The sequence below is a fragment of the Lemur catta genome, chromosome 10, assembly GCF_020740605.2.
Source record: "Lemur catta isolate mLemCat1 chromosome 10, mLemCat1.pri, whole genome shotgun sequence".
Lineage (NCBI taxonomy): Eukaryota > Metazoa > Chordata > Mammalia > Primates > Lemuridae > Lemur > Lemur catta.
The window spans coordinates 78,030,433-78,174,611 of record NC_059137.1 but is presented as its reverse complement, the minus strand read 5'-3'; the positions used below and the strand labels follow the sequence as shown (position 1 = coordinate 78,174,611).

The 144,179-nt window shown below is 43.0% G+C and overlaps 1 protein-coding gene and 1 non-coding gene across 2 annotated transcripts; one reads left to right on the top strand and one right to left on the bottom strand.

Moving 5' to 3' along the window:
- Positions 1-43,377: 43,377 nt before the first annotated feature.
- On the bottom strand, positions 43,378-43,484 carry LOC123646748. The gene has a single exon (XR_006738004.1). It is a non-coding gene; the product is annotated as a U6 spliceosomal RNA (small nuclear RNA).
- A 6,318-nt stretch (positions 43,485-49,802) lies between these two features.
- SLC28A3 (solute carrier family 28 member 3) lies at positions 49,803-110,519 on the top strand. Its single transcript, XM_045562232.1, has 19 exons — positions 49,803-50,135; positions 59,366-59,485; positions 81,063-81,161; positions 84,313-84,395; positions 87,316-87,407; positions 88,720-88,909; positions 91,130-91,274; positions 92,470-92,583; positions 93,164-93,241; positions 95,254-95,334; positions 96,435-96,515; positions 98,569-98,694; positions 100,286-100,416; positions 101,495-101,663; positions 102,071-102,268; positions 106,949-107,030; positions 107,777-107,875; positions 108,117-108,237; positions 108,851-110,519. Exons 2-19 carry the CDS (start codon positions 59,426-59,428, stop codon positions 108,975-108,977), a joined length of 2,076 nt encoding a protein of 691 aa, XP_045418188.1. The 5' UTR covers positions 49,803-50,135; positions 59,366-59,425; the 3' UTR covers positions 108,978-110,519.
- Positions 110,520-144,179: the final 33,660 nt, after the last annotated feature.

Here is a 144,179-nt window from a genome sequence, read left to right as displayed (position 1 = left end):
TTGGTTGTTTGGCTTTGACTTGGATTTCAGGGAGCCAAGGCTCCATATAAATTCCTTGGTGATATACAGCCTTTGTAAAGTGGATTTCTCAGCTGCTGATGATAACAGAGATGTACTGGGTATACACGTAGGCTCACTACCTTCTGCAGTATTAGAATTGCAGATGTCTCAGGAAGCTTATGGCAGGAAGTATTAAATTTGGTTGTACATTTCAGCCTCCAAGGCCAGTAGGTGGCACTTATGGGTAAAGTCCCAGCTGTAGCAGAAGCTGGTGAGAAAGTGATTAAACTTTACTGTGAGGGGTTCTCTGTTGTATCAGGTGATGGACTAGTCTGTGGTAGAAAAGCAATCCAATTCCCTACCATGTCCCTGTCCCAAAGTTCATGATTCTAAGTTCAGTCAAACTCTGTCATCTATCTCCAGGCCACACTATGGCTGAGCTCTGCAGAAAATGCCTTTCCAACAGCTCTCTGCCCAAATGGTTTCAGAGCAGAACCTCTTCTCTAAGCTCAAAGCAGATAGTTTAGTGGCTCACCTGTTCTCTAGAGGGAGCACTGCTGCTCTGTATAGAGAGGGGGATGTGCACTGCCTTTCAGCTTGTGCATGTGAGCACCCACCGTGGTGTTCCAGCAATTTGGGTAAACCAGACCTAAGAGCCCTGGGGGAGTGTTCAGGTGCCAGCAGTAGTGGACTAAGTCAGGCAATCCCCAGTCCCCAGGCCTCTGGATGGTGTGCTCGAGTCCTGGAGGGACCAGGCTGAGACCGGACCGGTGAACTTGTCCTCCAGCCTCCTTGGGTTCAGGTGCTGGCCGTGATGGGGAGGCATGGGGTGATGGCCTAGTCCAGAAGAATGCTCAGGGAGGGGAAGGACAGATGCACTGGAGCCTGTCGCGAGGCAGGGTGGGCCTATCTCGGTGAGATTGGTGGAGGCAGGAGGCTGTGGGGCACACAAGCTGCTCATACCGCCCTCCCTCAGCAGTGACAGTGGTCTCTGTTCTTTGGGGGCACAAAAGAGCTCAGGTTCCCAGCTCTCTCCTTGGCCCTACAGCAGCAGAGGTGGTGGAGGACGCTCAAACTGCTGTGTGCTGGGTTCCCAGAACGGCTACAGTCTTCACTGAAATGCTCAGGCAGGACAGGGACAATCGTGCCACACACTTGCCTCCAGGGAAGGTCATCTCCTCCCAGTACAGGCAGGCGGCTGGGGTCGAGGACAGTTCATCCCACCCTCCCAGCAGAGGAGGCAGTAGGTTTCATCCTTAGGGTGCACAAAAGTGCCTGGATTCCCAGGTTGCCCCCAGCCAAGCTACAGCAGAGGCAGCGGAGGAAGCTCAGACGGCTGCGTGCTGGGACCCCAGAACGTCCGCGGTCCTCCGCTGAAATGCGGCTGGGGAGGGGCAGCCATGCCAGGGACTTGCCAGTATATGCTGGCTGCTGGGGGCATGCATTGTTCACCCTGCCCTCCCTCAGCTGCAGTTTCTGTGTTTGGGGTGCACGAGCATGCCTGCTCCCCCTCCCTCCCTCCTTCCTACAGTGGTGTAAGCGGTGGCCCCCCCGAGCAGGACAGAGACCTCTGTGGGCTGTGATCTCTGAGTGGCTCAAGGTTCAAAAGCCTGTGGGACTTCGCCTAAGTCCCAGCAATGCTTCTGCATATCCCCTGGGAAGCTCCTTGCCTCAGTCTGGGGTCCCGTGAGGGCTCAGGGGTCCTCCTGCAGCTAGGATCTCCAATGTCGCTGGCGGAAGGGTGGGAACCCGGGATCTCTCACACCTTCCCCGTGTCGGGGAGCTTCTCCTGTCTTCCCACCAATCCCGACCGAGCGCGGTGTCCGTCCTCATTCTTCCTTACTTTTTTGGCTCTATCACTTTTCTCTTGGAATTTAGTATTCTTTTTTCGACTGTCTATTCGAACTGTGAAAATCTCCCGAATTTTGATTTCTTTCCGTGGGAGCGGCGCGCACGAGCTGTATCTAGTCAGTCATCTTGAACGAAACCCAGGATCACGATTATTTTGAAGGACAGGAGAGTGGCAATGATGGGGCAGTCACGGGGGTGCTGGCGACAGCTGTATCTTTATCTGAGTGGGAATGACACAGAAGTATTCACATTGTGATCATTTATTGTGCTATTTCACAGCTATAAAAAGAGATGTCCACTAAACAGTAATACCAAATATTGTGGACACATTACATCACTAATAATCTTAAAAGGAGAAAAAACTGACATTATTAAGCACCAAACATGTTTCCAGAAATGTTCTCTGTACCTTATATACGTTGACTTCGGTAATTCTCTCAGTAACTCTTCACAATAGGCATTATTAATCCCATTTCATAAAAGGAGGAACTAAGAATCAGAGAAATTAAGCAATTTGCCCAAGGTTGCAAAGCTCTTAAATAGCAGAACCTAGATTCAAATCTGGGATTGCTTTGTTCTAAAAAGGCAGAGTTGCTCCACCACACCCCACATCATTCCTTGCATGCCCCTGGGCTATTAGTGCCTTTGACTTTTACCAGTAAAACAATCTCATAAAACTTGCGCCCTCATAAATATCTCGTATAAACAAAGCAGCCTGAGGTGATGTCTTAGGAAGATTATTGTACTATGCTCTGTTGCCATTTACAACCCAGAAAATGTCCCACAGCCTTTACTCTTAAAACTGAAAAAATGGGAGTGTAGTTCCCTGATTCCCAAGTAACATTTAATTGCCCGTGGCAGCCAGAATGTAGCCAAACCACCCCTTGAGAAGCCCTTTTGCAAAGGGGCAGCTAACAAGGCCAAGTTACTCCTTTAAAGCATTTCTTATTGTACCTGTTTTATTATTCATCTACTTTTAATAGCATCTCAATGATTGTTTTATTGGCCTACTATAGCTTAAGTTAATGCTAAAGACATTACAAGTAGCTCCCTTTTAAATTTTTAACCAGAATAGAAGTTTACAAAAAGCACAGATGCTTCTTAAACAGTAGGACCTTGCATCCAAACACAGTTTTACAAGGCAGCTCATAGGTCTTATGGGCCCCACCAGCACATGGTGCCCATTACAACCACAGCAACTAAAGCCTTGGCGACTGTCTACAGCCAAGTATGTGATGTTTGCTGTCTTAAAGGCCATTTCCAGGAATTATCATAGGAGATGATGAAGAAAAAAAGCACTTTCTTTTTCTGCTTTTCATTGGACAAGAAAACCAAGTGGATCAGCAGCTGGGGAGGGGAGGCACTAAATAGAACACTCTAAGTATCAACATTATGCAACCATTGAGTAAGTCTACTTAAAGCACCAAAGTTGATGTGCTTAGTTTAGGAAAAGCTAATGGTTGTCTTTTATAGAAGAGAAATGAGTTTTGTTAAATGTATCAATAGTGCTAACACACTAATAATTGAACCATAAATCTTTCCCACTGTCCCATTAGGCATACTCTATCATATACATGATGATGAATTTAATACCTCTGCTTTTATATATAGGAACTAAGAGCAAAATCTCTCCCAAATCTAGATGATTGGGTTCCTGAAAAATCTCCCTGGAAGGAGAATCCTCAGCTGTAAAATAGTCAGACCCTTTGAGAAAAGCAGGATTGAGTGAATTAGGTCCTGAGTGAATCTTTCATAAGTGTTTTTAACTTTACTGGTATACAATATTAAAGCCAGCCACCACGCGGTAGTCAATAACATTTTTACATATCTTAAATTAGTAATAATGGCCTCTCTACAATTAATCTTCATTCCCTATCTCTTGGATTCATTGATATTTATTAAGATCTCCTTTCTTCAAGTTTCAAAAGGATGCTAGTGAATTCACTGTGCTCTTTCAGATAAACTACAGGCTAAGAAACAGATTTTGCTGTCTTTAGTTTTCCAGCCAAATGCATTTCTACCATTCAGATTTTACAACTCAGAGCTGTGTCTACCACCCTCCTCCAAACAGCTACCTGCCTTGGTCTTAGAAATGCAAGGATTTGTTTTTTAATAGAAAACACCTTAGATAACTTTAATTACTTATACATCCCAGATGAGTAGATTTTCTTCATTCCTTCCCAGTCTTAGAATTATCACTCTGAGGTCCATATACTCATTTCCCCTCCTGCCTCCTCACCATACCTCCTTCTGTTTCCTTCTGCCTCACTGCAAAAACTCCAGCTTCACTTACCATGATGGTGAGTTTCACATATCAACTGGGCTAGGCTATAGTATCCAGTTATCCAATCAAACACTAATCTAGGTGGTGCTGTAATTAGTAAATTATTTTGTAGTTATGGTTAACATCTGCAATCAGTTGACTTTAAGTAAAGGAGATTACCCTCAATGATGTGGGTGGGACTCATCTAATCAGTTGAACTCCTTAAGAGCAAAATCTAAGGTTTCCTGGAAAAAGAAGAAATTCTGCTTCAAGCCTACAGCATCACTGGGTGTGGTGGCACACACCTGTAGTCCAAGATACTCAGGGGGCTTGAGCCCAGGAGTTTAAGACCAGCCTGGACCGGGCACAGTGGCCCACGCCTGTAATCCTAGCACTCTGGGAGGCCGAGGCAGATGGATCATTTGAGCTCAGGAGTTTGAGACCAGCCTGAGCAAGAGCGAGACCCTGTCTCTACTAAAAATAGAAAGAAATTATATTGACAACTGAAAATATATATGGAAAAAATTAGCCAGGCATGGTGGCGCATGCCTGTAGTCCCAGCAACTTGGGAGGCTGAAGCAGGAGGATCACCTGAGCCCAGGAGTTTGAGGTTGCTGTGAGCTAGGCTGACACCACAGCACTCTAGCCTGAGCAACAGAGTGAGACTCTGTCTCAAAAAAAAAAAAAAATTAAAAGAAAAAAAAGACCAGCCTGGGCAACTTAGTGAGATCCCATCTCTTAAAAAAAAGGGGGTGGGGTAGGGAAAACGAGAGCATCAACTCCTACCTGAGCTTCTGGCCTACCAGCTTGCCCTACAGATTTCAGGTTTTGAACTTGCCGGCCCCTACAACTGCATGAGATCAGGGCTGATACACCTACCTTCCAACCTTCTCTAATCCTACTGCTGCCAATTATCTCAAAACAAGGGACTCATGAGTCACCCATCTTGGAAGGGGAATCTCCCCGTTATTTCATAGAAAGTTGTGTAGATATTGCTATAATTTAACATCATTTCTTCCATTTTCCAGACCAAATTGCCTCACTACTTGATTATAAGCCAACATTGCGCAGACCGTGGCACTCAGTTGAGAAAGGGTGCTGATGCAGCCAGAAATCTGTTTTCCACCACCAGAGTTGAGCACATCTGGAGAATCCAAACCCACTTCCTCAGTCTGAAGAACAGTGGAAAAACCAGACACAGCTCTAGGGCTGCCCTGCCAATAGGCCTCAATTTACTAGAGTCAGGGTGGTGCTTCCAGAAACTTCGGCCCACACTCCCGCAGTTCCAAGGAACTCAGTGCTCCTGGGGACCTCCTGCTAGACGCATGCCTAGAGGACCAGGGCAGACATGTGCAGCTACTTCCCACAAGAGTGACCAGTTGCCAAGCACATCTCCAGCTTGCTCTCAGAAATCTACATAACACGTGGCCGTGTAAGCAGAGGTTGTATTTTTCTAGCCTTTGCAGGGGGAACAAAATTATAGATTTTAGACATCTAAACCCCCTCTCTGAAGTTAAAGTATATCCTATAGGAAAGAAAGAAAATAACCCAGAAAGTCCATACTGCTTGAGTCAAGCATTTTGTCAAAAGTTTGGTTTCTATTCCTAAGAAAGTCCTATTCTTCAAAACGCTTAAGGCTACTAATGAGAAGGCAAAAGACAACACAAAACTTTGCTTATTTCCAATAGAAAAATGCCTACAAATAATCATAATTACTATGGCATTGGGATGGGTGCTTATTGATTCAAAAACCCACCAACATGGTTTCACTGATCATCACCTAAGAGCACATTTAGGAATAGCATTGATCGGGTGTCGGGCAGACGTGGGGGAGGGAGGGGATGGGTGGATACATACATAATGAGTATGATGAGCACTGTCTAGGGGATGGACACGTTTGAAGCTCTGACTGGGGGGGCGGCAAGGGCAATATACGGAACCTAAACTTTTGTACCCCGACAATATGTTGAAATAAGAATAAAAAAAAAAACCCACCAACAATAAATATTATTAATGAGACCTTGTGCCACATGACTTGTTGAGACCTATAGCCAGAAACTGTCATTAAAGTCCTTCATGGGAGAACCACTGGCCAAACCAGTCAACTAAGGGATCCTTTATAGAACTGGCCAAATTGAATACTGGTGCCACTGATGCATGAATAAGGAAGGAAAAAGTTTTAACTCTTTCTCATCATTGGTAAGAACCAAGTATCACAGAGAAACAGAGCAGAGTGGAGGCCTCACAACCTTTCCGTCCTCTGAGGGTAAGAGCGCCACACCAGTGACTGCCCTCACAAGCATCCAAAAGGCCAGCACCACCTTGCTTAAGATCCACGACTTCTGCAGGGCCTCTGGCAAGAAGAGTTTCTGTGCCCAGGTGGATGCACCCCTGATGGGGGCAGCAGGGAGATGCTTAACCCCCCTCCTGTGACTATTGTGGGAGCTGTAGGGAAAGGAAGCACAAGGCTCCAGCAGATGACGTCTTGGGTCTCGTGAGGCATTTACCTCCACCATTTGTCATCAACTGAAAGAATCTCAATTAGAAACAGCTTAGGAATCAAACTGGCTTGCAGGAGGCTGAAGAAACCACCATGCAGAGATTAAAGGCAATTACATCTTTGCAAAGCCCTGGGCCTTCAGCAATACATGGAGAATGATTTATTGGAATCATGACTGTGAGTGAAACATTATGCTTTGTTATACAAACATGGATAAGTCAAGCTCCCCAACTTATATCTGGGCGGGGACTGACAAGTCCACAGTTAAAAGGAGCTGGGGAAAATTTGCTTAATTGAGGAAGACAAGCCTGTAGAAACCCACAGGTGGAAACAATTAATTTCAACAAGGAGACTTGAAATTGAATTTGGGTAGTTTCCCCTAGAAACTCAAAAGGAAGGAAGTATAGGGGGAACTTGGCACTCAGGGAAGAAAAGAAATGGAAAGAAGTTACCCAGAAGGGAGAGCGAGCCCCAAGCGCGTGGCAGCAGGCAGAAGCCCCAGGAGCGAGGCAAGACTGAGCTGTGGTCCCCTGCTGTCCTCAAGCCTTCAGCAGAAGTCTCACACACAGCGATCCTCTGCAGAGTGCTCCGGGACAGAAAGGGGAAAGGACTGGGTCAGTGCTTGGGGCAAGCAAGACAGAAGAGGGGTGTGAAACTCTTAGAAACTGTATTTGAAGGATTGTGTTTGAATATTAAAGAAACAGAGACCAGACGACTTGGCAACATTGGAATTTCACATATAAAAATGGTAAAGTAATAAATTTTAAAATGACAGAGGGAGTGCAAAGGGAGGAAGTGGCTCTGACATTCTACAGCATTGAGCTAGCGAGTGAACCGGGACCCACGCTTCCCTCACAGCCGGTCATATCTGCCGGGCCCTCTGCCTACAACACCTTCTCAGGCTTCAACCAAACGCTACCTCCTTCGGGACGTCATGACTCTTCCAGACAGACTTAGGCACTTGGCTTAGGAAGTTCAGGCTGCTATAACAAATGACCGTAGGCTGGGGGTATTAAATAGGTATTTATTTCTCCCAGTTCTGGAGGTCCCCAATCAGAGTGCTGGCATGATCACAGCCAGGTGACGGCCCACTTCCTGCTTCATAGATGGCCCCTTCTCCCTGTGTCCTCACGTAGTGGAAGGGACAAGCTAGCTCTCTGCGGTCTCTTTATAAGGATGCTAATCCCATGCATGAAGCCTACACCCCCATGACCTAATCACCTCCCAAAGTCCCCACCTCCTAACACCATCACATTGGAAGTTAGGCTTTTGACATATGAATTTAGGGAAGACACAAACATCCCAACCAAAGCAGCACTCCTCTTATGCACCCAGGTCCTTAGCTCAAAATTAATTCCATTATCCAGCTGCCTAACAAATGCTTATGCCCTGGACAGTCTCCTCACTAGACAATAATCTAGATACAGAATAGGGGCTGTGTGTCTTTTCATCTGTGTCACCTCAATGCCAGGCACATTAACCAGCACATAGCCAGTGCTTAACCAAAGTTTCTATAAATCAGGGGCAGGCAGGGGTGAAGGGAAGATTTCAACTGGACTGTGATGATGTTTATGATTTAATTAAACAGAGAGGAGATTAAAGACATTCCAAGAAAGGAGAGCACAGGAAGGAAGGATGTAAAAGAAATAGCCTGATTAAACGTGGTGGCTGGAAAATAAATGCATTTATCTGTGCTCGCTTCTGAAATCCCACTGAATGCAAGGAATTGTTAAGAGAAATTTTTTAAAAACTATGAACTCACAGGACAAACAGGATTAGAGATGCCAACATAAGAAACAGATGACGAAGTTAATGTAGCTGAAAAGAACGAAGACCAAGACCAAGTGCCTCAAGAGGGGAACGCCAAGGAGCCACAAGAAATGCACATCTTAGAAGTTCACACCTGAGAGAGAGCCTGGGACCCGAGGCCCACAGTGTCCTGGGCCTGAAAACAGGAAGGTGGTCTGAGTCTGAATATGGAGCTGCTAGAGCCTAGAACCCCTTCCATCCAAGTACCCCCAGGGCACCACTGTCTCCCACCATTGACAAGAGAATAAAATGTTGTTCTACGGAGATCCTGAACCAGAGTCTCCAAACCTAGGACACCAGCCCTCATGGACATGCTGTGTGCTCTCTGATACACTCTACATCAAGCGTGTGGACACCATATACTTCCAGCCCCCGTATACCAGCTCCTCCAACAACTCCAGCCCCAGATCCCGAGGATCCCCCAGTGGAAAAGTCAGGGGGTGGGGAGCTGATCACCAGAGAACCCACCAGTTGCCAAATCCACCCACGCACCCAGGTCCACCCAGAAGTTTTAATCACCTTTCTAGTGACTCATTATTAAATAAAATTTTTGAAAGCCAATGCTCTCACTTTGTACCGCTTTTAATACAATCTAATTTATTTACACCATGCCAATGCCCATTAGTTTTAAAACATTATTTAAAGACCATAAGCAAACAGAGAAGACATCCAGAGGAAATAGGAGAAGCCGGACCCAGAACCATTTATTGTGGGTCAAGCCTCCCCAGAGAGGAGCACAGAGCTAGAGTCCCAATAAGAGCAGGAGGTAGTCTAGTTTGTAATAAAGAAATTCCTGTAATTCTGTTCTTAAACCAGAAGTTGCTTTACAAAGAAACTTAGAAAACCTCTCTAGAGACTATAAGAGAACTTCTGGGTAAAGATGAAAGACTGATACTCTCCAAATTCTTGATAAAGCAAAATAAAGACTTTTTTAAATCAAAAGAAAATGTTATCCAAATTCAAACCAAGGAAAAGTGATATAACTTCCTGCCCTAGATTTCAAAACTGGCAGCAAATGAAAGGAATGGAAGATTCTCAAAAGATTTACAGAGTCTCTAGGAATTGCAAAAAATGTTCCCAATTCTTTACTCCCTCTCATTTCTAGAATTTTATATCTTTGTCTTTTGCCGTATGATGTTGCCGTACCTACCACTAGAGTTAGGCTTGGCTGGGTCTCTTGCTTCAGCCAGTAGAAAGTGGTAGCAGACATGATGCAAAACGTGCTAAAGGGTGCTTGTGTAACTGACTGGACTTGGCCATTTATGCTGTTGTCAACTCACCAGGCAGCAGCTGCCTTCCATCCTGGGCCCCAGAGTGAAGACACAGAGCATCCCTAACCCAGACGCAAAGCCTGGAGTCCAGCCTGGCCCAGCTGAGCCCAGCCTAGACCAGACAAACTACAGCTTACCTACAGACTCCAGGGCGTGGAAATAAGCATTTGTTGTCATAAGCCACTGAGATTTTACAGTTGCTTCTTGAACAGCAAAAACAATTTCAGGCTCCTAATTTAATCCCCATCTTTTGGAAGCCATATTAGAGAAAGAAGGTGAGTAGACAAAATTCTCAAATTCTTACTTATATAGCAGATTATACCTGCTATTTGGAGAGAAGCGTATTGAGTAGAGGTGTAGGCAGACCGGGAGAAGGGAGAGAGGAAATTCTCACGAGGATTTGCAGTGCCTGCAAATGTCAGGACCTCAGAAGAGGCAAGGTAACCTCCCAGGGCTCCAGGAAAGGGTGTGCACGACCACAGCAGGGGTCTCCTCCACCGCCCCAGGCACGCACTCCCCCCCCCCACATATTCTGGCTATACAAAAGTAACAAAAATGCACAGAAGATAATACACAGCAAGTCAGAGAAAAAGGCAAACAGGTCTTAGATAAGGTAGAAAGTTTGAGAAAATGCATTTATACTATGTTATATTGACCAGAAAGTGGACAGAGCGGTTCATGACAAGCTTGGTCAAAACAAAAAGAAGTGGTGCGGGCTGGGCACGGTGGCTCACGCCTGTAATCCTAGCACTCTGGGAGGCTGAGGCGGGTGGATCGTTTGAGCTCAGGAGTTTGAGACCAGCCTGAGCAAGACCGAGACCCCGTCTCTACTAAAAAAATAGGAAGAAATTAGCTGGACAACTAAAAATATATAGAAAAAATTAGCTGGGCATGGTGGCGCATGCCTGTAGTCCCAGCTACTCGGGAGGCTGAGGCAGGAGGATCACTTGAGCCCAGGAGTTTGAGGTTGCTGTGAGCTAGGCTGACGCCACAGCACTCACTCTAGTCCGGGCAACAGAGTGAGACTCTGTCTCAAAAAAAAAAAAAAAGAAGTGGTGCGGCAGCTAAGCCAACACTAAAGCACAAGGAAAAAATACAAAGAGAGGGAGGGAGGGAGGGAGAGAGGAGGACAGAGAGAAGGAGAGGCAGACAAAGAATACAATGGAAAAGAACATATAACCTGAGGAAAAGAAGATTCATTTCCTGTGGGTGCTTCTTGCTATGAAGGAATGTAAGAAAAACATGAATTTAGTCAAACAATAACTCAAAGTCCAAATGAATAAGTAATGAGTGAAGTGAAAGGGACAATTGTGGAACTAAGGAAACAAAATTGGGATCAAAACAACATCATTACAGAAATAAGGAGTAGGAATGGTGAGGAGAAGAAGAAAACAACCAAAATCCAAATTACCAACAAAGACGTAGGCTTGAGTTTACAGTAGCAAATAAAAGCAAAGCTATAAAAGCAATTGAGAGGATTATACGAACAAAGACAACAATGTGTGTTTTTAAGACAAAGAACTTGGTAAATGGAATAAGAAAAGATAGTAAAAAACAAAATAGAAGAAAATTCCCATAACATAAAGGAAGAACTAAACCTGAGGCACAGTGGGCACAAGCTGAAATAACATGATTAATACTGTGACATGTTCTCAAGAAGAGATTAAATTCCAATAATGAAGAAAGGTTCCTTCAGGCATCTGGGGAGGGGGAGACACTCTTCAGGGATGGAAGTGCAGCTGTGGTGAGGCTTCCCAGGAGGAGCAGGCAAAGAGGCAAAGCTCACTACAGTCTGAGGGAAAGAGAGATGACCCCAAGACGGGCTCACACAGCCAAGTAACCCCACCAGCAAGAACACAAAGATGGACCTTTCCTAACAGAAAGGAAATGTAGCACCCATCTATTATTGGGGGGATTGGAAAGTGGGACCACAAGATCCAATCAGTCAAAAGATGAATTGAGAGATTTTGATTTTAAAACGATACAACACTGGGTAGAAAACATGACTCAGGAATTTTACAAGTTGTCTTTGTCTGGTATAAAGCTAAGAGGAACACTGGGGAATAAACACCCATAAATTCTTCTTGAAAAAGTTACTAGGTAATGAAATCCAGTTCAGTAAGACAGGCATCAGTATTTAAAAAAAAAAAAAGGAATAGAGAAGTCTTACCATAAGAATTGGTGATGGGCATTAGCCCATCTACTTGAATCTAAGACCAAAGGACCCAGGTAATTGTGGTTAAAGAAGAGAATATAAAAAGTCAGCCAATTTAGAAAGAAATAAGCAATGAGAATTCAGAGGACACATGAGAAATGGGGGGAAAATGCTTATTTCCTCATTTGTCACAGTAGGAAGTCAACTGCCTCATCCAAAATTGAAAACTGGGATTTAAAAAAGCAAAAGGATCCCAATCTTTTTTTCCCCTTAATTTCAAAGGAATATTTTAGAAGCTATTGTCACCAGTGGTGAATAAATATGGGTCTGCATTTCAACAGTTCCCGCAGTCCCTTTTCAGCTCGTTTTCTTCTGTTAAATTCAAGTAAAATTGAATTTAAAATATTTTTAAATATAGCTTCCATTTTTATAAAAGTGCTTTCATTTATATAAAATTATTAATATTTCTCTTTAATGCTCATGCTATGTTTGAAAGAAAATTGTTTCTGTCTCTTTCTTCTCATGCATATAGTATAGCCACAAAGACATGAGGAGGAAAAGAAGATTTGGAAATGCTATGCACTGAATATAAATGAAGGTTACTTTAGATCAGAGATTGGCAAGCCACAAATAAAGTTTTATTGGAACACAGCCACACCTATTTGTTTACATATTGTCCATGACTGCTTGCATGCTACAACTGCAGAGCTGAGTTGTAACAGAAACCATGAGGCCTGCAAAGGCTAAAATATTTACTCTGTACATTGACAGAAAAGGTTACTGACCCCTGCACAGAGATGGTAAAATTTGTGGGGTAGGGTGTCTATTTTTTGTTTTACTTTCTTCTTTGTTATTTGTTGTATTTGCATAACATTTTTTAGTATGCATTATAATTTTTAATAAAGCCACTTTTTTTTTAATTTTAAAAAGACTGCCCTCCACTCATGTATCAAGGTACTAGTCTGTTATGCAGATAGGATGTTAGGCCAAATAACTTCCTACCTCACCTAGAGCTTCAGTGAATTTTAGAACAACAACCTCCCATCTAAGAAGCTGGTGTTTTGGTGAAGAAGACTCAAGACCAAGCTGCCCAGCAGCTGTGAAAATCTGTGCCAGTCTGTCGGGTATCCATCTGAAAGAGTCATTATATCACTGGTTTTGGCAAACAATTTGAAAATACTGCCCAAAAAAGATGATGGGTATGGAAAGGCAGGGGAGGAGGAAAAGTTTTTTCTATTTAGCATTTTCCAAAATTACAACCTTCAGCAAATATCACACAACTCATTAAGAAAGACTTCATTTGCTGAAACTAAAATGGGAGTGGCCCAAGAATCAGAAAAGAAAAAAAGCTGATCAGTTCTGCCCATGCGTTTAAAATCTATTTCTCAACTGCATGCTAATATTCCTTTTCTCAAGGATTCAAATTATAAAATGTTTCAGAGTCTACACAGTCCAAAGAAGGGTAGTCTGAGCCTGTGAAATCCTATCTGCTTCATTTGCAGGAGACCCTGTCAAACTGAAAACCAGGAGACCAGAATAGAAGCTACCCTCACATAACCACCACTTTAAGCCTCTGGACCTCCCTCTCCACATTTTGCCATCAGAAAAACCTCCCTGACGATTTAAACAGCCAAAGAAATCCCAGCATGGGATGAACACCCATCCCTGTTCTACACATCACTTCACCCAGCATAAATTGTTAATTAATTACAGAGCACTCCAAGGGCACAGAGGATAATTCTACAGGCGAACTATCAGCCCTTAGGAACCAGGAGAAAGATTAAGACCCATGAATTAAGAGTTTTCATGACTCAAGATGTTCTCTATCCTAAAATAATTAATAATGTTGATTTTATTCCCTCATTGAATAAATGTGCTTATTCCAAGAACAGTAAATTTTCCCAAAATCCAATAGCAATCAGAATAAAAAGGTTTCCAGCAGAAACCTTCTGCTTCCTTTCTGATTAGAAAGCAACTTTATTTTTTAGGGAAAGGAAAAATCTATACTGCAGACTGTTTTTATTAAAGATGCTAACTGGTCAACTAACCATATCTAAAAACAGAGAATTACAAAAAAAAAATTCATCATACTTTAGGTTTCTTACACAATCAAAATGTTGAAAACTCTGTTTTAACAGGTAATGATTAAGTTATTTGAACATGCAACACAGGTTGAAGTTGTCTAATTAAAATGCTTATAAATTCTTATCAAGAGTCAAAAAATCAGAAGATATTTCTTCTGAAGATTGTATAATTTTTGCTGAAATATTACAGTTCCTCTCTATTTTCAGTCATCTAGATGTTTAGCAAAATCTAGGATAGTCTCACAAATATATAATACTCTCCGCCTTGCATTGCCCCAACCACCCATCCCAATCTCACAAAATCCCTTCTGGAAAAAAAGTCAGACCATATGACACCTAATCTTTTTAAAGAAGAAAGAGAGAAAACCCTTAGACATATTTCAAAATGGCATCCTTCAACTGGAATGCAAGTGCTGAGGTCCAGTTAGGGAAGCCAGTCTATCTATGCAGGTTCATTTTTCCACCAACAGGCAGGGAAGACCAGGAAGACATTGAGATCAATTCAAAAACAAGTGACTTGTGATTCTAGATCAGAAATTCAATCCCATTGCTAACGCCCAGACATTCTATGTTCCGTTAATCACTGAAATCAAACTAAAATACCTCCAAAGACAAAAGAGCCAATGGAGAGAGTTTGGGGTTTCAAATTATAAGGAAGGTCTCCATATTTAATTTGGTTCTTTGCATGTCTAGATAATTTTTATTATATGCTGCTATGGTTTGAATATACATGTCTCTCTAAAATTCTTATGTTGGGATGTAATACCCTATGTGATGGTATTAAGAAGCGGGGCCTTTTCAGAAATGATTAAGTCATGATCACTTGGCCCTTATGAATGGGGTTAGTGCTTTTATAGAACAGCTTGAAGGGAGTGCCCTAGTCCCTTGTCAGCCCTTTCACGTGCTGCCACGTGAGGACACAGTGAGAAGGTACAGTATGAGGAACAGGCTGTCACCAAACACCAAATCTGCTGGAGCCTTGATATTGTATCTCCCAGCCTCCAGAACTGTGAGAAAATAAATTTCTGTTCTTTATTAATAACCAGTCTCGGGTATTTTGTCACAGCAGCACAAATGGACCAAGACATATGCTGAACATTTTGAATGCTGCAGAGACTCCGGATTTTGTTGTCTTCCCCTAAAAATTGTGACATTGTGTTCTGATAAGCAGCTAAATTATTAACTACTTATCTTGATCCTGTCAAGTCTTGGGTTTTCATTTTGTTAAGACAAGTCTAATTATCTTTGCTCTCAGTCCTACAGCATGTTCTTTATTGCTAGGACATAGTCCTTTTTCCTAAGGTAATTCTTTCTGGGATCTCAAATAAACGTTCAGTTCTACTTTGACTGGATCAGAACTCCAACATCTCCCTAACAGACGCAACTTCTGAAATCACTGTGCACCTGTCAGTCCCCTGGAAGCTGTTCTCAGCTAGATCTTGCAGAATCTCAGTACATATGCAACTCAACATTTGGCCAAGGTCCTGGGGGAAACTCCCAAATGGATTTCTGGTTCTATTTCTCTTCAATTGCCTCCTCTCTGGTACCCAAACCTACAAGTTCCGGCAGCCTTAGCAACCTCACCTTCTGTCTTCATTTCCTCCAGCCAGTAAGACTGCCACTCTCGGCTTGGGCTCCACTACCCTGCAGTTTGGAAAATGTCTCAGGAAAAAAGTCAGCATGAAAGTGGACCTTGCCTTTTGTGCTTCCTTTCTCTCAATAATCACGGCTCTGAGACACCCACTGTCCAAGGCCTGAGAATAGTTCTTCAAATACTTTGCCTAGCTTTACAGCTGTTAATAGCAGATAAATAAACCTGTTATTTTTCAATAACAGGAATTGGAATTGGAATTGTTATTCCAATTCTTGGCAAGAATTGGAGGTCCTATGTATTTTAACACTTTAATCATTTTCATTTTTCTAAGAATAACAAAGACCTTTAAGCAAAAGTCATCAATAACCAGTCTGAAATAAATCCTGGGCTGGGAATAAGAAGATCTGGTTACTCTGTCAGTTCTTCCACTGTTTAGCTGTCATTTAAGCTCCCTGAGCCTCAGTTTTCAACCCTGTAAAATAACAAGCTAAGCTACATGATCACTAATGTCTCTTTTAGCTCTAGCATAATGCAGTTTCTTTTACTCCCATTATGTACATTGCATTAATCGGATGTACCACTCCAGAAATCAAATCAGCACATGCTTGTGAAGGGCAAGTCATTTCTGAAGTTCTCAATTCATGAGAAATTCATTGATCCCCCAGGCTTGCTGGCAGTCCTCTCTGATGCTTGACAATGGCTCAGGGAGGTCCAGGTGGGTACAGAGCGTGACAGCCAGTTAGCAAGATGGAGGAACATGGTGTGTTGGACCACATAAGACAAGACCCCAACTGACACAGGTTCGAAACTCACTTACAGTGAGGTCCTGTCACTTCTGAATCTGTTTCCTTATCTGTGAAATGGCTAAAATGATGGTGCTTTGCAGGGATACTCTGGGGATCAAATGAGACAATGTGTGTGCTTGGAGTTTGGAGTAAACATGGAGGATTTTTTTCAATGATATTTACAGATGCACAGGAAGTCCCTTAGCGGCCTCTAAGAAATGGCAACTCACATACTAATATCTTCCTCCCCGCCCCATCTCCACCATGCCCTTGGCACTACTGCCACCAACGTCACCACCCATGCTGCGTGGACAGGCAGCAGTCAGCCATCAGCAGTGGCCCCCAGCGTAGCACCTCATCCCCAGTACCCTTCCATAGGAGGTAACAGATTGTCACTTTAGACCAGCAAGAATTGGGAAGAATTGGATCCATTAACCTTATGGCAAGAAGGGAATGAAATAAGTCTTAGATTTTGAGGAATGCAAACAAAAAACATTTCAACCTCTGGGTGGTCTCCTCAATCTCTCTAGCCACCTACCCAAAGTATTCTCAGAACCAAGGAGAGGCAGGGGTCTAGATCCTAGGGGGAAGCCCCCTGAGCCACGCATGGAGATCAGCCCCAGAGGAGAATAACTGAGAACTCAAAACCAGTCCAGAGAGCTCACCACGGAGCACCGCGGGCTGAGTGAAGAACAGGGGAAGGAGAGTCGCCATCCTTTGAGGACCCAGCTGTCTGGACTGGGCCATGGGGCAGAGATCTCGGTCAAAAGGGTGGAGGACGATCTGTGTTCAGCAGTGCCCCCAAGTGGCAAGAATCAGCAGCTGCAGAGCTACAGATGGGCACTAAGATTTTTTTGACCACTTGAAAACGGAAGTTTGGAGAAATTTCCTTCTATACTGAAAATGTTCCAAAAGATTCACGGATGATCGATCCTTAAATGAAAGAGAACCAATCCCAACATCTGTGATAACAAGGCCTTTGCCTATCTAGTGGGTGGACACCCGAGCCTGTGTTGTAGGTAAGTTCACACTGGTTACAGGCATGAAGACCTGTAACAGGGTTCAACACATGGTAAGTACTCAATTAATTAACATTAGGAATAAATGGGAGCTGAATTAAATAAAGCCAAAGGTATATATGATAGAGGCGTGACTTCTTAGTCTACACGATGTTCACTAAAACAAGCTTCATAGAGAGTGGAATTTCTGTTTTATCCACTGCTATATCGCCAGCATTTAGAACAATGCCTCGCATGTACAACTTGGTGAATATTTGTTTAATTGAGTGTTAAATGAACAGGGGGAGAGGGAGCAAGACCTCCTGTGATATGTCCCAGTCCCCTCACTGTGCAATGTATCTACCAACAGCTTGAGGAAAGTCCTAGAAGGCTTGCTTACCAAATTAGCTGACAACACCAAGCTGGGAGACAGAGTTAATGTGCTGAGTGACTCGCATCAGCACACCAAACCAAAGGAAATTAAGCTAGAAAACTAGGCTGAAACCAACAAGATGAAATTTACTTCGTATGAATTCCCACCTACAAGCTGAAAAAAATCAAATGTACAATTTCGGGGTGGAGAAGGTCTGGCTTTGCAGCAGTTTGCTGAGGAAAGGCCTTGAAGATTTTAGCTGGCAGCAAGGCCTGTATGAGAAACATTTGACAGGGCTCTCAAAAGTCCTCAAGCGGTGGCAGATGGCCTCAGTGGAAGGGAGTGTGCAGAGTAGAGGCAAAGTGGTGGGATCCCTCTCTGGTGCCACGTGCAGAATGCCACCTTTATCAGGGGTATCTCAGGGGTTGAGTGCAGTGGGCCCAGAGAGGAAGGGACAAAACAATGAGTGAGCAACCTTGAAACATGTCATATGAGGGTAAATTGAAAAGACTAGGGTTGTTGTCAAGAAAAAGAAACTCATGGAGGAACATAACCATTGCCTTCAAACATGTACCGGACGGCCCTTGGTTCTAGGTATACCCAAAAGACAAAACTAGGACTAATACGTGGAAATTATAAGGAAGCTTTAGAAAAGCTGCCTAATGATCTAGAGCTGTTTAGATATACAACTGGCTGTCTTAGGGAGTTATGATTCCTTATCAGTGAAAGGAAAGAGAGGAGAATGAGAATTTATATTTATGAAGTGCCTGCTTACATCAGGCCAGACCAGAAAATTCATGTTGTCTCATTTCTTCCTCACAATCATCATTTGAAATAAGCATTTTTTAATAATACAGAATTCTTATATCCAACACTATCTGTACCTATAGATGGGTGGTTAATTGAAAAAAATTAAGGCAGGGAGTTATAAAAGATGACACATACATACCTTAAATATTTAATTTTAATTTAATACATATGAATGTTCTTTCTCCAAAGGCCTTTCTTTGAGGACAGACTTGCTAGTTAGAGTCCATGTGGCCTTTCTTCCATAAACTCTATGTATTCACCGTGATTCCCAGTTTGTGTTTCTTTGAAGTGGAGCAAGAACTTTAACTCCCTTAAGCTGCAATCTGAGTAGAGACTTTTACCAGGTTGGTATCATTTTTCCCAGGCCTCTACAACCATTTCCTAATTCAAAAGCCAATTTTTTATCAACTGACAGTCTTTACATTGCATTCAACAATTTCAGAGAAGGTAGAAACAATTTCATTTCTTCTGGCATTTGTATTCCATCAATTTACATCATTTTGATTAAATTATATGATTGTATTATCAAATAGAGCTGACTCAGACAAGTTTGAGGGAAAACATGACTTTGGGTAGAGCTGCCCCACGGTTGCTGATGTATCTATCCCTGGGTGACTCCAGCCAACCCTGTGTGACTCCAGCCAACCCTGTGTGACAAGCTGCAGGCACCTGCCAGCTCATGGAGTGGACAGAACATGGGCCAGGCTGCAGGGATGGTTCAGCGGAGATCCATCAGGAAAGCGTCTACTCTCCCTTTCAATGCTAGAGTGTTCTGCCCTTGGAGAAGTTAAGCCATTCATCGAGGGTCAGCCTCTCTATGCCACACCTATAACTGTCCCCACTGGGTGACCACAGAAGACTTTGAGGAAACACTGACCATGAAGCAGTCATCACCTTGTCAAAGGTCTCCAGCCCTGGGAAGGGAGGAGGCCGAATAATCTCCAAGGCCTCTCCAGCTCGGAACCTGTGAGGATCTCTACTTCACTTTTCTATAGGGCTTTGTGTTTGTTTGGAGCTAAAAGTTGTGGTTTGTTTCCAATGACCAATCCCATCAGTGTATTCCTGCAACTGTATTTGTTGGGAGACATTAGGAGATAACATCAAAAGTCTAGACCTCAAACCAAATGTAAGAAGATATTTTTGAGACAATTCTGGGGAAATTTAAGTATGGACCAGAATTGGGTGAAACTGAGAAGTTATTATTAACCTGTGATAATGGAACAGAAATAATGAAGAAAATCTCCCATGTAGGGGAGAAATGACTAGAAGCCTGGATTTTGCTTGAAAATGTTTCAGCTAAGATAAAGACAAAAAAGCAAAATATTATAATTTGCTATAACAAAATCTTGATAATTGTTGAATCTAGGTAATGGATAAATAAGGATTCGTTATACCTGTCTAATTTACTTTTGCATATAGTTACATTTTTTTCATAATAAAAATGACTTAAAGTTTAAATCTGAGCCCACCCTCTGCCATGGTTCTGACATGAGGGTTGAAAGCACCTTCTGGTCCCTCACCATCACCCTGCAGCTGTGATAAAGCCCAGATCGGAAGGACAGGCCTTACCGGGCATAGAACCTGCCTCCTGCCCCGAGAAGGTCCAGCAACATCTTGAGGAAATGAATGCAGACAAAGCTCAGCTGCTTTAAGGAGTGGATCCCATGTGGAGAGATAGGAACACTCATACGCCGCTGGTGGACTGCAAACTAGCACGACCTCTATGGAACGTAATATGGAGATACCTCAAAGAACCCAAAGTAGACCTACCATTTGACCCAGAAACCCCACTACTGGGTATTTACCCAAAGGAAAAAAAGACATTCCATAAAAAAGACATCTGCAGTAGAATATTTATAGCAGCACAATTCACAATCGCAAAAATGTGGGAACAACCCAAGTACCCATCAATACATGAGCGGATTAATAAAATGTGGTATATGTATACCATGGAGTACTACTCAGCCATAAAAAAAATGGTGAACTAATACCTCTTGTATTAACCTGGATGGACCTGGAGCCCATTCTTCTAAGTGAAGTATAGCAAGAATGGAAAAACAAACAGTGCATTAGATTGGAACACCATCAGATTAGAACTAAATGATCAACATTCGTGTATACTTGCTAGTAAAATTGAATGGAAATCAAGCAGATCTGACGAGAGAGAGGAAGGGATGGGTAAATTCACATCTAATGGGTATAGTGCACACCATCTGGGTGAGGGACACACTTATAACTTTGACTCAAATGATACAAAAGTAATTCATGTAACCAAAACGTTTGCAGCCCCGTAATATTCTGAAAGAAAGAAAGGAAGAAAGGGAGGGAAGGAGAGAAGGAAGGAAGGAAGGAAGGAAGGAAGGAAGGAAGGAAGGAAGGAAGGAAGGAAGGAAGGAAGGAAGGAAGGAGAGAGAAACAAAAAGAAAGAGAGAGAAAGGAAGGAAGGGAAGAAAGAAGAAAAGCTAGCAAGAAAGAAAGAGAGAGAGAGGGAGAAGAAAGAAAAGAAAAGAAAGGAGGGGGCGGATACCAGGGCCGTGTGCTTCACACCGAGTTACCATTTCCACAATCACAGTTTCTCACTTGGAAGGGACCAAAAAAAGCGCCCCTAGTTATTGGCGTCCAAACCTCATCAGGTTCTCCTGGGAGCTTATTAAACCCGCAGATTCCCCGTCTCTCACCCGGACTGAGCAGTGGCAGGGCCCTGGGATTGGTGTGTTTAATTTATTCCTCTGGTGATTCTGAGGAAGTCCTGAACTGGGGGCCCTGGAACCTCTGAAACGGATCAACATCCAAATCTCACAAAAGAGGAACGCGGTCCAGAAGGTCCTGTCCCCTGCCGGGGTCCCCCTCCCTGCGGCTCCCCTCGCTGTCCCCAGCCCTGCCCTCTGCCAGGTCTCCTGCGGAGGAAGCGGCCCTGGGGGTCCCGCCGGCAGGTGAAAGGAAGGAGCCACCCCTCCATCAAAGGTTCTGGGGTCCCGCAGCTCTGCCAGGCGCCCGTGCCGGTGCCCCCGCCCCGCGTCGGGCGCGGACCAGCCCGGCTCCTGCCCCTGACTCTGCCCGGGCAATATTGACCCTCTAGAGCGGAGATGTTTTACAAGCAAAGAAGACAGGGAGGAGCCAGAGGATATCTGTTACAGCCATTATTTTCCACTCAGGATCCTATTTTGCATCTTCACTGGAGGCCTATAAATTGAACTTGGAGGGAGGGGCCCAGAAACCCGCAGCGGGGACCTCATTAAAGCGGGCACGGGGCGCCTTGGGCCAATCAAAGTCAAACACTGCCCCCAAGCGGCCGCCCTGGGTCAGCACAGGCTGGCTGGCCCGAGCACCTTTCGCCACCAGCCTGAGACAGGCTTAGCGTGATAGAGCAGGCGGGCACACCCTTCCCTTCTTTTTCCTAAAACTATTTTATTTATATTAGTATAAAAACATTCACGTGGCACAAAACCCATGAAGTCCCAATTGGTCACAGTGGTTGTCTCCAGGGCTAATGTGGATTCAGCCAAATGCTTAGTTGGAGGGGTCTCTCCCAAGTCTCTAGTGCCGTTAATGCCTGCATCTCACCGGCATCGCCCCTGCTCCTTGTCCTAAGGGACTCTGTTCCCAAGTGCCCAGCGCTAACCCCCTCTTAGCATCCACCACAAACCTGGGCCGATTCAGCAGCACCCAAGGCCGGAGCCTAAATAAATTCTGCAACTCCTGGGAGCCCTCTGTGCTGAACAGCCCTGGGCACCAGGGCTGGCCACTTAGGCTGGACAGACACAAAGAAAACCTTCTAATGGGCAAAACTGTTACAACCCTGAAATGAGTGGCTGAGGGAACGTAGAGAATTTCCTCTGGAGATTTTTGCAATTGGATTAAGTTATGCACGTATACCATGTATAATAGTGAATCTCTAATGCCATAAAAGACAAGGCAAAAGCTAATTAGTATGGTAGGCTGAGGACTGCCTTGCATTTCAAATGTGCTTTCCAACATATATTGACTGTGTTTTGCTATGAATATTTTATTTATTAATTCATATAAGGTATGTTTACTGTACACCTATTTAGGTGAACTATATGTGCCACACTCTACACTGCTCCTAACTTAATGGTAACTTGGAGATTATTAGGCAAAATATTTCTATTAGCTGGTTTTTCATTATTTGATAGTTTACATAATTAATCAGATGCACTGCAAGTTTTAACTTGTTTTCTTATAACAAAATGGATCATTTTGAAATCAACCAAGGAATTGTCCTTTTATTTTCAATGATGTGCAAATGGAAGTCCTGCTAGGCACTACCTTGATTCTAAGGAATCAATCAAATAATTGTGTTTTAGAGTAATTGAAAATAGAAAAGCCAGAACGTGTACAGAAAAGAATCTAGGATCATGGAATGTTAGAGCTGATATCTGAGAGATGAAACCGTAACAACTCCCTTATTTTACAAGATGGGAAACTGAGGCCCAGGGAGCTGACGTGGCTCACCCAGGGCCCGTCACTCGTGCCTCCACTCTGCCACATGCCCACTCCTGGGGGTACTGGCTGAGAACTCCAGGTCTCTGAGTTCTCATTGTCACTCAGCAGCGACTCAGCTATGACACTCCAAGACATCCTCCCACTCTCCTGTAAGCCTCAGGTTCCTCACAAGTAAAATGAGGACATCCATCAGACAAGAGAATGTCTGTGATGCACCAATTTCCCAAAAATCCCTCCTGTACTCATAGCACTCAGCATTAAACATGCATGAATCAGCACACATTTGCAATATCATCTATAAAACAGAAATTACCCACACCCTCTTGACATTGGTTTTCCCAGGGGACCCTCTCATCAACTGTGCAGCAGCTTCAGTGAAGTTTCCCCCACAGCTGGGCTTGACCCCAGGCCGCCTTCCCACCAGCAAGTCCAAGTTGGTTGTAAGGAGCAAAATTCTCCGCAGCTGGCTGAAACATCTTCCTCAAGTAATTTGCTTCTGGCACTATGTGCAAATACACTCACAAGCTCATATGATCAAGTAGAGAGAACAGTTCATCCTGTGAATTAGAGCTGCCTCCATCAAGCAGGTAGAAGAGCCAAGCAGAGCCCATATTGCCCAAGGGCCACAGAACTACAAGGTGCAGAGGTGCCACTGAGCAGTCCTAGCTCCACTAGGTCAAGGTCGACTCTTCCACTGCCAAAGAGATTTGGGGGAAGCTGAACCTCTGCCTGAGCAAGTCTACCTGTGATATCGGTACCTAGCTCCCAAGGAAGAGTTAGGGGGATGTTTTACCAGCCTCCGGCACTACTGCAAGTAGCAGACACCCCTGGAGCAACTCTGAGGGTCCAGCCAGTTCTTCTCACTCTCAGCATTTGAAAGGGCTTCCTACCAGCTTCACTCCCTCCTCTCCCCACCTTCCCCCCATCTTCCACTGTTAAAGAAACAATTATTCAAGACGTGTTAAGGATGGTGTATAAGGGACCACTGCAATGGGGTCTTGCAGTGGAGGAAAGAGAATGAGCTTGACCCTGACTCCAACAAAGACAACTGGGGATTTATAGAGAGGAAGCAAGTGGATGAAAAATTAGTGAGAGAAAACTTCAAGGATAAGCGGTTTCTGGCTAAACCGACTTGATAGGATTATTACTAGAGAAAGCCCAGGGTGGTAAGATATCGAGGGTAAGGGGTAAGGACAGATACCAAGGGCGGGAGATTTTTGCTAAACTGACCTAGCAGGGTTTTGCTCAAACTGGATTCTGCAAGAACAGAAAGGGAAGCCCAAGGTTAGGCCAGTGAGAAAGGACTCAGGAGGCTGATCAGAGGGAAGCCTTTGTCACCTCTCTGCCTTCTTTCCAGGTTCTCCTGTCCACACCTTTCTCCTAGGTTTCACTCCCCTGGCCCCACCTCCTGGATTTTTTTTTTTTTTTTTTTGCTTCAATTGCCAGTGGGAAGCTGAGACCCTTAAACACCGGCTTTTACGAACCGGTGAGTGCCTGGATGACGCGGGTCATGGAAGCAACTCGCAAAGATGAAACATAGAGTGCTTCGGGGGGAGCCCACTGTCTGTCACCTGAGCCAGGGTTATCCGAGGCCTCGGTTTCCCTGGGGAACAGGGACTTACAGGTGCTGAGTGTACCCCAAGGTCTGAACCGGCCCAGCATCCCTGAGCACATCTGTGCCCTCACACAAACCAGGTCCCAGGCACCTGCAGCCTTTCGCCACGAGTGGGATGGACAGCTGGGGGGCAGAGGGGAGTGGAAAAGGAGAAACTGGACCCATCAGGTATGAGCTGCTCAGTGTGGGGGTCTGAGCTCCAAGCCAGGAGAGCGGCCCTTTCCGGGAAGGCGGCAACTTCTGCACCAAAGAGACCTCTGCTCTCCAAAGCTGCAGACGCCCTTGTGAAATGTGTCTATCTGAACAGACACTTTCTCCCAAAGGGTGCACATAAAGGCCAGCAGGGCCGTCGCTCTCTGGAGCCCTCTTTCCTCGGCAGCCTCCCCGGGCGGGCACAGAACACCGCGCCGGCCGCCCGCAGGCCCTGCGCTTCTCAGACCCTGACAAAGCACTGGAGCTGCCGTGCAGGGACCAGACAGCCCGGCCCTGGGACGCGTCCTGCAGCACACGGAGCCCCCTCCCAGAGTTAAATACCTGTAACTGAGCCGTCCCCAGGCCACAAAGGCAGGTGGTGGCCCCAGTGGCACCTGGACCCAAGTATTCCACTCCCACACCTTCCTCTCCTGGCGTGAAGAGCTGGTCCTAGGAGGGCTGCGGAATCTGCTTTTCAGACAACGCAAATCACCGGCCGTGCGAGGGGGAGAGAGGCGCAGGTTTCTGGCTCCTCAGCGTCCCCACCCCTGTCCCAGGTTTCTATTTTCCGGTCCCCCTCGTGTTCTTTCACTACGTCCACCACCACCGTCCGAGCCACCAACATCTCTGCTTGGAAAGCAGCAGCAGCAGCCTCTTCAGGAGTAGAAATGCGGATAAACAGGAAGACGTGCTCTGTGCACCTGCCGGAGCCATCGGGAAGGTGCTGCGAAATGGCCAGAGTGAAGACACCTATCCCGAGGTCTGGCACTTGTAGGTGCTCAAAAAATGTCCTTTAGATATAAAAGGGAAATAATACCAAGGATTTGTTAAATTATGGTATTAATAAATTCAATACAAATTTTTTAAAAAAAGAGAAAAAATGCAAAATTAAAAAAAAAAAAAGAAAAAATGCAGCAGCCTCCCGGCTAGTCTATCCCCAGCATTCTGGTCTCCCTGAAAGTCATTCCCTGCACAGCAGCCAAAACCAGATTTTTCAAAACACAAACCTGATCATGGGTAACCTCGATACTCAAGAGAAGTGGATCACAGGCACCCCCAGCCTTGCATGAACCAGGCGAGGGTCCAGCAGCCCCTCCCTGTAGGGGACTCCAGGCTCGTCCCATAAGTGGTCCTGTATCCAGCCATTGGTTAGGAGACCCTAGTTGCATGGTACATAACTCTATAAAGTTAGCCAGGTCCTACCTCCAGACCCTGACTGCACCTACGCCTCTGAGCTTTTCATGCAAGGTATAATTGAAGGACCTACAGGGCCGGAGAGCTGGGGTCCCATTGAGCTCACAGATAAAGTTGTATGAACTGATTTGTGGCTGCCTGCTAACACATGATTGTTTAATACATGTCTATTGCTCTGAGCCCATGTAAAAAGACTCTAATCCCTGTATGTGACCCCCCCCAAAAAAGACTCTAATCCCTGTATGTGACAAAAGGTCATATTTTCAACAGGGGGGAAAGAAAGATGGATGCCAGTTCTAGGGGGTGGGGGCAGTGGAGGGTCCCCAAGAAAACTCAGCTGCCTGCAAGCCTAAGATTCTTGGGGAAAAATTCTACCTGGAAAGAAGCATCCTAAGATTTTAAATTTTTTAAGATTGTAAGATTGTGACTCCAGGAAAAATCAGTAGTGTGTTACCTGCTCTTTGGAACTCTTAAGATCTCTCCTGGGAGTGCAGTGTGTGAAGATGACAATCTCCTCTGCCTGTCTCTCTCGTTTGTTCATCCAACACATGCACGGTGAGTCCCGACAGCGTACCAGGCCCACCATCCTAAGAACTGTGGGTCAGCCGTGAACTAAACAGACCGAATTTCTGCCCTTGGGGAGCTTCTGCAAGGTTGGTCCCAATTATATTATACTCTTAACCTAATTGCACTCCTGAGCAATTGCGATTAGAGCAAAGGTCGGTCGATTTCTACAGTGGCCAATGTTGGTGCAGTACCCAGAACACTCTGGACCCTTTCTACCATTTCTGTGTTGCCCCACCCTTCCCTCGGGTGACCATTAATCAGTGACTGTTGGATGTGGGCGTATTAAAGCACAGCCCCCTTGTCTCAGGGCTGCACCACTCTGAGATACAACTTGGACTCTGGAGCTCCCCCGCAGGAGCAGACTGATGTCAACACTGGCAGGACTGGACTTGACATTGCTCCCCTGCTTGGTTGGCTTCCTCCCCTCTCTTGGGTCCTCAGCCCCTTTCTGGCCTTCCAGGGAGCACTTCCTTAATAAATCACTCGCACACAAATTCTCATCTGGCTTCTGTTTCTAAGAACCGACTTAAGACAGTATCAGTTATAAATCCAACCTTGCCTACAGCAAATGCATTCATTTCACCAAACCAGAAGCATTCCTGAGTGCCTACGGTGTGACACTAGCATCATGCTGAGTGTGAGCACCACCAATATGAATGTGACCTAGTCCCGGATGGGGACTTCCACTGCCGCTTAGCACAATGCAGGCTATATTTAAAGTACATTCAAAGGAACAGGGACTGGCAGCATCGGGGGGTGGGGGAGCATATGGGATGAGGGATTAACTCTGCCTAGGGCATCAGGGGAAGGCTTCTTACTTATAATAGACCCAGCACAACGAAACGGATGCAGAACCCCTCCTTCCACCAACCCTCATCCCCACGTGCCTTTCACCCTGTCCTGATGAAGAGGGTAAACCTGCTTATCTGTTTCCCTTATTGCTAATCTAATCCCATTTCCCCTTCTTCCCTCTGTCCTCAATAAAACTCATCCTGGAGGCCCAAATCCCTGCTTCTAAACCAGACTTAGGCCAGGTGTGGTGGCACACACAGGTAGTCCCAGCTACTCGGGAGGCTGAGATGGGAGGATCACTTGAGCCCAGGAGTTCAAGGCTGCAGTGAGCCATGACTGTGCCACTGAACTCTAGCCTGGGTGACAGAGCAAGACTCTGTCTCTAAAAAATATATACAAAAAATTTTTAAAAAATAAGCTAGACTCAGAGAACCCTGACAAGTTTCCAGGAAAGATGTATTTCTTCCAAAGGCGGGGAAGCAAGAAGCCTTCATGTAGGAAGGAGCATTCACGTTGGATCTTGAAGGGTGAGTGGGGGTTTTATATAGACTCACTGGGAAAAGGAATCCCAACGAGGAAAAGCCTGGGAAGCAGGAAAGGAAAGGTGCACAGAGTCAATGGCTTGGGGTCAGCCAGTAATAAGGGGTGTGTCCAGCAGAAGGGAGAAAAGACTTGGAGCTGGAAGGGGTGCCAGGATGTACAGGGTCTTGTGAGCCAGCTCAGAAATGGGACCCAATCATGGAAAGATGAGGGGCGAGTGTTGAGAGACATTTTGAAAAGAACCATCTAGGGTTAGAGGCTGATTCATTCTGAGAAGGGAGAGAGGCTCAAAGACCTCAAAGGGGGGTTGAGGTGCCACTTTCGAAGCGGACACGGGAGTGATTCCCAGCTGTCGCTATGTGGCCTTGGGCTTGTTACCTCCCTACTATCAGCTTCAGCTTTTTCTCAGAAAAATGGAAATCACAATACAAATGAATATCCCTAATCCTAAAATCCAAAATCCAGAATGCTCCAAAATCTAAAACTTTCTGACATCAGAAGTGGAAAATTCTCACGGCCGGGCGTGGTGGCTCATGCCTGTAATCCTAGCACTCTGGGAGGCCGAGGTGGGCAGATTGTTTGAGCTCAGGAGTTCGAGACCAGCCTGAGCAAGAGCAAGACCCCGTCTCTACTAAAAATAGAAAGAAATGATCTGGACAGCTAAAATATATACAGAAAAATTAACTGGGTATGGTGGTGCATGCGTGTAGTCCCAGCTACTCATGAGTCTGAGGCAGGAGGATTGCTTGAGCCCAGGAGTTTGAGGTTGCTGTGAGCTAGGCTGATGCCACGGCACTCTAGTCCGGGCAACAGAGTGAGACTCTGTCTCAAAAAAAAAAAAAAACAAGTGGAAAATTCTACGCCTGACTTTGTATAAAGTATAACAGTCAAAATGTAGTCAGAACTTTCTTTAATGTACAAAATTATTTAAAACATTGTATAAAATTGCCTTTGAGCTACGTATACAAGGTGTGTAGGAAACATAAATGAATTTCTTGTTTACACTTGAGTCCCAGCCCTAAGATATCCCATTATGTATGTGAAAATATTCCAAAATCCACAAAAAAATTTCAAAATCTGGAACATTTCTAATCTCAAGCATTTTAAATAAGCAATACTCAACCTGTAATACACACTTTGATGATTAATTTTATGAATCAACTTGCCTGAGCCACTGGGTGGCCAGATACTTGGTCAAACATTATTCTGGGTGTTTCTGCAGGGGTATTTCTGCATGTGATTAACGTTTAAATCAGTAGACCAAGCAAAACAGATTGTTCTTTTTAATGTGGGTGGGCCCCATTTAATCAGTTAAAGCCCTGAGTAAAACAAAAAGACCAACCCTCTCTCAAGAAAAAGCTTCTCCAGAAGACTGACTTCAGACTTCATCTGCACTATCCACCCTCCTGGCTCTCAAGCCTGCCAGCCCAATCCGCAGATTTGGACTTGCCAGTCTCTCTAATCACCTGAGTCCATCCCTTACAATAAATTTTTATATGTGTGTGTGTGTGTGTGTGTGTGTGTGTGTGTGTGTGTGTGTGTGCACATGCACACATATCCTATTGGTTGTTTCTCTGGAGAACCCTAACTAATACACATACCTCATGGCAATGTATAAACTAAGTGAAATTACACACACAAAGCATTTAGAACAATGCCTAGTACATAATAAGTATTAGTCCAAGGATTATAGATATATGTAAATTAAGATTGCTCTTCATTGGAAGGGTGATATTTGAAGTCCCCTAGTCAGGAATCCTCACTCCAGTGATGTTCGATCAGCAATCATCGGAAGAATGGCGATCATAAATCCATATTCCTCTTCAAGGAAAGCAGTGTGCCCAGGCAGAGCGGAAGGCAGAGAGGTGGTTGTTTCATGTTCTGTAGCATGCTGGACATTTCCCGAGAAGCCTGCCTGAGCTTTTCCTGACACCCCCAAGGATGGTCACCAATGATCCACAAGAAAATTGCAGGTAGTTTTTAGCCCTACAAGGTTAGAAGTTAACCTACAGAAATTGATACACTGTTTTGACTTGGTGACCTGGTAGAAAAGTGAAACCCAAAGCTGTCGTGGTTTCCCTGTACTGCAGCAAGTTGACGTCGTATATCTAACCTGGCGATCCACAGAACAGCCATTTCACTGACTACTCAAATCCTTCTCCTTCAGATGCTCTCTGAACCAGTGCGTTCGTCTCCCTGCTGGCTTCCTCATTAAAGAATTAAATCAAACCTTGACACCTGGTTACTATCTATTTGTAGGAGAATTATGTTTCTAACACTCCAGAGGGAGCCATGTTGAGAATTTCAAATGCTAGCATCTAAATCTGCAAGAGGAGGTTCATGATTTCACATAAGAGATGTTTGAAATAATGTGTTTATGGATGAAAAAGTGTTGCCCAAGAAATGTAGTTGCTACAGTGTTTCTCAACCATTTTTGGCATTATTGCCCCCCTTAAGGAGCCCTTTTAGACATTTCCCCTCCCCAATCACCCTCCTCCCTATGAAATTTTAATACAACAGATACACTGTAATATCTGTTTATATACTGTGGTCTTTTGGAAGGCTGCAAACCATTGTCATTGCTAATATATTTTCACACCCCATTCAGGATCCCATGTGCTCTCAGTGGGGCAATATTGCCCCCAACAGGGGGTTTTAAGCTTTACCCTACCATCCATTTGACTTCCTTTCTCATCAGGCTATTGTGAGGTGCAGAAGTGGGAGGTGTTTGAGGTATAAAAATCACACTTCCCCATTGTATTTGTCTGGGCAGAGTGCAGTCATGCCTCCGTATCTATGCATGGGGGATTGGTTCCAGGACCCCCGCAGATACCAAATTCCGAGATGTTCAAGTCCCTTATATAAAGTGGCATCACATTTGCATATAATCTACAGATATTAAGTCATCCCTAGGTTACTTATAATACCGAATACAATGTAAATACTGTGTAAATAGTTGTTATACTGTATTGCTTTTTATTTGCATTATTTTTCATTATTGCATTGATATTTTTATTGGATGTTTTAAATATTTTCAATCTCAGATTGTTTGAACCCATGATGCAGAACTCACAGATACAAAAAGCTGACTATAATTAGACTCTGATAACAACCACCCATACCCCCTACCCCACACTCATCCAGATTTAGATTTTTTATTTTTATTTTTATTTTTTTTTGGCCCTTTAGGTCAGAATGCCTTGAAACTTTTTTTAAATATTTCTTTTGTTTCTTTTAATTAAAAATATTGCTAACTATTAATATAAATTGTTCATTTCAATTTAATGCTATGTGCCTTACAAATGGGAAGCACAGATAGAGGACAGCAGTCTGCCCTCCAGGGCCAGCTTCTGTGCCTATCTTCCCTTCAACTCCCTCTGGACTCATCCACTTATCAGGAGCCCGTTCCTGAAACAACTGACCCCTCCCACAATGACACCATTAATCCATTCATAAGGGCAGAGCCCTCATGGCCTAATTACCTCTTAAATGCCTGACCTCTGAGTACCATTACAATGGGATTAAGTCTTCAACACATATAATTTGGAGGACACATTCAAATCACAGCACCCACAAATTTGATAACCTAGATAAAATGTGCCAATTCCTTGAAAGACACAATCTGCCAAAACTCGCACAAGAAAAAATAGGCTCTCTGAATAGGTCTTTATCTATTTATGTAAAATTGAATCGATAATTAATAACCTTCTAAAACAAAAAGCACCAGGCTCAGACAAGTTCCCTGGTGAATTCTACCAATTTAAAGAAGAAAGTATGCCAATTCTCTACAATCTGTTTCAGAAATTGGAAGCAGAGGGAATACTTCCTAATTCATTCTATGAAGCCAGCATTACCCTAGTATCAAAACCAAACAAATAAATACATTACAAAGAAAATTACAGAATAATATATCTCATGAACATAGATGCAAAAATTCTCAACAAAATATTAGCAAATAAAACTCAGCAATAAGTAAAAAGAATTGTACACAACAAACATATGGGATTTATCCCAAGTACACAAAACTTATTCACCATTTGAAAATCAACTAGTGTAATCCATCACATCGACAGGCTAAAAGAAAAAACCATGTGATCATATCAATAGATGCAGAAAAAGCATTTGATAAAATCCAATCCATGATTTTACAAAAACTCTCAGTAAACTAGTAATAAAGGTGAACTTCTTCAACTTGATAAAGAATATCTACCAAAAAACCTACAGCTAACACCACACTTAGTGGTAAGAAACTGGAAGCTTTTCCACTAAGATTAAAAACAAGAGAAGGTTGTCCCTTCTCACCACTTCTTTCCAGCATTGTACTGGAAGTCCTACCTAATGCAGTATGACAAGAAAAGGAAACAATACTGCCAGGGTGGCCGTCAGCCCTGGGTTCTTGGTGTGCTCTTGGCCGAAGAATGACTAGGCACACCAAAGTGTCAAGTCCACATTCTGACTCCTTGCTTGGAAAAATCACCAGCAGCGCCAATGCCATGGAATAACCTCAGGCAGCAAGAAGTTTCACATGAGCAACTCTTTATCAGAGAACAAAACAAGTGTGTCGCCGAGTAGAGAGAGACAGACCGACTGACAGACTCACAGACTGACTGACTGACCCACTGACAGACTGACTCACTTACTGACTCACAGACTCACTCTGAATTCTTAGATTGTTTCCTTTTATTGGCCCAGTCTGGGGGAGGGCTCTGTGGGATATTACTAAATGATCAATGGGTGTCCTTAAAATGCCATCTGCATATACAAGCTCCTTCTCTGAAAGCCCACCTGGTGGGGGCGGGGAAGTGAACAACAATGTAAATTTAAGGTAATGACATAATAACTACCCTTAGGTTACTCGAGGTCACTTTCCAAATCCTATCACGCCTGGGCAGGGGAATTCCCAGATTTATAAAGCATTCCCTCCTTCCCCAGGTGCAGCAGTTGCTTGGGATAGGATTAAGGGTGGGGCAGCACCAAAACAGAGTTCCCGGCTTTATCCTTCTTCCCAGGTGGAGCAATTGCTCAAGTTAGCACCAAAGTGGGCACCCTTGTCCCTAGAAGAGCCAGAGATCCTAGCTATCTACCTAACAATACTATTTACATTAGCATTCCCCCAAAATGAAATACTTAGGTGTAAATCTAATAAAATACATACAAGGTCTACATGAGGAAAACTACAAAACTCTGATGAAAGAAATCAAAGACCTAAGTAGACAGAAAGATAATTCATATTCATGGATAGGAAGACTCAACAGTGTCAAGATGCCAGTTCTTCCCAACGTGAGCTACAAATTCAATGCCTTGCTAGTTAAAATCCCAGCAAATTGTTTATCTCAGCAAGTGGATTCCACAAACTGATTCCAACGTTTATATGGAGAGGCAAAAGACCCAGAATAGTCAACTTAATATTGAAAGACAAGAGCAAAATCAGAGGACTAACACTATTCAACTTCTAGATGTGCTATAAAGCTCTAGTAATCAATAGATCAATGGAACACAATAAAAAGCCAAGAAAAAGATTCACATAAATACAGTCAACTGATCTTTGACAAGGAGAAAAAGCCACACAATGTAGAAAAATTTGTCTTCCCAGAGAGTGGTGCTAAAACAATGGGACATACACATAAAAAAAAATCTAGACATAGACCTTACAACTTCCACAATAATTAACTCAAAACAGATCACAGACCTAAATGCAAAATGTAAAACTGTAAAACTTCTGCAAGATATTATAACATAGGAGAAAATCTAGATGACCTTGGGTTTGATGATGACTTCTTAAATCTAATACCAAAGCACAATCCCTGAAAGAAAGAATTGATAATCTGAACTTCATTAAAATCAAAAATTTCTGCTCTGTGAAACACACTGTCAAGAGAATGACAAGACAAGACACAGACTGGGAGAAAATATTTGGCAAAGACATATTTGATAAGGGACTGTTATCCAAAATACACAATGAACTCTCAAAACTCAACAATGAGAAAACAACTAATTTAAAAATGGGCTGTGTGGAGATGCATGGAGAGAAGAGGAGAGGGCAGGCTTGAGGCTGCAGGAAGAGTGAGTTGGCAGCTTCTTGCAGAGGTCAAGGTGAGAAATAGTAAAATCTGAGGTGGTAGAATTAAAAAGGCCTGTAACCCTAGCACTCTGGGAGGCCGAGGCAGAAGGATTGCTTGAGCCCAGGAATTTGAGGTTGCTGTGAGCTAGGCTGACACCACAGCACTCTAGTCCAGGTGACACAGCATCTCAAAAAAAAAAAAAAAAGAAGAAGAAGGGATATGTACATTAGAGATGAAATTAAGAGGTAGATTGGACAAGTCTGGGGGACTCAGAGTTAGCCTGGATTCTTGTCTTTCCTGTACAGCCCACATCTGCTCTGATTGCAGATGCTCTACCTCAACTCAACCAGCTTCTCCACACCACCGAGTGCCGAGGCTCCGGGATTATTAAATTAGTCTTCTTGTGTTCCTCCTGCTTCCAACATTAATCCATTCTCTACAGAGCAACCAGAATGTTATTTAGAAATACAAATCAAATCACATCCATTCCCCACCTTAATGCTCTAGTAGCTTCCCATCACATTGAATAAAATAAAATTCTTTAACCTAGCTTTCAGAGGAAATCAGATTCCCCTCCCCTTCTGAGCTCTATCCTTTCTGTGTTCCCAGCTAAGCTCAGGCCCACCTGGGAGTGTCTACAACTACCTCTTTCCTGAGCCCAATGCTTTCCCCACCCACTCATCTGCCATCCCCCTTCCCTTGCTCATCCCTCCCCCCATCTCCCCACGCACCCCCTCCATATTTGCCACATGAGTGGAAAACAATTGTGTACCATCTTGAAAAGTTGAACACTCACATCAATTTGTGTCCTAATTTTATACCCTAAGAATTCTTACCTATGTACACCAAAAGCATATTCAAGAATGTTCTTGGCCACATTGTACATGATATAAAGAACTGGAACAACTAAAATGTTCACCAGTGGAAAACTGGGTAAGTCAAGGATGAGATACTGATACAATGGAATACTGGACAGTAATAAAAAATAAGTGAACCATAACTACAAGCTTCAACATGGATGGACTGAATCTTAGGAAATAATATTGAGGAAAAAAGCAAATTAACAAGCTTCAGAAGAATATCCACAGTATGATACCATGTTTATAAAGTTCAAAAACAAACAAAGCAAAAGAATATATTGTGTAAGGGTACGTACATATGCGTCAATCTATAATGGAAAGCAGAGATGACTTTCTAACAAATTTAGGACAGAGGTTACCTTAAGGTAAGGTAAAGGTACTTCAAGTACCTGAAGACAGTTACTTACACCTGTTTTAAGCGCGTGGTGCAAACACCCTAGAGCTGTCCCAGCCTTTCCCTGGTCCTGGATGATTAGAAAATCCACCCCCCCAAATCAGGTTTCAGGAACGTCCAGCACAGCTCAATACTGGATTAACAAAGCAAACCATCTCCAGGCAACCTATCTGCCGCAGCTTGCCAGCATTAGCAGCATTTTAATCCATAAATTCGGATTTGGATGTCAACCCCCTGAGAACAAGACTTCGTGAGCAAAGAACTCAGCTTTGAATCAGACGTAAGAGAACTCCTTCCCGAGGCACTTGCCCCTACAGAAGAGTTTCCTTCTTTCCTTGCCATGTGACTTAGCTTCAGAACCAATCTGAAAAGGGAGTTCTTCTTGACAAATTTTTGCTTTCCATTCATTGCTCTCACAATTATGATTAAAATAGCCTTCTTTGTTGGGGGATGTGAATAACTGTGGAAACTCAAAGTGTGAGTGTTAGACATTCACTCTCACACAGTCATTGTGCCCCTACTACGTGCAAGGGGCCGGGCCAGGAGCTATGGAGAACATACAGACAAACATGACATTGTCCTGCTTTTCAAGAAATCTATATTGCAATGGCAGGAACAGACACGTAAACAAATAACAATAGCCAAGTCACAATACAACTGGACCATTCACACAGTGGTTAGGAGCTTGGCTGCTCGTCATTCAGTGTAAACTTGGTCACATAAACTAATTTTTCTGGGCCTCACTTTTCTTATCTACAAAGTGTAATAAAAACAATATTTCTTTTACATCTGGGAAGCATTGAGCTTAGGTGAAAAGCATTTTAGCTGTTGTGTTTTGTGCGCTAAAATGGTAATTGGGACAAATTTACTGGCTTACCTAAAATGCAAGGGAGTCAGAGTATTGCTGTATTGGCAGGTCAAGGTCAGCTTTGAAACCTTTAGGCATGTAAGCCCAACTGGACTGAGGTGCTCAGTAGGTCACGGGACAGCCACATGCAGCCCCGGGCCCTAAGTCCCAGCGAGCTTGGGCCATGGCCCTGGGGGGAAGGTTCCGTGCACCTGATGACTACGGTGAAGGTCGTTAGTTCCATGGTCAGTGTCATGTGGTCATCTTGAGTCTACTCTCACTATTAATTGGCGTCAGCACCCTGAGAACCGCCAGTTTGATCCCAATGGAAGCTGAGCTCACTCTGGTTGGTGATGGAAACATCACAAAATATCAAGTCCAAAGTGATGGTGAGTGAAGTCGTAACGTGTATCCTGCAGTGCATTATCAAATTTCTTAATCGTACTTAGAGGAACAGGTGTTTCCAGTAATGTTCTGGAAACTACCAGGGCACCAACATTAAATATAAGCCTGAGGTTTTAGAGGAAATTCCTTGATAATTAAATAAAATGCTTAATACACGTGGGGAAAAAATCCATACGAGGAATCAATGAAACACAATATGTAAAGAGTATGCCACAGGACCTTAATACTCAGTAAGTAGACCGTTCTCTTCATGACAGAGCACTCTGGGAATACACTGAATTCAATACACCTTGTACCTTCAAGGACAAACAGGTGTTACAAAATTAGAGAGGCGACAATTTGGAAACAGCAAAGAGGCAAGTGAAGGGAATTCCAAAGTGCTTGAAGGGTCCCCCTGCCCTCCATGATCCGTCTGCAAAGGCAGCAGGGCAGCGGTCCCCAACCTTTTTGGCACCAGGGACCGGTTTCATAGAAGATCATTTTTCCATGGACTGGGGGAAGGAGAATGGTTTCAGGATGATTCAAGCTTATCACATTTATTGTGCACTTTATTTCTATTATTATTACATTGTAATATATAATGAAATAATTAACAATGCACCATAATGCAGAATCAGTGGGAGCCCTGAGCCTGTTTTCCTGCAACTAGATGGCCCCATCTGGGCTTGACGGGAAACAGTGACTGTAAATACAGATGAAGCTTCGCTCTCTCACCCGCCACTCACCTCCTGCTGTGCGGCCCGGTTCCTAACAGGCCACAGACCAGTACCTGTCCATGGCCTGGGGGACCGCAGCAGTAGAGGACCAGAAAGGACCAGGAAGGTCGTGGTTAGGAATTCAGCTGTGATTCCGTAGACGAGGCATTAGCTCCTGGGTCCAGCGGGAGAGCTGAGCAACCAGTCTGTTCTGAGTAATGGTGCGCATTCTCTTTTTCTAACATAATCTTTTCCCTCTGATAGTTCATCCCGTGTATTTGAAATAAGAGCAGGCTCCAAGGCTTTCCCCATGACCACCCCACCTCCTCAGGCACATGATGGTAACCAGGTTCTGATTAGAAGACCATTTACCATCTTCACCTTTTATTTCAATAAATACTAATCTCCTCCTCCAGTCTGACATAATACGTGAATCATTGCCACCTTGTTCTTCCAGCCACATACATTCCAGTTTGCTTTCTCTTTGAGCGACAGAGGTTAAGAAAATGCCATAAAATGATGCCCTAATTATGCTGTCAGGATGCAGTTTTGCTATGACATTTATGGAGTCTCCGGGTGGGGGGGGGAAGAGAACGAACATGGGGTAGGCCCGTGTGTTCAAAGATTTAAAGATGCATAAAATTCATTTTTCATAAGAAACAGATGTACTGTAACTTAGAATGAAAAGTTGTCTGAAAACAACAAGCCCTAAGTTGAACCCATCAGCAATGCCAAGTTTAAAACTGAGGACAACGTGGGCAAACATATAGATAAATGAGGGATAATTGGGGAAAATAAAGACCTGACATCACCTATGACCAGGCCAGACAGGGCTATTATTTAGAACTCATTAGGTTTGCTTAAGCTAATCAAATGCAGAAGGTGGCTCTAGAATCACATCTGCTGAGAAGAGATGGGTTGTTAGTCTACTCTCAATACATCAGCCAGAGGGATGCTTTAAAAACATAAATCCCATCATTTCACACCCTATGGGGACCTTCCCAGTCCATGTTTACCTTTTTCTTTTGAGATGGGATCTCACTATATTGCCCAACCTGAACTCAAACTCCTGGGCTCAAGCAATCCTCAGCCTCAGGCTCCCCGAGTAGCTGGGACTACAGGCGCGCACACCATGCCCAGTTCATCTTCATCTTTCTGACTTTACCTTCTGTCCCAGTTCCATAGTTCCTCCACCCTGGGCCAGCCTGCAGCTCTTCTGACACAATGTCATGCTCTCACCTTAGGGCATGTTTAATATTAATAGCTCTTCCCAGCACCTTGACCACAGACACCTGCCTGCACACTTCTCAGTGAGTCCACCCTGCGTGCGAATACAGATGAAGACGAGCCCTCCTGCGCTCTGCATCCCCAGACCCCTTCCTCTGCTCATCCTTTCCCTTTTCTCCCACAGCACCTACCAATTTCCAGCCTAATACATTGAATTATTTATTATATTTGCTGTCTTTTCTCTCTTAAAATTAATTTTTAAAATTTCATTTTAAATCTTAATTTCAAAGAACTATGAAATCTCAAAAATATCTACAAAAAAAAGTGATTTTTAAAATTAAAGACCAACTTTGGTCAGTACAAAAATCACTTGTGCAACTTATTAAAACACAGTGGAACATGGGTGCCTGTACTTCCCATTCTGACGCACAACGTCTGGGGTGGGACCCAGCCAGCCTTTTCCTTTTCCTCTGTTAACAAAACACACAGATGATTCTAACGCACGCCTCGATTTCATCTACTGAGCAGGACTAATGATAATATAGATATGATAGGATTCAATTCGTGAGTACTGAGTGCCTGGCACAGACAAAGTGGTCATTATTTTTGTGTTCACAGCCCTCGAACACCTTGCTTGGCAGATTGTTGGGGTTGAAAAAGAGTAGCTGAATGAATGAATGGTGAGAACAGTCCAGTAGAGAGGCATCTAAATCATCAGTGTGCATAATAAATCCCTGGAGAGAATGCCAACAATGCAGATCCTTGGGGCCTTCCCACAAACATTTCCTTGTCATCTTGTCTTTTTTTAATGAGATTTTTCTTTTATTTATTTATTTATTTATTTATTTATTTATATTTTTGGAGACAAGGTCTTGCTCTGTCGCCCAGGCTGGAGTGCAGTGGCACTATCATAGCTCACTGCAGCCTTGAACTCCTGGGCTCAAGCGATCCTCCTGCCTTGGTCACCTGAGTAGCTGGGTCTAGAAGGAGTGCACCACCATGCCCAGCTAATTTTTAAATTCTTTGTAGAGACAGAGTCTCGCTGTATTGTTCAGGCTGGTCTCAAACTCCCGGTCTCAAGTGATCCTCCCGCCTCAGCCTCCCAAAGTGCTGGGCGTTTTCTTGTCTTGAGTTTTTGTCTCCTCCTCTCCGGGTTCCTCTCCTACTTCACTGCCTGTGCTTTCTCAGTCTCTTTTGAACTTCTCTTCCACCTTTGCTCAACTTCCTAATGTCAGAATGTCCCAGAGATCAGTCCTAGGAACCCTTGTCCTTCCTTATCTGTATACTGGCAGTTTTCATTGTGTCCCATAGCTTTAAATTCAAGGGATCCCACGAACTTGGATGGAGAGAACTATTCTGCTTTTCTAATCTCTAACTGAAAGTTAGTATTTCTTCCATTCATGAATAAAGCCTCTGGTATTGCAGTATCTGTGGCTTTGTCATCTACAGAAATCACAGACATTTTCATATTATATTACAGTTGTTCTAAATATATAAAAATCATTTACTTTTTTACTGCTTTGTGATTATGGTAGTTATTAGGCATACCAGATCTGTTATTTAATGTATTAATACAGGAGCATATAATATTACTGTCTCACAATTTTTAAATACCTACTATGTTATTTTATTTTATTATTTTATTTTATTTTATTACTTTTGACACAGGATCTCGCTGTATCGCCCAGGCTAGAGTGCAGTAGCCCAATCATAGCTCACTGTAACCTCGAACTCCTGGGCTCAGGTGATCCTCCTGCCTCAGCCTCCCGAGTAGCTGAGCCTACAAGTCAAAGGCCACCAAGTCCAGCTAATTTCCTACTTACATTTTAATGTAATTTTCCTTTTTAATCTTATGTATGTTATTTTATGCACTTAAAAGCATCATTCTGAGAAGTGAGGTGTAGGCTTCACCAGACCGCCAAAGAGGTCCACACCATAAAAATAGTTTATCACCTTTGATTTAAATGACAGTAAGTTTTAAATTTCTATCTTCATCTCTGACTTTGCTCTAGCTCCAGCTGCTTCCTGTTGACATTTCTGCTTGGGTGCCTGATAGCATCTAAGTCACAGCAGCACAGAAACAGCCCTGGACCTCTCCCTTGAAACTCCCTTGAAACCCACATCAGCCTGGCAGTTCAAGCCCAAACTCTAGGACCAAGTTAGTGTGCTCCACTTTCACTCCCCTTCACGACAGCATCCGCAGTCCTCTCGCCAACAAGCTTCAGTAACACAAAAAATACAAATGATTCAGGTCTTCTTCAGAAAAGGCATTTTGATGCTTTTAATTGAAATAAAGGGCACAATAGGATTAGAATAGCTGAGATGCACCTCTTCAGCAAATTTCCAAACCAGAAACTTCTTAATAGTTTTTAAGATGAATCCTTTTTTTTTTCCTATAGCTAAAAACTCGGAAGTTCTTATTGCCTATCGTTAGGGTGGGACAGATCAGGGTGGGGTGGGCAGAGTGAGGGATAGAAATGAACAAGCAGATCGTGTGAAATGGGATTAGCCACACCCAGTGGGACTCCCAGGCGTCCTGGCAGGGTGGAAAGCACTCTCGCTGCGGAGCTGAGGAGTGAGTCTGGCCCCTGGCCGCCGTCCCACAAGCCAGAGGGGAGGCACAGGAGAGTGCAAACACCATCTGTGGCTTAAACGGTGAGTACAGAGAACAGCATTTCTTTTCCTGAAAACGGGGAAGACATTTTAATTTGGCAATCCTGTTTCCTGTGTCCTTGATGTGACAAGCATGTGATGGCTCGTGTTCTGACATAGCCCTGTAGCCCCATTCGCGTGTTTATCCTTAAAGATCAGTAGCTTTGTGATTAACTGCTAACAATCAGCCCATTTCATAAGTGTTTGGCCAGGCGCGGTGGCTCCCGCCTGTAATTCCAGTGCTTTGGGAGGCCAAAGTGTGAGGATCACTTGGACCCTGGAGTTTGAGGCCAGTCTGAGCAACATGATGTGACTGTCTCCACACAAAATTTAAAAATTTGCTGGGCTTGGTGGCATGTGCCTGTAGTCCCAGCTACTCGGGAGGCTGAGGCAGGAGGGTCACTTGAGCCCAGGGTTTCAAGGTTACAGTGAGCTGTGATCACACCGCTGCAGTCCCACCTGGGCAACAGAGTGAGACCTGCCTCAGGAAAAAAAAAAAAAAGCGTTTCCTGAGGGGAAAGAAATGAGTATATATTGAGTGCACTGTGTTGGGGTTTTAAATCTTATCTCATTTAATCCTTGTACCAAAATGTTGGAGCTCTTGGGATTAACCCTGAACCTTTTCCTCCTGCTCACCCTACATGTCTAATTTCCTGTCAACTCATATTTTTATCTCCAGCTCGTGGCTTCTGAGGCCCACGGTTAGAGCTAATTCAAACTTCATTCTCAACTTCTGCTTGCAAACCCCATGAGAACCTCAAACGTTCCCAGGATTCTCCATGCCCTGCCCAGACCCCACCACCCAAGGCTAATCTCTGAGGTTGCTTATCTCAGTAAATGGCAGCCAGGCTATCTTCAATGGCCCCATGTCTCTCTCTGTCCCTGTCTCCCTTTCCATGCAGCCATTACCCCTGTCCCCATCACGAAAATAGCTGGCCTGGACTCCTGCAAAAGACTTCCAATGGGCATCCCAGCATCCAGTCTGGTCCCTTGGCCACAACCACTCTCTACTCAACCTCCCAGTGTTCTTAGAATAGAATGCGGACACATGCAGGGGACACCTCTGGCACTTTTGCATTATTTTCTGCTGGTCTCACAACAAAGTCTTGCAGATTCCCAGGTTCACTCCCAGTCGGGGTCTCCTCCACACCCACAGAGATTTCACACGAGATTCCTCTGAAACTTCTTTGCAATTTAATACTTTAAAGTGAGGCCCTGTCATCTCTTCTCAGGGTCTTTGACCTGCCCTGAAGCTTTCAGTTTAATCCCAAAGACGGTTTCATCTGGTAATCCTTTTTTAAGCTGTGATTTATATTTATGCAGATGTTTCTCCCTAATGAGCCCACTAATGGGATAATAATCTGTTCTAATGTTTTTCTTTTATTCATGCTATAATGAACATCTTTGTGCATGTGTGTTTAGGATTTGTGCGAGTATTTCTGCATAAAATAGGTTCCTAGAAGTAAAATGTTACATCATCCAGGTTGTGCATTTTTAAATAGTCATGGGTTTATCAGGTCTAGTTGCCCTAAAGCAAATTCTAGAGCTGGAAGGGGTAGTAGAGGGCATGTGGCCCCATGTGCTTTGTAACTTGGATCAACAATGCCCAGGTGACAACCGGAGATCAAAACAGGGCTGGAGATGCTGACTCGGAAACTCCCCCAGAGGTGCGGGTGTGGTTTGTGTCTTCCAAGAACACCCAGATGTGGAGGGAGAGCCACCCTGGAGGGCTGGGAAGTGGGGTGGAGGAGCACCTGAGGGAATGAAGAGCCCCCACCACAGCGTGGCACCATCTGCTGTGCCAGGGACTGGAGAAATGACGGAGAAGGAGACGGAAGGGAAGACGCTTGGATTTGGCAAGTAGGGTTTCGGGTAGAGAAGGCTCTGAATTCTTGTCTAACTTACTAAGGATGTGTTTGAGATCTTCAACCAGAAACTACCCCTTACTGACTGTTAGACATTTATTGACTCAAAACCCTGTAACCCACTGCTGAGGCACAGAGAGGTCCCGGGCCTGCATGGAATAGCTGTTGAGAGGCTGACGCCTGTTCCCTGAGCCAGCCCAGCGTCCCCTGCCTCCCTCAGCACAGGACGGGGCTCTTCACCCAACTACTTCAGAAGATCTGGACTCTTGTGGTGTTGAGTTGGCTGGCCCTTCCCACCCCTGTGAAGGGCGTAGGGAGTTCAGTGCCTCCTGACCTCTTTCATGTCACACCCTGGGCCCCGCCCTCCCAGGTCAACAGCCCCCAGGGCTGAGGGGCCCCACCTCAGCAGGCCTGGGAGCCAGGCTCACCTACAGCCCTAACTGGTTCAGCCACTGCTGTCACTGCAGTGTTAGATTTCTCTGATCACGCTACTTTTTACATTTTATTTATTTATTTTTTATGGAACACTCCATGGATTTGCTTGTCATCCTCGTGCAAAGGCCGTGCTAATCTTCCCAGCACTATTCCGATTTCAGTACATGTGCTGCCAAAACAAGCACTGCGCTGCTTTTGTTTGAGTGGATGGGTCGAGAGAAAAGCACTATGTTGGGGTGGACTGGAGTTTGGACTCTGGAGTTGGGCTGCTCGGGCTCAAGTTTTGGCTTCACTTAGTAGCCAAGTAACACGAGTCCAGTTACTTGACACCCCAGGGCCTTGGTTTCTTTGTCTGAAAAGGGGGACAATAACAGTACCTGCTTCAGGATTGTTGTGAGGGTTAAATGAGGTAATGCATTTAGTGAGCTCAGAGCAGAAAATGGTCTTTGTGGAATGAATGAATGAACGAATGAATGCTCATGCTTGTGGGAGGCAGGGACCAGGCGGAGAGACAGTGTGCAACAGAGGGTAAGAGCACACGCTCCATCTTGTCTGTCTGGCTTTGGATCCAGCTCTGACAAGAACCAGCAAGTTATCTGATCCACCCGTACTCAGCTGCCTCATCTGTGAGCCAGGGGTGACGATTAAGCGGGTGACGGTGTTCAGAACAGTGCCTGGCGCAGCACTGCTGAGGAGTTTGCTACTAACCACACTCGCCAGCCACCAGGAGAGTATCCGTACCTGGTAGGCACTCTGTGAATTCACAGGCAAAATGAATTAGCTTTCTAAGAATTATTAGAAAATGTCTTCTTTCCAGTTCATTATTTTGCACAATCATTCAAAAAACATATGCTTGACAACAAAAGGTAGTACCGCCTCACACTGAGGGAGAACTTGTGCATGGTGCACGGCTCTGTGGAGAGAATTTTGAAAAGACAGTCTTTGCTTTCAAGGATTTCATAGGACATTAAAGGAAATGAGGGAAGTAGACAATGGCTGTGACATACCTTTAGCTCCGCGTACGATTCTACTCTGCTATCTTGTTTGATCCTCACAACCACAAATCAGTCTCAGCATGTAACAGGGGAATAGATGAAAGAGGTGAAATTAAATGGCATGACCCCCCGCCCATGTGAGTTTTATTACAGAATTCTCTGTACATCTGCTTCCCTCTCCTTTATCTTGGAAAGCTTTGGATGCTCAGACCTCTGCACGTAAACTCTCCTGTTCCTCCTGTTAATCTAGCTTTGGTCCCCTACACATAGAGTAAGTAGGCTGCCTCGTGTAAACCATTTAACGAGTTAGCACCTCACTGCAGCATAAAATGAAAATGCAGCATAATGGGGGCATGAACCTTGAAGGTGTGTGCCTCAGTGGATGTTCCTGTGAAGTGGGCAGATCTCAGGGACCTGGCCTGTGTCCCCTGGGGAAGCCACAGAAAAGGCAGCCCAGGAGGGGAGAGACTTGAAGGACAAGGGGAGGTGCCTGATGGATTGCAGGTGGAGAATGAAGGAGGAGGCAAGAGTTGTGGGGGTGATATTCCATGCAGAGAAACAGCATGGCAAAGTGTGTAGGAAAGCCTGGCATGATCTAGAGGCCACAAGAAGTTCTGCATTACCAATCAAATCACATTGAGAAGGAAGAGTAATGGGGTGGGTTTTTTCTGTGAGCAATGGGGAGCCATTGAAGAATATTGAGCAGGACAGTGGCCTGATCAAATCTCCACGTATGAAATAGCTCAGACAGTCATGGGAAGATGAGCTGGAAGAGTAAAGACTAGAGGCAAGAAGTTGGTGAGGAAACTATGGCAATTGTTAAGGTGAGAGGAGGTGGGTGCCTGCACTGGGCAGGTACTGCAGGGCTGGAGAGGAAGCCAAGGATGGAGAGGTAGGGAGTGATGATTGGCTGGGTGTCAGGGGTGAGAGTAAATTGACAAGTGAGAATCTCCCCAAGCTTCTGACTTGGAAGCAGGGTGAATAACAGCACCACACACAGAAGAGAGAAAACAGGAATGGGAACCCGTTTGGGGAGATTGACTTCAGTTTTCACCCCGTTTGAGTTGGAGGCACCTGTGGGCTATCCAGGCAGAGAAGCCCAGAGGGCAGTGTCCAAATACGGGTGTGGAGCACCTGCCATCTGCAGACTCAGACTTTATTTGTGTCCTTCCCTCGTTCCCTCCTACCCTCTCTCCACTGGTTCTGGTGGGGTCCTGGATTCTTAAGAATGATCATGAAAGCTCAAGACCTTGTTTCCAGAAAAGCATGGGCAAGAATATGAAATGTTTGGATGACTTCAGGGGATCCTACTCGTGGACCTTATCTGAAAAACTCTAAGTCACAAAGCCCTGGTAGAGTTAGAGGACAACTTAGGGAACACTAGCACTTCAATGGGGGTAAAGGAAGAGGAGCCACAAAGGCAACTAAGAGGGTGGCCAGGAGAGCGTGGGCAAGTGTGGGGTCGCTGCCACCACAGGAAGGCCTGGATTCAGGATCGGGGTAAGGACTGCCAAGGGCTCATGGACTGCCAAGAAGTCACTCGTGACCTTAGTGAAAGGGTGTGAAAATGGCCTTGTGTCTTGCCTCTTGGAATTTGTCCTTCCTATACATAAATGACTAATTCTTCCTGGAACCACAAGAAAGGACTCTTTTTTCTGGGGTGTCCCTGTGAGTGGTCTCTAGCAAATGTCCTGGGGGTCCGTGCTGCAGGGCTTCCTCCTCTTCTCATGGTGTCTCTGCATACCAGGTGCTTTGCAGCCTTAGAACTTCTTTGATCGAAAACTACAAGATTTCTATGCAGTTATAAAATCCTACGAATTGATGAATTCATAAGTATTATGAGTTATAAAAATAGTAACAGCTAACGCTTCGATAGTTCTTATTATGTGCCAAGCACTGGACTAAATGCTTTCCTTATAAACGCATTCGATCCTTACAACGTAGGAGCAAAGAGGTTGGCTGAGCCATTGCCCGGGGTCGCGCAGCTAGTAAGTGGTGGAGCTGGGACTTGAACCCAGGCAATCCACACTTACCAACTCTACCTCCTTCTAATCTGCACACTGAGGTCAGAAGAAGCACGAGAGTAAAGTAGCAAGCAAACATGTCCCCGTCAGCCGGAAGTGACAATGAACATTCCATCCAATTTGCTTTAGTCATTTCTTTTTAAAGAATCAAAATAGTGCACACAGGTAAACAGGGACCTCTTTCAAGGACCCCTTGGCCACTGACCTAACCTTCCTGCCCTTGTGCTAAAGAGACAATCACTGTCACAAATTTCATTCATATTCTTTCAGTCTGATTTATAACATGTTTTACTTTTTACATATGAATATATGAACTATCATGGGCACTTAAAGCAGTCCCCTTTATTATTACTCCATTGTTTACCTGTGTCCTAGGGCCACTAGACTGCCACCTCCCTTCCCCCAGGAAAAAAAAAATCCTGACCTTGTTTACTGTGCTGGAAATCCCATGCCTTGGAGGTGCATGGGACAAAGGTGCAGGCCTGAAGGGATCTGCCTGGAGATCAGGTTTGAATCCTGGGGCAGGACTATGGAAGAATCACCAGGTGCAATCACAGGGCTGCTTCTACAGATGTTTGCAGAGCCGGCCTTCCCGTCTCTGTTCCCAAAGTTGCCCCATCCACAGAAGACTCCCCCACCACAGGCCAGGGCAACTCCATCCAGGAGCTTGTGGCAAAGTTCTCGGCATGGTCTTTGGATCTGCTCTCGCATTCCATGTCCCATCCTTTAGGGCAGAGATCTTTGCTTTGTTGACTTTTGACTTCCATGTGCCTAGAATAGTGTTTGGTTCACAAAATGCTCTCGATAAATATTTGTTTGGGAGCTGGACATGCCAAAGGCAGATGAAAACAGCAGGAAAAGCCCAAGTCTTCAAGGCAAATGGCCTTAGATCGGGTTGTCTGGCTCCAAGGGGTTCTGGCTGTGTGACCCACCACATAGTAGTTAACTTCTGAATCTCATGGGCTATTTGGGGCCTGGACAGGGCAGGTGCCCCAGCACTGATCACTGAATGTGCCTCCCACTGAGTGTGACGACCCTTTTTACCAGGTAGTGCTACCTGGGGCACACCCTGTCTCTTGGCAAGGCCGTGCTAAGCAGCATCTACTCTGACCCCTTCCCCACCCCATTCCGGAAGGCTTGAGGTTCTCAGCCTTGCTTGGCTCCTATGTGATCAGCCGTGCCCATTTAGAGTCAACAAAGAGAGACGGGCCTGGAAAAGATTCCTATTGACTTCCTGTAATTAACACAAGCAGAGGGAGAGTTAGGGGAAACCCCAACCTTGCGTGTGGGATGACACAGTACGCAAACTCATGCCAGTCCTCTCACCTGAGCTGTCAACAGCTGTGACACTTCCCTGACACAAAACAGTCTTGGAAGGGAGACAAGTAAATATATCCATTTTACAGGCCATGGACCTAAACTGCATATTTTTACTTGTTATCAAAGCTATGGAATCATGTTTAGAGCAAATTCACATTCAGCAAACAGCTAGAAATCAAAATCCAAGCTTCATTTTCAAACGTTTAATTGATATTTATCAAACTCCTACTGTGCACCAGCACTGCTGATGCTCTTAGCATCAATGAACCAAACAAAGGTCCCTGCCTTTGTGGAGCTGACAGTCCAGTAGGGGAGACAGGCACCCAACAGAGGAAGTACGTGTGCTGCAAGTGTTTTAGAAGGGAATAAGTGCTATGGAATCTTTATTCGAGAAGAACCGTGATATACAAAAATGAGAAGTGTAAAATGATTCAGTAAACAAATATTTGTTCACTAAATCTGGGAAGCAGAATCAGGGAGGTCTCAGTTTCATTTTGGTAAATTTAAGAAAAATAGAGTCAGTGTGTTGCCTGCTGAGTTGGGGGACCACATTTTGTCTTGCAAGCATTGTGTCCCAGAGTTTTAGAACATAGTCGCACTGAATGATACCTTCTGCCCAGGTGAGTGTCACCTTTCTTCCCCCTGTGCCACACATGTGAGTCCCTGCCCAGTTCTCTCTGAGGCTCACAATGGGGAAGCTGAGGATCAGAGCACTTAGGAGATGCACTCACACTCTGCAGATGGTTAATGATGGGAGAAGAACCTGGAACCTGGGTCCTGATGCCTCAGTAGTTGGCAAGTTGTACCCTGCCGGAGGTCTAGAACTGCATGGGTTGTACTGGGTTGGGGTGGGGGGAGTTCTATAGCTATATATGGCTATTGGAGTATGTTACCGAAAATTCAGCACTTGTCCCCAAGGCTACATCAGAAGAACGAGGACAAATGGTTTGGGGAGAAGGAAAGAGAAGTTTATTAATTTGCCAGCAAATGAGGAGGTTGGCAGACTCCAGTCTCAAAGTTCCAATGTCCTGCCTCTGGGCAGAAGTACAGAGATTTTAAAGGTTCTGATTAATCCCATAATCGCATTTTTGGCTAAGACAATCTCACTACTGCCAGGGCAATTCCCTTGAGCCATCTTCTATGACACAAAGAACAAAAGACACTTTCCTGCCCCTTCCAACCACTGGCCTGAAGCAGGAATGTAGGTTTTAGTTCTCAAAGAGGGTGAGAGACAGAAAACATTTTTACCCTTTTCCAGGCCATTTTCTCTGTTACAAGTATAGTATGCATTTATCCAGGAAGTAATAGAGCATTTACAATAGTAACAGCTAATTTATTGAGTGTTGTAAGTACCGGGCCCCACTCCAGAAATTGCACAGATATTCTCATTAGAGCTTCACAGAACCCTAAAAGACTCTGAGGGGTTGCATAAACTGCTCAAGATCCCAACCTAGAAGTAGGGGAATTAGGGTTAGAACCAGGTAATCTGACTTCAGAGCTCTTATGGAAAAAAAGAAACCAACATATACAGAAACAGAAATAATGTATACTTCATATGGCCCCACATCAGCAGCTCACAGCATCTGGTGGACACACTTACAGTGAATTGCCCATTTGGGTTATGATGAGCCTGACATCTTTATTATGCTGTTTCACCAATCCCCCAGTGCCAGTGTGTCATCTGCATGCCATGGCTTGCTCTGAACAATGTCCAGCACCCCAGCAACCATCCAACCAAAGGTTTAATAGCAATTGGTAACCGTTGGTTGAGGTATCTCAACAGCATGCCTCTCAAATTCTGTCATTTTTATATTTGCTGCTGGCATTGTCCTAGAAGGTATATGGCTTCTCATCAACTGGGGCTATTTGGTTACCCTGAAATGTAATTCCTCATGGACAATATAAATCCTCACATTTTCCCTTTTTAGGTTTTTTTTTTTTTTTTGGAGTTTACCTTTTTAAAAATCATAGACTCATGAATTTTTGTAGGTTTTATGTGTTTCAAACCATTATAAACATTGTTCTTTCCCAGATTACTCTTCTATCCTTTGGCTACAACCTCAGGCAGGTTTAAAAACTTCCTTGTTTCTAGAACAAGAAGTCCTAGGTGCAAACCTGTTGGGTTCCTTGTACGGGGGTGGTATTTAGGAGCTGGGCACTCGGAGCTCTTACGTAGCTACTCTCCATGCAGCCTCCATGCCAGCCCTTTGCCCTCCAGGCAGAGTCCGCAGTGCACAAGACAGTGGCCTTAGCTAGAGGTGGGATGGCAAGAGGATTGAATGGTCTAGGACAGCCCCAATGACGAGCTAAGACCAGAGCAATGAAAAAAAAAAACCAGTCCAGGAATCAGTCCAAGTTCAAGTGAAAATGCCCTGAGGCCAGAACAGTCAGGAGGGCTTGAAAGATTTGTGAACAAGGAAGAGAGAGAACTCGGAAGCGAGAGCCAGGTGTTTTGCCACATTCTGCACTAACGGAGAACAATGACCTCAATATCTCAGTAAGTATAGCCGTCATGTACATTCTTTTCAGGAATTACAATTTTTTTCCCCACCCTGCAAATTTTATATTTTTGGTTTTGTCATTTTGGAAAAGTAGTCCAAAAATATACTTTAGTAATTACAATTTGTATTGAGTGAAAGACTGGAAGTTACCTGGAATGACTGGTTTTGGTAAGTTTTGAATCATGCTAATGAATGCTAGCAAAGCAAATAAACAGCAAACTAATGTTAACAGAAAAACACATCAACTGAGATTTTCTTGCATAGGTTTACATAGTTTGGTGTATTTGTGATTGTGATTGTTACAACGCATATGTAGGACATGGTCCTTTTCTGCTCATAAATTATTTCTAGTGCAGTAGATGGAATAGAATTAAGTATCAATATTTCCCAGTGTTCCCAAATAATACTTCAACTTGCAGATGTTCTACCACGTTAGTTCTAAATGTGATTTGAAACATTGACTTTTAGACTTATAGCAAATTTTAAGGGCAACATACACTTCGGGTATATTCCTAAGTTCTTTAAATTTAATAATTTAAATAATAATTACTAATCACTAATAATTACTCAGCATTTTTCTAATTCTAACCCATATGGCTTGACCTAATGATGATAAATCTTACTGTTATACAGATATATTATGTAAGAAGAAAATCCTATACTAAAAATCTTAATCCCCATCAATAGCAGACTTTTGGGTGTTGTTAAATAAATCCATCCCTACTCTGAACTGAAACAATAAAATGTTATGGAATCTGTACTTAACCACATATGGGTAAATATGTGAGATAGTATATAGTTTGAGACTTTAAAATATAAATTAACCATTCCACTGTCCACATACATAACTTACAAAATGCTGAATGTATATATTTGCATATATGAATAATTCAGAAAGCATCTTTTCTAACTTCTTATTCTGACGTAATTTAAACTTATAGAAAAGTTCCAAGAATAATACGAAAACTCTCACATTTTCACCGTTAATATAGTGCCTCATTTCCTTTATTTATTCTCTCTAATACTCATACACATTTACATGGAGTTTTTTTCTGAACCATTTTGGAGTAAATCATATCCCTCTATTTCTAAATATGCCAGTGTATATTTCCTCAGGACATTCTCTTGCATAACCACAGTATAATTATCAAGATTAAGAAATTTAATATTGATACAATACTATTACAAAATTCAAATTTGGTCAATTGTCTCTACACTGTCTTGTATAACAAACATTGCTTTTGGTCCAGGGCTTCCTATAGGCGGATGCATTGCATTTGTCATGTGTCTTTAGTATCTGTAATCTGGAATGGTCTCTTTGCCCTTTTTAGTCTTTCATGACTTTAGCACTTTGGAAGAACACAGGCCAGTTATTTTGTAAAATATCCCTCAGTGGGATCTCTTTAGATTCAGGCTGTGCATTTTGGGCAGAGATAACAAAGCGATGATTTATCCTTGGTGCTTCCTCCCAGGAGGTACTGATGTCACTTCGTCTCATCTTTGGTAATCATTTGGTTAAAGTGGTATCTTCCAGGTTTCCCCATTATAAAGTTTCTGTTATGCCTTCTACTTCATTAATCTGTAATTTGTGAGGAGACACTTAGAGTCTATACAAATATCCTTGACCTCACCAAATTTTATTCAGCCACTAGTTTAAGCATCCATTCATAATGTTTGTCATTGCAGTTACAAAATGGCGAAGAAAACATTTGAATGTTCTCTTTTCCAAAGATGGCAATATTTTTTCCTTGTAGCAAACTTATTTTGTTGACCATCCAAAAGCATCCACCATTTCCTCATGAACTGTGTACTGTTTTCTCATCCATGAAAAGCCAGTGTTTCCCACAACAGAATGATCAGCACTGTGGTGCTTAGGAAAAGAAACCTAAAGTGTTCAAACCTTGGGTTGGATCTGTGGATTTTTAAATTACGCAAGATTCACTTCATCTGAGACACCAGAGGAAACAGCTCAGGCTATAGCAAACCACTGTTATAGTAATAGATAAGAATTAGGGAAGATTTATATACAGACCCGGTCTAGTATGAACTATTTTCTGCTCGCTCACATAGCAGTCATTTTCTCTGAACATTGCAGACAAATACTGATACAGTCATGTGCCATGTAACTAATACAGTCACATACCACATAATGACATTCTGGTCAAGGGACCTTATGTACAATGGTAGTCTCATAAGATTATAATGGAACTGAAAAATTTTTATCATATAGTGACATTTTGATGATCCTGATTCTGTGTCAGCCTAGGCTATTGTGGGTGTTGGTGTTTTCATTTTCAACAAAATTTTAAAAATTTAAAAAAAAATTAAATCAAAAAAAGTTTACAGAATGAGGCTACAAACAATGTTTTATACAGCTGTACAATGTGTTTAAGCTAAGTGTTATTACAAGAGTCAAAAAGTTTGAAAAAATTAAAAAGTTTATAAAGTAAAATAGTTACAGTATGCTAAGGTTAATTTATTACTGAAGAAAGAAAATATTTTTTAAAAAAAATTAGTATATCCTAAGTGTACAGTGTTTATAAAGTCTACAGTAGTATATGGCCTCCACATTGACTTATCGCTCACTCACTGACTCTATCAGAGCAACTTCCAATCCTGTAAGCTGGACGGTAAGTGCCCTGTACAAGGGTACAATTTTTATCTTTTATATCATATTTTTACCTATTCTATGCTTAGATGCACAAATACTTACCATTGTGTTAAAACTGCCTACAATATTCAGTACAGTAACATGCTGTACAGGTGTGTAACCTAGGAGCAATAGGCTATACAATATAGCCTTGGTGTGTACTAGGCTATGCCATCTAGGTTTGTATATGTATATTCTGTGATGTTAGCACAAAGACAATTGCCTAGTAATTCATTTCTCAGAATATATCCCCATTATTAAGTGACACATGGCTGTACTATTACAAAAAGAAGACTTTTATCTCTGAATATCTTCCAGACTCAAGAATGGGCTTCCCTGAAAGATTTTTATCTATATTTCATGTTTCCTTTAGCATAACCTATATTAACATTTGTTCTATGCTCTCTCAGTTATCCTTATTCAACTATATATGATAGTAACATATTTACCCTAACATATATTGACTGAGCCCTAGGAGGTCAACTCAGGGTTGTCAAAAGGCTAACCACTGACAAGTTTCCCCTGGAGCCTTGAGTATGTGGATGCTGTCTTGGTCCACTTTCTGCTGCTGTAACAGAATGCCACAGACTGGGTAATTTATAAAGAACAGAAGTTGGACTCACAGTCCTGGAGGCTGGGAAGTTCAAGAGCATGTGCTCACATCTGGAGAGGTCTGCATCATAGCATGGTGGAAGGGCAAGGGAGCACACGGGAGACAGAATTTTGGGCTGAACTCATCCTTTTTATCAGGAGCCCACTCCTGGGATAACTAACCCACTCCCTTGATAACAGCGTTAATCCATTCATGATGGCAGAGGCCTCATGACCTAACCAACTCTAAAAGATCCCACCCCGCAATACTGTTAAGTTTCTAAAACAGGGACTTTGGAGGACATAGTCAAACCATAGCAGATGTTTACTACATGGTGCTGGGAACTTAACATATGGCACTTCACTTAATCCTCATGGCCAACCCATAAGATAGACGCAACTACTAACCTCCTTTCATAGGTAACAACAGGTGATTACAGAGGTTACTGAGGTTCTAGCTAGTTTGCGTAGAGGTAAAGCCTAGATTGGAAGCTGATCTGAGTTCAGAGCCTACACTCTTAACTGCTATGTTATACTCGTTGAAAACAAACTCAGATAGTTCTTGGCATGGAGGGGTGTAGGGTGAGCTAGGCAAGGTGCCTCGGGGGCAAAATTTAAGGAGGTACTCATTCTCAGGTGCTAACCCTGCACTTGACCTGGAGAGTGAGTGCCCCTCATGTTTTGCACCCCAGGCTCTGCTTACCTCACCCTGGTCCCAGTCCTGGTTCTAGGGGAGAGCTGGCCAGTGCAAACTGGTGTTGCCTAGCATCTCATTTTGGAATGCAACACCTATTCTCCAGGACATACGGGATTATAGCAATTTCAGTTTTCTTCCTTTGTTTACCTTTGATCAATGGATAAACTATTTAGCCTTGAGCAGTTCCAAGAATCCACTTCCAAAGAATCCACTTCCAAGTTCCAAGTTCCAACTTCCAAGAATCCACTTCCAAGATCCACTTTCAAAGTACGCAGATAGATTACATTCTGCTTTCCTGACAACCCCATTGTTCATCCCTTTTATTAAACTTTTTGCATTTACCTTGCTTGTCATTTGCTTCCCCCACTAGTAGAGTGAGCACTTTTGGGTACCAACTCAGTTGTGCTTCCTCCAGGCTTTGTATCTTTCTGGAACTTGACTCTTGACAGGACTAGGTTTCAGAAGCATGAGCTCAAATGATGGCTTTGCCACTTACTGGTTGTGTTCCTGAAAAGGTCACTTTGTCTCTTTGTGCCTCATCTGTTTCATCTGTGAAATGGGATATTAGTACCTCATGTGAAGGGTTGTTGTGAAGATGAAATGGAAACAATATAAGGACCTAACAGGCACACAGTAGTGCTCAATAGACATTAGTTCTCTTCCCTCGTTTCTTTATTGGTCTACCCTTTCTGCCAAGACCATCCTTCCCCGGATTCTTACTAAAGTGATACAGACAGCCAAATAATCATTTAACTGCAGGCATGCATCACCCAGGTGGCAGATTCTATGGCCAGTCTTTTGCTGCCATAAGTGCTCTGGCCTTTCTGGATACCTGGTACATAGCAAATGTGCTGAAAAGCAAATCCTAACTGCAAAGGTAATTCTGTTGGAAAAACAAATCCCAAAGTATTTCCTATGTTAAATACATGGTTTTGAGGGAGATTTTCCCTCCTTTTTTTTTTTTTTTAATTTTTAAGTATACTTTTTCCCTTCTCGTTTTATTTGTTTCTTTTAACTTGCACGTACCCTTGATTTTAAAAAAAGTCTGCTTGGTAAAATTGTCATTCTACTGAGGCTGAGTAATGCAAGAAGTAGATAATCTGTGGTGGTGGTAAGCATTTAGTTGGCTGTATCAGAATTTCTGGACAAGCAGAAGTGGACCCTCTTTACTCTCTCACCAAGATCAAACTGTAGACCCAAGTTCACCTCAAAGTTCTCTTACAAAACCAAAGCTATGTCTTTAAGACATGCAGTTAAAACCAAACAAAAATTTTACTGAGTTTAAATCAATTTTTAAAATATGCAAACTATATTTTAGATTGAAGTGCTTAATTTTGTTTTTTGGGGTTTTTTGTTTGTTTGTTTTTGAGACAGAATCTCAGTCTATTACCCAGGCTGGAGTGTAGCGGCATGTTCATGAGCTCAAGCAATCCTCCTGCCTCAGCCTCCCTAGTAACTGGGTTTTCAAATACACGTTTTTATAGTTTTTTTTTATAAAAGTTAGTCTGTACTACATGAAATGTTCTTTGGGGAGAAAGATAGCAGGAGGCAGATAATAATCATGTTATAATATATTACATAATAAATCATGCTTAACAAAGGATAAGTGTTATATGCCATTTTTTAAATTTATTTTACTCCTTTTGGGAATACTATTAACAAAAGAGTGACCTCACTATAGAACTGCATGCATAAGGCAAGAAAAACAATCTAATGCCATGTATTTAATTTTTTTACTTTGATATTTTTAATAAATATGGAGGGTTTGGGGTTTTGATTTTTTTTACTGAGCTTGTGCATAGACGATCCATAGGTTCTCAGACTTTCTAAGCCAGCTCTTGGGGAACAGAATAAGATACAGGAATCATTGGACAAAACAGCCAGTGGTTTGGTTGCTGTACAGTGGTTTCAAAGTTTAAAACCGAGTTTGAGGGACACTGCAATGAAAATAGCTCAGAGGAGGTAAGAGAGAGTTTCTTAGTTCTTGGCACAAGCTATTCCTTACAGATAATGACTCCCCATGACTGGGGAATGATTTAAAATGTACTCCTGTAAAGTTGAAAGGGCCTTTGACCTCATTTTCTGATCACAATTTCTATTTCCTAATTGGGCAAAATGAGCCATAGCTTCTACTAAGGTCTCACCATTTTAAATGATAGCCCCATAACTCACATTAATTCTGGTGCTGCAAGGAAAGCATCTGAATTCTCATTAATTCTGAAAGTTCTTAAAATACAGGCTTCAGATATATTCCTCTGTACTTTAAAACTGCTCTAGATGTGACCATTGTTTTGGCATTTTAGCATCACGGTTGTATTAATACATGCAATTTACTCTAATTAGGTGTCATTTTTCCTTTGAGCTGGTGTAGTTGGAGAGTGGAAGGGGAGATCACTGTATCTTTTAATCAACACTGTGCAGTGTTCTCACTTGCACAGTGAAATGCTCTCAAATATTCTTGGGCTCTTTTTCAACTTTTATCTATGATAACCGAGGGGAAAGAAACATTTTAAAAGGTTCCTATAGCAGTATCTGCAAGAATGTCAGGCATTTGAGTCAAGTTGCAATTACAACAATGAATATAAATGGTAGAATGAAGATTGTTATCTTTTCCTCCAGAAAGTAAAGATCGTTTATAACCTTAAACTAGGTTGAGTCTTGAGTTCCTGAAGGTTATAACATCAGGTTGCCATGACTGCTTTCTTCTACCAATTTCTCAATGAAAGTTTCCCACATATCTGCTTTCTGTTTGTCTAGACTGTCCAGCACTTCCATTTGGACGCTTTGCCTTTGGTAGCACAATGACTACTAATTATGGCATATTGCAATTAAGAAGAAGGATTAATGAAAATTCCCAAGTCTTATCAATCAGAAGCACTAAAGAGCTAAGGCATAAGGTTTAGGTGGTGTCGAATTATGTGCCAGGCACCTTTCTGTGTGTTTTTAAGTATATTAACTCATTTTTATCACCCCAGCAATCCTTTTAAATGGCTACTATTGTTAGGGACAGGAAAACAAGGGAGGGGTAATGGAAATCAGAAAAGCAGAAAAGAGAAAGCAGTTACAGAAAAACAATAAGAAGGAAATGGTTGCAGAAAAACAAAAGGAGGGGCCAGTTATTCCTGTCTTAAAGAATGGGGTAATTTGGCCATGGAACACTGACCCCCAGCCGGAGAATGGAAAAAACACCATAAACAGGTTACAATGAATGACTGAAGCATAACCTTTCAGTCATGTCCAAACACAGAAAGGAACAATTGTGACCTTTCCTTAAACTACTAGCATATAAAAGGAAAAACACAGAAGTGGACAGTGTCTCTCTCTACTTGCAGAGACAGACCCGTTTCCCCTTAGGAAACGTCTTTCACTTTGCACCCTTAAACTTTCTTTATAATAAATTCTTCCCACGTATTTCCTGAGTGTTTGGCACCTCTCTCTGTTGTGCGAGCCAAGGCTTGTGACTCTTCTAAGCCCAGAGCCCAAGAACTGGGGCAACACTTCCAAGTCCAGCCATGGACAGGAATATGACACTATTATCTCCATTTTATAGGTAAAGAATCTGAGGCACAGAGAACCCGGTTACTTGACCAAATTCACTTGGCTTGTAGGTCAGAGATAGTACGTTCTCCATAAATAACCAAGTAGTGAATATCTTTGAGCCACTTGGCATTTGTCACAACTACTCAACTGTGCCCTTATGGGCTGATAGCAGCCATAGGCAATACACAAATGAATGGGCATGTTTGAGTTCCAACAAACCTTTATTCATGGACACTGGAATCTGAATTTCCTAATTTCATGTGCTATAAAATATTCTTCCCTTCGATTTTTTTCAACCATTTAAATATCTAAACCCCATTTTTAGCTCTTGGGCCGTATAAAAACAGGCAGCAGGCTAGATTTTACTCTCAAGCTTTAGTTCACTGTAGTCATGACGTAGAGCCAGGATTTGAACGCAGATAGTAGGTCCCTGAGAGCCCTTAACTATTATACATATACCACACAGTCTATATTGTGAGGATGAAGAAAGAAAAATGGTTCAGAGCAGTCTGAGGTATGCAAGATTTATCAGGTCCAGAGAGACAGGACTATGGGACTTCACACTCTTGGGACATTCCCCCACCCATGCCTGGGTGCAATAATAAAAGTAAATTATATTCTTTATGGAAAACTCAGCAAAGTATAAAGGAGAAAATAACAACTACCCATAAAAACCACAACCTAGAAATAACCACTAGTAACAGTTGGTATTTTCTTCCATTCTTTTGTCTACTGTTTTGCAGTATTTAAAATGTATTATGGGAAAAATCCCTATTTTGAAAGAATCCTACAACTAAAACTTTCATAATCCAAAGAATCCTTTTATTAAGTGAATAGTTGGTCACCTTCCATTTGTCATGACATACCTGCATTTCTGTGGGCTGGATTTTCTTTTTATCAGTAAATTATTTATTTTTATTAGTGAATACACATTTTAAGCTAAAATGTGTATATAATATATATATTTCTTGAATTTTTTGGTTACTTATGAGATACGTGTAAACTTAATTAAGAATATACTTAAGAGATATAAAGTTCAACAGGTAGTACAGTACTGCTGGGTATGCTTTTCTTGCAAAGTCACAAGTCACTTACAGTTAATATTACGTTTTTTGAAACAGCTGGTACCTAAGGTACGAGAAATGAACTTTTTATAGCACTGATGTATTATAATAATTCTTTCTCAGTCTGAAGCTGAGATACAGTAAAAGGCTTTGGAGTGACCCAAACCTAAATGTGAATTCTCATTGTCCCTTTATTGGCTAGAATACTCTGAACAAATTAACTTTCCTGCACTTCAGTTTATCCAAAGGGAATTTGTAGTTGTTCTGAAGATGAACCCAGGCCTCTCTCTGTTCCTGGCACAGAGCTAGTGATCTCGAGATGGCAGCCAGTCCTTACGCTCCCTGGCCCCAGCACCATCCCTCCTAGTCCCCAAGGCCACGCACAGGAAAATATACTATTTCACTAAGAACTATAAAGCAAGCACCATTTTCTGTTCTGTGTGCCACAAGAGTTTTCTCCCCAGAAGTGTGAATGGGAAGCCAATAATGAGGATAAAGGAAGATTAATGGGGTGGGCGGGCCTGAACTAGAAGCCTCCACCCCTCCAGCCCGCCTGCCCCACCCCAAACAGGTATCAGCCCAAGTCATTCAGGGGATATTGCAGTTTCCAAACTGAAGTAGTGCCCAGGTCCCTACAACAGCAGGTGGCATTCTGACATCAGCTGAGGCTGTTCTTTTTCCCAGGTACGGAGGACCTCCAGACCAGGCATCTGAAAGGCATTCAGAGCCAGAAGCAAAAAGAATATGGAGCTGAACAGTATGGCAGCCCCCGGCGCCCAGGGCTGCAGCAACACTGGCTTCCAGGTGAGCAGAGGTTTCCTCTTTGTTTAAGACCAAGACAATGGAAATAATGCTCTTTCCTTAGCCCTTTGGTGTGTCCTCCCTAAAGCAGTGGGATTATTGGAACGCAATAAGATTTCTAATAGCTTACTTTAAGCCCATTGTTTTTCTTTCTGGGGATCGTCTGGGTTGACAAACCTGAAAAGTCTCTTTTAACTGATCTGTTTTGATCTCCACTTACCCTGTCACTTAGAAACAAGATTGCCTTTTCCTCCAGCTTTTATCTGCCCCTCTGGCTAACAGCAGGGGTACAGTATTTACCTTCAGGCACCTTTCCAGAGAACTGGTGAGAAGGAAAGAATGGGAGAATTCAGATCCTGGATAGAGTTAGTGCCTGAGGGATTCTTTCTCTTAAACCTAGTCCCACTGCCCCCTGCCAGATGGTGGCCCAGGGACCTGCCCAGAGCAGTTGGATTAGGCAAACCAGTCTCACATCTTCAACCAAAACTCACCAAGTGATTAGTGCTACTCAGCCCGCAGCTGGGTGCTGCGGGGCCCCAGGAAGGAGATCTGTCAAAACACTGGGCTATGCTGACTGAGTCTGGGCTGGGGATTTTCAGGGCCAGTTCCAGGTGTGCGTCCTTTCCTGACCTGCACTCTGGCATGGGGGCCCTGGAGAAGATACAAAGCCTGCAATGAGCAGGTATCCACAATCCCTCAGGTTTTATAGTGGCTAGACACACAAAACAAAACTTTTAGGTGCTAACAAAGAAAGGAAAGAGGACAGTAAAAGGGCTTTGACTTCAGCCCTGGCTCTTCCATCCACAAGTTCCTGTAACTTCCTTGAGCTGTGGTTTGATTTTCTGTACAATGGTCACAGTTATGCTCATCTCTGGGGGTAGGCATTAGGTCTCCACTTATAGATTATAAGTGTAGGAGAGGAAAAAATTTCCTCTACCGTCTTAGGTTAAGTCCCCGGGACCTGCAAATTAAACTGACAAAAGACAGATTAACAGGAAAAAAGGCATAGAGATTTTATAAATATTTCAGTTTTCACATGCCTGAGAGCTTCACAGAAAGGAAGTGAAAAACCCAAAGACTTAGGAGCTTATATACATACCATTATAACAAAGGGTGATAAATTGTGGAGGAGTAATTAGACACAGGAAAGGGGGTTTGGGCTTTTAGGGCCAATGAACTGTGGGAAAGTGACTAGGAAATATATGGGGGAAACTAATGGAAACTAAAGGTTATTTCATTCAGCTTTGTTTATGCACACTTATCTCAGTGGCATCTCTGTCTCTGGTGGTAGGGGTTGTCCTCATCCTTTTATGGAAGAGGAGACACCTGTGCAAGGCAAATCTATGCTCCGCCTTTAGGAGGAGCAGGAACGGCAGAGAGCTCCTTCTGTATCTACTTTTTCTCAATTGCCTCCAGTTCAAAATATTCATATTCCAAAGTGGCATATTTTGAGGGTGGCATATTCTAATCCCCATTTTAAGGGTTAAATGAGGGAAAAAGCTTGAAATATGAGGCTATTTTGATTCAGCAGAATGGAAAGGATAGAACAGGACAGAGTCAGAGTGAGCGTGGCGGCAGGAAAAGGGTGTTTGCAACGGAGAAGGTTCATGTCACAGCAAATGGCCGCTCACAGTGAGGACGGCACAAAACGGTGGCTTTGTTTTCTATCCCTCACTCTATATTAAAAGACAGCATCCCTCCCCCCATGAGAGGAAGAAAAAAGAAAAGATTCTTCCTAGTCCTTCTTGTCATTGATTGAAATTGAATTTCTACATTCCAAAGTCAAACCAGTGAATACAGTTTGTCTTTCAAGAGAATCAGAAGCTTCCTAACTCCTACCAAGATAAGTATGAGTCTAACCTTGTTTGACATTCAGCTCTTCTGCTATTTTTTCTTCTTCTTCTTTTTTTTTTTTTTTTTTTTTAGACAGAGTCCCACTCTGTTCCCCGGGCTAGAGTGAGTGCCGTGGCGTCAGCCTAGCTCACAGCAACCTCAAACTCCTGGGCTCAAGCAATCCTTCTGCCTCAGCCTCCCGAGTAGCTGGGACTACAGACATGCGCCACCATGCCCGGCTAATTTTTTTATATATATATTTTTAGTTGTCTAGCTAATTTCTTTCTATTTTTTTTTTTTAGTAGAGACCAGGTCTTGCTCTTGCTCAGGCTGGTCTTGAACTCCTGAGCTCAAACAATCTGATCCTCCCGCCTCGGCCTCCCAGAGAGCTAGGATTACGGGCGTGAGCCACCTTGCCCGGCCCCATATGTTATCTTCTTTAAGAAAAATTAATTGATTGTAAAATATATGCTACTTCACTTACATTATTAAATAGACATTAACATTCCACCCAGACTTCCAAAGAAGTTAGGATACTTACTAATTCACATTGTCCTAGTCTGTGAATTGTTCTGGAAACCCATTTTTCCTCTTCGAATGTTAGAGTGCCCTTTGGTAGACCAACGTTTTAGTTTTACTGAGCAGAACTACTCTCAGCATGAAGAGCTAATGTGCGTTCCCCTCTAAGGCCTGTGCCGGTGAAAGCTGGTGCAGGTGCAGTGATGACACATGTCTGCGGGGTACCTGGACAAACTCTCATTTGGGTTGCCCTTCAAAGAAGCGAGCAACCAATCCCTGTTCTCACGGAGCTAATACTCCATTCAGAAAGCTTAGACAGGAGCGCAAAGTCAGTGATATGGGTTAGAAGACAGAAATAGTATCATATCCAGGAGAAGAGTTCATAAGTAGAGTACATTCCACAAATGAGGATAGATTTTATAATCAACGATGGAAATGAAGGCTTTTTTATGAATAAGTAACTTATTTCTCATGGCTGAAGATGGAAATGACTTCATTCTATAGCAGTTGTCATAAGATATTTGCTGTTTATGAAAGAAGCTTAGATTGACGTTCGAAGCAGTGAGTATATGTGGAATATCTAATATTTCTTACATTTTATTTTTAAATATTTTTAAACTTAGAACAGTCAACAAACAGTGACCAGGTTCTTTCTTCCAATGCTTGGTTTTCAACAAGAATTTTTAGAGACATCTATTTATTCAGCATAATCATTAATTGATCCCTAGATGTCGCCACCACTAAAAAAGGATACCAATTCAAGAAGGAATAATACACTGTTCTTGCCCTCAAGGAGCAGGACAAGCAGAAACAAACAAGCAATTACAATATAATTGATGTAAAAAAAGATACTGGAGGTTTGCTCCAAGTGCATTGTAAATAAGTATGTATTAGGAGCGAAGCCAAATGGGGAGTTTGACAGCATCACAAAGGGCGGGAGAACTTGATGGGGGCTTGAAGGATGCGCAGGGACCTGCCCGTCAAAGCAGGAGGGGAGTCAACAGAGCATCGCAAGCAAAGAGACCTGTCTGTACACAGGCCCACGGCCTGAGAGAGAAGAGCGTGTGTGTCTGGGCTGGAGGTGGGGAACAGGGTGAGGGAAAGGGGCAGGCTGGCTCCAGGTCACATGGCCTCTGTGTGCCAAGGAAGGGATGGCTCAAAATTTACACCATCAAATTATGCGGTTTTTTTTTGGGGGGGGGACAGAGTCTCACTCTGTTACCCGGGCTAGAGTGAGTGCTGTGGCGTCAGCCTAGCTCACAGCAACCTGAAACTCCTGGGCTTAAGCGATCCTACTGCCTCAGCCTCCCAAGTAGCTGGGACTACAGGCATGCGCCACCATGCCCGGCTAATTTTTTGTATATATATTTTTAGTTGGCCAGATAATTTCTTTCTATTTTTAGTAGAGATGGGGTCTCACTCTTGCTCAGGCTGAAAATTATGCGTTTTAAAGATTACTCTGGTGGCCTTGTTGAAAGTGTATGAAAATGGAGAGAGATTTGTTTGTGGTTGAGACAGTGGTCAGGCAGTTAGTACAATAATCTTAACTAGTGGACACAGATGCAGGGGAGGAGATATTAATACCGATGAAGAGGCCCCTCCACAGTGAAAATTCAAGAGTAAGGATGAGGATGGAAGAGCTGCTCTGGCTCCGAAGATTTCAGTTTTCTTCTGTAAGATAGCATCATAATAAGACCTGTCTTGGATTGTTGTGAGAATTAAATGAGCTAGTAATATATGTAAAAACTGTTTGCAATACAGATATGCTTATGAAAACAGTGCCTGGCACATAGTATGAATGTAATAATAGTAGCTCTTGGTGCGGGGGTAGGGTAAGGAGAGTGAGGAGTCAACATTTCTGGCTTGGGATGTCCACTTGGAAGGGATTCCCTTGTTAGGAATAAGCTTGGAGCGAGGAACAGAATGAGTTCCACCTGAGGCCTGTTGGTGGAAATTAAGGTGACTCCAAACATCTCAGTAAAGGTGGAGTTGAAACAGGAAACTTGTAGCATATGCTCCCCTGGAGCTCAGAGCGGGACACACAATTAATTGCAGGTTGTTAGCATGGACATGAGCAAGGCGTGGATAAGACCACCATAGAGGGACACCTGGGAAACGCCCGCATTTAAAGACTGAGGGAGAGAGGGAAATCAGAGAGGGCCACAGGGAGAGGAAGAACAGCAGAACCAGGAGAAGGGAGAATCTGGGGGAGTGAAAGGGAAAGAGAGCCACAGGGTCAACAGAAAAGACTCCTGTGGGACTGCAGAGCCCATAGACTGAGGCCACAGATTCATTGGTGACCACCAGCTAGAGGTGACTGGTGACCCCAGGGTCAGGGTAAGGAGGGGAAGTTTATGTTATGAGTGGGAGTTAGACTGGAAAAGATGGAAGGAGAATGAATGTTCTTGGGGAAGGGGGTTTTGGGGCAAGGGAAGGGCACAGGGAAGAGAAAGAGGCTTGGGAGGCAAAGTTGGGGGAATGCTGTTTTGTTTTTAGTTTTTAATTGTTAACATAAGGAAAAATACATAAGAACCAATATACAACTCACTATAAAGTGAACTGCCACCCAGGTCAAGAAACAGGGCACTGCCATCCTTCAGGAGCTCCAGCCCTGCACATACCCCCACTGCCTCCCTGCCCCAGGCTGAGCCCAGCCCGGGGGAACCACCCACCCAACCTTGGGGCCATTACATTTTTGCTAGTCTTTTTACACCTTAACTTCCACTTATGAATCCCCAAGCAGCACTTTTGCCTGCTTTTGAGCTTTAAATAATAGAAACATACAAAATGTATTCCTTGCTTATTTTAAAACATTTATATGGATTTCAGCAGAATGAATTCTTCTGTATCTGGCTCCTTTTGCTCAGCTCTCTATTTCTAAGATGCAGCCATGGTGCTGCATGTAACTACAGCGCATCCAATTCCACTGAAACACAGCACTCTGTCCTATAAATATTCCACAAATGATACATGTTACTACTCTCAGCAGACATTTGTGTTGTTAAATTTGGAGTTGTTTGGAGCTTCTACAAGCAATGTAACTGGCACCAGAAGTCCAGAAAGTTCTTCGGCCTTGGTACCCGTCCCCATCCCAAAGTCTACATCAGAAGGAGGACAAGTGGTTTGAGCAGAAGGAAAGGGAGGTTTATTAATTTGTCGACAAATGAGAATGGCAGACTCCCATCTTAAGATACCAGTGTCCTATCTATAAGCAGAAATATAGTGCTTTTAAAGGGGAGTTTTCAGTTTTAGGTTATTTTAACTACGGTCAATGGTCCTGATCAACCCCATCTCCAGTGATACAATGTCTATTATTTTTGTCTCGATAATTTTGTTGGGCCATTTCCTGTGGAACAAAGAACAAAGGACATTTCCCTGCCCCTCTGATTCCTGGCCCTGGGCAAGAATGTAGATTTTAATTCCCAAAAAGAGTGGGGGAGGTTTTAAAGAGACATCTTGTAATACATTTTGTCCTTTTTTAGGCCATTCTCTCTGTTACACAGCTACAGGGGTTCTTGTACATACTTTCTAGAGCATCTCTAACAGATTTACTCTGGGCCTGTACTTAGGATTGGAATTACCAGGTTATTGGAATAAGTATATATTTCCAGCTTTACTAGAAATGTCATATTGGTTTCTTAAATAATTTTGCCAATTCATACTTCAGCACAATGCATATTCCTATTTCTCCTCCAAATTGTCACCATTATTCAAATGGCTTTTTAATGTCAACCATTCTGGTGGGTGTATAGCAGTACATCATTGAGGTTTAATTTAAATTTTCCAATGTTATTGTTCATTACATGCCAACTATGAACTGTTTGTTCAAGTCTCTTGCTAGATCAAGTCTTTACTGCCTTTTGCCTTTCTCACTGATTTGAAGGAGTTCTTTAGATGTTGTGGTTATAAGCCCCTTGTCAGCTATGGGTTGTAAATGTCTTCTACCACTCTGAAGCCATCTTTCACTCTTTAATGGTATATTTTGGTGAACAAAAGTTAATCATATTGTGGTCTCATTTAGAAAACAGATGTTTCTGTTTTCTCTATCTTATTTAAGAAGTGTTTTCCTATCCTGCAAAATCATAAAGACACCCTCCCATGTTTTCTAAAAGTTTGTTCTTCCTTTCATGTTGAGAGTCTCTAGTCCCTGGAATTGAGTTTAGTGGATAGCATAAGGTGGGAGTCAAGTTTTTTGTTTTTCCACATGAACATCCAATTATTTCAACATCACTTTTTTCAAAAAGACCATCTTTTCCCCACTTGACAAACATATTTGTCAACTGTCCATATTTGTGGGGAGGCTTTTTTGGAATAGCACAACTGATCTTTCCAAACTCAAAGAGGTAGGGAAGAATCCAAAGAAGGAGAGATGAAAGTTGACAGCAGCAGAGGTGAAATGAAACTCAGAATTTCTAAAGATGAAAATTCAGGCCTGTTTCTCAAAGAACACTTTTGTTGAAGGGTGCCCCTTAGAATACCGTTCCAGTTCCCTATTCCTGCGAATACGTGCTGATAGATTCCACAGCCAGCCCCGGAAGCACCCAGCCTACGCTAGCTCTGAGGCCAGTTGGGTGGAACCCACTTAGGAAGTCTTAGGGTAGGAATAGACTTGGGAAATGGGCCTTCACTCCGCACACACAAAGGAAAGGCTGAGTTACTCAGTGAATCACCTGGTGAGCCAGCCAGGCAGGTTTGGAGAGTGTGTTAAATGGAGGTCAAAATTTGGGAGGCCATATAAGTGCAAGTCTCATTAGGGACCAAAACCTGCCGGGACATTGGCACAGACTTCTCAACCAGATCCTTGGAATATCAGAGTTCTGAGGTTAGAAGTAATTACACAAAGTAAAGAGGAAGAATATTGTTTGTCCTCAACACATTAGTCAGGGAGGTTGATATGAATCACACTCAGAAGTTATTAAGTTGTGTCTCAAATAGCTCAGGACAAGCTTGGCTGAAACTACCTAGATGATTTTTTTCTTTCCATAACGGAATTAAAATATAGAAAACACATGATAATAATTTTCCTTTGTGAAGGAGGTTAAAAAAACATACTTTCTACTCTTTCCTCAAATTTGCACAGTCACATCTAGACTTATTCGTAGGGGAAAATAGCATAGGAGACAATAAAACAAGTCACTTCCATGACATTTCAGAGGGAAAGGATGTAGAGAATTCATTTTTGCCTCATTCAGGCTTTCCTGGAGTGGTTCCCATTGAAAGAATGAGCCACTTACTCATCAGTGGTTAAGACACTGGAGAGAAAAATAGGAAATGACTAATAGTGTAGAAAACATACATTTTTGCTGAGGGCTAAGGCAGAACTGTCTAATAAATATATAGCACAAGCCACATGTAATTTAAAAATTTTCTAAAGTCCATTAAAAAATGTAAAATGAAACAGGTATAACTTGTATTTTAAATATATTTTATTGAACCTAATATATTAAAATGAATGATATTTTACTTGTATTTTACACCAAGTCTTTGAAATCCAGTGTGTATTTTATACTTAGAGTACATGTCAACTGTAGCTAAATTTTTATCAGAAGTACTTTATCTGTACTGAGGTTTCATAAAATGTGTAGTTGAAAAAAAGCAGATTCATAACAAAGTTGCTCCAGACATACATAAATGGTTTCCAATAAATTAATCTGGTGTCCATTTTTTAATTTAAATTAAAATTAAATTAAGGTCCTCAGTCATTTGTCTTCTCTCTCATTTTTCTTGGTCTCTTTTTATTTTTCCTGGACTTTTCTTTTTTGGGAGGCTGATGGTTACTAATTCAATCTCCTTACTTATTATTAGTTTTGTTGAGCTTTTCTATTTCTTCTTCAGTCAGTTGAAACAACTTGGGTTTCATTGATCCTCTCTATGGTTTTTCTATTCTCTATTTCACTTATCTCCACTCTAATCTTTATTATTTCCTTGCCTCTGCCAGCTTTGGGTTTAGTTGGCTGTTCTTTTTCTAGTTGTTACAGAAGATTAGGTTATTGATTTGAGATCTTTGATAATACAAACAATTACAGCTATAAATTTGCCTCTGAGCCCTGCTTTAGCTATATCCCATAAATTTTGGTATGTTATGTCTCTAGTTTTATTCTTACCAAATTATTTCCTAATTCTCCTCATGATTTATTCTTTATTTAGAGTGTTTTATTTCCACGTTTTTATAAAAAATCCCCAGAATTTCCTTCTGTTTCTCATTTCTCATTTTTTCCATTGTGGTAAGAGAAAATACATTGTATGATTTCAAACTTTTTAAATTTATTGATTTTTTTTTTTTTTTGGCCTAACAGATGGTGTATCCTGGGCACTTGAGAAGAATGTATATGTATTTTACTGTTGCTGGTGGAGTGTTTGTATAAATCTGTAAGGTCTACTTGGTCAATAGTATTGTTCAATTTCTCTGTTTTCTTACTAGTTCTCTAGTAAGTATCTCTCTAGTTCTATCCATTATTGATGGTGAGGTATTGAAATAGCCAACTAATGTTGAATTGTCTATTTCTCCTTTAATTCTGCCAGTTTTTGCTTCATGTATTTTAGAGCACTTTTATTAGGTACACATATGTTTACAAATATTAGCTTTTTGATGGATTGACCCTTTTACCATTATAACATGTCCTTTGTCCCTAGAAACAATTTTTGTCTTAAAATCTATTTCATCTGATATTATGGCCACTCTTATTTCTCTTTTCATGGCATATATTTACCATTCTTCTCTTTCAACCTATTTAGGTCTTTAAATCTAAAGTTTTCTCTTGTAGACAGTATATAGTTGGATCATGTTTTATTTTCCATTCTGCCAAAGTCTGCCTTTTAATTGAAATTGAAGGATTTAATCCATTTATAGTTAATGCAATTACTAATAAGGTAGGATTTGCATCTGTTATTTTGTGTGTGTATGTGTGCATATATATTAATACATACTGTCACACACACATACACATATAACATATAATATTATGTCTGTTTCCCCCTTCATTACTTCTTTTGTGTTAGATGGATATTTTCTAGTGTGCCAATTTCTTGCCTTAGCTTGTTTTCCCCAACTGTTATTGCCACCTCAGCAGCTGCCTATGCTAAACAATTTCCGCCAGGGAAATAGTACTGAGTAAGCTCTGAGTCAGATCAAATAAAGACAAGGGAGATTTTCTAAGATCAAATAATTACAGTTTTCTGGGAATTGCACTTTGAGGCGAGCTCCACTCCATTTTGCTCCCGCAATAGGCTGTAAGCTACTAGTATTCATTGTGATTGTGGGTTGTTAAGGCTATCATGAGTGTGGGGAGAGAGGACTAAAACTAGGGAGATTTAAGATACCACAAAGCTTGATGTTCTAAGATTCAGTCATTTAACTTGAAAAACACTCTCTGGATTGCTGCAAGCCTTAGTATTTTTTCAAAGTTCTAAGAAAGTAAGTTTGACAGTTGTCAATGGGTTGAATGGTACTGACCACATCTCTAGGCTAGAATATATTGGAGTATGGCCGGGGCTGAAGTTCTGAGGCTCACGGCCATTACTGTAGCCTTTTACCAAAACTGGGGTAAGAATTTAGGCATCTAATGGTCACAGAACAAGGAAAAGAGAAGGAGATTGAATTCTATTGTTTCTGTTACGAATGTACCAAGAGAGATGCCCTGCTGATTTTAAGAGGCTTCCTTTGAGGCTCTGTTTCTGTTGAATACAGAGTGAGATCTGGGTTGTTACCCATCGCTTGTCAGTAATGATTGGAAAACTGCTGATCAGCCATAGGGCCATCAGCTTCAGGTGGCTCACAAGGCATCGTGTCCTGCAAGCACACCCCTGACCTTCAGAAGGCTCCAAAGGTTTTCAGGAAAATGCTCTTACTTCAATTAGGATAGAACCAAGACTGGTTCCCAGGTTGTACTTTCATTTTTTGAACAAATTCAAAAACTTTGTTTTTGTTTTCTTTTCCTCTGTGAGGCAAAACTCTTTTGACGTAAGTGTGACATTTATTGATTCCACAAAAATGTATTGAGCTCTAACCTTGTTCTAGGAATTATGCTAGGAGCTGGAAACTGAAAGCTACTGTTTGTTTAAAATTAGTTAAACAATGACAAACTAGCTCAATACTGTCTGTGAAAAGTAGTGTTCATGGCATAAATAATGATAAAAACCTCCATTCCGCAGTCCCTTAATTTAAAGTGAGGGTGGTCTTTCCTGCTGAGCCCTCTTGTTCAGGCACTATTGATGTTGAATGGAGAAGCCGGGCCCTGGATGCTAACTGAACTATTATTTGTCAAACTGAAAAAAATCAAAGGTGAGAGAATCTGTAATTTCATATAGAAGGATCATTGTGAGCATGAAGCCTGGGCCTCTGTTGTGCCACAGAAGTTTGGAAGTCTCTTCCGATTACAGATTTAAGCAGACATAGAACTCCAAGTCTCTATTCCACAGAAGTTTGGAACTCTGTCTTCAGACTGTAGAGACAGGCAGACAGAGCGCGGCACAATTTTCACTCCACGCTATGATTCTGGATGGTTGGTAGCATCTAATTCCACTCCACACCTGGGCCAGGTGTTTGACCCAGAAGCCCCTTCCAGCCTTGGCATGACTAATTCTCTTCTTTTCCTTTAAAAGGACATTAAAAAAAAGAAGGATATTATACACATCTCGTTGTTATTTGGAAGTAAATAAAGATAGGGATTTCTTAGGAAAGTCACATGAGTCACCTGGTTAAGGAGCCTCCTGCTGGTGTTCAGGAACAAAGTAGATGATTGCTTGGAATGGTTGCGGCAGGAAGCAGGGAAATGTCCCTGAAGTCTTTCTCAATCCTCCTTCCGGGATCCTCGTTCTGCAAATTCAAAACTTTGTTTTTGTTTTCTTTTGCTCTGTGAGGCAAATCTCTTTGACATAAATGTGACATTTATTGATTCAACAAAAATGTATTGAGCTGTGATCTTGTGCCAGGCATTATGCTAGGAGCTGGAAACAGAGAGCTACTGCTTGGTTAAAATTAGTTAAATAATGACAAACTAGCTCAGTGCTGTCTGTGAAAAGTACTATTCGTGGCATAAGAAGGTGACTTCACCTAGTTTGGGGGTAAGGGAGTCACTCCATTTTCCAAATGTTCCAATGAACATTTTATATGCTTTTATTCTTTCATTCATTCATACGGCAAAGTATATTGAGCAACAACTGTGCTAGGTGTAAGGAAAATACTCAGTAGGGCACAAAGGATATGGCTCCCCAAGCTACCATGTCAAGCACTGTTTTTCCCATATTATATTATGTGTGGAAATCAAGGCCCCCCCCAAATGGAAGGCAGGAGAGGCATGAGCCGGGAGACTGACAGGGTGGGAAAGAGGCAGACAGGAATAGAGGCCAGTCCTCCTGATGTACCACAAGGCTTTTGCTAGTGGCAAAATCTTGGTCCCAAGAATCCAAAACCAATGATAAAGTAGGTTTAAAACTAAATTTGTCGGCCAGGCCCAGCGGCTCACACCTGTAATCCTAGCACTCTGAGAGCCTGAGGTGGGAGGATCACTTGAGGTCAGGAGCTTGAGACCAGCCTGAGCAAGACCAAGATCCCATCTCTACAAAAAATAGAAAAATTAGCCAGCATGGTGGTGTGGGCTTGTAGTCCCAGCTACTCAGGAGGCTGAGGCAGGAGGATGGCTTGAGCCCAGGAGTTTGAGGTTACAGTGAGCTACGATTGTGCCACTGCACTCTAGCCAGGTTGACAGAGCAAGACTCTGTCTCCAAAACAAACAAACAAAAACCCCTAAATTTCTAAACTCTGGAGACTCAGGAACATTCCAAAATAAACTAGCCAGGCACATTATAAGGGGTTTTAGCTAAAGGAATGATATAAATTCCTCCATGAAACATGGTCATTAAGAGACCCATTAATGTGAGGCGAGGTGCTTTTCTCCACGGGAGAGTGTCAACCGCAGTCCAAAAGGTACCAAGACAGGCAAAGCTGCTCTCCTTGGACAGTCCGGTGGCCTTGCTGTCCTGACCGGCCTGTCTGGGAGAACGCCAGAGTTCCCAGTAGCACAATCCATGCTGCTCACTGACGGGGCCTCCTTCCTGTGGGTGCCCCTCCCTTTCAATTGTGTCACTTTATAGCTTCGCTAGCTTTTCAAATTTTTTTAACTTTTCTAATTCAATTTACTGAGCCCCGAGTTTCTCATCTACCAGACTCCATTGGTTCAGAAACAACTGCAAGGAAGAAGCTGGTTAGAGAGTACAGGTCTAATTTGTGCAGCCACGGAGATTTGAAAGAAAAATTGCTTAATTGAAGGCGGGACCCAAACAGGTAAAGCAAGTGGGAGCAAAGGTCCGCTTGCACGGTATGTCCGGTCCAGCAAGGAGTCAGACAAAGGTGCTCACAGAGACATTTCTAGGAGCCAGCAAAGGTTAGGCTTCCTGTTGGCTCACATTGTCTCTTCCCTGTTCCCCTGCAGAGTGTAAAGTCTTCACCTCAGCGAAGAGGAAGAAAGAAGTTGAGGAGGAAGAATTTAGAAAGCATAGGAGGGGGTGGGAGAGGCAGCCTGTAGTGCTCCCAGTACGGACTGTACTGTGTGTGGCCTAGACCTTGGCCAGAGATAAATCGCCTTTGGTGAAGGAGTAAGGTGATGAGTTTCTGAGAAAAGGCAGATTGGGGGTGGCTGCAGGGAATGTCAGCGGAGGGCCACAGATAGGAAGGCTAAAAATCCCGTACTGAATCATGAAAAGGACAAAACAAGCGATTCAGAGTCAGACTGCCTGGACTTGCCGGGCCCACCATTTAGGCAACACACCTCATTTCTCTGTCCCTGTTTCTTCGTCACAAACTAGGTATCCCAATACCCCACATCATAGGACTATTAGGAAAGAAACGTAAAGCACTGGTGCCTAGCAAATGCTCAGATATCAGCTATTAATCAAATCATTTAATTGGAGATGCTGTTAATGTTTTTTGTTCACTTTTTTTTTCACTTTTGTTTATATTTTTATTTATTTTTTGTAGAGGTGGGGGTCTCAATATACTGACCAGGCTGATATCCTACTCCTGTTCTCAAGGGATCCTCCTGCCTCTGCTTCCCAAAGTGCTGGGATTACAGGCAGGAGCCACCACACCTGGCCAAAATCTGCCTCTTTTTAGAGCAAATACTGGAATCTGCTGTTGAAAGACCTATGAATGGAAGTTGCCAACATGCAGCTTTGAATTGCCATCATGTGGGCAAAATGGAAAACTTCAAATCCCTTAGGTCCTGTCAGCTTGGGAGAGGTTGGCTTTCAATGTCTTGTCTCATTGAAGGACTTTCTAAAGTTATTTTTCAAATATTTTGGGTCATTCTGAGCCATTTCCTATTTAGTTAGTCAAATGCATTTCTTAAGAAATGTTTTATATACTGTAAATTTATTCTATGTGTTTCTAAAAGTAGATTAGAGGTCAATTTTATTGAATGTGCAGGAAGATCCCAAGTTGTGATACTGCTGTATAAGCCCAACAACTGCAAAAACAAAACACGATTTTGAATAGCTTAAGGGCTATTTCAGGTGCTCCAAGATGAAGCTATCATTAATGATGTCCAGGGTCTCTTGACACAAACTTTATCTCTCCCTCTTTTCCTTCTTGTTCTATCTCATTACAATGACAGATTTTAATAAAGAAGTGAAGCCATGTTTCCTTTTCCTATTTTAAGAAATAAATCATTTTGGGACCTATCTGACCAAATTGTTTCACAGACAGGTGTTATATTCTTGATATCTTTTTTCATGCTATAAATATTATTTGGCATAGAATGGTTCTTAATCTCACAAACTTTGAGTATCAGGAGCCCTATAGAAAAAAGATTTCCCATCATTGGCCAGCTGTGCCCATGGTGAAAGCATTTTTATAAACAAAAAACAATCTATAATCAATCACCTTGCAGTCTGAATTTTGACCCCTTCAGACAAAGTAGGGAGTTCCCTATTTTAAAAACAAATTGTGGTCCGGCTCAGGGGGCTCGCACCTGTAATCCTAGCACTCTGGGAGGCCAAGGCGGGAGGATCTCTTGAGGTTAGGAGTTTGAAACCAGCCTGAGCAAGAGCAAGACCCCGACTCCGCAAAAAATAGAAAAATTAGCTGGGTGTGGTGGTGCACACCTGTAGTCTCAGCTACTCGGAAGGCTGAGGCAGGAGGATTGCTTGAGCCCAGGAGTTTGAGGCTACAATGAGGTATGATCGGGTCACTGCACTCTACCTGGGGTGACAGAGCAAGACTCTCTCTCAAACAATAATAATAATAATGATATGCTGAAGTAAAAAAGAAAAAAAAAAACGGAGAAGGAATGAGAGTAAGAGGAATCTTAGTTTCAGTCGATAGATTCAAAGTGATTATATCCTTGTTTGTTTATCTTTTTTCTTACTTGGAAAGTGTTTAGCTAGTGAGCATTTCCAGTTGCTCCTGAGTAAACAGGTCACATCTTTGGAATTTAAGAAACAGTCCAGGTCACTCCAATTAGCCTGTAGAAATAGAAGTAGCCTCTTGAACTTTTTAGTAGTGCTTCTCATGATTACCATTAATCAATTGTACAGTTCATGGTTGACAGCTTTTCTTCTCAACTCCCTGAGAACAGGACCATATACGCAATCCCCAGCATCAGCAGAATGTCCAGCCCCGTAATAAATGCACAAGAAATATTTGTTGGAGGACCGAATGAGAATTCCTAGGACAGAGTCCCTAGGAACTCCGAATATAAACATTCAGAGTTGAGTAGAAAAGGCTGGAGTGGCACAGGAAAGAGAGAAGGCACAGTACAGGTCGTGGGAGGAAACTAGCAAAGTGTATTACAGAAGTGGGGACGGGAGCCTTTTAAAGGCGTGGCACACTGTGCATGATAACAGCCGGATTCAGGCCAGGTGCTGTGGCTCACGCATGTAATCCAAGCACTTTGGAGGCCAAGGCAGGAGGATCACACGTGAGGCCAGGTGCTTTGAGACCAGGCTCTCGGCAATATAGCAAGACCTGGTCTCTACAAAAATAAAATTAATTTTTTTAAAAATTAAAAAAAAAATGAATTTAGGGAATAGAAAACTTGACTTTGACAGGAGTGATTTCCATGGAGAGGTAGGCGTGGAAGCTAGGCTGGAATGGGTTGAAGAGTGAATACGTGTAAGGCAAGAAAATGGAAGCAGTAAGTACCGACAGAAGGCTGGCTTTTGTGGAGGAGAAATACTTACGGGTGAATTCTTGGCTTCGGGGCAATAAAAAGTTGATAAAGCTGCAAATAGTAGAGAATCAGGGAGGGAAGGGCTGAGTAACACCATGTGTGGGAGAAGCACAGCGTGCTGGGGCTGGCAGGAGGGAGTGAAGGTGGTGTCACATTATTGCTCTCGGGTCGCGGTTCTCTGTGGGTGACTTCAGACTTCTCTGGTCTTCTCCCTCCTAAGTGCGTAGGAAGTTCTTACGGGAGTGTCTTCCCCCGTTCAAACAAACCAGCCTGAGCCAGAAAAACGCAAAGAACAATAACGGAAAATTAGAACCAGATTGAAATAATTACACAGTAACAAACACAAATATCAGAAGCTGCAATAACAGTGAAAGATAACCGGGCAGTGCAAAGGGCAGTGATGCGAAGCAGACGACTCTGCATTTATGCATTTAACTAGCCCCCGGCCCCGGAAATCCTGTATATGAAAAAGAAAGAAAAAATATACTTCAATTTGTTCTGGAATCATAATCCCTGGAGTTTTTAGATTTTGATTCATCAAAGACCTTCAAAACATACTATCAGTCCTTTTATCATAATTTCTCCATTTATCCTTCGTGTAGCTTCTTCCTCTAGCAGTTTCTTGAGGAAAGTTCATAGAAACCATATTCTGTGAGTACTCATATGTTTGAACTCTCTTAAAAATCTGATTATAAACCTTCTTTTAATTTTTCTCCTTTGGGAACAGCACTCTGCCTCTTCCCCCTTTTCCTGCTATTCGCATTTGTAGGGGTTTCCCCTGCCCCCCGGCTCACAAAGCTCACAAGAGGAGAGGGAATGTTGGCAGTGTTCTGAAGCCATAGCCATGGCTGGCGTTACTGCCACTCACAGCAACAACATGCAGAGGCCTGACTCCTTGCACCCAGTCCAAAGATCCCTCAGCACTAAGAGATAACATAATCGTGCCAGGGAAGTGTGGCAGCAAGCCCCAGGCTGACCATGGGGGTCTCTTCCCACAGGTACTGTGGCTCCTTCCTGGGAGGCAGGAAAACTGGAAACCTGTCAAGGGAACGGTCTAGCTAGTGCCCATTAACTTACACTAAGGATTACACAAACCCAAGACTTGAGCCAGAAAGTTAACACCAGCCTAGTGGGTCAAGAACAATAGGAAGGCACAAGGGCTTCCAGATACCATCTGAAAATGCAGTCAGAGAATAACTTTATAGAGAAATGTCCATAAAACATTTGGCATTGGTAGATTATAAAAGCAAAAAAAAAAAAAAAAATGGGGGGTAAGAGAATAATCCCAAACAATTTGGAGAGATCCGATTCACCAAACACATGCTGAATTTGACAAGGCAAATTTCAAATATAGAGAACAAAGAGACTATAAATAGCCCAGAACAAGCAAGTGGGAAGAAAGCTAAACCATAAAATTAACATTATAGTCAATGAGCACTTGGCTATGTGTGCATTGGACTGAGCCACCTAACCCTGCTAGGTAGGAACCGCTTCCATTCCCACATGATGCGGTATGAACCCTCAAAATTCAGCCTGGATTTGAATCCAGGTTTGATCATGGAACCCAAGCTTGTAATCACAAATGCAACCCCAATTAATATTTACAAATCACTATCAGTATTCCCAAAAAACTGGTCCTAAGGTTTATGTTGAGCCCACTTCCTGTGATCTATTTACCTTGTGAGGCAGTTGCTCTATCCTAGTCCCATTCCATGTTCAGAGAAATGGATACAGAAAGGCTAGATCACTTGAAGAAGCTCAGAAGAACATTAGAAATTGCAGATGTATTTCTGACACCTTCATTTGTACAACTGAGTCTTCGAATATTAGAAATAAAGGAACCTTCTTGCAGGAGAAAAAGCAGTCCCCTACCATTTGGTTTCTGCTCAGTTGAGGAGATGCTATAAAGCTCAGCAGCCTCTGGGGATATCTTTTCCATCATTCAAAAACAGTTCTTGAACACCTCTGTGTCCGGCACCGGGCTGTGCACGTGGTATTCAGCAGAGAACAGGGGACTGAGTACCCAGCTGCTTACAGTCCAGTGGGTAAAACACAGATTTACAAATATGCACAGTCCCAAATCCAGTTGATATCATAGTCCTGTTTTTGTCCCAGGCATTGAGACCCTGACATACATGGCAATATTTAAGGCATCACTATGTCTCAGAATGCACCATATTGACTCCTTCTAGGCGGCTTACTTTAAAGGTGTACAGAGATGTGGAAATTAACCAGATAGAGTACATAGATAGATAAATAGTAAAATAGAATAAGCAACTTTGGTCACCAATCTAAAGCTGATCTGATAGTGTAAAGCCTTGCATCTGAGGTATATTACCAAACACTTCACAGAATCTGCTGTAAAGTGTGGGTCTCCGGAATCTCCATAATGACTCCCCAGGGAGTCCTCGGCAACGTCACAGTGGGCTGCTGGGCACACCTGCATCCTGCCAAAGGTCAGGATGAACATCTCCTCGGTGCTTGAGGTTTCTGTCCTTACCGCAGGCCTTGAGCCCAGCTGTGCTCCCTCAGCACAGCCCCTCATACATTCGGACCAAACGCTGTGGAGAAGAAAGGCTCCCTGGCACCGTGACGGCCAGTCTGCAGCAGGGAAACCACGGCCACAAGAACTGAGGAAGGGAATCCAGGCTGTGCAGTCAGAGCTCAGTGGTGGGGAGAGGCTGAAGAATGTCTCACTAGCCATGAAGACTGGACATGTCCGCAAAGGCAGGAGTGCCCACTTAGGTATTTAGAAGGATAGAGCCCACTTAAAACCAGGGTGCAGGATGGGAAGGCCACTATTCTGGGTTGAGAAATGACCACCAGAGCCTAAATGTAGTTTAAAAGCAGCCACAAGCACCCCTGGCACTTTCAACATGCCTGTCATTTCTACTCTTGTCCTTTATTACCTAGGGTTCAAACCGGGCCTTCTAAATTGGAAGGGAACCAACAGGAGTTAAACTGGTAGGTAGCCTAGTACGTCTTTCCCTGCGTGCCAGCTCCACAGGGTCAAGCTCTACAGACACAGTATGGGCTGGGCATGGGCAGTCTGGGTTGACGTCCCATCCCAGCCATTTCTGGCTGTGTAGCCCAAGTCCAGTGGTTCACTTATCTTTGCCTCAGTTTACTCATCTGTAAAAATAGGGATCACAGTACCCACTTCACAGGCCCTCTTATGAGGACCAAATGCAAAACTTCAGAGTTTAAGGCAACTGCCTCCTATCTACTGTGTCATTCAGAGCAAAATAAAAGGAAATACCAAAAGCAACAAGGGAGAAGTTAATTTCTAGTCCATCACCTTAACCACTGCACCACAACTACGTGAGAAGTTAATTTCATCTGGATAAAGAAGTCTGGGGTGGGCAGTGCAGAGCTGGTGTGAGTGTGCTGTGCTGCCCCAGGGTTGCAGGGGCCCAAGTTCCTCCTGACTCCCCACTCTGACATCACTGGGATGTGGGCCTTGTGTTCTGGCCCAGATGGAGCTATCCACACACCAGGCGGCAAGACAGGAAAGGACCAAAGGGACCAAGAGCACCTGCCAGCTTCCTTAAGGAACATTCCCTGAGCTGCCTGCCAGAGGACTCCTGCTATTGGCATTTCATTGGCAAGAATCTAGGAAGCTTTTTCTAGATGGCCCTGTGTCAGCTAAAACTCTTTGAAATGAAAGAGGCTACCGCAAATGAGGGAGAGGGGAGTAATTTGAGTAATTTCCAGTGTTCTCAAAGTTATCATGGCTTAGAACAAAAGGGAGAAAATAGAAAGGCCTCTCTCCATCTGTGCCTCCCTGTAACAGCCATTGTGGATCTGTCCTCACCGGAGAATCAGAAAGTGCAAGATCAAAGAGATGGTAGGAAACAAACCCCAGGCACAATGTGCTCCTAGCTACCCGGATCTGCCCTTCAAAGTGGGCTCAATCCAGGGCCATCACCCCTCTGCACACCTCAGAATGACAGCTAACTGGAGAAATTAAAAGTGGCACGTGAAAACTGCCTAGAAACACTCTTACACAACTCCCTCAGCCCTCTTACCCATTCAGTAGAGGGATGGGTAAGCCATGAGAACAGCTTGTGGGATGGTTGTAGGATGTTAGGCATGGAAAGGTAACTAGTAATCTGAATTGCTAAATAGATAGAAAGAAACAATGGGCTACAACGTCATCTGGGGCCCCGCATGGCAGCCCCATGATTGTAATTTGAAAAGAAGCAGAAAAACAGTTGTCTCAACAATCAATTTCCAGGTACTAATCAACGCCCACAATAACCCCATTAATTCTGCTGCAAATCCTCAAGTGGGTGACATTGTTCTTCCTGAAAACACTAAAAGGCCAAGGCGTACACTCTGCCAGTGCCACAGTATCAGTGAAAAATACATGCTGAGGTGCTCTTGTCACTTTTTTTTTTTTTTTTTTGGAGACAGGGTGTCACTCTGTTGCCTGTGCTAGAGTATGTGGGATGACATCATAGCTCACAGCAACTTCACACTCCTGGCATTAATCAATTCTCCTGCCTCCACCTTTGTTGCTACTTTTAAAAAGCACCCACCTTATTCCCCCAACAGACAGACAGACAGACAGACAGACAGACACACACACACACACACACACACACACACACACACACACACACACACACACACACCCTCTTCTGCTTTTATTAACTTTAAAAAGGCAGGATCCACCCTGTGTTCCAGACGTAAGTCTCAGATCCTGCCACTAGGTGGCAGGAATGATCAGCATCAGGAAGCTGAAGCTCCTAATGGAACCAGCAAATGTCGGGATCCTGGGAGGGACCCCAAGACACCAAACTGAAAGTGTGGTGGACGCATGGAGGGCTGAGGCTTGGGATGATGTGACCTGCTCAGTGTCACACATGTAATTAGTGTCACACACGTGATTAGCCCTAAGGACTAAGCCCCACAGTCACCTGTGTCCTGTTATTCCACAAGCTCGTGCTCGGTTTTGTTTCTAACTTGAAAATATGTATATACATATATATTTTACTTCCATGCTGTATATTCGTACGAAGTACCAGAGGTACTACTTTGCTGTGCTAATGGAGCATTAAAATCACCGTGGTTCATTAACTCACATGATTGATATGTGCGAGGAACTGCTGCTGCGAGCAAGGGACCCTGCCAAACTAAGCTATAAACTGCCGTAACACAGAAGGACGCATGGCAGCAATACTGATACGCGTAAATCATGTGTGTGCTGCCAGACGTTATTCATGTGTATTCGCTCTTGTTTTTCAATAAGTAGAAAATGCAATACAAGTTTGGACTGCAGTATTTTCCAAATTCTTAGGGCCAGAGACCTAATGTCAAAATCAAAGTCATATACTTGGTCTTTATTCAAAGACAAGGTCAAAGCCCTCAGGCTTGCAAGGGGCATTTCTGACACCATTTTTCAGTTGACTTAACAGAGAAAAGGGCAAATTGGGGTGAGATGGGAGAAAGACACCCCAAAAGAGATAAAAGAGAAACAAACCAGGTGTTTGTCACTTCTGGAAACCGGCTGAGTCCAGGACGCCCTCCAAGAGGGACTCTCACTCAGTTCCTTAAAGTAAAAGCAAGACAGCTTCACCAGAAGGCATTTTTCTTATGCTCATTACTACCAGAGATTGCTTTAAACCAAACAAAGCACATTTCAGCATCTCGTAAATACAACATCTAGGAATAAAATTATCCAACCTATGGTTTACTATATTTTATTTCATTTTTTAAGTTGGAAACCTGTGATGTGACAGAAAGGAGAGTGGAAATCTGCCCCCTCGCCCCTGCTCGGCTTGTTAAAGTTGCCTGGTCTAGATGAGGGACTGTCCACCCCGCTCTCTCCCTCAAGTTGGACCACAGCCATCCTTTCACTCAGAGCAAAACAAAGCAAAAATGAGCTGTTTCTTTATGAGCCCGAGCTTCACCAGCTTTTTCTTGAATCAGATGCCTCATCTGAACACCTAATCTTTGCTTGTCTCACCCCTCAAAACTCTTCTAGGTATCATTCATTGAAGAACATTTGTTTCTTAGCACTGACATTTTACTTTTACAATCTGTACTTTTTCCCTTAGGATGAAGAAGGCTGTTTAAAAAACCAGAACACGTCAGAAAACAACAACTCGATTAGGAACAGACCCGTGCAAAGCGGGGAGCATGGAAACAGCAAACAGGTATGGCTGGACGGTGGTTGTGTGACCCTAGTACCATGGTAACCGCTGCACAACAGGCCCCTGACAACGGTGGGGACAGAAAGTGTGACGCCCAGCCGGCACTCAAAGGAACGAATTACATGGTGATTACAGTGTGTATGTCACAGTTGGGAAGAAAACACACATGACCAAACAAAGGGACTTTGTTGTTTTACAACTGTCCTCAGAGTTCCTTGATGGGAAGAGTACCCAGGCTTTGACAATTATGGATTCCAAGCTCCATTCTAAGGGCAAAAAGCATGGGTATTAAAAAAAAAAAATCTAAATTTTAAGGTAGCTGAGGCAGATAGAGGAAGGCTCTAATATGGTTCTAACACTGTGTCCATAATGTCCTAGGGCTTCTCAGCGGCACCTAAATTTACACCAGTCTGAGGAACTCAGTTTTATTTCACTTATATTGAATTCTGGGTAGGATTTTATTTAAAGGGAGCTTTCTGCTGCTAAAAAGGTAAGAAAAATGACCCATGTAGATCATCCTTTAAAAAGTAATTCTGGGGGCAAAAAAGTTTAAAAAAAAAACTATACCCTAATAAATAGTGCAATGCTCTGAAAAAAAGAATAAAGTGAATTAAATTAAAAAAAAAGTAATTCTGGGTTCTCACTAATGTATCATTTTGTGGGGAGTTTTCTCATGATAAAAGAATAATTTTTTTAAAGTAGGAAATTTGAAAAAGTATTGCACAATTTGGGAGACAAAAGAAAAGGCTTGTAATTCAAGAAAAAAAAAAATCGGTGCCTAACATCTTAGACCTTTGTCCTTTATACAAACATACAGCCACATGCAAGTGTCACCTATATTGGGATCACACTGTAAATTACAGTATTAGGTAATCATCTATTTCACTTTATATATTCTTAGAAAATGGTCATGTTACTAAATATCCTTCAAACAAAAAAGAAAACAGTACTCAAGTTCACATACAAACTTGCACATGGATGTTTGTAGTAGCTTTATTCATAATTGCCAAAGATTGGAAGCAACCTCGATGTCCTTCAGGAGAAGGCTAGATAAATAAACTGTGCTACATCTGCACAATGCATTATCTTCAGCACTAAACAGAAATGAACCATCAAGCCTTGAAAAGACATGGAGGAACCTTAAATGCATATTAGCAAATGAAAGAAGCCAATCTAAAACGGCTCCATGCTGTATGATTCCAACTATATGACATTCTGGAAAAGGCAAAACTAAGGAGATAGTAAAAAGATCAGTGGTTTCCAGGGAGCAAGGGCCAGGAGGAAGTAGGGATGAATTTTTAGGGCAGTAAAGCTATTGTGTGTGATGCCATAATGGGGGATACACATCATCATACATCCGCCCAAACACATAGAACGCACAGCACCAAGAGTGGACCCTAATGTCAACCGTGGATGGTTGATGGGTGGTGACGATGTGACAATGTAAGTTCATCAGTTGTTAACAAATGAACTGCTCTGGTGCAGGGTGCCCACAGTGGGCGAGGCTGTGGGGAGAGGGACAGGGGGAGGGAATGCACAAGGAATCTCTGTACATTCAGCTCAATTTTGCTGCGAACCTAAAATTGCTCTTTTTAAAAAAAAAAGTAGTTTCCCGTTTTTTGACAAGCAAAAAATTTTTAGATGTTTTATGATGGTAAACAGGAATATGAAGACTGAGGAGTAGCCACTGGATCTGGCAACAACGGGCCTCGGGTGGCCTTGGCAGGAGCCACTCAGTAGAGGCTCAGTCACAGGGGGCTGAGAAGTGAGCAGGGTGTGAGTAGTGGCCACAGAGAAGGGAAGCAACTCTGCAGGGCTCTGGCTGCGCACACAAGGAGAAGGGGCAGATGTCATGACTGTGGGGGTTAAGGAGCTTTTGCTGCTGTTTTTGAAAGATGAGAAAGGATTGAAAAATGAAAACAGAAGAAAACAATAGTAATGTTAGATACTTCATGGACAATAGGTCATATGGGGTACTTCCACTGGAAGGAAATAATAGTGAAGATCATTTAAATAAAAAATTTACCAAACATTAACTGTAGGCAAGGCTAGGTGTTAGATGTAAATAAATGAATACAACTCATCTCTACCACGTCCCCAGCAGCTGCAGCTTGGACTCAGCTGGTTTCTCTTCCAATTATCCTCTCACCTTCCTCGTTTCTGGGGTCCAGCCCAGAGAACCCATGTCATCTGGGTCAGAAGGACAATGGAGCTTGGCATCAAAGGACTGTATGATTTTTGATGATCCTTTCAGCCCAGAAACATGCTCATGATTTACTTCTATGATTTTTTTTAAGAGAATCAAAGGCTACATTGGATATGACAGAACACAAAAGCTGAGATTTGTCATTATGTGTCTTAGAGCACACCCCAAACTGTTCCCAATGTGTATACTTCCTGCCCAGCTTTCACTACCATTGGTAACAGTAGCCAGCCCTATTGTTTGAGACATTATTACAGAGTGCAGACAGGTAGGAAATCCTCTGCATCCTGGGATTACGGGCCATGGGTATGTGAAATGTCAAACTGTACCTAGAAAGGTTGTCCATGAAAAAAATAGCCCAGGGATATACTTCACTCAGTTAATGAGAGCCAGGGCTGGCTGAGAAGAGAAATATTCCTCTTTAGCCTGACTGAAAGAAGAACCCTAGTTCCAAGGGGAGGTTTATCAGCTCTCCAAGATGCCGAGCTTGCGTTCGTATCCGCAGACCCAGCCTTGGGCTGCCAGGAAAATAAATCCAGCTGTGGTCTCAGTCCTTTGGAAACAGGGCTGGCAGAGTATTAAGGGAGATTTATGCAGCCTCTGTTATTAACTTCATTTAGCACTTGGCTGAAAACGGAGCTGGGGTTGAATGATTACAGTAGAGACAGGAGCAAAAAGCACAAATATGAGCCTGTCCCTTAAGAAAAGGAAAAAATACCAACTGCTCCTTTGGAAGGAAAGGGAGAATTAAATGTGATCCTGGACTTTTTTGTGATAATAGGAGGAAAGAAAATGTCTGTGCAGTAGATAATAGGAGCCATCTTCTTGCATAATAATTTAAAGGGACTTATTGAAAGCTCTTTGCCAGAGTTCTAAGCAAAGAAGGCTGGGGTCCATTACGCCTACGATTCTCATTATCCCATCTCTGCTCCGCCGATGTTTGGTTTCTAGGGTGAAGAACGAGTTACCATTGAGCAGGATTCTACAAGAAACAAGGATGACGTGGAGGACGACCAAGAGATGCACGAAAAGGGGTACAGTTTTTAAACCAGAGAAATAACCACACCTACCTCCTATTTGGTTTCACCACTTTGTTTTGTCCCCACTTAATTTTTCACATCTCTTGTGATTTATTAGAGATTGTCACCACCCACCCCCCATTCACTCTCCCCACGCAGCACCATTTTCAGAGCAATTAATGGAACTCTCAGATGATGAATGTGGTCAGTTCAGACTGCTGATGTCCCAGGAACCCAATGTCTAGATTTAAATTCACCCATGACAGTTTTCTAATTAAAGGTGTAAATTATCAACTAATTGCTCCAGTCCATACCAAAGTATTTAATTCATCTTCTCGATGTCAATCAATAGCAATAGATTTCTCAAAACCCGATCCACTTTAAACCCCAACAAACTGTTGCTCTCACCTTATAGTGTCCCAAAGGTATTCCAAGTCCTTACAACTCTGTAAGGGAAGAGAGGCAAGATTATTTTATTTTCTGAACCAGGAAAATGAAGCTCAGTGGAGTGACTTGCCCACATCAGCTAGAGAGGACAGAGTCAGCTTACAATTTCACCTTCTGATCCTAGTTCGGGTTTGTCTACTGCTCTACCATCACACTACAGTATTTGTCCATTTTCTAAATTCCTATTTAAATGTTATTCACATTCCTATGTCTCTGAGGAACTTTGTTTTTATGTATCGGAAGATACCTCTGGCGTTGGTCAGAACCGGGGTTGGGAATGCCTGTCACATATATACCATGGTCAGAAGCCTGTGCTCAGGTTCACCCTTCATTTTACTTTATGAGCCTCTGACGCTGGGAAATTCTCTTGGGTGTTCAGGGGGACTCAGGTTTCAGTGATGTTAATGGGACTGAAATCACTACCAGGAGGCTGGGAATGGTTCAGCCTGGAAAACCAAATGACCAAAGATGCCTATTTCCAGCCACCTTACTTTATGCAGAGTCAGATTTGCTATAATGGACTGACTACACCCATTCCCTGGCATTAAAGAATCTGACTGAGTGAACCTACAGTAGATGGATGTACCCTATTAAATGCCACCCTCTGTGCTGCCACTTTTTAGCACTGTAGCTTCAACTCAGTAATGCACCATTGGTCTTTCCTCAATCAGCCCATGAGAAACAGTCTTCACTATGCTTGTATGCACCCAGGGTCTTCTAGAGGGCTGTTTCTAATTGTCAGTACACAGATTCACACATATAACAATGGAAGTTTCATGAAAGTATCCCTATCATTCTTAGGTGTGACACCCCCTGATGCTTTCTTTTTTAATGGTAGATATCATGTGTGGACTTCACAATCCACTAATGGGTCCCAACTCTCAGCTATAAAACACTGTTCCAGATAAGCAGTATGCACTCCCATTCTGCTTATCTATGAAATCGAGGAATGCCCTTTGAGCACCCTAATATCCAAAGCCCTACTCCTGGTGCTGCTGTGTGTGGCTCACAGACATCTACTCTCCAGGATGTTACTGTCAGTAATGGGTTTATAACAAATCACAATCAAAGAAGACAGTAAGAATAAAGGGCAGAGGAATGTGCTTCTCTGAAAAGATGCAAGAAAGCTTTCTAGAAGGACTTGAACTGTGTCCTGAAGCTTCAGAGGTGGCTGAGTCCTGGACACACAGGCAAGACAATTGGAAGTGGAGGCATTAACCAAGGGGAGAGCAGGTGTCCCAGATAGGGGTCAAGTCCCCTGAGATCCCAGAGACTGGGAATCGTCTATATGGGGTGAGAAATGGTCATTTTAGAAATGCTATCCAGTGGTCTGGAAGTGGTAATGGTTAAATGTGTATGTAAATTCCTCCCACCCCACCTCAAGTGGGAGAACAGGAGGCCTCCAAGGAAAGAGGCTCCTACCTGGGGACAAGAAGATCCCCGGAGGAGAGGAGAGCCACTGTGGCTATGGTCCCGTGACCTCTCCAAAAGCACTCCTGAGGGACCACTGGACACCATCCTCCCCAGGAGACATGATGAGACATACACATCACTCATGTGCTTCCTACCCACCTGTATCAAAGCCCTGGACAGGCCCGGGCATGGTGGCTCACACCTGCAATACTAGCACTCTGGGAGGCCAAGGCAGGAGGATCGCTTGAGCTCAGGAGTTTAAGACCAGCCTGAGCAAGAGCGAACTCCATCTCTACTAAAAATAGAAAAATTAGCTGGGCAGTACGGTGCAGGTCTGTAGTTCCAGCTACTCGGGAGGCTGAGGCAGGAGGATCACTTGAGGCCAGGAGTCTGAGGCTGCTGTGGTTAGGATGACACCACTGCACTCTAGCCAGGACAACAGAGTGAGACTCTGTCTCCAAAGAAAATGCCCTGGACAGAAACAGACATTCCACTAATTCCCGAACTTTCCGAGAAAGCTGTGACAACCCATTTGTTAATAGCCCTCAAATCCACAAAATCCTGCTTTGCCTTTAATACATACCCAGTGAAGTCAGTCAGTCTTGGACTAAAGGGAATGGATGGTCTAAGACAGGGATCCACCAACGTGCTCAAACTTTGGGGAACCAGGAGGGATGGCAGTTCTTCAGCTTTTTATTTTTTTTTACCAGCAAACATTTAATAACCATTAGTTGAAGCTAACAGAGGCTCTCATAGACTAACCAGAAACACTCTCCTCCTGCGATTTGCTTCTGCTTTTGCTTGGTGATCCATCCCCCCTGCTGCCTTCCCGGCGTGTTTTCTGTATCTCCTTAATCCCTCGGGGCTTGGCACAGTTATTCAGTGAGGGTTGAGCCAAGTCATGGCTGATTTTAGTCTAAGATGAAATGAGTTTCCCATTTCTATTTTGTGAGACATATGCTTCACAAATTTGCTTGCTTGCCTGTTTTACAAAGCCTACTCTAGCCTTATCATGCCAGTTTATTTCATGTTTTTGATATTTACTTCTGGCTGCCTTTTTCCTTTTGTGTTACAGGTGTTTGGAAAAGAAGTACGATACAGTTTGTGATTTTTGTAGGAAACACAAAACCATTCTTCGGTACATCATCTGGGGCATTTTGTTAGCAGGTAAATAACAAACGGGGTGGGGATACCACAGTCTATTTTGGGGGGAATCCCTCAAATGTTGACTGTGTGGAAAGAGAATAAACCTCCTCCTGGCCCTCACTGAGTCACACAGAGAGGGAAATCAATAAGCCCCTATGTCTTGAGTCTCAGCAGGAGAAACCTACACAAATTGTTTGAGGCCAGCAGCTAATTTTTTGAGTCACCTCTCTCAAAGGCTCATATAGCTTTCATTTTTGTCACGTGGATTTGAGGGGGTAGAGTGGTTAATGCAAGCAATTAATGCTTTCTGTGAATGCAACCTGAGGATCCTAGGGCCCTCCAGCTCACTCCTCTTGCCCGAAGGCAAGACCCAATGTCTCCAGTTTTCACTCCCTCCAAAGCAAAGGGCTCCTCAGCCCATTTTAAAGGACACTCCTGTCATATAAAATACGGGCATTCCCACCCAAGCCCACAGACATTAATCCCAGACTGCTGCACCACTGAGGTCAGCGGTTTGCTGGTGCTCAGACAGCGGCAACAGGAAACAGCAGGGTTGGGAAACTTTCTCTCTGCCAGGCCAGAGAGTAGGCTAGGATAAGCTCAAAACCACATCACTCTGCCATTATAGTGAAAAAGCAGCCATAACAGTACATAAGCAGATAGACATGGCTGTGTTCCATCACCATATTGGTAGAACACAAATATGCAAACTCAATTGCACTTGCCACCTACAGAAACATATGGCAGGCCAAATGGATTTAACCTGCAGACCGTCTTTGCTGACCTTTAAGAGTAGGAAACTTTATTCTTATCCTCACATCTGCTCTTCAAAAGCAGCCACCTTGGTAACTGCCCTCACCCCTTGTCTTTGGACATTCTGTGGCACTTAGAGACATGGTCTATTGTTGGTAAGTCTATTTTCCTACTCAAGCTGAGGCCAAATGTGAGGTGCAAACCAGGGGAGTCAATACCCGTATGCTAGTGTTGCTTCAACACATGGCCTGTCTCTCATAGTAGCTGCCCTGCCAAGTCTGAATGCTACGGGGAAAAATGGTTAGTACTAAGTTGGGAGGCCCAATGATCCGGCCTCAAACTCAGTAGGTCCTATAAGAAAAAGGACCTAGCACCCTGTCCTCCTTGCTTTCATGGTGAGAATCTTAGGGACTTGGTTTGAAAAACATCAGAAACGCCCATTGGAGAAACCAGTAAACAAATCAAGAATGCTTCTGCATTCAATGGCCCCTTGATTAAACCTCCCCTTGCCTGACATCCAGGCTGAGGCTGGCATCCAGCTGGTATGCATGCTCAACGTCTGTGTTTGCTTCCTGGACAGGTTATCTGGCTATGGTGATTGCAGCCTGTGTGCTGAACTTTCACAGAGCCCTTCCTCTTTTTGTGATCACCGTGATAGCCATCTTCTTTGTTGTCTGGGATCACCTGATGGCCAGATATGAACCTCGAATTGACAAGATCCTATCTCCTGGCAGAAGGCTTCTGAATGGCCATTGGTTCTGGCTAAAGTGGTAAATGCAATCGGTTCTCTTATTGCAGTTGAAAGGGGTGTTGTTCTTTTCTAACACGGTTCCACGAATTTGTTCTGAAATTGCTTCCTCATTTATGGGATATTGAAGCTAGAAACAACCTAGGGAATGATCTGTTATAATGTCTTCATTTTACAAATAGGAAATCAAGGCCTAGATGAGGTGATGACTCACTTGAGATGTGTCCAAATGTCCCTACAAACTGCCTTAATTTCAAGTGTTATTAAATGATAAATGCTGTTCAAGGGATGTTAATCTAATAACTTTTCTTGTGCTGTATTAGATAGACAATTACATGCCCACGTATCAAGAAGCAGTCAGGAGTGTACAATAGTGGGAGGGTTTAGTCATAGCAGGAATGGCTTTAGCTCTCCCTCTAACCTGTCAGTGGAAGGGCTTCGTGATGGATCACTAATATCTGTCCTGGCACAAGACAGGGGACAGCAGCACGAATGCCATCTAATCTCAGTACCTATTTATAAAGAACTGTTCTATAAGTACAAAATGCTAGAGATTGCTGACAACACATCTGCAATGAGCTTTCATTTTCTGCAACTTTTTTCTTCTTATACAAGTTATACATAGTCTCTTTAAAATTTGTTTTCAAAATGCAGATCATAGAACAGAATTCAGTCTTGAATCTGATTTTTTCACTTGTATTCCTGTATGATTGACCATTTATTGTTCTTACAAATTTTTGCTATTTTAAATGTTATGATGAATATAAATCTTTATATCCATTTCTGATTGATTTAACCCACCACTATCTCATTCGTTGCACTTCTTTGTTGACTAGTGAATCCAAATAATTTTTCAGGCTTTCTTTTCTTTTTCTTTTCTCCTAATTTTCCTCCATGCTTTTTGCTCATTAAAAACTTAGGGTTTTGGCCGGGCATTGTGGTGCAGGTCTGTAGTCCCAGCTATTTGGGAGGCTGAGGCAGGAGGATCGCTTGAGCCCAGGAGTTTGAGGTTGCAGTGAGTTACGATGATGCTACTGCACTCTAGCCAGGGCAACAGAGCGAGACTCTGCCTCAGAAAAAAAAAAAAATTACTTTGTCAAGGATCACTAGCAGTTAACTAGTTGAAATTGTTGAAATTGTGACCTGTGGACTGTGATCAAAATACAACTCAATTTTTCTCATCCATCATCCTTTCAATTTAATTCAGTGGGAGCTACCTACCTCGTACTTTGTATAAAAATGCCAAAAGCTCACAACTCTTCTGCCAATGGTCACAGACACATTTTAAGTATCAGGATGTGCTTTCCCATACAATAATGAAAACTGTGAACTCGACCAAGAGTCCCATCTTTCCTCCCCAGCTTGAGCCTGCATTTCCCCTTTGTCACCTGCCCCTCCCCTTTGTCACCTGCCCCTCTACCACTCTCAAAGCCAGGAGAGAGACAGAGCTGGGACAGTTCGGACTTAGGGAGCTGGCCTCCTTGGGAGGAAGGGCCTGTGAAGTGTCAATGACAACTCCTTCCCATAGCCCCCACGTCCTGCGGTGACTGCTCAGTGCCTTCCCCTCGGCCTCTCTCTGTGGGACTTCCTCTCCCTCCAGGTGGCCCTCCCAGGTAGGATCCAGGACCAGCCTCTCCCCAGTGAGGCTTACATGGGATCTACCAGGAAATGTCCCACATCCTTGGCCTAATAAACTGGGATTGTGTAATCCCAACACAGCAGCCTTTCTGGCTCTGCCATGCAAACAGTGAGTCAGCCTTGTCCTGCCCGCTAGACTCCCCAGGGGAGTCCGAATCCAGGCTAAAGCCAGAGGCAGCTCTCTAAGGCTCTGGTGAGGTCCCCCAACTGCAGGGAACACATTTCAAGTTCCCCCTTCAAGGGGAGAAGGCAACACTTCACCCAACTCCCATAACAAGAGGTGGCAAATCCCAATACCTCTCTCAAAGAAATCACTGGACTTTCTCTCTAAACATCCTTTCTCCTCTCTGACCCCTTTATATAGCCTCGAATAGGCAAAGGGCCCAAGAGTTGTAGGGTGAGAGGGACACATTGCTTAATTTTTTGGCTATCTGCCATTACAACCAGAACCAAAAAGGGTCTGTTGCAATTCACAGAAGCACAGCTTCCTGGTCCCGGGGTGTGTTACTCTCACTCATATTTTTTGTTTGCTAGTTTAAGCCTGATTATGATTCTCATGTCAGCACAACAAATGATGCCAGTGCTTCCCTTCCTGCTCTCTTAGGGTGATTTGGAGCTCCCTGATCCTGGGGGTTATCTTCTGGCTGGTCTTGGACACTGCCAGGATGGGCCGACAGCATCTGGTGTCCTTCGGTGGGCTCATAGTGTACATTGTCCTGTTGTTTCTGTTTTCTAAGCACCCGACCAGAGTAAGTATGAAATTGATCTTTTGGGTTTTCCCCCCCATGTATGAATTACTCAAAATACTGAGGGTGAGAGAATTTAACTAGTAGTCAATATTTTTCTTGCCTTGCTATGATTATTTAAAGTGGCCACATGGTGCTCTATTTCCTGTTTCACCCTCAGTGTTTTTCTAGTTACACAACCAGGGAGACATTCTCTCCCTGTCAAGTCCAATTTCTGTTCATGTACCACCCCCATCAACCACATGTAAAGGGAAAACTCATCTATTTTGATCCATATTTCCCCAGACCAGTAAATAATCTAATATTCTGCCATTGGATCCTGCAGTTTATCAACGTACCATTTGCAATTTGGTCTTTTTTACTCCAAAAATTTGTCCTTATACAGTTCTCCACCCCCAGTCTCCCGAACCCGATTCTCATCCTTGCTCTGTCAGCTGGTAACCCATGAACTGGGCAAGAATTCCGAGACACTGAGGCTTCTTGGCAAACTCTGGAAGACTTTACCAGTTAAAAGACTGACCCAAGAGAAGAGCATTAATGAGAGACCAAGTTCACCTAATATGACCCAAATCCTTTGCCCTGCTTGGGTAAACATCTCTGTTGTCTGTGCTTAATCACATAGTTCTTTTCAGACCACTCAGCCCTGCATCAAAAATGAAAGCAGATGAGTGTCCCTTCCTGCTATGTCCTGGGTCTGCATTAGAGTTTCTGGGTCCCTTTCACAGTGAAACGAGAGCCCCTTGACAGGGCAGAAAATTACTTACTTAGAAATTATCAGATCAACAAACCTTGGACACACAGAGAAATCATGTTCTGCCTTTCCATTTTCCAGATGGGAAATAAATAATTATATGTGTCCAATATTTGCAACATGACTAGGACAGCCAGATCCTCCCTCCTTTAGTGGCCCTTAGACTGCTGTCCATGTCTAAGTTATTTAGCAGAACATAATGGCTACCTACTTTTCTGGGAGCGAAGGCTGCAAATTCAGGCTTAGGGAGAGGGAACACAATCCTGAGTTTTGAAAAGTATGATCCTATCAAGGGATTCCACATGCATGACTGCTTTGGCCATCCCAAAGAAGGTGGGTCACAGGCCACATCTGAGAATGCTTCCAAGGAAATAGTGATCCTTCAGACACATGCCAAAGTTAGCATTAATTTCCTACTAAGATATCCTTCTTGATCTTTCTGCATAGGTTTACTGGAGACCTGTCTTTTGGGGAATTGGGTTACAGTTTCTTCTTGGGCTCTTGATTCTAAGGACTGAACCTGGATTTATAGCTTTCAATTGGTTGGGCAAACAAGTTCAGGTAAGTTTGGTTCAAAAGAACACCTTGCTTTTATATGATGCATTTAACTTCTGGATGGAATTCTCAAGACATGTTAGAAATAGATTTTTCTGCATTAGTTTACCCAAATTTTAATCCTGTATCATAGGTTAGACAAATCATTTTATGTTAAATATGTTAATCTGTCTAGTTTATTAATATTACTACTTCCCCCCACCTGTATCACCCACTACATTACTCCCTTGTCCCTACTGCCCACTCCACCCTGCCCAAAGGATGCTGCCCTTCTAAGATGGTTCCAAAGACAGAGAAACAGGCTTCCCTTGCACCCAGTGGTAACCTGTGCCACCCATGCACCATCTGTGGTTTGCTGGACCACATTTGGCTCATTCTTTAGCTTCCTGGAGTCAGACTGAATGTCAGAAATGCAGGTATAATTCAAAAATATAATCATATGCCATTCATTGGAGGGGGCAAAGCTGAGAACATGACCTTTCCAGGAATATCCAACAAATTTGCTGGGTTTCCATCCTCTGCAGAGTCCTAGCGTTACTGTGGACTCTCGAGTGATTGTAACGATCTCTCTTTTTCTTTAACTCAGACTTTTCTGGAGTACACTGATGCTGGTGCTTCATTTGTCTTTGGTGAGAAATACAAGGATCACTTCTTCGCATTTAAGGTAAAGCCAAACCCCCTTTCTAGGTACTCACTGCCTTTTCCCTAACTTCTCAGTCTTCGTAGATGTTCAGATAGGTCTTAAGTGACCAAAGCGCCATATGCAGCAGCCGAGCCTGTCCATGGCATGCAACACATCACCGCTCTTTTTCATTTACAATGTTATCTGAAGTCAAGGGAGGTGCACACATTATATTTTGTTACTATAGTGTTAAGGGAGACATCCAGAGGAAGTCACAAATATTCAAATATTGGCGGGGGGAGCTTATAGCATTTACTGTGATATCTATGAAAAAAATCGTATGGGGTATCCGTATCTGGGACTTCAGGGAAAAGAACATCATGTTCCTGACAATGATAGGCATGTTGCCAGCAATGGCTGATGGGTCCAGGGTCAGTGAAAGCTCTGCACTGGGAAAACCTCTCAGTCCCAGACACAGCTGGTCAGCCACGTCAACCTCTGTTCTTCCAGAGCCATTTCCGTGCCAAACCTTTCTCATCTCCCCTTCAGCACAGCCTTTGCCTGGAAGCCGGGCCTTCTAACCAAAGGAGGCATGTCATTTTGCAGGGGAAAGGCAACCTGGCCCCGTGACTGGGCACAGTTGGGACTTCCACATACCCTCTGGGAAGTCCCTACCAATACTTGTCAGTGAGTCAGAAGGATGCATGTGGGTTTCTCTCCAGCTTTCTTTTTTGTGGTGTGTTGGTGCTCATACACTTCTAAATTATTTTCTCACCTAGAGACTCCAAATTTACCTCCAAATTTCCCTGGTTTCAGTTAGGCTAACTTTTATGTTGAATCTTTTTGTTAAACTGCTGATTTGGCTTTAAGCCTAAGATTACTAAGCCATCTCTGAAAGATCAAGTGTTGACAGTGTGAGGTGGAAATATGCTTATATCATGAATTGAATTCAGAATTGGAAAAAACGAAAGTCATAAAGAAAGCAACTTGCCACTCGGACAATGCGGGTGTCGTCACACCTCCCTCCCGCTTCCAGGGCAGTGGGCTCCCTTCTCCCCTGCGGGTGCGGAGTCCCTGCGGGAACATTGCAGAGACGAGCCCCTTCAACTCCCTCGAGCTTTTAGGAAGGCGCTGGCTGCCCATCATGGCCAATAAAAGGCTCACAGTGAGTGAGCTCTGAATACTAGCACAAAGTGTCTGTTAATATATATTATTAATAGCTTTTTCTAAATTAGATCTTGTACAGATTGTTCCTGGTCATTCTGTACTTCTGGTGGCAGCTTGTCTCTGGCCATTTAGCTGGGGCACAGTGGTGGAGGGGTGAGGTAGGGCGGGGCTGAGGAGGGGCCCAGCCCTGGCTCTGTGTGGCCGACGAGGGGTAGAAACCACTGCTGGTGGGAACACAGGCTGCAAGGACGCCACCCTAAGAGCATCAGGAAAATAGGATCTAAGAAAACACACTTTCTCTAACACAGAACTAAACTAGTTTCTGAAATGTTGTCACTTTTTTAGTGAGTCAGAAATCTATAGCTAAAATAATCATTATTTTAAAATCCAAAAGGATGAATGCTTACTGCATAGGAAATACTGTGTGTAAGCAGCCACCGTGCTTTCTGCGGTCGCTCTAGCCCCAGTATAAAGATTTAAAGTTGCTCACAATTCATCCTGACCCACTCTGCTAATTAATGGTGAAGATCGGATCTTTTTAATGTCAAGACAGTAAGAATATTTGCTGGTGGCCTTAAGTTTATTGATCTAGTTCTGATAAATCCCCTACAAAACTTCTTTCCTTCTCTGAGTAAGAAAAGTTCATCTTGGAAGGAAAAAAAAAAGGTGAAGTTTCCTGTAAAATACACTGAAGCTTATCTAGAACATATTAGAATAAGAGACTGTAAACAGGGAAGCTGCCTGAGAAAAGTGTTTAGTTCAAGAAGAGTTTCCAGTATTTTGAGGATGTTTCCGCAGGAGAAAAGGAGGCAGAGAGGAAGCCTCCTATGACAACTGCGGATGCCACTGGGCCCAACATTAACCCGTGGCTGCTTCTGTCCCCCCAGGTCCTGCCAATTGTGGTTTTCTTCAGCACCGTGATGTCCATGCTGTACTACCTCGGGCTGATGCAGTGGATTATTAGAAAGGTACTGGGACTGGGAGGGACAGGGTGAATGGTATAGAGCTGATCATCCCAGGCATGAAGTCCTCAGAGCCTTTTACCCGGGTATTTCCAAAGTGCCTGTCTCTTCCTACCACCACCTACCTACCACCACCACCACCCAAGTTGTAAGATTCAGACACCAAAATTCTAAATGTGTCCATAGAGGGAATTTTATCCTGGAAACTTCTAACAGGGTTTTGATTCGTCATCCATTAGATACTTCATGAAACCACAGCATTTACGTCTTTATTCAAGGAACTGAGGTCAGATACCCCCACCCCGGGGGAAAACAGTGTTGCTCCTTCATCTTGGTTATCTGCCTTGTGCCCCTATGCAAAGGCCCTGCTTATCTTTGGGATGTTACAGAAGTAGATGCTTCAGGTCCTGGACTTGCTAGAGAAATCAGAGCAAGAAGGAGAAGCTGCTTTTTGCTCCCAGGGAAGTTTTATAATACACAAATTAAAAAAAAAAAGCTGAAGAGGTAATCTCCTTCCTACTGGCCCAGCCACTGTGAGTCCTGCACTCATGTGTTAGATCAGAAAATGAGGAGATTTTAAGTTAGTTGGGATGCACACAATCGAGGAGCAGTGCACACAGTGCTTGGGGCACAGCCACACCCTCCTTTGATCCCTGTAAATAAGTCAAAATGTACAAGCAGGAGGACACAGAAAAGAGAGAAAGGAGAAAGAGAACCAGAATACAGGTACCAGCAGAAATCAGCATTACAGCAAGAGCTCCAGGGCCCATAATTTTCTGTTTGTAGGTTTAAACATTCAGAATACTGTGCTCATGGCTAAGCCAAAAAAAAAAGAGAGAGAAAGTAGCAGGAAGTCCCCCATCCTGAGACAGGTGCCACTGTCGTTTGTATAGTGTTCAAAGTACATCCAATGACTCAGACTTGCTGCTGAAACAGGATTGGACCGGCCTGCTCTATGGGCCGGTACATTTGGCACCATCGCTAGGCTGCCAACAGTGGTGGAAAACCTCAACATTTTGACTGTAGTTTAAAGATTCTTATTCCTACTTTGAAGTTTTATGTATATGAAGAGTTGTTCACTGACTTTGTCCTTTTCTTCCTTTTAGATTGGATGGGTCATGCTAGTCACTATGGGATCATCTCCTATTGAATCTGTAGTTGCTGCCGGCAATGTGTTTGTCGGACAAGTAAGTTGTAATATCAAAAAACACAACAAAACATCTTCTGAAATGGATTGTCTCTTTCCAAAAAAAAGCCACATAAGAAAATATCCCAATGTTATTTCTTTTAGAGTAGGTTGGGGGGGAGACAGAGATCCCACCCAAGAGTCTGGGTACACTGCTGTAGAATTGGGTTCTTGAAAGTTTATGAAGAATAAAGAGGGTTGTGTCATTTGATTAAAGCACAGGGCCTCTCATATATAGATTTTCAACAAATCTTTTCTGAGTTCAGGGAGTTATTGAGGGCTCTGGGCAGCTCTTCAGGGGCTGGTCACTCTTCCACTCGGATGGATTTTGCTATCTCGAAGCTGCAAACATGAAACAGGCAGCGTCACATCCCACACTATAGCACCTGTGGCAGTCAAGGTGATGGATGGAGGATTCTGCCAAGCGCCGTGCAGCTGTACAAATACTTGGGCTCGTTTTCAACTTGTCTGAACTGGCCAACAGCCTGTCTTTGCTGAAGCTGAAGGAAAATGCTCTTAGCTTTTTCCTTCTCATCCAAGATTAGATTTTAGGCTACATTTTCACCTTCCTGATCCACCACATGGATAAACGCACTTTAGTCTGAAGTTCACTTAGGTAAAGAAACAGGATGCCCAGGTTGTCTCTCAAAATAGCAGCATTGCAGAGGGGTGGAAAAGAAAGACACAGTGATAAGCTACGCATCTCTCGGGACACGCAGCTTCAGGCGGAATGGCATCACACACCGAGGAAACCAAGTGTGAACGCTTGCCACCACCACTGCCCAGGGAAACTGGATTTGAAGCAAAAAATCAAGTCACCCAGAAAAACATGGCCCCAAATCCGAGGCTCGCAACTGCTCCAGGCAGGCTGAGCCATCTGGTTGGTAAGCCCAGCTCACTAGCCCCGAGCATAGTCTTAAGAGTGGGGACTCATACTTCTTCCGCAGGAGTTAAAATTATTATAATTATAGTTATAAAATCTCTCAGGAATAATTAGAGCACCATCATGAGTTGATTGCTCCTACCTGCAGGGCAAGAGGGCTCCTGTACTGGGTTCCTAAATAGTGTATAAATTGAGGCTCAACACATCCAATCTTACAGAACAATTAGAAATAATGAGGAGAAAATTGTAAATTGCGTACAAGCGTCCGTGCTACTCAGTTTGACTCTTAATATGCTGAAAGTACAGCTATTTTTTTTACGGAGGCTGCCTGCACTCCTTCGCAGGATGCAAGCCTTTACAAACACCCTCTGTTTGGTTCCTGTTCACTCATCAGAGAAGAATCTCTGCTTTTTAATTACAATATGGCCTGTCCTTGTTATTGCTGGTATGTCTTTTAATACTTGTATCTCTATTACCCTGAAGTACCAGGAAATAGGGTTAGGGTCTATTAAGGTGAAGTTGGAAGATGGGACGTCACAGTGGCTTATGTATCAGCAGTCCACCAGGCCAGGCCACTGTGCACAGTCCCACCCTTAGAAAAGTGTACTGGGTCATCATAGAGTCCAATCCGAGGCTAGGTGGCCTTACATGACTAGCCTTGAAAATTTTGCAAAATTTAAACATGCCCATATATGCACAGTGACCTAGAGTTCAAATGACTGCAGATATCGATAGTACAGCTTCTCAAACTTGAGCATGCATCAGAAGCACCTGGAAGGCTTGTTCAACTACAGATTGCTGGCCCCGACCTGCAGGGTTTCTAATTTAGTCAATGGAGAATTTGCATTTCTAACAAGTTCCCAGGTGATGCTGATGGAGCTGGTCTGCGGTTGAAGTTCACTCCTTAGAAACACTGTCTCAGAGAATAAAAAGTAAAATTTTTTTGAGACAGCGTCTCTCTTGTTACCCAAGCTAGAGTTCAGTGGCATCATCATCACAGCTCACCATAACCTCAGACTCCTGGGCTCCAGTGATCCTCCAGCCTCAGCCTCCCAAAGTGCTGGTGTTACGGGCGTGAGCCACCACACCCAGCATGAGAATAAAATTTTGAGTAGGTCGGCATAAGATTTAAAAAGGAACATTTGATGTAGTCACCCTTCTTTGTCTCCAGACAGAGTCTCCACTGCTGGTTCGACCATATTTACCACACGTCACCAGGTCTGAACTCCACGCCATCATGACAGCCGGCTTCTCTACAATCGCTGGAAGCGTCTTAGGAGCATACATCTCTTTTGGGGTAAGAAGGTTTTGGAATTAACTTATGGAAAATCCAACCTCCTCTTTCTTTCTTCTGTCTTCCCTTTGCTTTCTTTGCTATTGTTATTTCTCCCACCCCACCCCACCCTTTCCCATTGATGGTAACAAAGGAGGTCAAGAGGGTGTCTTTTTTGCTGTATGGCAAAAGTTGGTCACTGTTGCATCAGCATTTGAATGCAGGGACCCCAAGGAGCTTGGGGGCTTTAAATCTGCCACCTAAATTTGCAAATTTGCCACCTACATTTGCAGAATAAAAATAGCAAAATGCAATCATGTGAATTCAGATTGCCCCTGTTTTTGTAGATAAAGTTTTATTGGAAACCAGCTACTCCTATTCATTTGCCTATGACAGCTTTCATGCTACAGAGTTGAGTAGTTTTGACCCTCAAAGCCAAATATATTTACTCTCTGGCCCTTTACAGGACAAGTTTTGTGACCCCTTGTCTAGTGCAGTGGTTCTCAAACAATTTCACATTAGAATTTCTTAGGAGCTTTCAAATTCTCTAATGCTCAGGCCCATACTTCTGAGTAATTAAACCAGAATTTCTTGGGATGAGACCCAGGCATTAATATTTTTTAAGAGTTGTCGGATTCTAATGTACGGCCAAGCTTGAGAGCTGGTCTGTGGTGCAGGGCTGGAGAACGTCCTGATAACTGGTGCACGTGCCCCTAGACATAGAGCTTATAAGCCACACACGGATACAAAGCCCAGTGAAGAAATGCAATAACACAGTCAGCACGGTGGGACTCGGGCAAGTAGGATTGCTCACAAGAGAAGTGACCTTCATTCCAGGTCTTCATCCAGGCCTTGGAGAGCCAATTAGTAGGAAGAGGGAAGAAGAAAGGGGCAGAGGATACCTCAGGAACAAGCAGTTTGAGTGGACCCCCAGATGGTTCACTCTGCCCCCGCTGTGGGGATGCTGCCTTGGAAAGTGTGCTAGGTGGGGTGGGAATGCGGAGGGAAGGACTGTTACCGGGATTCTGAAAATATAGGGAAGAGAACCCAGAGACAATGTAAGGGGGGGGTGGGAAGCGGAAAGAGAGGACTTGCCATGAGGAAAATGGAAATAGTTCACAGATTAGAAAGACTCCGGATCAATGAATATTGTGTAAAGACAAAGGATTTCAAGAGAGCAAAAGGAAGGTGGAGAGAGGGGGCTGCCCATGCCTGCTCGTGGACCAGGCATGGTCCCTATTCCCCACGTCCCCTATCTAAACTGATGATGGAGTGATCTGTGGGCTTTAGTGACTATCTGAATGTTCAAAAGTACAACAGAGAGGTTGAGGAATCCTCTTTGGGGTTTTTACCAATGATCAGATTTTGGTTTTGGGTATCTCCCCGAGGATGTGGTCAATTAACACAAATGCCTTCCTCATCCCTCTTGACTCTCAAGGGGAAGTTGTGACTTTGCTCATTGAGCTAGAGTTGCTCTTCCAAATCTCCAAAGAAACATTGCTTTCTGGCATACAATTAGCTCCTTCCCCATCTTTTCCCTTGTAAGGCTCTTGGACCATTTCTCTGAACACGGGACAAAAGGTAACCCTTCGCTTTGCCGCTTCTGAAATTACAGATTCCGTCCTCCCACTTGTTAACGGCTTCAGTTATGTCGGCACCCGCATCATTGGCTGCTGCCAAACTCTTTTGGCCTGAGACGGAAAAACCTAAAATAAACCTCAAGAATGCCATGAAAATGGAAAATGGGTAAGTGGGACACATTAATTAATGACTACACAAGTTGGAGCAGGGAAGTCCAAATCCCAAGTACAACAAAAATTTGATAACTGGAGAGCACAGTAAATTATGGTAGTAAATTAATTTCCCAATTACTATTTAAACTTCACCCCTCCCAAAAAAAATCTTATTTCAACAGTTGAGGAAAACCTTTCTAAATACCTGAATGTGGATACATTTCCTTATCTGTTCATTGTAAAGCTATTTCAGTGTAATTATAGCTTAGTGTTCACTGAACCTTGGTTTGAGATGGTTGCAAAGTCATAGGATGACCATTTGTGGAGCTTTCTCATGTAATAAGACAATCAGTTCATTTTCTTTTGCCCCCTTTTTTTGTAAAAAAGAAAGACGGGTAGAAAAGACTAAAAGTTAGGGTGTTCAAATGTATTTAATTAAATGACATAATTAATCAACCATGTGTCTGAAACTCACACCCAACTTGTTTGTAGATAGAGTCAACCATGACTGAAAAATCAGTTGCCAAAGAATACATAATGATTCCACTTACAAAGTTGGTAAACGTGAGATTTACATAATACATTACTTAGGGATACAGACATTCAGGAAGATTGTAAAGAAAGAGAAGATAAACATATTTTAGGGAGGCACCTCTGAGATTAGAGGGGAGCGGAGGGGACCAGGGAGGAGCACAAGGGGGGATTCACAAGTGACGGAGACATTCTAGTTCTTAAATGAGGTGATGGATGTACAGGCTTGCCTTGAATTGTTAGTTTTTACACCATGAATATTTTATAAATACGCCCTGATAGCGACTTTTAATAAAAATCACTTTTAAATGTGTAATATTTTTATCATTTCCCAATTTTTTATTACACACGCTCTCAAAACACCCGTATGCCATCACCTATATTTAACAGTCAGAAACCCCATCATGATTTCATGGGATTCAGATGAGTGTTTTGACCAAGGCATGGGCCTGGATTTTGTCTCTCATCCAAATGAGCTCTGATGATGCCATTTCTGCAAAGACTATGTCCATCCCCTGACAACTCCTTGGTAATTCTGGAATCACTATTTTTTGACGAAGGGATTCGAGGAATCTCCTAGAAGCTGCGACGCAGGGAGCGTCCTCGTCCATCCCTCTGGTGGCAAACATCGCTGTGAATCTGATTGCCTTCCTGGCCCTGTTGTCGTTTGTGAATTCAGCCCTGTCCTGGTTTGGAAACATGTTTGACTACCCGCAGCTGAGTTTTGAGGTATGCTCCTATCATGTTCTGTTTTCTGTTTCACCTATCTTTGGTTTAAAAAGAAAAAAATTGTGGGCAACCTTCCCGGGCTACCTGCAGTGGACTCGTACACATTGTAGAAGCTTCTCACCTGTCCCCCATCTTCCCCTCCCCCTTTCTCTGCTTCTCACCCTCCATCCCCCAGGAGATAGTCGCCCTCTCCTGACCCTGTCCCCACGAAAACCGGTTACTTCAAATGACCCAATTCCAGCCTCGACTCCTGCTGGATAAGGATGGGCAAGGGGAGGCAAAGGGATTTCTGTGCCTCAAGGAGACAAAGGGGGCAGGAACATTCTCATTCCTGGGGATGAGGTAGAAGAACTGGAAACAAATCACTATTCTAACCAAGTATTTATTAATACTTGTGGTTTTTGTAGCTAATATGCTCCTACATCTTCATGCCCTTCTCCTTCATGATGGGAGTGGACTGGCAGGACAGCTTTTTGGTTGCCAAACTCATAGGTTACAAGACATTCTTCAATGAATTTGTGGCATATGAACACCTCTCAAAATTGATCAATTTGAGGAAAGAGGCTGGACCCAGATTTGTGAACGGTGTGCAGCAATACATGTCGGTGAGTAAATATTTTGATTTCTCAGTGCAATGCATCACATATGTGCATTTGTCAATTGCATGTGCCTCTGTGTGTGCTGGGTACTGTGCCAGGTTCCTGGGATATGCCAGAACAAAACAAACCAAAAATCCATCATCTCATGGAGCTTGTAATGTACCATAGCACCTCGTGATTTTTAGTTAATCACTGTGTGTGTGTGTGTATGTGTGTGTGTGTGTGTGTGTGTGTGTGTGTGTGTAGAGAAACACACACAGCTAATCCTTACCACTGTGATAACTTTGGAGGACTGTGGGCACGGCCTCAGGGTCACAGGAGCTGGGACAGGAATCAGTCTACAAATATCCATCAAATGCCTTCTATGTGCAGCGTGCTAGGTACTGAGGTTACAGCACTAAACAGGACTCAGGTCCCCTGCCTGCATAGGGCTGAGAGTCCAGCCATCCTAAAGGCCTCTCCCTTCCAGCTTAAGTGTTCTGTGAGTTCTGAGGAACTGCCTAAATGCTACATGGTGCCTGGACATCCTCAAGAGGTAGCAAGACACCATCACTACTCTCCAAGGGGGTGAGGGAAAGAAAAAGCTCAGAGTCTGTGATCTGAAAACCTGGAGACAAGCACCCATACTTATGTCAATACTTCATGTCAGTGGCCCGCAAGGAGAGCCTCACATCTGCCTGGACTTTAGGGGGGAGGAGGAACTCAGGGGAGGCCGTGTTTGCAGTTGAGTCTCCAACTTTTTCTTCCCTGAAGAAGAGAACACAGAAACTCTAGGGAAATGGTGAACATTCCCGGCCACCACCATTACTCCCCGAAACAACCCATTTGCAATTAGTGTCCCAGGCACGTGTTTGGTTTTGAAAGGAAAGGGGAGAACTAGCATGCTCCCCAAGGCACTGAGACCGCTCGCCCCTGAACAGCGTCGGCATTCCTCCCCACCTCCCGAAGACCCCACATGCAGATTTGCTCCCACGCAGCACACAGATGCAACAGCTGCTCCAGGAGAGGCCTGATTCGTAATTTACAGTCAGGGGCATTTTGACCCACACATCTGATATAAATGGGGGCTCTGTAGATCTCCCTTCTCTTACATGTTCATTCTTCAACTAACCTCACAGTGGAGCTCGGCCAATTATCCTCATTGTTTAGATGCCACCAAAACCAGTATGTTTCCCCGCCAAAAGTAAACAATAGGCTAAATTAAGTGAAATGTTTTCTATCCCCAACTGCCAGTTGCTGGGAGAGAATAGTTTTGTTAATGAGCAGAGCCAGCTCTTGATTCTGGCAGTGCTAAGCAGTTTTGTGGGAAGGTTATTAAGAGGGTAGAGACACAACAGTAGAGCTGATTTGGGCTTGGGGGTGAGCCCAACCGAGGCAGGCACAGAAAGGACATTTGGAAATAGGAGCTCAACGGCCTCTACCATTGTTGGGTCATGATGGGGAAAACATTTTGTTTCTCCAGATTTCTGATTTCCAACCAACAACATGCAGATGAGTCCCAGAAATTTCTGCTTACCAACCTACAGGTGGGGGAGGGTGTCCCACCAGCGCCACACAATCAAAGCCTAGCATGTGGGGCCATGAGTAAGACTCCAGGGATATCCATTGAGTTAGGTCTACACTGACTTCCATCTAAAATAAGAGGCAGAATTCTATGTAGCACCCGTGTACCTAGAATGAGCCCTTTATCCCATCATCTTCTGTTTATTAAAGATAACACCTTGCCTGCTTGTTCATTTATTTGCATGTAACACATAGTGGTATAGAAATACCTAGTGTTATAGAATTCAAAAGGTCCAAAAAGGCACAGAGGGAAAAGTAAGTCACCCTCCTTATTTCTCTGCCACCCAGCTCTTCTCCCTGGAGCATATTGTGTGCCCTGTTTTTAATCTTGCCCTTTGCACATAGTAACAGGTCTCAGATACTTTTCCATCTCAGTGCCTGTGACACAGCCCTCTCTTGTACAGCACACGGCAATGCATCTTAACCAGTCCCTTGCTGATGAACACTGTTACCAATTTTTTACAATTACAGGTAGTGCTACAGTGACAGTGCTTGTACACTTAAGGCATCTTTGCTTTTATGCAAGGAGAACTTTTTGTAGGGTGCATTATTAATGTTTTCCTAGTGCACTGCATCTCTCCATCATATAATCTTGCACATTTGTGGGCAAAGGCAAAGTGCAATCATCCCAGCCTCCTTTTCCTTCTCTTACAAAACTGATCTTGGCCACATCTGTATGTTCTCTTACCACAGAGCCCCAGGAAATGAAAAGGGGACAGTCAGGCCCTTTATGCCACCTCTCTCCCACGATCTCTTAATTAGCATGCCTATTTTTGAAGCCAGTTGAACTAAATGAAAAGCACTAGAAAATGAGGGAAGAGAACAGCTTTTCCCGGAACGATGGACTGCACAAATACTTGACATTTTTTCCTGTCTGCTATATGCACACTGATTGAAAACATCAACAAAGGAGTTCTCAGAAACCATGAGAGAGAAGAGGGGCCGCAGAATCAACAAAAAACTTACCGTGACCACTTGAGTCTTGAAAGTGAGCTTTCAAAAATCCCATTAGTGAAAGAAAAAAAAGATGCTGCTACTTTTGAGTGTAGCATTTGCTTGGTATGTTCCTTGAACCTAATCATAGAATTTTTAGGATATTGGAAAGGAAGATGATTGCCTCAATTGCGTGGGTACCTTGGTTACTGAACCCCAAAGGGGTCTGACATAGATCTAGTTCTTCGCCACACAAAAAGCCAATTACTGAGACAACAAGGATTACCAAGGCAGAAAGGAATTTTTAATGCCAATGACATCATCCAGGAGAATAGGGGAAGCAGCCTCAAATCATCTCCCTGACTAACGCAGGGTAGGGGCTTTTAAGGAAGGGCTACGTGCATGGGGGCAGGTTGTGTTGAAATTAACAAGAGGCTACCTACATTGGGGCTGGTGAGTGAGGGAGGGTGAGTCTTGGCATCAGGAGGCATCCGGGGCCTTCAGGATCTCAACTCCTTTGTCTTGCAGAAATTTCACCGCTTCTGGGGAACAACTCAAAAGATCAAGTAGTTAGTTAAAAGTTACAGGGTTCTGGTCATCAGGAATCTAAATCACAAGGAGAGGATTATAAAAAACATAAAGGGGTCATTGGCATTGGTTCATGAGCCAGTTACCCCTTTGGCAGATTGGGTGTGCCTTTAGCAAGCAACAGGGTGCACTGAGTCTTCCCAGCCTCCTACAGTCAGTCCCTCAACCGAGAAAGAATTATCTGGCCTAAGTAACCCCTCTTGAGCCAGAGGCCCATGCGCATGCTTTCACAAATTCCCCTTCCATCTTCTCACTGCCCTTTGCAAGGGCTATTCATTCTTCCACTTCCAAGTGGGCACCCTGACATCCCCACGGGGCGGTCAGAGCTGGGCCACGGAGGAAGGCAGGCGCACACCATGGCCACACTGTAAAGAAGCCCCTGGGATATCGGAGAATTTCCCTTTTACTAACTTAATTACTTTTGAATTATATCCCGAGTTATAACTTATATACCAAATAAAGGGCCCATTTTTGGTGTCTCCTATATAACCGTGACTACAATCAAGATATACAACGTTACCATCACATCTAAAAAATTTCCCTCACAGCTATTTGTAGTCAACCCCCTCCTCATCCTCAAAGACCTAGTAGTCTTAGGCACCAATAATCTTCCTTTCACTGTAAATTACTTTTGCATATTCCAGAACTTCATATAAATGGACTCAGCATTCATGTTGCATGTATTTTCCTTTTTATTGCAAAGCAGCATTCTATTTTATGGATATTCACAATTTGTTTATCCATTTGCCTATTGAAGGACACTTAAGTTGCTTCCAGCAGAGGCTATCGTGAATAAAGCTGTTATATCCATGCACAATCTTTCTGTGGGCATGTGTTTTTATTTCTTCTAGAAAAATGGCTGGGTCCTACAGACAAAGCATGTTAACTTGATAAAAAACTGCCATATTGTTTTACAAACAGGCTTTCACTTTCCTACCTGCAACATATAAAAGGCCTAGTTCTTTTACTTCCTTGCCAACACTTACTATTGCCAGTCTTTTTAAATTTTAGCCATTTCAGTGGATGTATAGTGGTAACTCATTGGGGTTTTAATTTGCATTTCCCTGGTGATTAACAATGCTGAATATATTTTCATGTGTTTATTGTCCATTTGCATATCTTTTCTGAAGGATCTAAATCTCTTTATACATTTTTCCTTGAGTGTTTGTCTTATTATCAAGAAATAACAGTTCTTTATATATTCTGAATAAGTTCTTTGTCAAGTAAATGTAATGTGAATATTTTCTGGGACCAATTTGTATCTCCAGCAACTACTAATAGTACCGTGCCTGGCACATAATAGCAGGTAGTTGGGTCATACGGAATACTAAAAGTTTTCATTGAGCAGGAAATCACATTTGCAGAAGCCAAGGCTACCGGTCCCAAGCCCTCTGTAGAGGCTCTGAATGCACATATCCCTTTTCCACCCTCCCTTAAAATTTACAGGGAGGTGATATAAGGAGTCTAAAAAGCAATGGGTATTTGACATGATGTACTGCGCATTTATTTGTCAATATTGATTCTGCAGTCAAGATGAAGCCCAGTTGGATGTACTGAGCTGGGTCAGATGGTGTACGCATATGTGTTTATGCTTGCTTACAGATTCGCTCTGAGATAATCGCCACATATGCTCTCTGTGGTTTTGCCAATATCGGTTCCCTAGGAATAGTGATCGGCGGACTCAGTAAGTGAAAAGAATATTCAACAACAGATGTGACATAACCATACTGTGACAAAAACATACTTTGGATCTCCATCTTGCTTTGTAATGTTATTCATGTTGGGGGGAACAAAAGCCCTGCAACAGTAGTAAATCTCTGGGGGTCTATTTTTTATCTCTGCTTTACAAAATGGTTTTCCTCTGTACACCCAAGCAAACCTCAGGAAGAGTTTTCTCCAATGTACAACTGCTTCTTCCTACCCAAGAGTGACACACAGTCTTCACCTCGCTTGCCAATGCCAGTAGATTTATTACGCAGTGGCCACCTGGAGAAGGATTCTGAGTGCCAGTGGAGGTTCAGTGGAAACATGCTGTGATTCATTAGTGATGTCTGCTGTGGATGTAGAAGTAGATGATGGCAGTTGAGTTGCAGATCACCTCTTTAGCTGATCCCTCCTTGCAATGCATTTGCCTTGCCGTGAGGGAGCCCTTTGGATGAAACTTAGGACTTGTTTCTTCTGTGGAGAATGGAAACCCCTGAGCCTTTTGGTGGACAAACCTCTTCCCTTCTTCTCACACCAGAGAACTTCTCTGATGTGGAGTCCGTCACTAAGCTCTTGAACCTCACTTAGCTAAGTTAAAAAGGGAGGGGGACAGAGTGTCAACTGACCTGAGATCTCAGCCCTAGAACAATTTTGAGAGACTGGGAATTTGGTGTCTAATCACTAACCTCAACGTTAATCTCACATACCTCCTTCCTTGCTTCCCAGCATCCATAGCTCCTTCTAGAAAGCGTGACATCGCCTCAGGGTCAGTGAGAGCTCTGATCGCGGGAACCGTCGCCTGCTTCATGACAGCCTGCATCGCAGGTACTGTGCCCTGTCCTCTGTGTCCTGGATGTCCACAGGATGGCAGCTTTCGGGGGAAGGGGGTGTGTGTCAGTGTCTCCAGCCTGCATAGGCAGCACATGCTGCTGCAGAGAGCTGAGAGTCAGAGCCCCTGTGAGCACATTGTAAAGTCAAATGTGTGCAGCGTGGTGGAGAAGCTAACAATGAGAGTTCAGTGACTTCCTTAATTACTAAAATCAATGGCACTCGGTCCCACTTCTAGGTATACTCTCCAGCACTCCCGTGGACGTCAACTGCCATCACATTTTAGAGACTGCCTTCAACTCCAGTTTACCTAGCAACGCAACCAAAGTGATGTCTTGTTGCCAAAATCTATTGAGCAGGTATTGTATTCTTGGTTATAACTTATTTATACTCCAGTGCTACTAATAAAATAAGACCTAAAGACCCCATCTACTTTTTAAAAATAACTTTGACTTTGTCTTTATTTAAAAGTAAGAACCTGTGCAGCAATTCTAACCACAATTAAGATACAGAATTCAGGTCTGACTGCCCACCAAGCCCATGCCCTTAGTTGCTCCCCTCCCCTCTACTGCCTCCCTGTCAAGGGAATCAAGGCTGTCCTGACAACATGGTGATGGGCTATGGTGGATCAGAGACCACCAATGACCTGTGTCAGCCACCCCCACCCTGTACAGTTTCTATTTGCAGAATTGATATCCCCATCCCGGATGCCCGCCTTAATGGTCAAGTGTTTTATAAGGATTGTCCTATGCTTTCTTTGTTCTGGAGGAAACAGAAAAAGTCCCTGGACACCTAGAATTTGAGAGCCAAAAACTAAGTCCCTAGTGCTTTTGTCCTTAACCCACCCTAATCAGAATGTGAGGGAGGAAATCAGCTTCCTGTCCTGTGCTATTTTTAATGTTTCATCTTCTGTTCACCTACTGTTTCTGCCATCTAAGGCTCAACTAACTGTTTCATTCTACTTTCCACCAGCACTGTTGCCAAGGGTCCCGGTGAGATCATCCCAGGAGGAAACCACAGCCTGTATTCTTTGAAGGGTTGCTGCAAATTGTTGAATCCATCAACATTTAACTGCAGTTGGATTCCTAATACATTTTGAGTTCAGCCACTTCTCCAGTGGAACTCTGAGTGCAGATAATGAATTTTCTACTTTGGAAAGAAGAAAAAAAAACTATTGTCTACAGATTGATACTTCCATCATGGGATCGGCTTTAATTGCAAGGAAAGAAGAAAAACAAGAGTGAACGCTTCAGAACTCCAACATCTTCCTCCTCCTTGTTCCTCCCCAGCCCACCCCTTCCCTACTGAGAACTACTATGATGTCCCAAAATGAGGCATCACTTCCTGTCCCAACAATGTTTTCTGACCTTAGATTTCCAAAGCATTTCACTAGAATACAGGTATAAATGGTGGCTCCCAACAACTGGGCTATGACTCACCCACACCCACTCAATGTACTAAGTGAATCTCTAAGTAGTCCAGGGGACTCTTTTTAAACACATCTCAGGTGAGGTCACTCTGCATGCACCCTTGCTTACCTGAAATAGCCCGAACTTGAATCTCACATGAAGGAAAACTAATCATCCATCACCTATTGATTGGCTACTCTCAGGAAGTCCTACAGAAATCAGAGTCCTTCAGGAGAATACACAGACCATACTAAAAGCAGGGTTAAAATCGCTTCTCCTTAAAGAGTTCTATCAGTCAGCTTAAACTAAATTATGCTGCAGTAACAACCCCAAAACCTCAGTGGCTTAGATCTTTATTTTTCACTAACATTACGTGTTTGTTATAGTGAATTTTGACTATAATCCATGTTGTCTACATTTCCAGGACCCAGACTAAAGATGCAGCCCTCACGTGGGGCATGTCTGTCTTAAAAGAGAGGGAAAAGACAGGTGGGGGACAACATGATGGCTCTTAATTAAGACTTCTGCTAGGACATGACACTCTTCACATCCACACCATTCCATTAGCCAAACCAAGTCCTATGAAGCATGTCAGTGACCATAAATGAATTACCAGTCACAAGGAGGGATAGTGAATATTCTGCAGAGATAATATGATATATACCACAAGGGTGTATGGTATCCATGTCTCCCTTCAAGGAGTCACCCTGTCGTGGGGTGTAATTGTGGGCCTGTTCATGCAGAACCCAATCATACATTCCCAGCAACAAGACTGGAAAACAGCTACTCTTTAGTCAAAGAGCCATGTAACAAGCGATTGAGATCTGAAAGCCACTGGGAATTCCATCCACCAAGAAGGCATCAGCATCAAACTTGACTAATGGGTGTCAGGGTCTGTGAAGAAAATTCCAAAGACAATGGTGGAGCACTCTTAATTAAATGCTCATCACCATTGCTCTTAATAGCATAAAGACCACATTGTGTGAAAACAAACTCATTTGACAATGAGTCAAAAAGTGATTCACAAGAAAGGGATTCTGAATGTGAAAAAGGTTCTGGAATGCCTAATTTATTTTGTTTATATTTTGTCTTCTGTCCATTCACAAGACTAATTTTTTTAAAAATCCATGTGTAAACAGTTGGGTTTTGTTTTTGGTGGTGGTGAAGGAGGTGGCTAAATGCCCAAAGGACTATTTATCCCTAAAGTACAATATACTATTTCTCATTACTAATCATTTGTATTAATTTTTCTTGGAACTCAATGTGACCTTTCAGTCTTTAGACTTTATTTGAGGAACATATATCTCCATGCCTTTTCCTTGTTCTCCATTTTGGTGTCAGGCTTCGTAATAGCCTATGGCAGTGATCCCCAACATTTTGGGCATCAGCGACCAGATTCTTGGAAGACAATTTTGGACACGGAGGCAGAGCTCAGGCGGTTCAGGCAATGATGGCAGTGATGCCAGCGATAGGGAGCGGCTGTATACACAGACGAACTCGCCGCCACTCACCTCCAGCTGTGCACCCTCCCACCAAGTTTCATGGAAAACAATTTTTCACGGACGTGGTAGGGGTGGGGGGGGTGTGGTGTGGCACAGTGGAGCTCTGTGGCCTAGTCCCTATGTTCATATGTTCAGTTCTCCTTTATCTGCTATCACTATTATTTTCTCTCTAATCTCTTTAACTCTTTGCATTTTTCTACTCCATTTTATTCCCAAGAATCTCTTTTAAAGAGAATCTCTTTGCTGCCTCTAGTGTGCCTCTCTGGCCAACTAATTTGTAAATTCTGTCTTCTGTCATTACTACTACTAAATATTTGTAGCTCTTCTCTGAGCTTTTTTTGCTTTTTTTTATTTCAAAAAAACTTAATTTCTACTCTCTTTATTACTATTTCCTTTTCAAATTGTAAAGAGCAGTAGCTATTTGCAATAAAAATGAAGATTGTATATGTATATTCGTATATAGCTAAAAATATGTATATATAGCCAAACATCTTTCTCCCCAGCCTATTCACCCTAGACTTCTTTGCAGTACCACACCCCTGAGATTATCACTGTGAATTGACGAGCATGCCCTTCTTCTTGCTTATGTGAACATATAAAAGAATGGGGGGGATTTGTTATTGATACACAAATAGAGTGAATCTATTTACATATTACCTTCAACTTCCTTCTTTCCAGCTGACAACCTACCCTGGGCATTCCTACAAGGCATTTATATATTTCTAGCTCTGTCCTTCCCTTCTCCCTATTTAGTGTGTGTGTGTGTGTGTGTGTGTGTGTACAGTTCTACATAAATAAAATATACATACTGAGAGGGAAGGAAGTTAGACCTTTCATTTTCTTACTTGCTTTCCTCCTGCTTCCCTCTTCCTCACCATATACAGGTAACACATGTTAAATAACCTGATATGCAGCCTTCTATACGTTTTTTCAATTTCAGGCCATAGCATATTTTATGAACACATACATCTATGCAGATTACTTTTCTTCTATCATAATCTTTGTGAGTATTTTCAATTCCACTAGCAAAACTTTCTTCTCAAACAGTTGATAATAGCCCATGACGTATTACGTATATGTATTAATCAAATCATTCCTCTGTGGGCATGCGTTCACTTGGTTTACAGGTTTTGAGGGGTTTTTTCCCCCTACTTTGAACATTGTGTGTATATTTACTTTACATACTGATGCTTTTATTTTCTATGCTGAATGAAGGATCTCAGGAAATTTCACAGCAAAATATGACTGCTTGGTGTAAAGAGTATTTTGAATTGCAGGCCCCTCTAGATCAAGAAAGCATTGGAGAGGACTTTCCCTCTATCTGCATAAACTGGACTGACCCGATCAAAAGATCAAAGGGGGCAGTTGACTTGCCTTCCTCTCCCTGTTATCTCACTATATTTATTGCAGGAAAGAAGATCAAGAATGCAACCAGACCTGGCCCAAATCATTTAAAACATGATACCTGTCTCTCAGGTTAATTTACAAGTCAATCTGTTTCTCTCATCCATTCATTCTCCCTGTCAACCCTTCATTGCCCCTAAACAGAATTACCTATACTCCTCATCCCCCCGTCCCCCCCACCCCTCTAAAAGGCACGTATAACAATATCTGAACTTCACTGGGATATTGGGTAATCACTCTGTGATTCTCCCCATGTGCATGGCAAATAATCCTCTTTCTCTTATTAATCTGCCTTAATTGTGAGTTGATCTTTCAGTGAACTTTTGGGGGAAAGGGCAAGTTTCTCCTCACCCCTACACAATGCTGTCTGATAGAAATATAATGCAAGTCACAAGTAATCTAAGACTTTTTAGTAGACACACTAAAAAAGTAAGAAGCAGGTAAAATTAATTTTAATGGTATATTTAGCCCAATATATTGAAGATATTATTTCAATGAAATATTTTACATTTTTATCAAACTAAGTTCAAAATCTGTTGTGCACATCTCAATTGAGACACTGAATTTTTATTGGCAGTACCTGATCTGTATTTAGATTTCATAAAATTAAACTTGAAAAGTAAATTCACATACCCAGGTTGTTCTAAACATGCTTAAAAGTTTTCTGATAATCGTAATGCGTATCAGTTTTTAAATTTAAATTAAAATTTTAGTTATTTGGTTCCTTCCTATTTCAAGTATTAATGAAACCTCCTTTGCAAGTTGATAAAGGGGTGCAAGATGAAAACTGTGGCAAGGGCCTGGCGAAAAATAAGGCACAGGCCTAACTAAAAATAATGATAATTAGCCACTGTCCCCTGTTTGCTTCTCTATAATTGCCACTCTGGAGCCACACAGCTGGTGGTCATAAAGATTCTTAGCTTTCTCCATGGATAACGTCACGTTTTTGAAACCTAGGGGTAGTTTCTGAGATATCCTCCAGGTCCCGCGTTCCAGTGGAATGGCTGACCCACCCAGACCAGCGGCCCATGCCGAGAAATTGATTCAACTGGTCTTGTGACCCCCACCCAAGAACCTGGTCAGCAAAGGAGACAATTTCTACAACCCTATGCTTCCGCCCTGAGCCCAGACAATTAGCAGACTCAACTGCCTGCGCCAAACTGTCTTGAAAAACCCTGTCTCCCAAATTCTGGGGGAGGCAGATTTGAGAAATTTCTCCCGTCTCCCTGCTTAGCACATATACGGAATAAACTCTTTTTCTGCCGGAAACCCTGCTGTCTCAGCATATTGGCTTCCTCTTGGGCATGGCCAAATGAACCTGGTTGGGCGGCCACGTTAGTGGCTACTATAGTAGGCAGAGTAGTTCTATAGGATGATTTCCTGGGTGAATTTTTGCTGTCAATGTACGATGCCAGATTACTTTTTGGAGAAATACTTTCTCTTAATTTTCACCTGCTTTGGTATGCTCTTTCTGATGTGTTTTATTCGTCTACCTCTGTGAATATGTGTGATATTTCTTTTTAAATGCCACATTTTCACATTGGTACCATGCTGATTTCTTATTGATATTGTGTATCCCTGAACTGAGAAGGGGGCATTATTCCTGAGCTATACTGCGAGAAATGATAGTAAGGCTAAGGACCAGGCGAATGAGCAGGTGAGCACTTTAAGTTTGTTTCCTCCAGAAACCTTATCAATGCCCTGTAAATCCTGTGGGTGGCTTTTGGCTGGCTGGTTTTTCCCTCCTCCCAGTGAAACCACTTAATGGAGGTTTCCGGTGAATGTTTTCACTGCTCTTTAGCAGACATGGAAGCCGGTGGACTGCTCGTGCCCCACAGTGTAGTCGGCAGAGATGGTGTGTCCGTGTGTTTCTGTGTGTTTCCTCAGCTGCTGTCTGAGTTCACTCAGTGCTGACAGCACGTTGCCCTCGGTCCGTGCACCCTGACCTTTGTTGCAAGCCAGGGCTGTGACCCACTTTAGAAAACTTTGCACTCTGTCTAGTCCACCTGTGAAATTCGAAGTCCCCAACCTTCTGTATCTGTCTTCACACTGGTACAGTTTTCACTAATCCGAAAGTCCCTTTTCATACACAGTATTATTGTTCCAGATATGAGTGTTTCCTAGTTACAGTGAAGGTGGAAGTTTGCTTTCCCACTGCTTATTCTCCATCTCGTTCTCATTTGCTTTGCAAAAGGCGGGTGGGGGTGGGCAGGGCAGAAATGGTATCTCTTCACAATCTGGAAGCTATGATTATAAACAAAGTCTTTGACCCCGGAGAGGCCTTACGGTCTCAGCCAAAAATAGACTGGAGTCCTAGTATGTGGAGAATTTTCTTTGATTTTTTTTTTTTTTCCCATTGGTAAAGTCAACATATCCAAGCAGTTAAGTCTATGTGACAAAGTCTGTGTAACTATGCAGGTTACTAATAGGAATTCGTTTTGCAAATACTCCCACCTAATTGCTTTTACATGTCTATGGTTTAGTTAGGCTGGTAGGGCACTGTGAAGGGTTTAGGATGTACACTTGCCCAGTGAGGATGATTTCCAATTACAGTACAATTCCAAAAAACAGGCATGCTTGTAAAGAAGGTATTAAAGGCCAACAAGAACACAATGTGCAAGGAAGGATTAAACTTCCCTGACTGTAGTGGAGTGGGAGAAGGGGAGGTGATCATTCACATTTTAGTCAGGCAGGAGCACAGGACTAGAGGAAGAACTGTGTCTACAGGTGCACCATATGGTGCTAATGAACCGTATGGTCCTGAGAAAGGCTACTTTTTACAACCTGTTCCTTAATTCTGTTTTTAGCTAAAGCAGGAAGAAAAGTATACACTTACCCATTCTTTTTCTGGCTCTAAGGACAACACAGGAGTGTGATAACAATTATATTTCCCTTTGTATCACAAAGGCAATGAGACTGCCGTCTGGATGCAGAATGAGTACTTTCAACTCTGGTTGTTGGTGGGCTACTTTGCATTTTGATTTTAGGAGATTCTAGAAACAATGAATCTGCATTAAGTCAGCCCTTCTTAACCATTAGGCATTTTGCAAAATGGAAGGACAGGGGCTGGTATTAGGGATACAGCCTGTAGCCAGGGAACAGAGAAAAGTACTCAAATGACAACCTTGAAATTGAGTTCCCTGGCAACTGACAACAAACCAATTTGCCACGAGAAACCAGGATGAGGAAAAAACCGATGTCTTACAAATCATATTAAGATGCAGAAGCAGGGCCTGCATTTTCCATGTAATGGGCATGCTTCTAGTACTATTCATAACATAAGAGGACAGAAGAATCTTAGGTCATTCAGATAGTTAATGCTTCATCTCTTCTCACCCCCTCGTCATGGTGAGCCATCACACCCATAGATTACTGTAGCTAAGGTAGAGTTGGGCAGCATTACCTGGTCTAAACTAAATCCTTTCAACTGAAAGGGGCCTATCTTATTCTATAATTGTTCATATGTCTATCTGACACCAGACTACTAGCTTCCATGTATCTCTAGTACCTACTATATGGCATCCAGTAGATAGTCAGTAAATATTTGTTTATCCAATGAATAAGTGAATGCATGAAGACTGAAAAATGGCTAATCTGCACATAAGCAAGAACAGTTAGGTGGATCACTGTTATAAAATCTCATCAAAAATGCACAGTTATCTTAAAACTTGCAAATAATAGGCGAGTATATGATGGAGAAACTGAAAATATTCCTCCCACCTTAATCTAATTTCCCACAGTCAGCCCCAGTTAGTATTTTGGTGTCCCTGTTAATTTTTCTCTGTATGTGCTAAACAATACAGTAAGTTATAACTACCAAAATTGCACGAGTAGATCAGTCTTCTTGATCATCTGCAATGCAAGGCTGCAATTTAGCAGTGTTGACCACACTAAAGCTAAATGGAGTCATTGAAGTTATCCAAATACCCAACATAAATAGATGTATTTTAAGTAGCTGGATTCTTTCTGTATATATGAGCAATTGTTCTGCTATCATATCTGGAAAAGCTCTTATAGGAAATGGAGAATGAGCTGGTTGCTACATCCAGCAGGTATGGAAGTGTGATTCAGAGCCAAGAGTCCAGCTCCGGAGCTGAACTGCCAGAGTTCAAATCTTGGCACCACTAGTCACTAGCTCCATTACCTTGGAAATTTATATAACTGCTCTGTGCCTCAGTTTCCCCATCCATAAAATGCAAATAAACATATCTTCTTCCTCATATTTTTGTGAGAAATAAGGTAAGTCATATAAAGCCCTTAAAAGAATGCTCACAGAGAAAGGCTATAAAATACACTATTTTTCTTCATTAAGGTATAATTTATATTAATATGTAGCATGTAAACACACAGATTCTAGGTGAACAGTTTGAAGAGTCTTGATAAATATATATACCCACATGACTACTGCCCCAGTCACATGTAGCTCATTTCCATCATCTCAAAAAGTTCCCTGGCATTCTCAGTCAATCTCATCCCCTCCCTGCCAGGCAAGCCTAATTGATTTTCTTTCCCCCACAGATCAGTTCCAATAAATGGTTCAGATAGAACTTCCTATAAGTGGAATTATACAATGCATGTTCTTTTGTCTTTTGCTTTTCTCTTTTGGCATAAGCATATAAATTTTATCCAGTAGGTCATTTTGTCTTTATTGCTGAGTGGTATTCCATTGTATGAATATACCACAATTTGTATGTCCATTCTACTCTTCATGGACATTTAGGTTGCTTTCAGTTTTTTGCAGAATATTTGTTTCTGAAAAACTTGTATTTGCTGCACATTCTTTAGGTGTTTCAGAATATCTGAAGCTCTGGACATATAAATTGGAATGTGAAGGTGACGTTTACCTAAAGGTTTGCTCCCTCAGTCTTCTGAGCCTCTTATCTGTTGTTCTTCACAGGGATTTAGAAGATTATTGGCTTTAGGCCACAATCTGGAAGACCAGTGATGATTGAGTCTCCAATGGGTATAACAGGGCAAGGACGTTGGTACTTTGAGATAGGAATTTGCCAACCTCCTCATTTGCCAGCAGATTAATAAACTCCTCTTTTCTTCTCCTCAAACCACTTGTCCTTGTTCTTCTGATGTGACCTCACAGACAAGTGCAGAACTTTCAATAACAGAATTTGGCACCCCTGGGTGGGCCCCATTGGCACCCCAGTGGAATGGTGCTTCACAACTGCTGGAAGAGGCAGGGAGCGCCCCTGGTCAAAGCTATGGGTCTTTGTAGGTAGGAGCAACCTCTTTTCAAGGTGAAAGAGCAAGGGACGGCCCCAGCAGCTGCTAGAGCCTGTTTTAGTTCTGGGGAACTCCCGTCTTTGTCTCCCCAAGGCAGGCGTGGCTACCCACAACCTGAACTGAGTTGAGGAGAAGGAAACAGATTTGGGAAGCATTGCAACAGCCATTCCATTTATAACTAAAGTTTCCTGGAGCCCCCTGCCTCCAAATATCCCCATAGGAGCCCTGGGCAAAATTGACAGTGGCTATTCAATTGGCACTAGCCACCTGGACAGAAGTTGTCTGGGGGACCCCTTTCCCTGGCCGCCACCCCGATCCCCAGCACCAGTCACTCCTGGTGCCCTACGAGCCAGGCAGGAGGCAATGAGGCAGCCATATACAAGTAGCAGCTGAGAAACTCTTGGCAGCAGGCCCAGGAGGCAGACCGGGGCAAGCAGCAGGAGCACCGGGGGTTGTTTCAGAAGCAGCAGAAGCTCACCTCCAGGGGCGGGGGTCACCACCAAGCTCCTGCTGGATGAATGTCAGGGCCTGGTGAAGTATACAGGAGATGCCATTGTGCTTTGAAGTTCAGGCTCAGCGAGGCTGCACATTGTTTTAGCATGGGCAAGAAGAAAGCTACCAAAAGTGAGTAAGGATATTAAGTATGCCACCAAAGTAACGGCTCTAATACAGGTGGTGGCTGAGCCCATGTGGGTGGCCAGCATGACAAAACGAAATCAGGCCAATGACAGAGCTGCTAAGGAGGCTGCTGGAGGTGATCTGTTCCTTGCAGCCTTGATACCCTGGCTAGGTTTACACCCCCTTTAATATTAAAGACTGGGGCTCTTTCCCTTGGGATGAAACAACTAAATGGAGTCAGAATTCTCATAGACTCATCTCCTACCCAAAGCTTTGATTCGGCCTCTTATAAGACACCTACATGAATACACACATTGGGAGCGTGATGCCTTGATGGATTTGGTGGGGCCTCATTTGAGAGGACCCCATTTGCAACTAACCGTTTATGTGCTTGGGGTGGTCCAAAGATAGAAAGGCGACCCACTACACAGGGAGCCCAACATGTGGGGGTCCACCCTTCCAATGATTGACAGTTTCACTCGGATGCCTAGGCTTGTATCGGTAAATACCTTTTCAGGCTGGGTAGAGGCTTGTCCTACCCAAGCAGAGAGATCATCTGAGGTTCCGAGATGGGCTCCTACCAGGAGCTGCTGACCTGAGACAGGGCCGTCACCGAGATCCTGTACACATATGCCATACGCCAGCATGGAACAGGAACAGGCCTCAGAGGACGATGGGACAACAGACATCAGCAGTCCAGGGGAAGAGGCCACGCAGATAGAGAATGACGTGCTGCTGGTGGATGCCGTGGACAGACAGCTGTGAGACAGCTCAGCGGCTCCTCCTCCTACAGCAGGGACATCAGCAGGCACCCACTGTCCACAGGACCAGGAGCACACTCTGCGGAGCCCTGGGCATTTCACAAGGGTGATAATGGACCCTCCTTTGTAGCGGAGGTAACCCAGCAAGTAAGCAGAGCCCTACAGCTGTATATGTAATAGGAATTACATACATCCTGGAATTGATACAAGAAACCCGTCTAAAGTGAGATAGGGTGTTGCCGCTTGCCCGCCTCCGATAAGGGTAGCCCTTTAGAAGCAGGCTTAAGTTAAGCCCCTAAAAAAAACAGTTTACGAGAGACCCTTCCTAACACCCTGAAGAGAGTATGGTAAAATAACCACAAGTAAAAGAAAGTAGAATAGAACAATACGTCAAATGAGTCGGTCAGATGCTACCCACTATACATGAGTTTGCCTCTTTCAGGTCCCTGCCCCAGCTGGAAACAGAAAAGTGAAGCGGTCCCTATGAAGTGCCTCTAAAAAGTCATACCTCTTTGAAATTGTCAGAAGTGAAACCTTGGGTCTATCTTACCTAAGTAAAGAGATGTAGCTCCCAGTGGAGGGGCCAGCCTTTAGGCGAGCAAAAGTATCTGTTTGAGAAAAAGAAAAAAATGAAAATGATGATATTTTTGCTAAAAAAAAAAAGAAAAAACAGAGCGGGCAGAGCATTAGGAGGTCACTCACGGCTGAATAGAGCGTTGATTAGCAGCACTTTACTGCATTTTGAGAAAAATCACTTGGCTTTTCTAAGTCTCCAGTGAAAATAAGAATTACATTAGCATTTGACCTCATGTGGCTATAATATAGGAACATGAATGAAAAAACAAGAAATGCGAAAAACAGCAGTTTGAAAATATTGTAGGAAAACCTGTTGTGCAGGCGCAGTGAGCTCTGCTAGCTCCAAAACAGGTTTTGCCTTGAGCAGCAAGTCACAGAAATGACTGTCAGCTGAAAATTGTGTTACTCAGTTGCTATAGTATATAATCCCATTTATGCGAAAGGTTGGCCTGTTTTTGAAAGCACTTGTGCGAAACAAAGACTCTAATTCTCATTAGAAGTCCTCCATCAGAACAACCTGTAGCTGGTTCTGAAAAGGACATCTCCAACAGTTGAGAATTGTTATATCTGCTGTCTTGGACCGTCCATGCATCAATCTCTGGACACGGAAAACAGGTTATCCACAAAGTGAGAGTTTCCACAGCTACTTAAGCAAAATGGAACCAAACAGAAGGAAACAATATGTTCTTGGGGACTCAGAAGAGGTCCTCTGTTGCAGTCTGACTTGACTATTGTTTCCATAGCAACCGACTCTGGAGTCCTCAAACAAGCGAGATGCGTAGAACGTGATGTGCTCACAGGCAGCTGCAGCTGGATACTCAGAAAGGCAGAAAGGTTTTTTTCTTTCCTCTCTCAAAAGCTACTGAAGTACTCAGAAAGAATCCAATCAAAATTCCATTTCAAATGGGCAAGGGGGTTGCTCTTTTCTGGTCTAGAGGACATGAGGATGAAATTCATTTCTTAAATGTTTTTCTCCTCCCTCTTAACCAGTAATACCAGGAATATGCTTGAGGGGAATTTTATTCAGTTATAGATTTTTACAAGTGCCTCTGGTCAGGTATATAGCACACACACCCACCAGACGTCAACAGCAAGGAAATGCGCAGAAATTGGGATAGTTTCCCCAGCAATAGGCTGAGAGCCTTCAAGGGCCTGGGAGGACAAGGCAGGGCTAGGGCTCTGGACAGCTGGATTGAGGGAGGCACTTTTATCTCTACCCCATTCTATAACAACATTTATAAGATGCTTCATTGCAAAAGTAATATTTCTTGTAGAAAAATATTCATAATCTTAAGAAAATGAAAACTTTGCCCATGTCCCATTACAAAAATATAACAAGTGCTAATAATCTGTGGTGTGTAGCCATTCTGTGTGTGTATGTGTGTGTGTGTGTGTGTGTGTGTGTGTGTGTTTAGTGCTTTTTAAATGACATCACTATTGTAATTTAACTTGAGGCACGCTTTTCCCCTTTCCCCCTTAATATTTCATGAACACTTTTCCATGTTAAATATTCTTCTACATCATCATTTTAGAATTGTTGCAGAACACTCCATTATAAGAGGTACCATAATTTAACTGAGCATCTACGGTTTGCCACTATGATTGCTTTCCATTTTTCATGATTATTAACAAATGTGTGATAAATGTTGTAGTCAAATCTTTCCACAAATTCATGATTAGTTTCTTATAGGTACATACAAAAAAAATGCACAGACATATAGAGACTTGTCTCCCAACAGTATGCTTCCTGTCTTATGCTAAGTTCTCTGCACAAAGCCAAATGATCAATCATGGAATAGAAATATATCTCCAGTAACTAAAAGCCCACATTCTGCTGGCAATCAAGAGGGTAGTTGATGTTGCACATGATAAGTACATATAATTTTATCTCTCAATTAAAATAAAATACGATAAAAAGAAGATAGTTGAAACATGACAATAAGCCTGGGCTTGTGTGGTTTTTCATATACAAACCACTGACATCCACTTTGCAAAGCCTTTTGGTAATTGACATACCAGTTTATCTTCATCCGATTTAAGATAGATTTTCTAGCTCCAGTGTTGAAACCAAAAACAGTTTCTTTATTTCTTTAGTAGACTTTTATACTACCAACCCAGATTCATTGTGTATGAATAAAACAAAAGCAAGTTTGAATGCTAATTTCCAACCATCCTTAGACTCAGTCCAGGAGGAAAGAAGGGAGGAGTCCTAGTCCCCGAGGAATCAAAAAAATGATGGTCTCCACCAGTACAGTTGGATATAGGGCTGATGGTAGGAGAGAGGTAAGCGCTGTGTAGATCCCTGAGGAACCGGGTCTGTTTAGCCAGCCAGGGAATGGCCAGCAATTTCACCAGCATAAGCAAGACCCAGAATTGTGTGTTCTATCCCCTCAGCTTACCCAGGAGATCAACCATAGATTCTCCTTTGCAGGAGGAGGGCCAACTCCCTGTACTCATGGTTCAGAAATGGCAACCTACTACACACACTGCTCTGTACCTTGCTCTTTTTTGCTTAATACATCCTAGAGTTCTTTCTAAATCACTAATAAAGACTTTCTTAGTTCTTCTGTACATATTATGTGCCTGTACTATAATTTATTTAGTAGTCTTCTGTTTTAGTTGTGTCCCATATTTTGCAAAGCAAAAAAATGCTGCAGTAAATAGCTTCTATACAGGTCCACGTGTGTGACTATACTTGTAGGAGAAATTGCTAGAAATGGAGTTCCTGAAATTTAGGACATGTACATTTGTAATTTTGAAAGGTATTGGCAAATTGCCTTCCAAGGAGATTTGACTGATTGGATATTCCCACCAGCCATACACAGCACAATATTTTATTAAGCTTTTGGAGTTTTGCAAAATGCAAAGAAAATGGTATCTCACTGTTGTTTTAATTTACATTTATTCTGTTTAATAAGGCTGAGCATCTTTCTGTATGTTTAAGAATCATTTGCATTTCTTCATCTAGGAATAGTCTATTCCTATCCCTCGTCTATTTCTTTATTGGTTAGATTGTATTTTCCTCAGACTTTATAGGTGTTATTTATCTGTTAGGGAGAATGACAATTTATCTGTGATATTAATTACAAATATTTACCCCATATTGTCATTTGTATTTTTACTTTTTTGTCAGTTTTTTTTGCCATGAAGAATTTTCTATAAGCAAAGTGAATTTACATGCTAAAATCTATCAATCTCTTTTATTCTGGCTTCTAGATTTTGTGTCATAGGAAAGCCATCCCCATTCTAAAGTCATAAAAGAATTTTCTCATATTTTCTAGTGGTTTCACTTTTTTTTTTTTTTTTTAGAGACAGGGTCTTGCTCTGTCACCCAGGCTATATAGAGTTCAGTGGCATGATAATAGCTCACTGCAGCCTCGAACTCCTGGGCTCACGCAATCCTCCTGCCTTAGCCTCCCAAGTAGCTAGGACTACAGGTGTGCACCACCACATCCAGCCAATTTTTTAAATGTTGCCCAGGCTGGTTTCAAACTCCTGGGCTCAAGTGGTCCTCCCACCTCGGCCTCCCAAAGTACTGGGATTACAGGCGTGAGCCACCATGCCTAGTATGGTTTCACTTTTCATTTTCAAATCTTTGATCCATTTGGAATTTGTCCTAATAAAAGGTGCAAGATATGGCTATAAGTTAATTTTTTCTAGCTGGTTGTCCCAACATCACTTATCGAATAGTGACTGGTACAGTGGGCCTCAGTATCCATGGGTTTAACCAACCTCTGATGGAAAATGTTAGGCCTACAATGGTTGCATCTGTACTGAACACGTACAGACTTTTTTTGTTATCATTATTCCCTAAACAATGCAGTATAACAATGATTTACACAGCATTTACATTCAATTAAGTATTATAAGTCATCCAGACATGATTTATGGGAAGATGTGCATAGGTTATATGCAAATAATACTATCCCATTGTATATCAGGGACTTGAGCATCTTCGGGTTTTAGTGTCCAAAGAGGTCCTGGAACCAGTCCCCCACTGATACCAAGGGGCGACTGTAGTCTGTATGTTCCCATTCATTTGAGAGGCCCCTTTCATCAGATAAGAAAGTCCATGTATTGGGGTTATGTGGACTTCCTGTTCTGTTCCAATAATCTGTCTACCTACTCCAGTGAACATCAATTATTTAATTGTTAAAAAGGAGATTATAATATCTGCCTCAGAGAATTAGCCTTAAGAATTAAATGAATGTAGAATGCTTGGCCCAAAGAAGAGTTCAATAAATTTCAGCACTGATGATGAAGAGGAGGAAAATTTTGCCCACTTCACTGTCGCACAAAGAAGTGCAGATATCCAGAGTGTTCACAGATAATGACAGTCCAAAGTTCAGCCTTTTCATTGCACTCTGACCTAAAGGCTTCTTTACATACATAAAGTAATATTACCAATGATCTTGATAATAAGTTTGAGATGATATTAGCGAGGTTTTAACTAACCTAGTTTGAAAGGGAATTTCTAGGGCTGCTAATCCCCTGAAACTGGCCTGCCAAAGCAAATTGTCAGATAAGACCGAGTTTGAAGCCTGGTATAGCCACTTGTCTCTGGGACTCTGTTTCCTTATCATTAAAAGAGGGACGGGCAGGTCACGGGGGCTCGCACCTATAGTCCCAGCACTTTGGGAGGCCAAGATGGGAGGAACACTTGAGGCCAGGAGTTCCAGACCTTGTCTCTACAAAAAAATAGAAAAATTAGCTGAGTGTGGTGGCACTGGCCTGTAGTCCCAGCTGATCAAAATGCTGAGGCAAGAGGATCACAGTTTGAGGTTGCAATGAGATACAATGATGCCACTGCAGTCTAGCCCAGGTGACAAAGTGAGACCCTGTCTCAAAAAAAAAAAAAGAGAGAGAGAGAGGTAATTATATCTCCTCGTTCTGGCAAATAATGAGAAAGTAATACAAGAAAAGTGGCTAGCACTGTGCTTGTCATACAGTATATGTTCAATAAATGTAGCTTTAAAAATGTTATCATTTTCATGTTCTTTGTTGTAATCATTACAGCTGATGGCTTTGGGTGGATGAAGACAAATAAAAGGAGGGTAATAAACACCAAAATTAGAAAGAAAGAAAACATAATCAGAATATTAAAATCAAAGCTACTTTCAAAAAATTAGATGTACTGGTGGAGAGATACACAATACACATCAAAAAAATAAGGGATAAAGCAGGTAAAATAAAATGTTAACAGAATCTAAATTTACACTACAAAACTTTCAAGTTTGTCATATATTTGAAAATTTTTTAGAGTAAAATGTTGGGGAAAATGAAAGGCTACCATCCCTCTCTCCCTGTAGTCCTAATTTCACTGTAAACCTCAAAACACTCAAAGGCAAAGGATGATTGATTTTCCTTGAATCTAGATATTTCACGTACAGTGAAGAATTTGTAGTTCACCTCCTGTTCTATGTTTCAAGCTGTCTTTGTGAATGTGATTCACTCCCTTCCCCTAAGATTCGTACTTCCTATTTCCTGCTGGTCCAACTGACAGCTCCAATTTACACACACCTGCCACCAATATCGCCACTGTCCCAGAGTCTCCCCCTCCCGCCCCGTTTCTCTCAGGCGGCCAACTCCCGGAGTCCGAACAGCTTCGCACCCAACAGCAGGGAGGAAGAAGCTGGGGTCTAGGATTGAAAGCCCTGCTTCCAGGCATTTGGAAAGCCAAAGTCAACAGCAGCTTTCTCCCGTTGCTATGACACAGGTGACTCTGTAGAGTCGCTAGCCTGGAAACTGACAGACAGGGATCAGTATGCACTGGTTGCCATGGTGAGGAGAGACCGAAGGATGTTTTCTCCATGCCCATTGGTGGCTGGCAGATCAGGTGACCAGAGCTGCCAGGGAGTGCTAAGAGCCCCTCATCAAATCATTAACCTTTAAGTTCACATTCAATTGCGTGCAATGGTGTGAGGACCCCCTCTTCACAAAAGAAATTGGGGAGGGAGAAGAGAAATGCCCAACCTTTCAGCAACCTAGAAAACGAAGTATTTAAAACAAACCCTGTAATATTTTTAATGACTTGTTCACATTCTTTTTCAAAGGAAAGTTTAATGAACTCCATTTTGAAATATTGTTCAACTTTGGGCAATCAGCATCTGCTAGTCCAAAATTGATCAAAATGCTGTCCCCAAACTATCTGTTGAATCAGAATCTCTGCGTGTGGAGCTTAGGTGTCTGCAGTTTTAACTCTATCCCTCAGGTCATTTTTAGGCAAACTGAAGTTTGAAAAATACTGCTCTAGGGTAACTATCTAACTTTTAAATCTCATGGCAAAACAACGAGTCTGGGCAGCAGCACCCAAACTTCTCACTTTTCCAGATCCTTTCTGTCATGTCCTTTCATTCCCACAGCACCCCAAGAGTCCCATTCTTTGAGAGGTGTTTGTCTGCCAAACAAATTGCATGTATCAAAAAACAAATTTTCCTCTTTTTATTGAAGACTTATAACGGCCAACCTAATCAGATAAGAGAAACTGTTAAATACGTTGATAAAAATTCACTTCAAACCATCAAAAGCTTATCTTGCTTGGCAAATTCAGCTCAGGTGAATGTATATTGCTCACTGGACTCCAAGATAAAAGGAAATAGCTCAAGTTCATTAGTCCTGCCTTTTCAGACACCAAGTGATCTGGGCAACCTAAGTCTGGGATCTACAGGAACTGTTAAAGAACTCTGTTGTGCCAAAGAGCCTTTTCTGAGTTTCTCCAGACTTACATTAAACGGAAGCAATAACAGGATCCATGCTCCTTTTAAGGACTTTAAGCCTATTTATTCTAAAACTACCCTTCCCCCAGTATGCACAGAATTTAAAGTAATTTATAAAGATCCATAAAATAATCTGAATTACAAATAGATCTAACACAGCCCACTGCTCCTCTCCTAAAAGCCTATCTCCCTTTCCTCTGCAGTCTTGAGACCCCTCATTTTCAGCTAAAATACACGATTGCCCACATTTCTAGCTATCCTTATAGCTAGGTGTAGGCAAGTAACTAAGGTCTGGTCAATGGGATGTAAATGTCAGTTGTGTGTGCAACTTCTAGAGAGTATCCTTAAAAGGTAAGATCAGTTATGTCCCTCTTCTCTCCTATTCTCCTTCCTAGTGGCTGCAGACATAATAGCTAGAGCCAGAGCAGCTATCTTGTACCATGAGTTGGAAGCTGTGTGTTGAGAAAGGCAAAGCAACACATGAGAAGTCTGGGTTTCTGATAATCACAAAGCTGCCATTCCAAACCTGGACCACCTACTGAGAATTTTACCTGAGAGAAAGAGAAGCTTCTATTTTATTTAAGCCACTGGCATTAATATTTTGGGTTTTCCATTCCTCATAGCCAAACTTAATCCTCACTACTAATTTAAGTGAAAGAAAAAAGAAAATAGAAACATACAATAGAGCAAGAAACAAACAACTTAAAAACGTGTATCACAATGACCATATATGTTTGCTACTTATGAGTTGCAAATTTAGATTCAAGCTTTCTAGTGGTTGATGTGACCATAAAACTTTTAAAGACACAGTTCCTGGTATCATAGGTTTATTTCTTTAATTTCCCAGAAGAAACACAACTGTTCCTGATGTTAAGAACAAATGTATCCCTAGTCTTTATAAAGAGGACATCTGTCATGTAATGTAATTAACAACTGAAACAACTTCCTTATGGTAGAAACAACATGTTCCACGATGTTCTCCAGTGGAGGTCAGGAGAATCAGTGTAGATAATTTGAAATTGCCTGTGTACCTGTTTATGCGGAACACTACACTGAATGCTTTCTTCCCCCGTTCTTCACAAAGGCTAGCTAGGTAGTGGCTTAGGTAAGAAGGTAGTTTAAAAAGCCAAATTGTACAATCAACCCATTTTCATGCTATCTTACCACCAGCACCAGCACCAATGAGAAAGGGGTAGAATCACTATGTCATCCCTTCCATGTACCCCATTCAACCTTTTTTTCTTTTTACGACTTTTCTCCTTCAACATACTTAATGTTATTTAAATTTTATAGGTAATGTAAAACCTATTAAAAGTGTGTGTGTGCAGGAGGGGAGAAACTCAGTGTGTGGTTTTCCATGTCCAGTCTCTGCATATCTCTGAATATACAATACAGGTAGATAACGAACAAAATTTAGATACATAAGGCACAGGAACCAAAAATGCAAATATCTAACTTAGGGGCCACGCGTCCGAACTGTGAATACAAAGTGGCAAGTGTCAGCAATTTATATCTCATAAAGGAAACCAAAATGGGTTCCAACACAGAGGCAGCAAGGCGAGCGTCCCTGAAGCCACAGGAGAGATTTTCAAAATGCCTAGCGAAAGGCAGCTGATGGGTCCCTACCCTGCTCCATTGATTCTACAGCAGTTCAGGCAGGATCTGGCCCTCCTAAGACTTCCTAATCAAAGCTGGGTTTCTGTCTGGCTTTAGCCTGTTGAAGGGACGATTTATGGGCATACTGTGTGGAAAATGAGTGGTGGTATGTACCCTCTAAGGCAGACAATCATATGCTTTGCATCCTACATGGTCCTTTTATCATTTATGGCTAGGTTTTTTGTTTTGGTTTGGTTTTGGGGTTTGGAGTGTTTCCCCCCCCCCTTTTTTTTTTTTCTTTTTTATTGTTACGGCTGGGTTTTGTTAAGGTATTCTTTCCTATAACCCAACACTGGCTTTAAGAAAAGGATACACTGATTTTTGTTTGTTTTTTACCCAAGCATTACTTATTTTCACGATGCAAATACTGCACTTAACGTTGGTAAAGTAGAGGGACACGTGGATATCTGCAGGACACCCAGTCACTCCAGATAAGTGTAGCCCCACGCACACAGAACACAAAGCAGGTCCCCTTTATCCCCCAGAGAGAATGGCTGGGCATCTTTCCCCTCTTTAATCTACATTAACTGCTCAATTCACCTCCGCAGCTACGAGCTAAAATCTCAGAGCTTTGCCTCACGGGTCTAGTTGTTATCTCTCTAACTGCTTAAAGCTATCTTTTCATTTACATATTGAATTCACATTCAAGTTCTTTTGCCCACAAATGGAATCTCTAATTAGGATCAGCTTCATTTGCAACTATGCAGCAAATGGTAAAATGAGAGGCTTAGAGAACATCATTAATAGCAACTGCAAATAACCTTTTAATCAATTCTGAGTATTTCCCTCCAAAAAGTCACTTTTCTCTTCCATTTATGAAATAGAAAATTTTTGCCTGCCATCAGCAATAATCTCAACAACATGCATAATAATGGCAATAATGGCAATTTGAAAAGTCAACCAACAGCTGGGTAGATATTTTTCATTACAAATGCTTTCATTTGCACTGTTATCTCCTTCGGTCTTACACCTGCCTATGTAGGAAATAAACTAGGTGGTTTTATTTCATTTCAAAGACACAGGGCAGAGGGGTTGAGACTGAGTTGGGATACTTAGATTCTGGTTTCAGTTCTACAGTTTGTCTCCTGAGTGACCTTGGACAAGTTACTTAATGTCTCTGAACCTCAGTAAATCTACAAAAGGAAGATAAAAATAATATCTAGCACAGATGGTGCCCTGAAGTGCAGTAACAGACACGGTAACATTAATAAAAGGCTCTATTAGTTGAGGACGGGGGGTGGGGGGGAATCTTCCTGGGTGGAACCAGGAAGAACTGGCCTCTCAGCAAGCATCCCTTTAGGAGCAGAACCAAGATCAACATTGCCAAAACTTAACCTTTCTCCATTTCTGCCCATCAGCTATGTGTGCACTCTTAAAGAATTAAAAGGAACATGGACTCTCCTTTGGGGCTGGGGTGCAACACAAACATTTTACAGTCAATAAAACAGTCTATAAATAATGAGTAGAACCCATAAAATTGTGCTTTCAATTTCAATCCTGGAATGCCTGTCAGTATTGCTTTTGCCGCGTGGGCTCAGACGAAAGCAGCCTGCACACTTGGGGAACAGCAGTGCACAACACTGAAGTCACAGCTGGCCACAAGGTGGCAGGATGTCACCAGCAAGGACATTCAAGCCCAAACTTCACTCTGAAGCAATCTCTTTCTGGCCCAGGCCACCGCACTGCCTGATGTCTGACGCCCAAGGCTACAAACTGAAATATTCCAATCAACATCAGCTGGAAACCTAAGTTAATTCCAAAAATTCTGTGAATGTCATTCTGCCTAATTGCTCAGCTTAGTCAAGGCAGTACACGGGCATTTCATCAATCTTCACACACAAAAGAAAACTTCAAGGCGACCATGAACTTACTCTGACATAAGTGACTAACTCTTTTTGCATGAACCCCAATTTTCAAAAGTATAAAGAAATTGAAAAACTTTAGGTTTTGGGAGCAATCCTCCAGAATCCCTGGAACTCTATTTTTATATTTTCTTATAAGGACAAAAATATCTCAAAAGTCAAGCATAAATTACTTCTATATAACTCAACTATCACAACCATTTTAAAACCTGGATTTTCCCACCGACGTATCCATTTCTGAGTTCTCTTTTCTCTCTTCTTCTGCATACAAAAGTGAATGTTTAAGGATGATAGAATAATTTAATTACCAGCCTATCTATATATAAGGTTTTATACAGACTCATGTTATTTTAGAGTCAGACAGTAACTGGGAGACTATCTGTTTTAATCCCCTCATTTTCCCAAGGAAGAAACTCATGTTGCCAGAGGTTAAGAAATTTGCCTAAGATGACACAGCTTGTCAGTTCAGAACTGAGATTTTTGTCATCTCTCCAGATAGTCTGGGCTAATTTTGATCTTTTATTTAACTGTGCCAGGAAAGTCATGATTTTCCTTTACCTTATAGAGTAGAAAGCCGCTAGCAAGGAGAGAAAATACCAGCCCAGCCAGTACTGTGCTGTGTGATCCCAGCAGTTCAGCTTGGCTCTGCGCTAGAAACGGCAATTAGGACAAACACCGTCTGAAAGGCATCGTGATTACCACAATAGCAAAGCCTGAAAAATAAAATAAAACCCCCAACAGGTCACAGCCACTCAAGGGGGATGTGGGATTGAGGAAGATTCAGGCAGAAGGAACAAAATGCCTCTCCGGGGAATCTGGAGACCTGAGCCCTCTCTCACAAGGTATGACTGTAAAGTAATATGTCTGATTTTGAAAGAAACACAACCAGAGCTTACACATCTGAGCGAGCCCCACGTCCCTGGGGAGCTGCAGCAGCTCAAATGTGAACTCGTTTAGGAATTACCTTCAGCATGTTCTCCTAAATACCGGCCACATGCACAAATCCTGGTCACATGAGGGTGGAGTTGTCAACTCTTAGGAAAAAGGTGGGTGTTCAAGGTAGATAATCGTATTTTAGGATGCAACTGAGTTGCATGTAGTCACTGAGTTCCTTTTCCTTTGTGGCTTAAATATTGGACCATGTATTTCATCTAGTGGAAAAGATTTACCTTTAGGAAGTTAGTCAGAAAAAAAAACCTTCTGGTATGAACTAATGTTTGTGTTACTGACTTCAAAATAAAGGCTTCTTAATTCTAGTTCTTAATCCTTTTGCATCTATTGATAGGTTACTCTCTGTCTCCCAACTCATGTCTAAGTTCCTCTAAAGGAAAGGCCACTTATTAGATTTAATCATATGAAATTGCTTATCATTCTACCATCCTTGACATACACAAATCACATGGATCAAGCTAATGCATTTAACAATATCTTAGTATGGTGGTAAAAAAAAAAGTTCAGTATTGTTAACTAACATCACCACGCTGAGATGGATCAGATAGACAATACTGAACGTCGACGTTGAATTGCCTGAGTACGTGATGCAGAACAGCCTCCCGAGAGGTAAACATCAGTTTTTCTCTCTTGAGAGATCCACTTTTTATGCATTTAGGGTTTTTTCACCTTCTAATTTAAACTGCACATCTTGAGGGTATAAAACAGTCTGCCAAGCACACCCACAAACAGCCTTTCACAAACAGGTCTATTCTGTAAAAAAACATCAGTCTCACCCTAGGCAATGATAATAACGTGATTACCTACATATTTGAAAGCAGGTTTGCTGATTTGGTCCCTCTAGGTCCTGGGACGTGGCCAGACAAGCCAGATGATCTGATTTGCACTTAAGTGATTTCAGTAAGGAACAGAGTGTACCCGCGGCCTTCCCACCTCCCTCCTGCAGGGCAGATGTGACCCGGCAGATCATAGCCGAAGTTACTGTGCAAAAAGCCATCTTTCCCCTCTGATTCTTCTCTTCATTTTTGGTTTTTTCTTTATCCTACATTTACCATCAGAACATGATTAGCAAAGCCCCTAAGGCATCGCAGGAGGCCAGTCCTGCCCCTCCCCGGTGACTCCACACCTGGGTTGACAGTCATTTGAATATTACACAGGTATCTTCCAGTGTCTCCAGTCTGCCTGGGAGAAAGGACTCATTGGTTTGAGCATAGAACTTTCTGGTTATTATTTCAGCGTATAAATATCATTTAATGTTTGGGTGGGTCTAGAAAAACTGTGTGCCATCTATTTGCCTCTTACCTGACATTCCTCTCAACTAGGAAAATATGTCGCTGATAAGACCTGAGCCTCAAGGGATTTACCCGTTGATCAGTGGAACTATCAGGACTAGAACTCAGTACTGACCTGAGCTCCCCTTGCAACCCCCTCCCTCACTCCTTTCAACAACCATTACCAGTGGGAAGTCACTCTGCACGTTCAGTTACATTGTGACAAATTTTAAATTGTTCAGCTGCACCTCAAAATGAAAAAAGTAGGACTGCATGGATGTGGAATTATGGTCTCCGCTGGGGTCTTCCTTGTAAGTCCCAGGCATGGGAGGCAGGTGCTGGCAGGTGCTAGCCTGGGAGCAGCTGGCCTGACCCCACTCCAAGGTCCCTTTTCATTATTGCTGCCTCGATTTTTGTTTTAACAATCTTTTGTGATCACAAAAGCAATATCATTTCAAGATTAAAAAATTAGAAAGTGTTGATATGAAAAAAAAGAAAATTAAAACATCATATTCTTATTGTTCAACATTACCACAGTTAACACCTATGTGTAACTCCTTCCACACTTTCACTCTGCACATATATATGTATCTTATTTATATATAATCAGTCATCTTTCCATGTCAATAAATTTTCTTCTAATCTAATAACCTTTCGAATTTCCACCATTGTCCTCCAAATATCTGTTACTGTGAGTTTAGCTTAACTAGCTTCCAATCCAGAACCACACATTGTATCTGGTTGTAATGTTTCTTAAATCTCTTTCAATCTAGAACTCTCGTGTCCTATTGCACATCACTGAGCCCTTGAAAAGAGCAGGCCAGGTGCCTAAATGAAGTCTCATCCTCTGGATTTATCTGCCTTGTTGTTTCCTTAGGTTCTCAGTTATTAAGTTTGTTCTCCCATCCCCATATTCCCTGTAAACTGGCAATTAGGACCAAGGGATTTCATTCAGACATTTCTTGGCTAGAATCCATCAGAGAAGCTGGAGTGTGCTCCATATTGTCCCACATCGGGGGACACTTCACACTTAGCTGCTTGCCATCAGCGAGGCTACCATTGCCCATTTAGGAGATGACAGCCTCATCTATTCAACCAAGAAGTAGCCTTTGGGCTGTTACTTTGGCAAATTCTTTTCCAGACTCTAAGCCTTTGTAGCCAATACCCTGACCCAAAAACCATACCGTAAATAAATAGTGCAGAACAGACTGAACAAGTTTGAGACGAAACCCAGGGAAGAGTCAGTGGGGAAGGGTGAAGCCGAGACTTTTGCACAGTGCTCACAGCCGGAAGGAGGAGTAAGTGCTACAGCATTCGTGGTGTCCTCTGCTGTACAAAGTAATTGATAGGCATTAATGGAGCTTGGTGTAAACTCGAAAGCCCCATGTACTAGGGTGAAACTAAGCCACTGGTAAAGTCAGCAGTGGATGTTGTAATTTTGTTCCCCTGAAAAGCTCTTCACAGGAGATCATCCAGGATTTTGATTTCTCTTTTAACACTCATTAGTCAAGGTGATAATAATGCCAGGCTCATATATGCAAGTTCCTCAGAAATAAGCACTGACTTTAATCCTCCTCAGCAGAGTCTGATCTAAGTACCTGCTTGAGCTACAATCCCACAGGCTTGAGTATTGTCGCAGCAACTAAGCAACAGCAGGGGCCCCTCCTACCTACTTTAATTTCTCTCTCCATCCTGGGGGACAACGGCTTTGTGATAAGGACGTCATGCAGGTGAGGCTGCTTGTAGAGTGAACTCAGCCATAGCTGCTGAGTTCACTGCTAGATAGGGGACCCCAGATGGGTCCCTGCAGGTACATGTCCCATCAAGCACCCACTGCCACTGTGACCTGGTGGTCTTGTCAGCCACGCCGCACAATACATCTTGTGTTGTTTGCTTTTTCGAGATGAGAGGGGCACGGTATTTCAGACAGCAGGAAAAACCTGAATTATAAGTGCTATAAGTACAACTGGAAGGCCTCCAAAGATGTTTGCCTCTGTGCCTCTGAGCAAAATATTCACACAGTCTGAGACTGCTGGGATGGCCCAATTTCCAGAATAATAGCAAAGATGCACAATTAACCCGGACAAAGCAAATTGGCCCAGGACATGGGAGGGAAAGAAAATAAACACACACAGCCCTTGACCAAATGGAAACTCAATCACTTCTGGCTAAACTATCCAGCCAGGTAAATTTTCTCCTAATAGACATCAAGTTGAAAATTAAAAGGAAAAAGAAGAGCACAGTGTTTAGAAAAATGGTTCCTCCAGGCTGTTCTACCTGCTGCTTCCACTCTGGGAAGGTTCTTCCAGACTCAGCTTTCAGTACAAGAACCTTGTACAAGCAGTCGGCTGCAAGTGTGCCTGCCGACCTGCCACCGTCCTCGTTAGCTGACTCTGACCAGTCAAAAAGCTGAAAATAGAACCTTGAGCCATTTTCTCTGCAGCTCAACTCCTGTAATTCTCTTTCTAAATATTAGCAGCAGCCTAGTTACACTGTCATTTTAAAGTACTCATCTCTTTTTGCCTTTTTAACACCCCCGACCACCACACCACTTTTCTTCGGGAAAAGCCTCTTAATGTAAAGAGTGAAGTGATTTTCCTTTTTATTTCCTTCTCCCTATATAGCTAGGGATATTATTTTTTAAAAAATTTCTTGATGGCTCTTATGCTTACTTCAAATCACCTGTAAAAATCAGTAGGGGAGAATAGAGTATTTCCTTAGTTACCCATTGGCCATAGTAACTAAAGTCCACAGAAATCCATTTCTTATTTCCTATTAAATTTTTTAAAGCATTTAAAATAGTCACTTGGATGCTGTACAGTTTTTTTTGTATCTTAACTGAACTTTTTCACTCTGAGGTTTATAGCCTGGCTGATTTTTCTTAATTGCTCTATTCACTTAAAATAAATATTTTTAAATTTAATAAATGAACTCCCAGTTCTGTTCAATAAACCAGTGACCTTGGAATTTCCTAACATGGGTCTCTTCTGAAGCTGGAACCAACCGTTGACAACACTTAGGTTGACGGACACAGAAATTAAACTGTCTGCCCTGAAATGTATTTTTGTTCCTGACTTAAAAAAATTCTCTGCATTCGATGACGGACTTACTACAAACCATAGCTAATATTCTCCTTGGCTTGCCATGTCCAATTTTAAAGCTGATACAAATGCCCTCCTAGGTATCTTAGAATAACGTTTCCCTGTCCCTCCTCTCTGCCCCCTTCACCCCATCCTCCCTGTCTGGATCCTTAGCTTATGGGCTCTAACCCCAACTCAACTGGGCTGAGCTTGTCTTTTAAATCTCTATGGGCTCTCAAAGGTCAGACTTCTCAGGAATCATTTAAAACACAGATTTCTCAGCCTCACCTCCCACAGACTCTAATCCATTGAGTCTTAGTAGGGGCCATGAACCTGCATTTTCAACAAGCTTGTGTCCCACTCCAAGTAAATGGCCTTTGGAATGCACTTTGAGAAACACTGCTCCAAGAACGTTAATCTCCATGGCTTTGACCCATGCTATGTTCATTCATTTATTCACCAAGTGGTGGCTAGGCAGCAGGTATGTGCGGGATGTCACTCGAGGGGCAGATAAATTTCACGTGGGCCCCAACCCTCAAGAAGCTTACGGTCTAGCAGGAGAAATGAGACATGAACATTAATAGCCAATCAAAGGGAGTAAGAGGTATCATGAAAGAGAGGCAGACAAAATATAGGAGTTCAGGGGAGGAAGAGAAAACATTGAGCCAGAAGGGAGGAGGGTGGTTTCATGGAGAGATGGTGTGCATTAAACCTGAAAGTGCAAAGAATTGGGGCATATGCGTGTGGAAAAGAGGAGGGATTCTGAAGTACAGCAGGCGTGTGAGCAAGGCACAGAGTGGGGAAGGATGAGGCTTTGTGTGGTAAGGAGCGAGTCCTTTGATGTGCTTGGAGTACAGGGTGCAGGCAGGGACAAGGCAGCAAGGGAGCTGGAGAGTTGCACCCAGATCCTGCAGGGCTTTGAATGCCAAGCCAGAGAGTGTGGTCACAAGTGAGAGCTTGGGGTACACCTGGAAAAGAGGTGGACTGTGAGCAGAGTTGCAGGTGGCAACATGGCAGCCGCGGGCATCTATCTGCCCAGGGAGGTGGGAAGAAAATCCACTGAGCTCTTTTCTGTAAGGGTCCCTCAGCCCTGCAGTCCAGCCAGGAGCCTCATCCATTATTCCTCAGACTAAAACGTCCAGTGTAAGTTCACACCTGGCCTTGTAGTAACCCATTAACATTAGAAAAGGCCTAGTGCTTTTACCTGTGGGTTTTACCATCACGGAGCCTGTATGTGCTGCTTGAGATGGAAGGATGGGAACAAAATGCAGGGTGAGAGAGCTCTGTACTCTCACACTTTTCTCCTCTCGAGAACACTGCTGCTTCTCCACACGTGCTCTAGTACATGCACGCGCACACACACACACACACACACACGCAGTCAAAACCTAGAGAAGCCTGAGCTTACTCAGCTGACAGGCTGAAAATACGGACACAGTGGTACTGAGATTCGACTTCCCTGGTGAAATTCCCCATACTCACTTTAATGAATAAGTTGTACATGCTGTCTGCCCACCGCGTCCCCGGTTCTGCATCCACAGATTCAACCAACCGTGGATCAAAAATATTCGGAAAAATAAAAATTAAAAAAAACCACTTAAAAATAATACAAGTAAAAATACAATATAACAACTATTTCCATAGCATTAACATTGTGCTAGATATTTTAACTAATCTAGAGATGATTTAAAGCCTACAGGAGGATGTGCATAGGTTATATGCAAATACTCTGCCATTTTATATCAGGGACCTGAGCATCTTCACATTTCTGTATCCTGGGGTGGGGTTGGGGGTGGGGGTCCTGAAACCAATCCCCCAGGGACACCGAGGGACAACTGTATGTGTATCGTACTGCATATAATTCTTTGTAGACTTGCAAGGGCTTTGCAACTTCCCCATATCTGCCCAGGAAAAAGCCAGACCATAAATACAAAATGTATCATTCTTTCTGCAGGCATACTAGCTCCACCTCCAGCACCCAGCCATCACCTCCCTCAGAAGAGAGGTCCCCCCACTCTGGGCTGACTGTCCATCTGCATATCAAAGAATCCTGTGAAAATCCATAATTAGGGGGCTAATGCCTTTTGCATGCACTTCAGAATCACTGACAGCATAGATTACATGAGCAAATGGCACCAATAATTCAGCTGCCACCCTACTTTTCACCTGAATCTAATCATAAATACAAAACAACATGTGCCAGAGATAAATGAATTACAATCAGAAGCAAGGACCCAGGAGAGGCAGGTAGACATTGGGATTATTTGCCCAGGTGATGGGTCATTTCTCCAAGAAGTCTAATCAGAGGTGAATGACGCGTACTTTTTCAGGGAAGCGGGAGGGCAGGAGAGTTTTCTCTGCTTGCTTTGTGACAGCAGCACAACCTTTAGCAAGTGCAGTATGTCCCTTGTGACCCTTTTGCACATCTAATATTATAAACAGCCATCATATTAGGAGTTAGAAATACAGCACCCTCTGCTCTCCGCTGGTTTTCCTCCTGACACAGAGGACATGCCAACAAATTAAACAGATGTACTAGCTGCCTAGTCCTGCAGCCAGACTGGTCCGTTCGCTGTGTGACCTGGTAGCTGTGGATCATGCTTTAGGAGAGGACAGGAAGAGCAATCTGAATGCTTGTGTTCAGATTTGTGTCAAATGTGAATGGAGTCTTAGACATACCCTTTTTTTTTTTGAGACAGAGTCTCGCTCTGTTGCACAGGCTAGAGCGCCGTGGCGTCAGCCTAGCTCATAACAACCTCAAACTCCTGGGCTCGAGCAATCCTGCTGCCTCAGGCTCCCGAGTAGCTGGGATTGCAGGCATGCACCACCATGCCCGGCTAATTTTTTCTATGTATATTTTTAGTTGTCCATATAATTTCTTTCTATTTTTAGTAGAGATGGGGTCTCGCTCTTGCTCAAGTCTCGAACTCCTGATCTCGAGCGATCCTCCCACCTCGGCCTCCCAGAGTGCCAGACATACCCTTTATTCAAGCATCCTCACAAGCTCTGTCTGCTGAAGTTTCAACTGCATTGGGATGCTTTCATACAGCCTTATGAAGACCTGAAGGAAAACACAAACTCTTTGAAAATCTGACCCAAAGAAGATACAACACAGGTGTTTCCTGCCCTGCCTCAGTGGAATGTAATAGTGTTGTCATTCCTCTTTCAGTCCCATTCACAAACTGTCCCCACAGCGGTACTGCCATCCTGGGGTGACTCCAATGCAGGTACAAGTGATGCCAGATCAAAAGGGAGTGTTGACTCCCCTGAGTCAACTCTCTGGAGACCTGGAGATAGCTGCTGGTCAAGGAAATACCTGCTAGTTAAGGCTGAGATAACCAGGCACAACAATCAGGGATCTTCAGATCAGTTTGCAAGCTGGTTCCTGCTTGAGGAACAACTGGAACCTACAAAAACTGTCCCTTTTCTCCTGGGGCAACTGAGATGTCTTCCAAGGCTTCCCCACACAGGCACAGCGTAAATGCTCGTGGAAATAGCCGTACACACAAACATACCCACATGGGAATATGTACACACACAGACTCACACATAGACAAACTGCCACTTGGTGAAAATAAAGCACTGGAAATAGGGCTACCCTAGAGCACTGCTCTGGAGGGATGCTTTGAGCTGGGACAAATCAATCCCGGGGACCTCGGATTTCAGAATCCATCGAGGGCAAAGGGTCCAGAACCATGCTGTTGAGGATGGTAGCCACTGGCCACAGGTGGGCACTGAGCACCTGAAATGTGGCTAGCCTGAGTTGAGATGTGAGGTGTGCTTCCAACGTACGATGCCCCTGGGACTTTGAAGACTTAGTACAAAATAATGTAAAATCTTGTTAATAATGTGTATATGATCAAACGTTGAATGAGATATGTTGCATTGTTTTCATTCCCTACTGCTAGTGTAACAAATCACTATGAGAGTTTTGTGTCTTAAAACAACATAAATGTATTGTCTTACAGTCCTAGAGGCCAGAAGTCTGAAATGGATCTCACTGAATTAAAACCAAGGTGCTGGCAGGGCTGCATTCCTTTCTGGAGGCTCTAGGGGAGAATCTGTATCCTTGCCTTTTGCAGCTTCCGAAGGCCACCTGCATTCCTTGGCTTGTGGCCCCTTCCTCCTCCATCATCAAAGCCACCAACATCCATCTGTTTGACCATTCTTCTGTATCAGGTCTCCCACTAACCACAGCCAGGAAAAGTTCTCTACTTTTCAGGACTCATGTGATTAGACTGGGCCCAGATAATCCAGGATAATTCAGAATTACTTCGCTGTCTCAAGGTCTTTAGCTTAACCACATCTGCAAAGTCCTTTTTGCCAAGTAAAGTAACATATTCACAGGTGGCAAGGATTAGCAGATACCTTTAGGGACCATAATTCTGCCAAACACATGGATATATGGGTTAAATACTATATGTTATTAAATTGCTTTCTTCCTCTTTTTTAAAGTGTCCACTAAAAATTTTAAAAATTGCGTGCCTTACATTGCATTTCTATTGGGCAATGCTAGCCTAGACCCTTTCTAATCCCCGAAAATTCATGACACAGACCGTTTTAGGGTGCCCAGACCCTCTCTGGAGCACAAGAATACAGCCCTGAGGAGACCTTCTCTCCTAGGACACAGCCATGTGGCATCTGCTCAGTGTGTGAGTGTCCTGTGCCTGCCTGCCATGGAATTATCACCAGTGTTCCTGCTCACTCTCCAAATGTCCGCTTTGGATAATCTGTTAAACAGCTGCCCTACTCGTGTGTTATTTTTGAAGATGAACCTGCTCACTCATCATCAGTTAAGGGGCACGTCGAATGGATTTTCTAGAGGTGGTAATGGGCTTGCATCCATCTGCACCCTGCCCATGGCCTTTCCCGGTCCTCCTTGGGCGTAATGGTCCCTTTGGCGAGCTCAGCGGGCTGGCCCACCCGATGCCATGGGCTGTCAACTCATCGACTTGTGAGTTTTTAAATTATACTTTGTTGTTGTCATTTTATAATTACAAAAACAGCATACTAATTATAAAAATAAAATGCTACAATGATCTGTAATGTAGAATATTTAAAAGTCCCCTATAATTTTCCACACATAGCCCAATAGATAACCACTATTCATAGTTTGCTGAATATTCTCTTTTTTTTTTTATTTATAAAGAGAAGAGGTTTATTTGGCTCATGGTTGTGCAAACCGTACAAGCACGGCACCAGCACCTGCTTCTGGCGAGGGCTTCAGGGAACCTCCAGTCGAGGCAGAAGGCGAAGGGGGTCCAGGCGTGTCACATGGTGAGAGAAGGAGCAAGAGGGGGAGGAGGTGGTTCCAGGCTCTTCTAAACAACCAGTTCTCATGTGAACTAATAAAGCAAACACTCACTCATTATCTTGGGGAGGGCACCAAGCCATTCATGAAGGATCCACCCCCGTAACCCAAACACCTCCCACCAGGCCCAATCTCCAACACCGGCAATCGGATTTCAACATGAGATCTGGAAGGCTCCAACATCCAAACCATATCGGCAGCTTTATTTATAATAGCTAAAACTAAGACTACCCAAGTGTCTGTCAAAATGTAAACGGATAGTGCACCTTTACAATAATAACAATACTCAACAATAAAAAGAAATGAACTTCTGATACATACAACATATATGAAATATGTTGATTGTGGTATTGGTTAAAAAGATGTATATATTTGTCAAAACTCCTCAAACTATATACTAAAAGTGGATGTGTTTCATTTATGTAAATTATTCCTCAATAAAGTTGTTTTAAAAATATAAAAAATATTAGCAAACTCAATCCAACACTATAAAAAATAAAACACAAAAAAAGTACACCATCCAAAAGAAAACAAAACAAAGAAACTCTCACCAACAAGTTAAATTCTGTAAACAAAGATTGGTTTAGCATTAGTGGACAATTAATGTCATTAATTGACCACATTAACAAATTAAAAGAGAAAAATACGATCATCTTTAGAAAGATCATTTGACAAAATTGAGCAACCATTCATAATTTTTTTTTATGTTAGCAATCTAGGACGAAAGGGGAACATTGTTCTCCTGATAAAGGGGATCCGCAAAAAAACTCACAGTAAGTTTTTAGCCGTATGTACACATGCAGCTGCTATCATTTTATGGCTGATGTGACTTGCTCTACAGCTGGCAAAGTGTTTGCTGAACTCATTAAATTCCAGATCCGGGCTGGGCGCAGTGGCTCACGCCTGTAATCCTAGCACTCTGGGAGGCCGAGGCAGGCGGATTGTTTGAGCTCAGGAGTTCAAGACCAGCCTGCGTAAGCGTGAGACCCTGTCTCTACTGAAAAAATGGAAAGAAATTAGCTGGACAACTAAAAATACATAGAAAAAATTAGCCAGGCATGGTGGCGCATGCCTGTAGTCCCAGCTACTCAGGAGGCTGAGGCAGAAGGATCGCTTGAGCCCAGGAGTTTGAGGTTGCTGTGAGCTAGGCTGATGCCATGGCACTCCAGCCCGGGCGACAGAGTGAGATCCTGTCTCAAAAAACTAAAATAAAATAAAATAAAATAAATAAAAATTTAAAAATTAAAAAAAATTCCAGATCCGGACGGTACAAAGATATAATTTATAACTGTGCACAGTGGTTCATGCCTATAATCCCAGCACTTTGGGAGGTTTAGGTAGGAGGATTGCTTGGGGCCAGGAATTCAAGACTAGCCTGAGCAACATAAGTTTGCTCAATATTCTTCCTTCAAGTATTTTCTTCTCTGTGTAACAGGTTTGGTTGAAAAGTCTCAGTTCAGTGACAAACAAGCGTGAAACTGGCTTTGGGTTCTTCGACAGACTTTCCAATCCCATTGCGCATCAGAAAGACTGCACTTAGCCCAGTGCACACACGATCATCCAGTAATACTTAGTCCCTCCAGTTTAAACTTAAGCTTGCTATCTCTAGTTAATACTCAGTGAAATTCAGGAAGTATAATTATTAGGGGTCAATTCAAAGTCTCAGTCCAGGAGAAGCTGCTTGAAGATGTTTGAGACAGAGAAGAGAGTGTGGAACCTGCTCCCTCATGCCCTCCCCTTTCTGTTCCAGCACTGTTTCTATGGAGTGTGTGCATGTGTGCATGCATGCGCATGTATGTGTCTGTATATGTATATGTGTGTATATATGCACTTGTGTACAGGTGTTTGCATTTGTGTTTTTTGAGGGTACAATCCCCTTTCTGCTGGCCAGTGATACCCCTCTGTGAAGACACAGCCATCAAAAGTTGCTGTTTTCTATCGGGCTGTCCCACTGTGAAAACTTCTGCCCAGCATGTTCTTGGTTAGGCAACACAGGCTACCAAGCAGTGATCCCTCCTGGGGCTCAGGGCATGGCAGCATCACTTCTCCTCTCCCCTCTGCAGCCCTGGTGATAGGTGCTGTACCCCTTCGGGAGTGTGTGCCTTCCTACCTGACTGGGGCACCTCCCCCTCACCCAACCTTCTCGTCCTCTGCACTGGAATCTCCCACCTGCTCTGCTGTGTTCCCCTGCGTACCGGGTGTGTGACCTGAGACCACACCCAGCACCTGTAATACCCTTTAAGGGGCTTCACTTCCTCAGCCATCAGCAACTCTAGGAACAATCTGGGCCCTTTTCCTACGTTCCAGGATATGATGGTTAATTATAATGTCAACTTGACTGGGCCATGAGGTGCCCAGATAATTTGGTCAAACATTATTCTGTGTGTTTTTGTGCGTGTGTTTGGATGAGATAAACATTCAGATTGGTAGACTGAGTAAAGCAGATTGCCCTCCATGATGTGAATGGCCTCATTCACTCAGCTGAAGGCTGGAATAGAAGACAAGGGCAGACCTTCCCTTCCCCAGAGTAAGAGACAATTCTTTCTGCCTGATGGCTTCAAACTGGAATATCTGCCGTTTTCCTGCCTTTAGACTCACACTGAAACATTGGCTTTCCTGGGTCTTGAGCCTGCCGATCTTCAGACTGTACTAAGCCACCAGTTCCCCTGTGTCTCCAGCTTGTTGACTCACCTTGCAGCTCTTGGGACTTGCCAGCCTCCATAGTCACGTGACTCCTTATAATAAGTTCCTTACAATAAGTCTCTTGAATGTATATTCACAACTTATTAGTTCCGCTTCTCTAGAGAACCCTAATACTCAGGGTTACCCGCAGATCTCAGGAGCAATGTTGGCAACTCCTCTCCTGACAGGTAACATATCAACCACCTCCCCACCTTGGAGGGCTAGAGGAGGGACATCACTACCCTGGGAATCCTGCAGGCTGCCTCCCTCTCCAGCTGTCTTTGTAAATGGAGGGGGTAGTCACATAAGTTCTTCTGGAACCCACCTCAGCAAGCCTGTGTAGCTACTCCACGGCAAGCTCCCTTTGTTGTCATTTGTGGTTGACTCCCCAGCAATCAGGTAAACCTAGAAGAAACAGGAAAGCTTCTCCACAGGCATTCACACCCTCCTATGTATATCCTGCCATATTTTGCTTCATAGGCTTCTCTCTGAGGGCAAATTCTCCTAGGCCTTAGCACTTAATTACAAACAATAAATTCAATTGCTAAATAAAACAAACATATGATTCTCCAAATTTGTGTGATTGCAACTTAAAGGCAAAAACTAGGAAAAACAAAAGAGAAGAAATGAAACTGGGCAAATCTTGCACAGATTATTCCCATGATAAACAAGGAAGCTATAAGTTGTCCAAGAAGGAAGTAATGCCCCAGGCCACTCAAAGGTTGCCTTTCGCAGCACTCACTTGCTGGCAAGACCGGAACATAAAATAAAATTCACCAGAGATATTAGAATATGGGATCATTAAAATTGCCCAGAGAGAGAGAGAGAGAAAAAAAAAAGATAGACTAGGAGAGGGGAGGGGAAAGATAAATCCTCCAGAGAATCAACCCAGGAAGTCAAAAATCCAACAAATAGAAGTTGTAAAAAGAGAACAGAAAAAGTAGAGGGAAGGAAATTATGAATAATCATGACAACAATGGCAATAAATTTCAGAATGAAAATCTTCAGCATAAGGAATGAAAAAAGGAACTGTGAAAATGGAATTTCAAAACTGAACCTTAAAAGAAGGTTCTAAAAGCTTCCAGAGAAAAATAAAGATTCTTATGCAAAGAACTGGCCATCAGAATAACATCAGCTTGAAGAAGGAACCTGGAGCAACACCTCAAAATTCTAAATGAAAGTGATCCTCTACCTATAATCCAGTCAAATGATTAATCAAGAAAAATGGAAGAAATGATATTTCTAAATAGAATCTCAAACACTTAAC

Excerpts from the sequence above, each read along its gene's own strand:
- SLC28A3 (XM_045562232.1), top strand. The coding sequence starts at position 59,426 with ATGGAGCTGAACAGTATGGCAGCCCCCGGCGCCCAGGGCTGCAGCAAC. Across the intron at positions 93,242-95,253 it reads ATCACTTCTTCGCATTTAAG|GTCCTGCCAATTGTGGTTTT; the intron begins GTAAAGCCAAAC and ends CTGTCCCCCCAG. Across the intron at positions 96,516-98,568 it reads GCAATGTGTTTGTCGGACAA|ACAGAGTCTCCACTGCTGGT; the intron begins GTAAGTTGTAAT and ends CTTTGTCTCCAG.